This window comes from Amblyomma mixtum, chromosome 6 (assembly GCF_055824585.1).
Source record: "Amblyomma mixtum isolate Tamu chromosome 6, ASM5582458v1, whole genome shotgun sequence".
NCBI classification, from domain to species: Eukaryota; Metazoa; Arthropoda; class Arachnida; order Ixodida; family Ixodidae; genus Amblyomma; species Amblyomma mixtum.
Window position 1 is genome coordinate 109,617,390 of NC_143017.1, and position 113,405 is coordinate 109,730,794.

Genomic DNA, 113,405 nt, shown 5'->3' on the forward strand with positions numbered 1-113,405 from the left:
CAACTGGCTACAGCCCCTTTTACCTGCTCTATGCTCGCTCGCCTCGCTGTGGCCTTGACACCATTCTACCATTTTTCATCCACGACGAACCTTCTCTTGCGACCACACTCTGCAGAGCTGAAGAAGCTCGCCAGCTTGCCCGCGTTCGAATTTTATCTTCGCAAGAGCGTTCCAAGAACCGCTACGACGTCCAACACCAAGAAGTTTCTTATGTTCCTGGTGACATTGTGTGGTTGTGGACCCCTCTACGCAAGCGTGGTCTGTGTCAGAAACTGCTATCCCACTACACTGGACCGTTTGTTGTGTTGGAGTGCATTAGTGACGTTAATTACGTTATATCGCGACTAACTGCTAGTGGTCGACGGTCACGCCAGTCTCAGGTGGTGCATGTAGCCCGCCTCAAGCGATTCCATCCCAGGCGGTCTGTTTAACTCGCCCGACGGGCTTCGTCTGCGAGGAGGGAAATGTAACGTGCTTCCATAGAACCTCGACGGAAGAAGCAGAAGATGAAGGACGAGCAGAGAGAAAGGAAGAGAAAGAGCTGAAGGACGCTGGTAGGCTTCCTGCTTCCATCCTGCTCCGACCGATCCCCTCTGTGAATAACCCCCCGTGCGTGCTAAGCACGTAACAATATATTTATCTTTTTCTTGCTGTAACTGAAAGTGCTCTCTGCCTTGTATGCCTATAATGTACTGTTGCGTACCTTAAGTGTGCTTACATGTGATTTAACTAAAAAATTGATTATTAGTGGTCGATGCCAACTTCTGTGTTAAGTTGAAGCAATTTCTTTATGACCTTCCCTTTTCTAGGATGTTCGGTATTTGAAGGGGCGCAGACCCATGCCAAGCCCATTTCTGACGCTTTTTGCCTGTGCCCCAGACATCTGTGCGTGATGCACTCACTCACTCACTCACTCACTCACTCACTCACTCACTCACTCACTCACTCACTCACTCACTCACTCACTCACTCACTCACTCGCTCATGCACTCACTCACTCACTCGCTCACTCACTCGCTCACTCACTCACTCACTCACTCGCTCCCTCACTCACTCCCTCACTCACTCGCTCACTCACTCGCTCACTCACTCACTCACTCACTCGCTCATGCACTCACTCACTCACTCGCTCCCTCACTCACTCGCTCACTCACTCGCTCACTCACTCACTCGCTCATGCACTCACTCACTCACAAACTCGCTCCCTCACTCACTCGCTCACTCACTCGCTCGCTCGCTCGCTCACTCACTCACTCACTCACTCACTGGTCGGCGGTCGGTCGGTCGGTTGGTTGGTTGGTTGGTAGATTCATTCATTCATTCATTCATTCATTCATTCATTCATTCATTCATTCATTCATTTGGCTGATCGAGCCCCATTTTGTTAAAATACCCATATTGCATTTTTCGCGTTCTTTTCGAACTACCCTGAACACTGAGCGTGAACAGAACTTTTAGCGAGTTTAGGAACTATTCCTGAGTGAAAACTAAAACCAACCTACAACTCCGATTGGAATACAGGGTGATTTTTTTCTATTTTTGCACATTTTTATTTTAGAAACTGTGAGAGGTACGTAGGGGCGGCCAATTTAGCTGCACTATACAGCATTATGTGTCTCAAGTGGATCCATAATTAGACAAATAATTAGCCTAAAGTAACTAATGAAGTTTTTATTCTTAATTTTATGGTGCAAGGTTATAATACGAGATTGGTGGCCGTCGACATTGAAGGTGAACCCTGTTTTTAAATTTTATTAATCGGCAATGTGGTTCGCAATACCAAACATCGAAAAGACGCATTTGAAAGCTTGTTGAGTTGGCTTTCCCGCGTTACTTAATTATAAAATGCCGTCGCTGCGCGCGGGATCATCGCTGAAATCATGTTAATACCTTCTACATCATCAAATACACCAAATGCGCCTGCACCTGATGCATTAGAAGTGAGATCGACGCCAAATTATAAATATGCAATGCAAGAAAGTCAACTCAACGAGCTTCGAAATGCGTATTTTTGACATTCGATATTTTGAACCACATTGCCGATTAAGAGAATTTAAAAGCACAGCTCGCCTTCAATTTCCGCGGCCATCAGTTTCGCATTACACCTTTGCAACGTAAACTAATAAATAATTAAGTTCATTAATAATTTTAGTTCATTAACCATTTAATTATTGATCCATCTGAGGTATACAATCCAGCTCAACAACTCAGCTGTACAATTCAGCTCAACCGACTGGACTGACGTATCTCCCACAGTTTTTAAAATAAAAATCAGTAAAGGTTAAAAGAAATTACCCTGCATAAATTTTTTCGGGTTTCCAAACTTTCAAAGATGCTTTAACGGTGCACAAAAGTTGTGGTTAAGTGAGGTTTCAGAGAAAATTTTGAAACCAAATCTTTCCTGTAAAATCGCTCTTGAATACGACGACGTAGTGGACTTTGATGCAAATACCTCTGTGATCCTTGCTTTTGTGTGTCATGAAACTTATCCTCATTCGGCGTATACGAATTTTCGCATGCCCTCGAGTCGTCGGAGCTTCCAAGTCAGATCAAGGCTGCTTTCCTTGAAATAGACTGGTGGTTCCTTCCTGTCTACAGATTTATTTGCGCTTATCTCAGCAATAATACACCACCACCTCGATAACGATAAGTGGCGAGTCTTCTGCACTCCCGATTTCGATGGTGTCGCGCACTATGCGCCACCCGGTACCTTCAGCTTTCGGGATGTTTCTGCCGAGCGCTGCAGCGCACAGGGATTCCGCCTTCACCAAGGCTGTCTATTTAACGTCAGTGACGGCGACCTAGAACGTCGGTGAGTTTGTGGCGATATGCCGAATATTACTTGACCGATAACTCATACTGTGTTCATACACACAGTTAGTGCATTTTTTCTCTGAAAAAATTGTCGAAAATTCATTGAAGCAGGAAGCAGCAGTATGGACGCGGCTGCAACGCCACAAAAAAGGGTGTTGGATGCCGAGGAAGAAGACACTCCTTAGCGCAAGCAGGTTGAATCGGCCAACAAAGCATGCAGCAAAGAGCGGTAAATCAATGCGCGCAGCAAACAGAAAAAAAGAGCTGCAGCGGTTGAGAGAATTAGGGTGCGACGCGCTGGCCAAACTGAGACACAACAGCAAACATTCAGACTGCGCAACCCAGAAGCAATGTCTGTAACGTGTCAGGAATGGTGTGAAGAGCAGCACAAGGCCTCCCCATGTCACTGGTACAAAATGCTCCCCTTCTTGGAGCCGACAATTTTAATGTCATCAACTATGCTCGGCTGAAACACTTTTGGACTGAACACGTATAACGCCACACGTATAACTCTCTAATTTCAGTGCTGTACTTAAGTTATAATTGTATGTGTGTTATGGGGTAATAAATTACGAATAGTGCTGTAGGATGTTTTCTGGCAGGTTCTGACGATGGAAGTGAGTTAAACCCGTGTCTAACGGAGCCTGCAGCCCATCGGCTCTCACCGGTTCTTCCTTTGCAGGATACGGCAAGGAAGCTGCAATTTTTTTGCTTCCCAAGTGGCAACATTTAAAGTGGTCGTTTGAAGACACAGAACACGAGTTCTGCCAATAGCGTAGCGCCTTTCTGAAACGCAGAAAGGCACCCGTGTGATGTGCGACATCAGTGCACGTTCCATATTCCAAGGTGGCCGAAGTTTTTCTTGAGCCACTGCGGCACCTCATGCTCTATTCTTACTTTCACACCCTCCTTGATCCTTTCCTCGATGTGCAGTTCGGGTTTCCACTGAGAAGTGTGACAGTTACTGAGCCCTTTTCTTTGCTTCAAACAAGTTGCATTTTTCATTCCTCAAACTAGTTCTGTGAGTCCACAGAAAGAGAGTGAACTAAATTATCTTCTTCCACATCGTAAGTCCTGCATTCTCCCAACAACCATATGGGAGTCTGTCCTACAGTGAAGCCCTACCTCCAAGCTTGAACACCGGCGGTCTCGGACGTTCCCACTCGGCCGACTGCTCGCGTGAATGGCGGCTCCGCTCGTTCCCACGGTCTTCTGTGGCATGACGCTCGATACGCGATCGCCTTCCTGCGAGCTGTAGAGCGTGGCGCCTGACACGCGATCCTTGTTGTGCCGCACTGTCTCGCTCTGCGAAAAACATAAGCGCCACGTACTCCTCCTGTTTAGTGCATGCCAAAACAGGAATATTCTCTAGTGCGGCGTACATGTTGTAGGTGTGAAGCCAAGCTTTCGCCGATTTCTGTGCTCATGCCTGCTTGGAGTCAAGCGACTCCGCAGTCCTAAATAAATAAATAAATAAATAAATAAATACATAAATAAATGAATAAATATCAACCAAGCAGTGTTTGCATTGCAATAGCCGTGCGTTGATGCTGCATCCCATATGTGCTGGGGCAACATCCAACTCATGCATAGTCGTTTTCGCCTGATGTCACTGAATCTCATGAGCAAGTAAAGTGCCCATATTCACACAATGACTGTATCAAGTTATAGGTGCTTCTGTTTAAAATAAAATGCATAAGAACAATATTCGCATATTCACGTAGGTGATAGCACTTCAGGAATGTGACTTTTTTGAAGGCCTCAATTGCAAAGTTTTACAGGGACAGCTGTTAAGCGCCCGGTACTTTAAATTGAATACTTGGTTATTCACGTAGGTGATAGCACTTCAGGACTGTGGCTTTTTCTGAGGCCTCAATAGCAAAGTTTCATAGGGACAGCTGTAAAGCGCCCGGTCCTGGGCTTCGCACCGTAGTAGTACTAGGATGTCAAAGAGTGCTTTGCCATGGGAACCACTCTGAGGGTGGTTAGCGTGGAAAGAGGAGGATATGCCGAGAGCGAAAGAAGGCGCAGCCGATGTGTGGTTGCCACGGGAACCACTCGGAAGGTAGGAAGGCATAACCGGAGTTTGGTTACCATGGAAATCGTCCGGAAGGTGTTTACCGCGGAAGAAGGAGTAAGTGGCCAAAACACAGAAAAGCTTACCTGGAGGCTGTTTATTGTGGAAGGCGGAAGGTATGGAGAGAGCATAAGGCGCAAACGGAGGGTGGTTGCCACGGGAGCCATTCGGAGGATAGGTACCATGGAAAGAGGAGGAGGGTTATTGTCGAGGAAGGACATAACGAGATAGTAGGAAGGACCAACCGAAGTGCTGTTACCATGAGAACCGTCCGGAAGGTGTTTTCTGTGCAAGAAGGAGGACGTGGCGAAAGCACAGGAAAGCTTAACTGGAGGTTGTTTATCTTGGAAGGGGGAAGGTATGGCGAGAGCATACGATGCAAGCGGAGGATGGTAGCCACGGGAGCCAGCCTGAGGCTATATACCTTTCACCGCAGAGGAGGGCTACTGTGGAAGAAGGACATGAAGAGAGCGTAGGGAGGAGTAACCCGGATTGTCGTTACCATGGGAACCGTCTGGAAGGTGTCTTCTGTTGTTGTGCCATAGAGGTGGTCCCGTTTCGCTCGCCACCCGTTTCGTGACTGAGCGTTTCCAGCTCTCTTAGCGGTAGCGAAGACCCCTAGTCAGGCGTCGGTGAGACTAAGAAAACGCTTTATACATTATGTACACGGCATCATATAGTTCAACATCGGCACGGGGGCCGAGAGCTACACAACGCGACTGTGCTCGCACAGCGACGATCAGCGAGACACCAGCACGTCACACCATCCGACTCCACTCGTGAGCAGCACTCGACTCACGGTGGGTCGGTCACTCGGCCACTCCCTTCCCAAGCTGCAGCGGTAGGGCTTATATAGCCTGAGGAACGGTGGCCCCTCAGAACTGGCCAATCCAAAGGCAGCACTCGACGGCAGTCCTAAAGGACCAACCAGCGACCGCGCGGGCCAACCGCTTCAAATTTTGCCGCGTGCGGTGGCGTCCGGGGGAGAAGGAAACTGGCGCCTCGCTGTCTTGCCTCTTGCGACAGGTCCAGGCGTGTTGCTTGCAGATGCTTGTCCTTAGGACTCCGATGCCATACGGCGCAGCATCGTGGAATCCGGAATCCGGGCGGGTTTCCCGGCATGACACTGTGCAAGAAGGAGGACGTGGCGAAAGCACGTGAAACCTTAACTGGAGGCTGTTTATCGTGGAAGGGTGAAGGTATGGCGAGAGCATACGATGCAAGCGGAGGATGGATGCCGCGGGAGCCACCCGGAGGGTAGATACCTTTCACCGAAGAGGAGGGCTACTATGGAAGAAGGACATGACGAGAGCGTAGGAAGGAGTAACCGGATTGTCGTTACCATGGGAACCCTCCGGAAGGTGTTTTCTGTGCAAAACGGAGGACGTGTCGAAAGCAGAGGAAACCTTAAATGGAGGCTGTTTATCGTGGAAGGGGGAAGGTATGGCAAGAGCATGCGATGCAAGCGGAGGATGGATGCCGCGGGAGCCACCCGGAGGGTAGATACCTTTCACCGAAGAGGAGGGCTACTATGGAAGAAGGACATGACGAGAGCGTAGGAAGGAGTAACCGGATTGTCGTTACCATGGGAACCGTCCGGAAGGTGTTTTCTGTGCAAGAAGGAGGACGTGGCGAAAGCACAGGAAACCTTAAATGGAGGCTGTTTATCGTGGAAGGGGGAAGGTATGGAGAGAGCATAAAGCGCAAATGGAGGGTGGTTGCCACGGGAGCCATCCAGGGGATAGGCACCCTGGAAGGAGGAGGAGGGTTACCGTTGAAGAAGGACATAACGAGAGAGTAGGAAGGATCAACCGAAGTGCGGTTACGATGAGAACCGTCCGGAAGGTGTTTTCTGTTCAAGAAGGAGGACGAGGCAGAAGCACAGGAAAGCTTAACTGGAGGTTGTTTATCTTGGAAGAGGGGAAGGTATGGCGAGAGCACAAGGTGTAAGCAGAGGGTGGTTGCCATGGGAGGCACCCGGAGGGTAGATACCCTTCACCGAATAGGAGGGCTACTGTGGAAGGAGGACATGACGAGAGCGTAGGAAGGAGTAACCGGATTGTCATTACCATGAGAACCGTCCGGAAGGTGTTTTCTGTGCAAGAAGGAGGACGTGGCGAAAGCACAGGAAAGCTTAACTGGATGTTGTTTATCGTGGCAGGGGGAAGGTATGGCGAGAGCACAAGGTGCAAGCGGAGGGTGGTTGCCATGGGAGCCACCCGGAGGGTAGATACCCTTCACCGAAGAGGAGGGCTACTGTGGAAGAAGGACATGACGAGAGCATAGGAAGGAGTAACCGGATTGTCATTACCATGAGAACCGTCCGGAAGGTGTTTTCTGTGCAAGAAGGAGGACGTGGCGAAAGCACAGGAAAGCTTAACTGGAGGTTGTTTATTTATTTATTTATTTATTTATTTGAACATACTGTTAGTCCCTTCTTGGGACTGTTACAGGAGTGGATTTATAAATAACAAGATGCAAGTTAACAACACAATAAAACAAAAGCCAGCAATCAGGTTTAAAAGACAAGAAATCAGCATTCATATGCGGGATCACATCAAATGAAAAACAGAAAACGGAAGAAAGCCAACTTTGGCCTTCAAAACATGTGTTCAAACACGTATCAAAGTATTCATTAATACAATCATACATTTGGTACATAATCGAGTGAGCAAAAAAAAAAAAGAAACATAAAACCAATACAGACTATGGATGGTCATCAATTCTGGCTTGATGACAAAACTGATGAGACTGCAAGCGCCATGAATTTTTCTAAGGAATGCTGCGCAGTTATAGATTTATCTAGGGCGTTCCATTCCCTTACTGCTCGGGGAAAGAAAGAAAAATAATATGTGTTGTTAGCACAGAAGTATTCATTAATCGTAAAATCATGCTTGTGACGTGTGCCTCTAGAACGGTTAAAACTAATATAAGTAGCAGGATCCATGTTGAATGCATTATGAGTTAATTGATATAAAAACTTGAGTCTATGAAGTGTTACGCGACTTGATAATGTGTCGAGGCCTGCGCGGGAAAGCAGCTCCGTGGGAGAGTCAGTACGCCGGTATCTGTGGTAGATAAAGCGAACCGCTTTTCGTTGAACTGATTCGAGCATGTGTACATCTTTTTGCATATACGGAAACCAGACGACGTTTGCATATTCTAAGATTGGGCGGATAAGGACCTTATACGCGAGTAACTTCGTATCTGATGTTGCAAAGCGCAAGGCGCGTTTAAGGAAGTATAAACTACTCATGGCTTTTTTGGTAATATTTTGTACTTGGGCTTTGGAGCTGAGATCGTCAGAAATAATCACACCAAGGTATTTCTTTTCAGTTACTGTTTTAAGAACTTCGTTGCCTGCGCCATAAGGGAAGCTAAGTTTTGTTTTCTTATTTGTGACTGACATCACTACAGTCTTTTCCATGTTGATCACCATTTGCCATGTATTACACCACTGTACGACGTTGCTTAGAGCTGTGTTTAACTTTTCTTGGTCTGCTTGACTGTTTATTTTTTGATATAGCACGCAATCATCAGCAAAGAGACGCACCTTTACATCCACGTGATATGTTATGTCATTTATGTATAAAATAAATAAAAATGGTGCAAGCACAGAGCCCTGCGGCACACCAGAAATAACCGGAACAATGTCAGAGGCATGGTCATTGTATTGCACGTATTGTTGGCGTTCCGATAAGTAGCTGGCTATCCACCTCGTAACGGGACCGTCGCCAAGTATCTTATTTAACTTGAAGTTCAGTTTGGTATGCGTTACACGATCAAAAGCTTTCGAGTAATCAAGGAATATTATGTTGGTTTGGCTTTGGTCGTTGATTCCCTGCGCGAGGTCATGAAAAATTTCTGTGAGCTGGGTAACAGTGGACAAGCCTGCTCTGAAGCCATGCTGGTTATGATGAATGATGTTCTTGGTCTCGGTGTGTTCTTTAAGAAATTTTAATAAAATATGCTCAAGTATTTTGCAACAGGTACATGTGAGGGATATAGGCCGATAATTAGACAGTGACGTTACGTCTCCTGATTTGTGAATGGGAACTACTTTTGCTATCTTCCATTCAGCTGGCAGACAGCTGTCCTCGAGTGACTTGGAAAATATTAGATAGAGGTATTGGCTAATAGGTTCAGCATAACGCCTAAGAAAGCAGTTCGGAATTTTATCAGGACCGCAACTCTTTTTTTCATTAAGGTTCAATAACAAAGAAAGAATCCCATGTACACTTATGACTGGAGCGCCTGAAAGTTGTGTTGACTCATTGCTATGACACGCGAATGTTCCTAAGACATTATTGTCGGCAGTGAAAGTGGATTGGAAGTAACTGTTAAATGAGTCAGCTTGCTGTTTTCCGTGTGTAGGTGAAGAAGCAGTCACATTTTTTCTATTTATATACCTCCAGAACTTTTCCGGAGAATTTTTGATGAAGTTGTTAAGTGTAGTGCCACAAAATCGTTTTTTAGCCTCAAGTACCTTATTCTTTAGTTCTTTTGTTAGCTTACTTATGTTTACCTTTAGCTCTAAGCTTGCTCTTTGCCTATTTCTTTGCCTTAACCTACTAATTTTTCGTTTCATGTGAATTATATCTCGAGTAATCCACGGGTTGTGCTTGCTAGTGGCCTTCTTTATCAAAGGGATAAAAGTTGTGATGCAGTGCATCACATGCTCTTTAAATTGTGCCCACAAAGCGTCAACAGTAGTACTACTATGGACATACAGTTCATAAAAGTCATTGAATTCATGAATGAGATAAGTCATGACAGCCGCATCATTCGCTCTATTGAATGCGCGCACATATTTTGTCGGGCCACGCAGACGGTCCGATTTCGGCAAGTTTAGTGTAGATAGTACCATTTCATGATCAGAAATACCTTTTGAGACTTCCACTTTACAGTCGTCTATGTTAAAATGGTTACTAACAAACACCAAGTCCAGTATTGAACTGGACGTTCCTTGCACGCGAGTAGGCTCACTAACAATTTGCACAAGCTCCAAAGTAAACAGGATATGAAACAAAGCATTGCTTGCTTGATCAGCTGAACTTAAAGTATTCCAGTTAACAAGTGGGCAGTTGAAATCACCAGCTAGTATGATAATAGAGCCATAGGCGTATTTATACATATAATCGAACAGCAGATCTAGGTATACAGTTTCGGCATTTGGCGGCCTGTACACAGCGCCAACTTTAACAGAATTACATTTTAGGTGAACTTTGCACCAAACGGCTTCTACCCCTGGAATGTCAGGCATTTTCGAGAACGGTAGGTCATTTTTCAAGATCAAGGCCACTCCCCCACCCCTAGATTCCCTGTCTTTGCGAATGATGGTATAGCCCGGGGGAACGATTTCATGATCTTGAACGCCCGAGTGCAACCAAGTCTCAGTGATCACCACAATATCTGGATTCAAGGCGAGAAGGGTAGCTTCCAAGTGGTCGATTTTATTTAGGAGCCTGCGTGCGTTTATATTTAACAGGGTTATCGGCGGCTTCGTGTTCTTTTTGATGGATTGCTCACGTTGTCGTTTTTTTCTACTTGCTTTTTCTCACTTTTTTCTATTTCAACCATGTCGTTAAGTTCTTCATCCCATTTGAAAAGCTGACCATTGATGCTTACTTTATCGTACGTTAAGAAGACCTTCTCCTTTCTGTCGCGGTTTGCCTTTGTTTTGTCCCACAGTTTCTTTCTAATTTCTCTGAGAGGACGTGAGAAGTCATCACTGATAGAGTATCCTGTATTCTTTAATTTTGAGCAACATTTGAAGATCTTCACCTTATCACGATAGTCCGAGAGTTTGAGAATGACTGGCCTGTTGGTTGTTACTTCCTCATTTTTTCTTCTCCCAAGGCGATGAATCGTGGCAGGGGGAAGGTATGGCGAGAGCACAAGGTGCAAGCGGAGGATGGTTGCTGCGGGAGCCACCCGGAGGGTAGATACCTTTCACCGAAGAGGAGGGCTACTATGGAAGAAGGACATGACGAGAGCGTAGGAAGGAGTAACCGGATTGTCGTTACCATGGGAACCGCCCGGAAGGTGTTTTCTGTGCAAGAAGGAGGACGTGGCGAAAGCACAGGAAAGCTTAACTGGAGGTTGTTTATCTTGGAAGGGCGAAGGTATGGCGAGAGCAGAAGGTGCAAGCGGAGGGTGGTTGCCATGGGAGCCACCCGGAGGGTAGATACCTCTCACCGAATAGGAGGGCTACTGTGGAAGGAGGACATGACGAGAGCGTAGGAAGGAGTAACCGGATTGTCATTACCATGAGAACCGTCCGGAAGGTGTTTTCTGTGCAAGAAGGAGGACGTGGCGAAAGCACAGGAAAGCTTAACTGGAGGTTGTTTATCGTGGAAGGGGGAAGGTATGACGAGAGCACAAGGTGCAAGCGGAGGGTGGTTGCCATCGGAGCCACCCTGAGGGTAGATACCTTTCACCGAAGAGGAAGGCTACTATGGAAGAAGGACATGACGAGAGCGTAGGAAGGAGTAACCGATTGTCGTTACCATGGGAACCGTCCGGAAGGTGTTTTCTGTGCAAGAAGGAGGACGTGGCGAAAGCACAGGAAACCTTAACTGGAGGCTGTTTATCGTGGAAGGGGGAAGGTGTGGCGAGAGCATACGATGCAAGCGGAGGACGGTTGCCGCGGGAGCCACCCGGAGGGTAGATACCTTTCACCGAAGAGGAGGGTTACTGTGGAAGAAGGACATGACGAGATAGTAGGAAGAAGTAACCGGATTGTCGTTACCATGGGAACCGTCCGGAAGGTGTTTTCTGTGCAAGAAGGAGGACTTGGCGAAAGCACAGGAAACCTTAACTGGAGGCTGTTTATCGTGGAAGGGGGAAGGTGTGGCGAGAGCATACGATGCAAGCGGAGGATGGTTGCCGCGGGAGCCACACGGAGGGTAGATACCTTTCACCGAAGAGGAGGGTTACTGTGGAAGAAGAAGGACATGACGAGATAGTAGGAAGAAGTAGCCGGATTGTCGTTACCATGGGAACCGTCCGGAAGGTGTTTTCTGTGCAAGAAGGAGGACTTGGCGAAAGCACAGGAAACCTTAACTGGAGGCTGTTTATCGTGGAAGGGGGAAGGTGTGGCGAGAGCATACGATGCAAGCGGAGGATGGTTGCTGCGGGAGCCACCCGGAGGGTAGATACCTTTCACCGAAGAGGAGGGTTACTGTGGAAGAAGAAGGACATGACGAGATAGTAGGAAGAAGTAACCGGATTGTCGTTACCATGGGAACCGTCCGGAAGGTGTTTTCTGTGCAAGAAGGAGGACTTGGCGAAAGCACAGGAAACCTTAACTGGAGGCTGTTTATCGTGGAAGGGGGAAGGTGTGGCGAGAGCATACGATGCAAGCGGAGGATGGTTGCTGCGGGAGCCACCCGGAGGGTAGATACCTTTCACCGAAGAGGAGGGTTACTGTGGAAGAAGAAGGACATGACGAGATAGTAGGAAGGAGTAACCGGATTGTCGTTACCATGGGAACCGTCCGGAAGGTGTTTTCTGTGCAAGAAGGAGGACTTGGCGAAAGCACAGGAAACCTTAACTGGAGGCTGTTTATCGTGGAAGGGGGAAGGTGTGGCGAGAGCATACGATGCAAGCGGAGGATGGTTGCTGCGGGAGCCACACGGAGGGTAGATACCTTTCACTGAAGAGGAGGGTTACTGTGGAAGAAGAAGGACATGACGAGATAGTAGGAAGGAGTAACCGGATTGTCGTTACCATGGGAACCGTCCGGAAGGTGTTTTCTGTGCAAGAAGGAGGACTTGGCGAAAGCACAGGAAACCTTAACTGGAGGCTGTTTATCGTGGAAGGGGGAAGGTGTGGCGAGAGCATACGATGCAAGCGGAGGATGGTTGCTGCGGGAGCCACACGGAGGGTAGATACCTTTCACCGAAGAGGAGGGTTACTGTGGAAGAAGAAGGACATGACGAGATAGTAGGAAGGAGTAACCGGATTGTCGTTACCATGGGAACCGTCCGGAAGGTGTTTTCTGTGCAAGAAGGAGGACTTGGCGAAAGCACAGGAAACCTTAACTGGAGGCTGTTTATCGTGGAAGGGGGAAGGTGTGGCGAGAGCATACGATGCAAGCGGAGGATGGTTGCTGCGGGAGCCACCCGGAGGGTAGATACCTTTCACCGAAGAGGAGGGTTACTGTGGAAGAAGAAGGACATGACGAGATAGTAGGAAGAAGTAACCGGATTGTCGTTACCATGGGAACCGTCCGGAAGGTGTTTTCTGTGCAAGAAGGAGGACTTGGCGAAAGCACAGGAAACCTTAACTGGAGGCTGTTTATCGTGGAAGGGGGAAGGTGTGGCGAGAGCATACGATGCAAGCGGAGGATGGTTGCCGCGGGAGCCACACGGAGGGTAGATACCTTTCACCGAAGAGGAGGGTTACTGTGGAAGAAGAAGGACATGACGAGATAGTAGGAAGAAGTAGCCGGATTGTCGTTACCATGGGAACCGTCCGGAAGGTGTTTTCTGTGCAAGAAGGAGGACTTGGCGAAAGCACAGGAAACCTTAACTGGAGGCTGTTTATCGTGGAAGGGGGAAGGTGTGGCGAGAGCATACGATGCAAGCGGAGGATGGTTGCTGCGGGAGCCACCCGGAGGGTAGATACCTTTCACCGAAGAGGAGGGTTACTGTGGAAGAAGGACATGACGAGATAGTAGGAAGAAGTAACCGGATTGTCGTTACCATGGGAACCGTCCGGAAGGTGTTTTCTGTGCAAGAAGGAGGACTTGGCGAAAGCACAGGAAACCTTAACTGGAGGCTGTTTATCGTGGAAGGGGGAAGGTGTGGCGAGAGCATACGATGCAAGCGGAGGATGGTTGCTGCGGGAGCCACACGGAGGGTAGATACCTTTCACCGAAGAGGAGGGTTACTGTGGAAGAAGAAGGACATGACGAGATAGTAGGAAGGAGTAACCGGATTGTCGTTACCATGGGAACCGTCCGGAAGGTGTTTTCTGTGCAAGAAGGAGGACTTGGCGAAAGCACAGGAAACCTTAACTGGAGGCTGTTTATCGTGGAAGGGGGAAGGTGTGGCGAGAGCATACGATGCAAGCGGAGGATGGTTGCCGCGGGAGCCACACGGAGGGTAGATACCTTTCACCGAAGAGGAGGGTTACTGTGGAAGAAGAAGGACATGACGAGATAGTAGGAAGAAGTAACCGGATTGTCGTTACCATGGGAACCGTCCGGAAGGTGTTTTCTGTGCAAGAAGGAGGACTTGGCGAAAGCACAGGAAACCTTAACTGGAGGCTGTTTATCGTGGAAGGGGGAAGGTGTGGCGAGAGCATACGATGCAAGCGGAGGATGGTTGCTGCGGGAGCCACCCGGAGGGTAGATACCTTTCACCGAAGAGGAGGGTTACTGTGGAAGAAGAAGGACATGACGAGATAGTAGGAAGAAGTAACCGGATTGTCGTTACCATGGGAACCGTCCGGAAGGTGTTTTCTGTGCAAGAAGGAGGACTTCGCGAAAGCACAGGAAACCTTAACTGGAGGCTGTTTATCGTGGAAGGGGGAAGGTGTGGCGAGAGCATACGATGCAAGCGGAGGATGGTTGCCGCGGGAGCCACACGGAGGGTAGATACCTTTCACCGAAGAGGAGGGTTACTGTGGAAGAAGAAGGACATGACGAGATAGTAGGAAGAAGTAGCCGGATTGTCGTTACCATGGGAACCGTCCGGAAGGTGTTTTCTGTGCAAGAAGGAGGACTTGGCGAAAGCACAGGAAACCTTAACTGGAGGCTGTTTATCGTGGAAGGGGGAAGGTGTGGCGAGAGCATACGATGCAAGCGGAGGATGGTTGCTGCGGGAGCCACCCGGAGGGTAGATACCTTTCACCGAAGAGGAGGGTTACTGTGGAAGAAGAAGGACATGACGAGATAGTAGGAAGAAGTAACCGGATTGTCGTTACCATGGGAACCGTCCGGAAGGTGTTTTCTGTGCAAGAAGGAGGACTTGGCGAAAGCACAGGAAACCTTAACTTGAGGCTGTTTATCGTGGAAGGGGGAAGGTGTGGCGAGAGCATACGATGCAAGCGGAGGATGGTTGCTGCGGGAGCCACCCGGAGGGTAGATACCTTTCACCGAAGAAGAGGGTTACTGTGGAAGAAGAAGGACATGACGAGATAGTAGGAAGGAGTAACCGGATTGTCGTTACCATGGGAACCGTCCGGAAGGTGTTTTCTGTGCAAGAAGGAGGACTTGGCGAAAGCACAGGAAACCTTAACTGGAGGCTGTTTATCGTGGAAGGGGGAAGGTGTGGCGAGAGCATACGATGCAAGCGGAGGATGGTTGCTGCGGGAGCCACACGGAGGGTAGATACCTTTCACCGAAGAGGAGGGTTACTGTGGAAGAAGAAGGACATGACGAGATAGTAGGAAGGAGTAACCGGATTGTCGTTACCATGGGAACCGTCCGGAAGGTGTTTTCTGTGCAAGAAGGAGGACTTGGCGAAAGCACAGGAAACCTTAACTAGAGGCTGTTTATCGTGGAAGGGGGAAGGTGTGGCGAGAGCATACGATGCAAGCGGAGGATGGTTGCTGCGGGAGCCACACGGAGGGTAGATACCTTTCACCGAAGAGGAGGGTTACTGTGGAAGAAGAAGGACATGACGAGATAGTAGGAAGGAGTAACCGGATTGTCGTTACCATGGGAACCGTCCGGAAGGTGTTTTCTGTGCAAGAAGGAGGACTTGGCGAAAGCACAGGAAACCTTAACTGGAGGCTGTTTATCGTGGAAGGGGGAAGGTGTGGCGAGAGCATACGATGCAAGCGGAGGATGGTTGCCGCGGGAGCCACACGGAGGGTAGATACCTTTCACCGAAGAGGAGGGTTACTGTGGAAGAAGAAGGACATGACGAGATAGTAGGAAGAAGTAACCGGATTGTCGTTACCATGGGAACCGTCCGGAAGGTGTTTTCTGTGCAAGAAGGAGGACTTGGCGAAAGCACAGGAAACCTTAACTGGAGGCTGTTTATCGTGGAAGGGGGAAGGTGTGGCGAGAGCATACGATGCAAGCGGAGGATGGTTGCTGCGGGAGCCACCCGGAGGGTAGATACCTTTCACCGAAGAGGAGGGTTACTGTGGAAGAAGAAGGACATGACGAGATAGTAGGAAGAAGTAACCGGATTGTCGTTACCATGGGAACCGTCCGGAAGGTGTTTTCTGTGCAAGAAGGAGGACTTGGCGAAAGCACAGGAAACCTTAACTGGAGGCTGTTTATCGTGGAAGGGGGAAGGTGTGGCGAGAGCATACGATGCAAGCGGAGGATGGTTGCCGCGGGAGCCACACGGAGGGTAGATACCTTTCACCGAAGAGGAGGGTTACTGTGGAAGAAGAAGGACATGACGAGATAGTAGGAAGAAGTAGCCGGATTGTCGTTACCATGGGAACCGTCCGGAAGGTGTTTTCTGTGCAAGAAGGAGGACTTGGCGAAAGCACAGGAAACCTTAACTGGAGGCTGTTTATCGTGGAAGGGGGAAGGTGTGGCGAGAGCATACGATGCAAGCGGAGGATGGTTGCTGCGGGAGCCACCCGGAGGGTAGATACCTTTCACCGAAGAGGAGGGTTACTGTGGAAGAAGAAGGACATGACGAGATAGTAGGAAGAAGTAACCGGATTGTCGTTACCATGGGAACCGTCCGGAAGGTGTTTTCTGTGCAAGAAGGAGGACTTGGCGAAAGCACAGGAAACCTTAACTTGAGGCTGTTTATCGTGGAAGGGGGAAGGTGTGGCGAGAGCATACGATGCAAGCGGAGGATGGTTGCTGCGGGAGCCACCCGGAGGGTAGATACCTTTCACCGAAGAAGAGGGTTACTGTGGAAGAAGAAGGACATGACGAGATAGTAGGAAGGAGTAACCGGATTGTCGTTACCATGGGAACCGTCCGGAAGGTGTTTTCTGTGCAAGAAGGAGGACTTGGCGAAAGCACAGGAAACCTTAACTGGAGGCTGTTTATCGTGGAAGGGGGAAGGTGTGGCGAGAGCATACGATGCAAGCGGAGGATGGTTGCTGCGGGAGCCACACGGAGGGTAGATACCTTTCACCGAAGAGGAGGGTTACTGTGGAAGAAGAAGGACATGACGAGATAGTAGGAAGGAGTAACCGGATTGTCGTTACCATGGGAACCGTCCGGAAGGTGTTTTCTGTGCAAGAAGGAGGACTTGGCGAAAGCACAGGAAACCTTAACTGGAGGCTGTTTATCGTGGAAGGGGGAAGGTGTGGCGAGAGCATACGATGCAAGCGGAGGATGGTTGCTGCGGGAGCCACACGGAGGGTAGATACCTTTCACCGAAGAGGAGGGTTACTGTGGAAGAAGAAGGACATGACGAGATAGTAGGAAGGAGTAACCGGATTGTCGTTACCATGGGAACCGTCCGGAAGGTGTTTTCTGTGCAAGAAGGAGGACTTGGCGAAAGCACAGGAAACCTTAACTGGAGGCTGTTTATCGTGGAAGGGGGAAGGTGTGGCGAGAGCATACGATGCAAGCGGAGGATGGTTGCTGCGGGAGCCACCCGGAGGGTAGATACCTTTCACCGAAGAGGAGGGTTACTGTGGAAGAAGAAGGACATGACGAGATAGTAGGAAGAAGTAACCGGATTGTCGTTACCATGGGAACCGTCCGGAAGGTGTTTTCTGTGCAAGAAGGAGGACTTGGCGAAAGCACAGGAAACCTTAACTGGAGGCTGTTTATCGTGGAAGGGGGAAGGTGTGGCGAGAGCATACGATGCAAGCGGAGGATGGTTGCTGCGGGAGCCACACGGAGGGTAGATACCTTTCACCGAAGAGGAGGGTTACTGTGGAAGAAGAATGACATGACGAGATAGTAGGAAGGAGTAACCGGATTGTCGTTACCATGGGAACCGTCCGGAAGGTGTTTTCTGTGCAAGAAGGAGGACTTGGCGAAAGCACAGGAAACCTTAACTGGAGGCTGTTTATCGTGGAAGGGGGAAGGTGTGGCGAGAGCATACGATGCAAGCGGAGGATGGTTGCTGCGGGAGCCACCCGGAGGGTAGATACCTTTCACCGAAGAGGAGGGTTACTGTGGAAGAAGGACATGACGAGATAGTAGGAAGAAGTAACCGGATTGTCGTTACCATGGGAACCGTCCGGAAGGTGTTTTCTGTGCAAGAAGGAGGACTTGGCGAAAGCACAGGAAACCTTAACTGGAGGCTGTTTATCGTGGAAGGGGGAAGGTGTGGCGAGAGCATACGATGCAAGCGGAGGATGGTTGCTGCGGGAGCCACACGGAGGGTAGATACCTTTCACCGAAGAGGAGGGTTACTGTGGAAGAAGAAGGACATGACGAGATAGTAGGAAGGAGTAACCGGATTGTCGTTACCATGGGAACCGTCCGGAAGGTGTTTTCTGTGCAAGAAGGAGGACTTGGCGAAAGCACAGGAAACCTTAACTGGAGGCTGTTTATCGTGGAAGGGGGAAGGTGTGGCGAGAGCATACGATGCAAGCGGAGGATGGTTGCTGCGGGAGCCACCCGGAGGGTAGATACCTTTCACCGAAGAGGAGGGTTACTGTGAAAGAAGGACATGACGAGATAGTAGGAAGAAGTAACCGGATTGTCGTTACCATGGGAACCGTCCGGAAGGTGTTTTCTGTGCAAGAAGGAGGACTTGGCGAAAGCACAGGAAACCTTAACTGGAGGCTGTTTATCGTGGAAGGGGGAAGGTGTGGCGAGAGCATACGATGCAAGCGGAGGATGGTTGCTGCGGGAGCCACCCGGAGGGTAGATACCTTTCACCGAAGAGGAGGGTTACTGTGGAAGAAGGACATGACGAGATAGTAGGAAGAAGTAACCGGATTGTCGTTACCATGGGAACCGTCCGGAAGGTTTTTTCTGTGCAAGAAGGAGGACTTGGCGAAAGCACAGGAAACCTTAACTGGAGGCTGTTTATCGTGGAAGGGGGAAGGTGTGGCGAGAGCATACGATGCAAGCGGAGGATGGTTGCCGCGGGAGCCACCCGGAGGGTAGATACCTTTCACCGAAGAGGAGGGTTACTGTGGAAGAAGAAGGACATGACGAGATAGTAGGAAGGAGTAACCGGATTGTCGTTACCATGGGAACCGTCCGGAAGGTGTTTTCTGTGCAAGAAGGAGGACTTGGCGAAAACACAGGAAACCTTAACTGGAGGCTGTTTATCGTGGAAGGGGGAAGGTGTGGCGAGAGCATACGATGCAAGCTGAGGATGGTTGCCGCGGGAGCCACACGGAGGGTAGATACCTTTCACCGAAGAGGAGGGTTACTGTGGAAGAAGAAGGACATGACGAGATAGTAGGAAGAAGTAACCGGATTGTCGTTACCATGGGAACCGTCCGGAAGGTGTTTTCTGTGCAAGAAGGAGGACTTGGCGAAAGCACAGGAAACCTTAACTGGAGGCTGTTTATCGTGGAAGGGGGAAGGTGTGGCGAGAGCATACGATGCAAGCGGAGGATGGTTGCCGCGGGAGCCACACGGAGGGTAGATACCTTTCACCGAAGAGGAGGGTTACTGTGGAAGAAGAAGGACATGACGAGATAGTAGGAAGCGGTAACCGGATTGTCGTTACCATGGGAACCGTCCGGAAGGTATTTTCTGTGCAAGAAGGAGGACCTGGCGAAAGCACAGGATAGCTTAACTGGAGGTTGTTTATCTTGGAAGGGGGTAAGTACTGTGAGACACAAGGTGCAAGCGGAGTTTGGTTGCCACGGGAGCCACCCGGAGGGTAGGTACCTTTCACCGAAGAGGAGGGTTATTGTGGAAGAAGGAAATGACGAGAGCGTAGGAAGGAGTAACCGGATTGTCGTTACCATGGGAACCGTCCGGAAGGTGTTTTCTGTTGTTTATCATAGAAGGGAGAAGGTATGGCGAGAGCACAAGGCGCAAGCGGAGGGTGGTTGCGATGCGAACCACGCGGAGGGCAGATACCCCGGAAGGAGGACAGTATGGCGAGAGCAAAAGAGCGTGTAACCGGGGGGTGGTTATCATGGTGATCATCCGGAGGGTCGTTACTGTATAAGGAGGAGGGAGAGTATGGCGAGAGTGGTGGAATGTAATGGCAGGACTGCCGCGACCTGCTCGTGAACAACACGGCGGACAGTTGGCACCAGGGAGAGGGCTAGGTCGGCAGTAGGGGAGACAGGGTCTTGAACGTGATGCAGAAGAGAAAGCTGATGGGCCATTTCCTCGCGTATGAAATCTTTGACGCGCTGCATGAAGAGGGGTTGCTCAGAAGACGAGGGACCAAGGGCCAAGCTGGCAAGACCCTCGATAGACGCACCGGACTGCCGCGTAGAAGCGAATTACTACTTTCGTAACTCGTGATAGCTGTGGCACAGCTGGATAGCAGTACTGACGGAGGGGGTGTGGGTCTTCACCTGGAGTATTTGGAAAGCGGCATTCGCGATCCCTTTAAGAATGTGGTTAACTGTGTCTGTCTCGAGGTTGTCCTCAACACCCCCGCTCTATGTTCTGTCTCGGACATCGAAGGGTTAACGCGCTTGCATAAGTCAACGATGTCTTCAATATAGCTTGTGGAAGTTTCGGTCGGTAGCTGAGCTCGAGAACGGAGACGTTGCTCTGCGCGGAGTTTCCGCACGGCGGGACGGCCGAAAACGCCGGCGAAGCCCGTCTTAAATTAGGACCAAGTGGGAAGGTCGGCTTGATGGTTACGAAACCATAGGCTGGGAACATCTATGAGGTAGAAGAGGACGTTGCTCAATTTGGCGGAATCGTCCCACCGATTGTAACTGCTGACGCGCTCGTATGAGGCCAGTCAGTCGTCGGCGCCATGGTCGTCCGTACCACTGAATAGAGAAGGGTCGCGCTGGTTTTGCACCCCGGAACAGAAGACGGTGGCACGGATGGGCGGCGATGGTTGAGTCTGACCGCCTGACATGATGACCGAGGCAAGGGACGTTCTGCTCCGAAGTTCCAGATTGACGGCCGATGCGGGATCGAGACACGTTCACCAAGTGTAAAGGTGTGTATTCGAAGCGCCGGTCGGTTGTCGTTGATGGAAGAGCGTCACGACAGGCACACGAGCAGAAGTCGTTGTTGTTGTTGTTGTTTGCCTTTTAAAGGATGGCACATACCCACACTGGGGGATCGGCCACCGCTTGAACGGCTGCCGGTTGTTCCCATTACACACGGTCCATCTGCGGCAGCTGCTGCCAAACACGCCGTCCGAGGATAGGATTATCGGTGGCGCCGCGTGCCAAAAGCGAGGAGCTGTGGTCTGCTAATCGAAAAACGAATATGTGTGGAAACAAAGCATAGTGCTCTAGAACTGTAGAGATATGAAGTTGCGCTCATTGGCTCATTAGATCTGCCTCAACATATCGTAAAATATAAATACCTTTACAGCTGTCGCTGAATCTTTCGTCACACAGCACTAATCGCCGTGTAATTTTTTTTATCTCATGTTTAAAAATGCCATTTTTTGAAATTCTGACAGACCCTCACGCGCCCACGTGTTTTTCAAACAAATATTTACAGTGCGTTGAAAAACCGCGCTGGAAGCAGACAGTTAATCCCCTCTCACACTTCCCATAGATGGCTTAGTATACGCTGGCTATCCTTTGCTATCTGAACAGACACCATCCTTGATCGATAAATATCTGCCGTACCTAGCTGTAACCATGCACTACAGGGGCGAAGAAAAAGAGATGTGAACAGAAATGCGAACATAATACAATTGTGGACGACCCTAGCGACGTTTTCTTGCCGCCAAAGTACGAGCGCGATGAAATGAAATGATAGCAGTGGGACATGCAGGGGACGCGCTGTTCGCATTTATTTTTATCGCCACATTACACTACATAATATGTCTGCGGAAACGCAAATCCTGTTTAATCGAGCATAGAGATATCATGGAAATGCGTGAAATGAATCCTGTTGCCCTTTTCTCGCCCAACGTCGACAAAGTTTTATTAACAAGTCAAATCCGCAAGAGCAGCATCACTAGGATCGTAGCGCGCACGAAACACTCCTCGGTTCTCATCAGTAGAAACAGAACTGAAATATTTCAGCAGTAGTGCAAAATACGGCGCGTTGCTGGCTTGCTTTTGTCTGTATGTCCCACCTCAGACAGTGCGAGAGACCTGAACAAGGACCCGGGACGGCTTGTTTTGCTGCTTATCGATGCGCGCGGTTTCTTTCAACCTTTTTACATTAAACGGAATGAACGTCATAGCAGCAACGTTACCGAGCGCTCAGAACGCGGCAGAGGTGTTAGATGCTTCCAGACGGGCAGGACGCATCCGGTCTGCTTAGAGCGGCATCATGTTCAGCTCGTCGGTCTGTGGTTGAACGTGCTATGCAGGGGTTTAACCTATCCATAGCTAGGGTTTATGAGAGAGAGCGAAGAAACATGACATCACTATTGACGAATTGAAACGCTCAAAAGTGATGTCAGAATGATGTCAGGATGAAGTTGCAGTTTATGTATTTTACTTTAGTGCGTGGAAAAGGGGGGAGGGAGATGCGAATTCCCCTGTATTTAACCGCCCTCGCACGAACGTTAAGATGAACTCATTCCGCAGCTGTATAGTTAGGCTCCACGCTCGAGTTGTCGCGGAGAGGTTTTGCGGAGCGGCCAGGGAGTCCGTCCAATGTAAGTCGTTGTCAATAAGTTGCATATATTTCCTTTGCGGAACCCTTTTCCTACATTCTTGTCCATGGAGTCTCCGTAGAGCCTTCAAGTCCGAGAAGATCACGACGACGGTAAAAAGAACCAATGTAAAAAGAACGATGTTTGCTTTCAGTGCGTTTTTTCTTGTTTTGAAATAAATTGCTGCTTGTTCGTGATCGCGTTGCATTTCATATCTTTTTATATGTATTGCGTTCCTAATTGGTCTTCAAATGAGAGCACCATGCATTGCATAAAAAAGAAAATATTTGTAAAATTTCGCGATCCATACGCATATGCTCAACCAATGACAGAAATAAAGGCGATATATCGCTGCCTCCCAGGAGCAAGCACGAAAATAACTCGCCACTTAACAGTTGAAACTGCGAGTTCACAGCATATAAGTCCCCCATCACCATCTATGAAATACGGCGTACATCGCCGTAGTCTCCCGCGCTGTGTATTCAAACTGTTTGTCTCTCGCTGTACTGCTTTAATTCGTCGTTTTCGTTATGCTTCATCCCTTAGTTCCGCACTTCGAAATGTTAACGCCTGCAGCATTCTGTTCATCGGGAAAAGAAGCGGCTGACAGCGGCGGCTATTCAAGCCTGAGAACCAATCGGGAAAGCCATGCAGCCTGGCTGTATTGTAGGACAGAAGCAGTGAAAGCTCGGGTCCGACCCGCAAGAACCCCCCTGGTCTATACACGAGTGCAGAATCTATGAATTAGGTGTCCTAGAATGTGCTACGTCTTTCCTGCGGTGTATTTCGTGCTATGTCAACGTCGAGACAGACTTCAGACTTTTGCGAATTCTAGCCTGTGCGTCGCCCCCCCCCCCCCCCCGCCCCTCCTCGCATCCCATCTATCACCGAGAGCTTCTGGGTTACGTACGCAGCACTCCAAAAGTGTAGCAGACGACGTGGAGGTCGTGCGGTGAGCTGTAGTGCCGCGGCCGGCTGGTAGAAGGCGCTGGTAGTACGCGGACGCGGAGGAGAACCCGATGGCTCGCCTGCAGTTTTCCTTCCTCTATGCTCGCCTATAAATACGGGTGTCAAGACGAAGGACAACAGAAATCCGATTAAACTTGGAACAAAAATAGGTTTGGTTTGTTTATGGGGTTTAACGTCCCAAAGCGACTCAGGCTATGAGAGACGCCGTAGTGGAGGGCTCCGGAAATTTCGACCACCTGGGGTTATTTAACGTGCACTGACATCGCACAGTACACGGGCCTCTAGAATTTCTCCTCCAAAGAAATTCGACCGCCGCGGCCGGGCTTCTCCTCATTCCAATGAACAAAAAGTAGGCGAATCAGTAAAATACACTGCCGAAACATGCTTTCCCATAAAGCGATGTCAGAGCTTTATAGGATGGCGAACGATAAATTAAAATAGAAAATTTTTTTCAGCATATATCTGAGTGTGCGCTCTTCACTTTTCCAAGCTGGTTCGGTTTTTTCGGACCAATGTTAGTAGCAAGAATTTGACGCCATATACTTTGTTCGCTGCAGCTGAAAGGAAAACTGGTAAACAATGGAACTTAGGTTTTTCCACTTCAGGGCCTTTATAGCTCCTTGCACACGAGGCCACTGATAGATGAAATACTCTCGAGATTTCAAAAACAGAACCTGGTGCACTGATGGCGTTGCTAGCGGCTTGTTCCTCAGCGGAGTTGACCGCGCGATTGAAGTTTATTTACCGGATGGCTCACTCAGAGTAAACAGACACGAGAGCGATTGTCTAGTTTTTACAAGGAACGAAGGTTATACGTATAGTTGGCACCGATGTCGTAGCGGCCGCCCTTTTTGGGACCATAAAGAGCATCGAAAACCTGAACTTTTGATGACCGGCTGACCCAACCTGGTTCCCGTCTACACTGTGGAAGTTAGCCTCAGTACCCAAAGATGGCGCTCGCGGCGTCGCATGACAACTACCTACACACAGGGTGTTCTGGACGCGTTTGTCAGGAATGGTCCATACCCATTCGAAGCGGGTATATCCATATCTGGTATTATATTTTCGCCATTCTCGTCGGAGCTATATAAGGGCCGCTTTCACGAACCGACTGGAAATCCAGAAGCAGAGCAGCGCATATAGCCACCTCTACCAGCTCGCGTCACACAGCGGCGTGGACGTCACGTGCTCTTTTCCCACTGACGCGCCCATGGACGCGCCACATATGGACTTATAGAGTTTCTTACTATTACCTAGAGGGAAAGCTGGCAGCCCGTCTATGGGAGTTTGCATGGCGACCCCTCGAGTCCACTTCAGCCACCGTGGGCGCTCAAAGCATCATGGGGCGGTGAGCTACTTGTTGCGGAACTGCAACTTTTGGCCAAAAAATAATAAAAATAAAGCTGTTTGATAACTACAAACGTCCTAATGTTCAATATCTTGTCTAATGATTGCAACAAACGAGCAGAAAAGCATTTAAGTGCAAAGTTTGCCCAAAATAAGAGACGACTCCCTCTCCTATTGGCCTAGTAATGAACACTATAAAAACTAATATTTCGTAATTAACAGGCGCACTTTTAAAAGTAAATATATTTTCAAAAAAGATGTTGTTGCTTAAATACTATAAGAGATTTTTTAATGGCATTTCGGAAAAGTGAAACCTTTTATTGGCGTCGTGTGTCGTAGCGTTTTCACTACTATGGGTTTTGCCCACTGCGTTCGCGCGAAAGTCGTCTGCGCACACACGAACAGCGTTTTTGGAATGAAACGTCTTAGTAGTGTCACTCCATGTTCCCGAAAAATTACGACTGTGCCGCAACAAGTAGCTCACCGCCCCATGATGCTTTGGGCGTCCATGGTGGCTGAAGTGCAGCGCCGCCAGCTTTCCCTCTAGGTGATAGTAAGAAACTGTATGTATTATGGGGTTTAAAATAGGGGAGATAAACACGTTCTCCCTGATTAAGCGCGGCTGACTCAGTTCAAAGCCGCGCGAACCCCACCCCGTGGTCGCGTACGCTACCGAGCGCACGCCGACCACGGCGGGCCTTGCTCTGCGGGAACAAAGGAACGACACACTGGCTGACACAAACAAGGCATTTATTGCTATAACAACAATAACGCCAGCTAGCAACAAAATACACTGAGGAATCGAGGATGTCCGACTCACCAGCACGGTTACGAGCGAACGTTCGCCCACGGTAGGGCAAAGGGATAAACTCCGAGGCCGAGCGGGACGGGCTCGGCGGGAGCAAGTTCCGACCAAGAGGCGCCCGTCGACGAAGAGCGAAGCTGCGAGCGAAACGTCCGGTCGCTTCCCGATCCCAGGGAGAAGAGGGCTAGCCTTCCCCCGCGCGCGAGCGGCAAAACACGCCATCCGTGGCGCTGCTGTCGCTGCGACGCGAGCGCCCTCCCCTGTTAGCTAGAGTAAACAAACTAAAGGGAGTGCTTTGCGGAGGAGCTAACTACAGTAGGGGGTGCAATGCGGGAAAGTGAACGCAGGGGACGAAGGCGTCCCCACATCCCCCCCAACCTTAAATAGACCCACACACCTGCAAGTTACATGCTATGGAGGAGTCTCCTGGTCTTCATGCACTTGAGGCAGGTCTTGCAGCGGAGGTCACGCCGACAGCGTGCACGCAGTCTTCCGCGGTATTCCGAAGGCGGCGTGAAGGTCTCCGCTGGGACGTCTCGCATGGCCCGCGGACTAAGTGCCCGCAGGCCCGCGAAGAGGAGGGCCGGTTGACCACTGCAGGCCAAGATTCCGCAGTAGTCGCCAGGGCAACAGCAGCCAGAGGTGGCTGCTTTCTGGTCTCGCCACAGCTGCCCCGGATGGATGCGGCGAACAGGATACAGGCCGCTCCGTCGCAGCAGGCGGCAGCGAGACGATGTGCACAGGACAGCAAGCCGGAGTGGCTCCACTGGATCTGCAAAATTGCCAAAACACACTCCGCATGCCTTTAACGTAGGTCACGGGAGGGGAAACGGCGTACACAAGAGCCTCGTGGCTCAATGCTCAAATCGCTAGCAAAACGTGTCGGGCGGCTGTGCAACGCAAAGTTCGAGTGAACAAAGCCCTTTCTTGAGTTGAACGAGAATGAGTTGAACGGTTCATGCGAGGTTAAAAAAAACGGGCGGCCAGCAAAGTGCGCCCCCTCTCAACACCACGGTCCGGTGGTCATGCCACTTTTGACAAGGTGCAGGCAGCTATGAATAGCCTTAGGCCTCACCACCATAGTGACGGTCGACGACCCCCAACAAAAGAAAGACCCGAAACGGGTTTCGTGCGCGCAGCCGCGAGGAGACATCAGCGTTGTGGGATGGTCCTACCCCACTCACTGCACGAAGCAGCTTCTGAGTGATCGGCGCCCACTGTATCGGACGGTGTCAGAATGTTCGGTGCCGAGCTGCAATACCAGCGAGCTCGTAACGGCACCCGTGGCCCCAGGCCACCCGGCTCCCGGAGCCGCGACTCCCAGAGTCGAAAAAGAGACAGTGAGAAAATATATACAGGAAACTCGGACCACCCACGCGGCTTCCGTACTCACTCGCTTCGGGCTCGGCAACTCCGCGGGCGCTAGGCCTCGCGCTCCCTCGATGCGGACCAAGTGGTTCTTGAAGCAACTCCAGGAAGAAAACTTCACAAAAAAACATTCTGAGCATGTCGAAAAGTTCAAACATGCTGCAGCGCAATACACCTCGCACTCAAGAAAGCATGCCGCAGGTCCTAGCGATCAAAATTCACACTAGGCCTACCACTTGTCAAGTCCGGACAAAGAGCGTTCCTCGAACCGAAATGACAGGCGTCCAATGTTCCAAGAGCAGGCCCCACGTTGGGCTGCCAAATGTGGGGTTTAAATTGGGGAGATAAACACGTTCTCCCCTGTTAAGCGCGGCTGAGCCGGTTCAAAACCGCGCGGACCCCACCCCGTGGTCGCGTACGCTACCGAGCGCACGCCGACCACGGCGGGCCTTGCTCTGCGGGAACAAAGGAACGACACACTGGCTGACACAAACAAGGCATTTATTGCTATAACAACAATAACGCCAGCTAGCAACAAAATACACTGAGGAATCGAGGATGTCCGACTCACCAGCACGGTTACGAGCGAACGTTCGCCCACGGTAGGGCAAAGGGATAAACTCCGAGGCCGAGCGGGACGGGCTCGGCGGGAGCAAGTTCCGACCAAGAGGCGCCCGTCGACGAAGAGCGAAGCTGCGAGCGAACAGAGTGTCTAGCGTTCCGTCCAGACGGAACATTTGCTGCTGCTGCAGTTCCGTCCAGACGGAATATTTACTGCAGCTAGAGTTCCGTCCATACAATAGAAATTTTTAGTTTCACGTACGTAGAAGCTTCACGTAAGTAGAGTGCTTACGGGTCACCAGTGCGCATGCGAAGAACGTGAAGTGTCTGCGTGGGTCGCACGGACGTACGTGAGATTCGGATCTTTGCGTGGCGGTCTTCACGTTGCTTGCGTCCGTGGCGTTGGCAAGATGGCGGCGCCCTTCCGGCCCGCTTCGCAACGATAACAGCTTCGTCGCTAATCCCTCGACGTGGTATCGTGCTGTAAACTGCTGTATTTGCCTTCAGTTGGTCCATTCTTGCTCTCGCATGAAGTTTTAGGTGAGAACTAGCTTTTGTTTTCCACATAGAAATCCGTTTCAGCAGCTCCTAAGCCTGACGGAGAAGCGTCTGTGGTCGTCATAGCAACGAGTGTGCCGACGGTCTCGCGAGAGCACGCGAAGCTCAAAACCTCGCGGGATATCGCGAGACCCTCGGCACAGTCAGCGGGAAAAGCAAAACGGTGCACGTTTTGACTCCATCCGCACACGTCGTCAAAATGAGTGGGACACCAGCGCGCCTTCGCTTCTCGAAAAGCAATGATTTAAATATGCCGCGGGACGTAAAGGAATGCAATCCCTTTGAAGATAACATGCAACATACAGTTCGGTGGATTGAAATCGCTCAACGTTTCTCAGAAGAAAGGGGGAAAGTATTTAGCGCCACACTGTCGCTTGGCCTGGCTCCGCTCCAAACAGCTGGACTAAAAATATTAGTTTTCTTTATCTGTACTAGATGGCGCGGCACAACATGCTAGCGCGTTTTTTAGGCTATATGGCAGATCTACACAGTTTGCGTCCTGTACGCGTAGCTAAAACTGTACGAAGCGACACGAGCGCACGCTACGTAGACTGCTCACGTTTACGTGCGTGAAGGTTCTACGTACGTAAAACTAAAACTGTCTATTGTCCGTACTGCCCATACTATACAAAATGAGTGGTTTCTACCCACACAAAGCATTTCTTTGCTTCTGGAGTAACCAGTTGACAAAGCTGTACCCAGATGTTCTCTCTACGCATGTATACGGCACCAAAATATCTGTCCGCGTGCTGCCTTCAGTTACATCCTCGAAGGTATAACTTCCGTGCACGCATGCAGGATCGGGAAAATGACACTGTTAGAAGCAGAGTGCAGAAACTCTTCGCGAAGTTATGTGAAGCCCTGTCGCTGTTTGTGCTGCAAGATGACGTAGCGCGAAAAAGACAGACGTACACAAACGGTCAACAAGCGTTATGCAAACGCACCAACAAACCCAAGCCAAAACTCGTTCTATTTCTCACTGTCTGCTTGGAAAATAAAATGATGCAGCTGAATATCCTGTCACACATTAGGCGGAACAGGATTGCCACTTTTTAAAATAAACATGCAAAAGTCTGCAAGCAAACTGGTTTCCCAATCCCTATCGCCAGCTTTAATTCCGTCTTGACATAACTCTTGTGGCAGATAATGCTGGACGGAACTGTATGGTGTCAGATACAGTTCCGTCTGGACGGAACCCCATCGCTACATGCAGTTCCGTCTGGACGGAACTTTAGCGCAAATTGTAGTTCCGTCTAGACGGAACTCTAACGCAAATTGTAGTTCCGTCTGGACGGAACTCTAGCCACAGCCAAAATCAAAAGGGTGCACGTTAGGGCTCCATACGCACACGTCGTCAACATGAGTGGGACACCAGCGCGCCTTCGCTTCTCTAAAAGCGATGATTTAAATATGCTACGGGACGTGAAGGAATGCAATTCCTTTGAAGATAACACGAACATAAAGTTCGGTGGAATGAAATCGCTCAACGTTTGCGAGAAGAAAGGGGCAAAATATTTACCGCCTGCACTGTTGGTATAATACAAGGAGGGTATGATAGCTCTATGGTGGCTTGGCCTGGCTCCGCTCCAAGCAGCTCGACTAAACAAAATTAGTTTTTTTTATCTGTACTAGATAGCGCGGCACAACATGCTAGCGCATTTTTTAGGTTCTATGGGAGATCTACAAGGTTCTAGAGCACTGCAGTGTAGCTAAAACTGTACGAAGCGATACGAGCGCACGCTCCGTAGACTGCTCACGTTTACGTGCGCGAAGGTTCGACGCACGTAGAACTAAAACTGTCTACTGTCCGTACTGTCCACACTATACAAAATGGGTGATTTCTACCCACATAAAGCATTTAGTTGCCTCTGGAACACGGTGTAAGAATAATTTAGGTGCTGACACTCGCCGCTCCCCGTAGAGAGAAGGCGCGGGCAGATTGTGTTCGCAGATGACCTTGAGTCAGCGGTAGGTTTCGCCGCAAGAGTACAGATGGCGCTGTAGTATGGGAGCCTAGGGGCCCGCGCTGCCCGCTCGCGTGCGTTCGGAAATTTCCTGAAACTCGTGTGTGTTTGTGTGAAGGCTTCTCCGGGTTCTCGAAAATTGTTTGATTGTGCCTGTGAGTCCTGTGAGTGCATTGTTCGGCTGATTGGTATTCTGCTGGGATTCACTCAACATATACCACGCCGCGGCATGTGATGCCGAGTGCAATTAGTTGCGCTCAGGCTTGCTGCGCTTCAACATGGGCAAGAAATGGTTTGTACAGAATTACAAGTCAGGGTATCGGACATGTACGGAGCGTGTGTCGCTTTTCAAGGCTCCGCGTGAACCCGAACGTTTAGAAAAGTGGCGACGGGCGATTCCGAGAGCAGACAGAGTTTTGCAGCCTACCGACCACGTGTGCGCGAAGCATTTCCCGAATGAAGTGATCTCTGCAACATATCACGCGGAATACAAGGGGAACGTCCTTCTACACGCACAAAAAAGAACCGGTTCTCTCACCCGACGCTGTGCCTAGCATTTTCCCGAACTGCCCAGGATACTTGACTGTGCAGCAAAAAACGCGAAAACCTCCGCGGAAACGGCAGGCTCTGCCGCCAACTTCTCAGAAGCCTAAGCAAGGACAGCCAGAAGCGTCGAATGCTTCTGAAGAGCTACACCTGGCCGTTGAAAATACACCAAGTTTATTGCTGGTTGGCATAACGAGGTCAGGACATTCTGATGCCGAATCAACAGACGCGCCTTGTAAGAGGCCACACTTGGATTTCAGCAGCGTCGCGCCCCGTCCACGTGAAGAAGAGGATACTTCTCAACACGATACTGACAGATTGAGTGGCACATGCACTGCCGACGCACCTAGTCACACAGCTGAAAAGGTAATTTCCTGTTTTAAATCCAGGTGGCATTCCTCCAGCTGCCTCATCTAAGCTCACTAGGCGCAACAAATCATGATATTGTTCTACAATAAATACTGAGCGGAAATTATCGTAAATACGATTTGGTTGCCGCAGCCGTGTTCTCTTCCCTTCAGTATATTTATTTGATTATAATTAATTAGCCAGGATCTCATTGGACATCTAATAGCACAGTGTGCTAGTAATAGCATAAGCTTTGCTCACTATTAGGTGGCATCCGGGAAGTGAACATTCATTTATTTAATTTCAGCACCGGCGTTCAGGCGTTAAAAAAGAGGTTGGTAACAGGAAAATTTTAGATTAATAAGAAATAACAAAATAGCACGAAGCATATAACACCAACTTGTTTAAGAGAAGTAATGACATAATATAGATGACGTAAACGAAATTTTGGCTTAGTTGGGACGGCAGAAACATTCCTGATTCTATCATTTCTTTTCATTCAGCAACAAGTTTCTTCCTCATCTGAAAAAACTACGGAGCAAGAGAGAAGTCGTGGACCAACGCAAGAGCAGCGACCCACCGAGTCCCTGTTCCTCCAGGACAGAGGACAGCAAATGACAATTTCCGCTCTGTCGTGCTGTGCCTCCAGGCTTAAACTCCCAAGTGAAGCCTGGGCAGACCAGATTTCTGACAGATTTGGGGTTAAATCTGTTGTTTTCTGTTAGCTAGAATTGCCGAAAGATAGTAACCAAGCGCCTTTTCATAGAAAAGTACTCGAAGTAACCACATCACATAATGACTCTTTGTCAGTGAAATGTTTTGTTTATGGCCGTATTGTTAACGTACAGACCATAAGTTCTGGTTTGCCGATGAATTCCCTAGCGGATATAGAGTGTGCAGTGCGGGTCTTTCATAAAATGCATGTGTGTGCAGGGGGTCCCAGTGGTGAAATGTAAAATAATATACGCCCCGAGTGCGCATATATTGACAAATGTGGAGCCTGGCGGCACAACAGTTGCCTACTAGTGACAGAGAGTACAAGTTGCAATGCATGTGCTAAGTTAAAAGATGGACTTCGTATTCATGCTGCACGAAAGAAAAAGAATTCTCAACTGAAACATATTCGCATTCCGGCCAGTCCATCGAAAAAAAACACGCATTGAAATGTTGCGGCGCGCCAGGACTGCCTGCTACAAGTCAAAAGTGCGGCTTCAAAAACAAAAACATAATCTTGAACAAGAATTGGCTAACTGCAAATTGGCTAACTGCGACTGTCCAGTCGCTCGATGGCAGCAGGTATTGAATTTTACAGAAACCGTGGTGTGCGCAGTCTGGGAGACACTGAAGCCACGCAAGAATTCACATTGTTTCTCAATAATCTTTTCGATGCCTTGAACCGGCGGTTTCCTCATGAAGGTGTCACAAAGCAGGGCTCTGACCTAGGCATTCTGTCACGTGGGGTAGAATGGTTGGATAACTGGGAAAAATAGCTGCAGAGTGGAAATATCACGAAAGATATGTTCCTGACAAAAAGCACCTCTGAAGGGCTCCGAGTTACCTTGAGATCAACTAAAGAGCTTTGTGAGGTTCTTTTGCATCAGTACGAGTTAAGATACGTTCTTACAAATAAAATGAACCAAGATCCGATCGAAAGATTTTTTGGCAAGATACGACTTGCTGGAACCAGAATGACCATCCTTCAATGCCAACATTTTTGCAACTGTACAATACAATGTCCATTTACAGCCTTCTGAGGCCTCCCAAGTTTGGGAATTGCTGCGTGGTCGATGAGAAGCCATTACTAGACGCATCAGACTTCAGAGCCCTGATCGAACTAGGCAGTGCAAGCAACTCTTCGCCTGGCTTCATTGATCAGCTAAAAGAAAAGCTTGATAAACTGATTCTTGTTGAGGACTGGGAGTGTGAGGATGTTATCACAGTTAACGGAAAGGATACAGCGCAAGTCGTTGACTGCATACTTTACTATGTGGTTGGATTCTTGAGCCGAAAGTTGATGAAAGCCACCACGTGCGATTGTTGCCGGTCTGCTTTTACCATTCCGGAAAACAGCTCTGCTGAAGCATCCCTGACCAACACAAAGAGCAGGGGTGGACTGTTGCACCCCAACGTGAATCTCTTTGAGCTGTTGAGAGCAGCTGAGGAGCACTTTGCAAAAAATTCCGACAGTCAGTCTGTATACTGGGAAACGGTGGAGCATGTGCTTGACAGAAAGACCTTGACTTTTCCATGTGCTCAGCACAAATAAGAGGTCATTGCACAAATTCTCCACTATTTCTTAACCATGAGAATGAGGCAGCACTGCAAAGCTGCAACCATAAACTTGAAAAAACAAGCTGAAGAGAAAAAAAAGCTTGCAAAACTTTGTTCATCCTGAATCTTAATGCCAAGTTTACAGAATGTACAAATTTTTGTTAGATTTTTTCTGAATGTATGTTTTAAACAGTTTGTGCCATGTAATGTATAGTTTTGTGACAGAATAAAGTATATGTTAGCCCCCCTTTCAGCATACCATTCCTAATATTCTACACAAATGTAAGAGCACTGTACACACCACCAGACCTACTTCAGGTCGGACATTTTTTTTTCTAATATAAGAGCGCGCATTGTTCTCTTGAAGTGACAGAGTAGGATAGAAAAATTATGCCCATTCATGGGCAACTAGCACAAGATATACTGCTTTGAGAGTTGCGATGGATTTAACCGTGTGACATGCCCTTCATCAAGCTGTACTGCACACGGCTTGGTGTACTGGCGCAAAGTATAACCGCCATCGGCTTAACACTGAGCAGAAGTCTGCGTAGGGGTCGCGTGTCGAGCGAAGTTTGTGACCAAGTACATGTGTAAGCTAGAGGTGCAATGGTTCGAGGTGCTCTGAGGACGTTTATTTTGTAAAGAGGAAGATGAGCAGCGGCGGCAGACGCACCGCCAGCGCACAGCGCGAGATCGCTGGGTTGACGACCGAAGCTCGCAACGGCATTTTGGCTAGCAGTCCTTAGGCTATTTCCCCGAAAATCCCGCTACAATTTATTTATTTTTGCTTTAATTAGCTAACATTGGCGGGCGCAACTAGAAAATACGATTGATATACTGGCTTCAATGTATGCTAGCTATCAGAGCTATTACAAAAACGTCGTCGAGAAATCAGTTGCACATTCATTTAGATAATCTGTCTTGTTACTGCAGGATCCCGGTGTATTCATGCCTGTGCATAATGTTCTATATGCCCCGATATCGAGCGCGACAAACGAGCAACGCTTAGCATCGATAACCTACGCAGCGCGAATCCGAGAGCCTCCACCTACTAGCGCCACCTGTCGCCGCGAAACGGAAACAGCGCCGGCGGCGAACACAACCAGGACGGTGCGCCGGCCGCAGTGTCATCACCTAAATTATTCTTACACCGTGCTCTGGAATAACCAGTTGACTAAGCTGTATCCAGATGTTCTCTCTACGCACGTATACGGCACCAAAATATCTGTCCGCGTACTGCGTTTAGTTACATCCTCGAAGCTATAACTTCCGTGCATGCATGCAGGATCGGGAAAATTACACTGTTAGAAGCAGAGTGCAGGAACTCTTCGCTAAGTGATGTGAAGCCCTGTCGCTGTTTGTGCTGCAAGAGGACTTAGCGCGAAAAAGACTAAGACGTACACAAACGGTCAACTAGCATTATGCAAACGCACCTACAAACCCAAGCCAAAACTCGTTCTATTGCCTGCTTGGAAAAAAAAAATGATGCAGCAGAATATCCTGTCACACATTAGGCGGAACAGGATTGCCACTTTTTTAAACGGACATGCAAAAGTCTGCAATCCAACTGGTTTCCCAATCCCTAACGCCAGCTTTAATTCCGAATTCTTGTGGCACATAATGCTGGACGGAACTGTATGGTGCCATAACAGTTCCGTCTGGGCGGAACTTTAGCGCAAATTGTAGTTCCGTCTAGACGGAACTCTAGCGCAAATAGTAGTTCCGTCCGGACGGAACTCTAGCGCAAGTTGTAGTTCCGTCTGGACGGAACTCTAGCCACAGCCGCGAGCGAAACGTCCAGTCGCTTCCCGATCCCAGGGAGAAGAGAGCTAGCCTTCTCCCGCGCGCGAGCGGCAAAACACGCCATCCGTGGCGCTGCTGTCGCTGCGACGCGAGCGCCCTCCCCTGTTAGCTAGAGTAACCAAACTAAAGAGAGTGCTTTGCGGAGGAGCTAACTACAGTAGGGGTGCAATGCGGGAAAGTGAACGCAGGGGACGAAGGCGTCCCCGCAGTATGGTCTGGATGTGGTGGCGGTGCATGCTGGGAAAAAGAACACGTGGCAGACTCGCAGCCGGGTGACGCGCGCTGGTAGGCGTGGCTGCATGCGCTGCTCTGCTTCTGGATTTCGCTTTGGCACATGAAAGCGGCCCATATTGCTTGCTTTGTAACTCCGACGAGAATGGCTTTTTTTCAAAACTTTAAACACTGGTATGCATATCAGCAATAGCGAGCTACATATCTCAAAACAAACGAGGAGCCCGATTGCAATAGCTCGATAGTCAGTTATTAGATTTTAGTTATTTACTCAGTGAGTGATAGTAGTAGTAGTAGTAGTAGTAGTCACCACCGGCGACAATAGTATACAGCGCCCCGCCGCGGTGGCTCAGTGGTTACGGCGCTCGGCTGCTGACCCGAAAGACGCGCGTTCGATCCGCGGCGGCCGAATGTGGATGGAGGCGAAATTCTAGAGGCCCTTGTACTGTGCGATGTCAGTGCACGTTAAAGAACCCCAGGTGGTCGAAATTTCCGGAGCCCTTCACTACGGCGTCCCTCATAGCCTGAGTCGCTCTGGGACGTTAAACCCCAATAAACCAAACTATAGTATAGCGAAGTGAACGCTTTTTTAACTGCGAGACCTGTTTTAAAAAAATTACAAACAAGCTTACGTGAAGCACCCGGCGCGTCTACAGAACGTCTGAAGCAAAACTTCTTTTAAGCATTCCAATTTAATTGCGTAGACGTTCGTTAGACGCTAATTATACCCTTTTAACGTTTTTTTAGTTGACACGTCCTTCTTGTTCGCGAGATCTCGCCCCCAGTGATTATCACATGTTCGACCGCTGAAGGGTGTTCTGCGGTAAAAAGAAGCTAAGGTGGGATGTAGAGATGCAGCGAGCGGTGCATGATTGGTCACATAGCCAGCGAAAAAAAAAATCACAGTAGACACATTGTAAAATTTGAAAATCTTGTGTTCAGCATGGGTGGATTAGGTAGGAAAACGACGCATATGAGTTGCTCTTTCGCACAATAAACGACTTTTCAGAATGTTTTTACGGTTTCCATTTGGTTTTCGCAACTCTGGTGTCGTGCACATTACGATCTGTACACGTGGAGATATATCTCACACGCAATCCATTCTCTGGAGTACGAGCTGTTCGTTCAGTACATCGTTCAGCCCTGCCGCAGTAATTCCCAGACTTCTCCTTGGAACGTTCCCCGAAACTTTACTTTTGCTCAAGCCCTGTCTTCCTTCGGAACATCAAAACTTCGACCCGCCTGTCTCCCTTCATCATTTAAAGCTTATCAGCCTGCCACCTTCTCGTGTTGGAGTTCTGGGCGATAAGCACTCGCAGACTCTTCCCTCTCTCCTAATCACTTCTTTCTGCTTGCGTCTTCTGTGTGCGTCATGAGGCCCGTGACTACGTTTTGCTCGGCACGTGTCGACCTTGATATTCTAGCCTTGCTCTGAAGCGTCCTTCTTTTTCTCGCTATCGCCAAGTGCAGCCTTACTGCTTCCGCGTTGCTCTGCAAAACCTTGTCCTTCGGGTTTACTTTCACCCCGTTGGCGGCCCTTGTATAGGGCCCATGCATATCTCCAGCACCAGCGCGTGTCTACCATTGCAGCTTAAAATGCCGGTCGCGGTCACTTTTTTTTTGTGCTTCCAGCCGTTCTTTCAATTTTTCTTTACCGCCTTTTCCAGTCCAAGCTCTTTCCACAGTCTCAACACGGAACTTATTTCGGTGTTTTCAACCCCCCCCCCCCCCCCCATCCTGTTCATTGGTGCATTCTATTGGTGCACGGGAATATGGGAAACGAAGGAAGGACTCCGATGATAAAGTGGCCTTAGTATACGACAAATTGAACAATAATTACTGTCTTTATTTTTTGGAATCAGGTTAAAAACGAAGTATCTCCCATAATGCCCGTAATGCCAGAATGCCCATAATGCCATAAAGCCGTGTTCAATGTCCAAAATAACCTCCGAAATAATTGAAGTATTGGTAATAAGCTGGAGGATCCCCTCGAATAAATATTACGAGCTTTCGAATCGGATCTAATAGCCATAACTGAAACCTGGCTTAGCATAGATGTTAAGTACTTCGAAATAATTCCTCAAAACTACGTCCTTTTGACGCCGCAACGTAACGTGGCCTAGGCCGCGCACCTGCCTCCTAGGCTGCTCTCTGGGGCTGCTAAACGCACCATGAAGGCGCTGGTGATGCAACCTAGATGTGCTTCCTCATGACACACCCCAACAGTGGACACACATAATGCTGGATACTTCTCTAACCCGCTTTCCGAGGTGCCGGAACTCTGTGTTACTTTCTCTACTGCGCTGCTTCCGTGCGCCGCCGCAGATAGAGAGATGGAATGTCATATCCGAGTGTGCTTGGAACGAGAGAGCCTGCATGGTTGTTACCTCGGAATCATCTGTGCGATGGGCAATTACATCCACTTAGTTGGGTTCTTGAACACTCCAAGCTATGCTGCTTGTCACAGCACCGATTGTGGACCATGTAAGCGCAGTTTGCCTCACAGATGCGGGCGAAAGTCTGACGTTGTCCGCTTCATTTGCGCGTTTTAACAGCACCAGAGGAAGTCTTACTGGACAGTTAATGAAGCCCTTCTTTCTTGCACTGCGGGGGTCTCGGTTCGTGGCTGTGATCAGGCGTATTGATGGTATCCGCTTATACCGGGTAAACCAGCTGAAGCTAACCAAGCGTTTAAAAAAGACAGTGTTCTAGCCAGTGAAGCCAGCTGAGGGCTTTTGAGGATCGCGTTGCCTTTTTTGCAGTATTTTTGTTCTGCAAAGTTAATTAGTTAGTAAATACTAGCTAGCTAACTTTTTATATTATTGGCTTCAGGAACAACGTGTCCATTCGGAAGTTGTGAACTTGTACGTCGTCTCGAAAACAGCTGGCTGAAATGTTTGCACCACGGTGTCATTTACGTAAAGCAGGTTTTTCTTACCGGCCTTAAAAGATAACTCGCACAATACAATAGCTTCTCCGTGAAAGCGGCGCTGCTTCAGTGTCCCAAGACGCGTCTTTGACAACAAAATTCGTTTTTCCCCCGAGCGATCTCCCCCGATATAAATTTAAGCGTGCATTGGGCGAGAGAGATACACCAGCAGCTGTTGCGTGGTACCTTCTATTTAACCCTTCTCAGTCCAAATGAAATGTGTTTAATATAAAAAGTTGATATCCCGAGACACATGAGTATGAGGAAAATAATTCTAAAAGGTCAGAAAATAAAAGTTCCAGCTGTTTTTTGCAAGTTTTTTGCATTTCAAATGGAATCAATGGGACTCAGTTTTTCCTCAGTTTTGGGATTAGTCGGGTGATTTCTTTGAAAATTTGAATGAATACCAACTACCTTGAAACTACTCTTGTCTATGCTGGAGTAGGGGGTCCCACAGTTCTAACCAAGAGTACGCGAGAATGACAGGACGCACATATTGTACACGTGTTGTTATTTTTTTATTCTGTGCGGACAAGTGTGCGGTGCAAGCGGAATTCTTGACTCGGCTGAAGACGATCAATGATTCTTTTGAGAGATGCCGTGTAAGAGGGATAACGACCACACAGCCGGTTTCCAGATTTCCAGCCTCGAGCTCACAGCATCTAGGGTACTGCGCTGGCTAATAATTTGTAATGCGAAATTCTCAAATACTGAGCCGATGCAGAAGCATTCGAAATGTTCGTACGACGAAGGTGGTCCTTGCGGTGGTGGTTCGAATTCACGATTTCTGCCTCGTTCAGCAGTACCATGCTGCATCCACAATACAGAATTTTTTGTGATGACATTTCTGGTCGCACAACAGGAACTGTTGAGCGAGTTGGTCGGCTTTTCGAAGGTCGCAAGCTGGATGGCTTTCATCCTTCGGTGTAGATTTGATACCACTCAGTTCCGCATCGGCCTGCAGGTTCGGTTTGCTGCCATGGGCGATGTTCAGTGCTTTTGGGTTATGCTTTGCGTTTGGGTTGTTTTTGCTATTGCTGACCTACGTGAGATGAAGACTGTTTCTTCTTCATCGCATGAATCGACACTTAAACACGTGTGGTGGGCCGCCATTGAAGTTTTTTCCTTATCGCATGAAAAGTGAATGTAAACTTCTTGGGAGGAAAAAACGTTCATTCTAGCATAAAGAGGGCGGAAGAGGTAATATTTACACGACACCTGTAGTCACAGGCATCTCACATACGACCGCACTGCTAATTCTGCAATAGAGCCTCGAAGTCCCAGTGATTCCATTTGGAATTATTATCTGCGAAATATTTTAGCGCTTGTAAATATGTTTTGTCAACAGATCTTATTTTTGAAGGAGTGACGTGAGGCTTCCTCTCACCTTTCCTAGTTTTTAGAGAAAAACATATATGAACTTTCTTCCACACGGTGCCAGGTAGAACTTGGCGCCAGGTGATGGGGAAAGCAAGTGTACGCTGTTTCTGTATTGCGTTCCTGCCTACTAGCATATAAGTCAGTCAGGTGAAAGGTCACTAACATATTCGTATGAATTGCTAAATGTCGGCACTACTGCAATAACAGTAGGACTTTCTCGCTCAATTCATGACTAATGGCCTCTAAATTCGGTGATTTCAATTGTAGTCACTGGCCCTGAAAGTATTGAGGCCGTCAAATAACGCTGCGAAAATATTACCTTAGTGATATTTCTGGATTGGCCCTTTGATCCTGAAGCCAACAAATAAAATTTATTTAATTATTCTTTATACTAATCAATTAACTTTAAACGAAAAATTAGTGCAGAGCCATGCAACTCTCAGGCTAGGACTCATCGTCCTTTTTAAAAAGCTTGGTTATATAACTTTGGCTGGGACTTCCGGTATATTACCTCTCTTGGCTAATCACCCCTCATGTAGAGCAGAGTAGCAAGCCAGAAAATCAGACCTCAGGCCAACTTCTCTGGCTCCCCTTATAAACGGACCTCTGTCTGCGTGAGATGGTACTGACTGAAAGCGCAGTGTCCAGCCTGAGTTCTGAAAGCGGAAACGTGGGTTCATCATCCTTCTTGTGAACCGAACAGGGGCACCTTATAGTTCTGTCATACAATTCTATGACCGCTGAGAACTAGCGCTCATCTTGACGTTACAGAGACGAGACACTTGAGGGCCAACCACACTCTGAAGTACAGAAGATTGGTAGACCGCGCTGGTGTTTAGGAGTCTGTAATACATGTGATCCTTGTATCGAATACAGTAAGCGGACGTGTCGTGCGTGCGGCTAACAAAATCGTCAGTATAAATGTAGGAAGAAGGCATATGACATGTTGAACGCTTCAGTGCGTATCATAAAAAAAAAGTTCCTGCGGGAGGAAGGCTTAATACTCTAGGCATATTCAGCACACAGTTTACTAATGTCGCGTGGGTAGTCAACTTCGTGCGGAGGGCATAGCGCAGGCTGTAAGTTGTTCAACTTCACGCGTACAGTTTGCGCCAAACGTCACATGCGAGAATCAAGGATCAGACTCAACCTATGCAATAGCTGAACAGTAGTATCTACAGCAGTTTAGTGTTTCAAATCGTCCACGTAGAGATTTATGAGTATTCGTGTTCGGGCAATTTGGACCAAAAACCGTCTAGGCGACGTTACGGACCCGATAGAACAGAACCAGGTTGGGAATACTTTATAGTTGAGGCACGCCGCACGCCAGTTTGTGAGGTGAGTCCCGCTACTCAACCATGTTGACTGTGATGATTCAATCTTAAAGAGAAGCAAAGAGGTTAAGCCTTCCAAGTTCTGAAAGTGAAAAAGTATAGTGTCATGAGAGGGTATCGAATGTCCAGTGGCTACAAACAGAAAAAAGGTGTGTAGGCCGAATGAAGCGCTAGTTTGCCTTTTTCAGCATTGATGCAGTACCACTTGGTGCCTCCCCTGATGCATAGTGCCATCGAAAACGTCTGACAGAGTCAGAAAACCCGCGGCCAAATTAATGTACCAGGAGAGAGAATTATGTACTTTCTTCTGCTTAGGCTTGCAAATGTCTGATATCATTGAAAACTTTATGGTATCATTCTTAAGTGCAATAATATCGTGTTCTGAGAATTTTGTCAGCCACGCATGACATTTCTGTGCAAGTTTTAGTCTCCTAGCAGTCATCAGGTAAGCCTCTGGGGGAGTAAGAAAACGAAGAAAACATTCTCATGCGTCATGCTGTACATGTATTCGTGGCACCACAATGAGTACAACGTGCCCGCCACCCTCATCGTGCGCAAACCCTTCGCTCACAAACTAAAGGTCTTGATATCCGACAATATTGCGATCGCAGTGGAACCGTGCAAAATTCTTTTTTCTGGCTATTTTGTGGCCTGCGTTTGGAAGAAATGCTAGCACCATTTAAAACTTATTGAGGAAGTCGAGGTACGTGTCGTCTACATTAGGTGGAAACAGTGATTTGCGAGAGCTGTTAGCCGAATGATTGCCAGAGTGTTTGAATACTGCAAAAAAATCCAAGCAAAGTTGTAAACGTTCCTCTCCTTCCATATTCTGGAGAATTCACCGGAACTTCTGGGAATGGCAGTTCACCGGCAGTGGAATACTGTTACAGTATCAGCTCGCCGAGGTGGAATATCATTGTCGCGATTTCACTCTGATTCTCCACATTTGAAAGAACAACAAGTTTCATTTTAGCAGGAAGAGTGCCTCTGAGAACTTTGCAAGTACGAAAAGGAGCTTAGAGCAATCAGTGTATTGGGAGTCTAAATGCCAACGTATACTTTCATCTTTAACAAATTTTACATCCCAAAAAAGAATGCACAGTCAGTCATACAATATGAAGTGAAAAATCTGCATTAACAGCATCGGTTGTACAGTGATCGCCTTCTCATTGCGTCTTTGAATTGTATTTCGGCCTCGCTTTTTCATTCCAGTACTGCGTGGACTTGTCGTGGGTGGAGGTGTCCGATGGGTGGAAGTGAGTGGAAGGGTGGCGGGTAATGTCCTCCAGAGGCTGGAGGTGGGCGGTTGTTGGTGGATGAGCTTCTTTGGGTGCAGGTGTTTGGTAGTAGAAGGTGGCATATGGACGTTGAAGATGGGTGGACGGCAAAGGTGGGTGGGTAGTAGGTGGAGGTCCTCTGGAAGGTGTAGGTGGGTGGTTGTTGGTGGGTAGTACTTCTGAAGGGTGCAGGTGAGTGGTGTGTTAGTGGGTGGCGGATTCTGGCGGATGAAGATGGGTGGAGAGCGAAGGTGTGTGTGGAGGCGGCAGGCGGCATTACAAATACAACACCAGGCGGATGGATTTTGCGAATATTAGGGTAGTAGTGCTTACGCATTACAAAAAAAGGCGGCGCAAAAACAAAAACGAGTACAGTAAAAAAAAAATACCCTTCTTTGAGCAACTTCGAATGTCTGTGCTGTTGCTCTTGTGACATTGAATCCTTTCAAGGAATGTTAAACCAGCTTCGCAGATATGCTGTGCGTCCACGTAATGGCTGAATTGGTCGTTTCTAATGAAGCAAATACGAGCATGTCATCTGTTTTATGACACATCTGTTTTGTGACACTATGCGTGGCTGCCAGGCACTGGCAAGCACGCTGAGCCCTTCGGGCTCACCTAATTGCGGCCCAGCGCCTCCACTTGTTGATCGATATCCAACGTGGGAAAACCAACAACACGTTGAGGTTTAACAGGTTGTAAACGAGTTAAAATTTTAGACTGAGTATGTCCAGATGCTGCGCTTGTCTTCAGGCATAAGGCTTCCTTTCCAGTCAAACCAGAAAGTCTTCAGAGCCTGCAGTAGAGGAAAATGAACCCCGTGAATTCCAAACCCAATGGTCCAACCAATATCATTCAATGGGCTAGTTAATGCTAAGGATAGCATGCATGCCTGCGGTAATCAGTCGCACTCAGCTTTTCTCACGCGAGTTCACAAGCACGCAGTTTTCAAAGCAGCCTTCAAATACTGTGACGCAGATACAGCAGAACACGGGGTTAGCGAGGCACTTCATGTAAGTCGGCGGTCCTGCATCGCTCTGCCAGCTTGCGCGCATGGGTTTAAGATAGATCATTTCTCTAAACGCGCATTTAAACGGTGCTTTGAAGTGCGCTCTCCATCGTCCTCCTCTCCTTGTTACTTCCCCTCCTCTCTCTCTTTCTCTACGTCACTCCGGCTGTTGGGCGAATTATGACCCGTCACTCTGGGCAGACGGCGGCGATCGGTCAGGAGTCATCGATTGTAATAGCGGCTCGCAGCTGCACGGCCAGTGCGAGAGGCGCGACGCGAAGAAGGAAGCCGCGAGGGCTGCGAGGCCGGATACTCGCGCGCCAAGGTCGCGCTGACTGGCGAGAGCGCGCCTGGGGCGACGACGGCAGACGCCGCAGCAGCAGCCGCCACTCCTCGCCCGGCGCCGCAACGAGCCACTTGTTCGCCGGAGCCGCTGCTTCCAGCTTCCACACACGATGCCGCGCGCCGCCAACAAGGACTGCGAAGGTGAGTAGGACGTTTCGTGCTCGGGAGAAGCTAGCGGTGACGTCACGGTGACGCCATGCGAAAGCGCAAAAAACTTGTCAACAACGCGCCGAGGTAGTAAACAGCGCGCCTCTTCGCTGTCGACGAATGTGAGTGGGGGCAATGGTCGCCCACGTCAGACAAGCGTCGGTCCGCGACTGGTAGAAGACTAAGACAACTGCTGGTCATCGGGCTCAGAATCTAACGCCGTACGACCTGTCGACATTCCTGCGGGGCATTCCGGGCTTCTAGACGCTGAATTTCATTGTCGCGCCACCGCTTCTTGATTGCGCATTCATATCTCTTGCATGTACAAGTAACAGTACGGGTAGCTGGACATCAGAAACCGATAACAGAAACAGGAAATATCGTTGCAATTACAGATGCGATGAGTGTATAACGTGGGCCAAACTTGCATGAGATGAATAACCTCGGTTATCCGGGTGATCAAGGCGAGATCAGCAAAGGAGAACCTTGCAAAAAAAAAAAGAAAGAAACTATTCACGATGCTCGGGTGTGCTGTGAGATCTTGTTTCCTCCATATCTAAGTGTTGCACGTTGTGCTTTTATTGTCGCTGTGCACCACAAGTGACGAGTTCTGTTACTTGACCGATATACACATTCAGAGTCTTAGCGTTACATTGGGACAGATCGATCTCGTGCGTTTTAGCAGCTGTTTCTTTTTTTTGTTACGTAGCACTACCATGCGAATTTTCCTATTTGGGGCATACGTACGTACAGTCTGCGTCCCCCTTGTGTAGAGCACTCGAGCGGCGCATAAAAATCGACACCACGTCCCAGCTTCTAGCTTATAGGGGCAACGCTTGCATGGAAGTCGAGTCGAACAGACCTCCAAGCAATGTGGGCACGACCACGTTGCCCGAAAACGTTGCCCACAATCTGGTGGGCAGGTGAGGGTACACACTTGGCAGGCCTTCACCTGGGTGCACCTGGTTGAAGGCCTTTGAGGTAAAGGTCTTTGGCTGAAGGTTTTCATGGTAAATGCCTTCCGGCTAAAGGCCTTTAGATCAAAGTCCTTTAGTCCTTAGGCATTACCATAAAGGCCAAATCATAAAGGCTTTTAGATGCCTTTAGCACGTAAGCACTTTAAGTGCCCATTGTTACTAATGCTACTGCACCAGAGTCCGCGTTTAGCCATGCTAAACCATCTGCTAATTTTTATATCACTTTGGTCGCAGTTTAGGAAGCAGCGCAAGGGTGTGCAAGTACTTGCAGAAGGGTTAGCGAAGCGTTAGGTTAATTTGTTTGCTTCTGTTCATGTCTGCACCATCGAACATTTGAATGCGTACTAAACAAGCAAGTTGCAGTAAAATCACATTGACAGAATCTCGCATTGAAACATTAATAATTAACTTTTTACTGCGGTGAAATATTAGAAGACCAGATGTTTTCATCTTGCACTGATGATTTCGAAACTCGTTGTCAATAAAATGACAATCTTTCCTTCGTAATTATGCAAAAAAATTTGTCCGATATTTGTATTTTATTGTTTGTCTGACTTAATTTATTAGTGCAGTTCACAGCGAGCTATAGTGACTGGTCAGGAATTTGTAGTTATGGAAATAAATTTTGACATGCCTTTATTAAGCCGTAAGCAGCGGTGATTACTGTATGCCAAGCCTCAGAATCAATTTCACTTGTAGAACCTGAACGCATATAAAAAAAATACTTTGTGCGGAATTCGCTCGTAACCTTTCGCTTGCGTTCACCGAACATTAGTGCGAAAATATGACTTGAGCAAAGAAGTATTTGTTCTGCGACGCATGTGCTACGGTACAAGTGATGTCAAGTGTACACGGGCAACAGTTCTGCGATTAAACTGCGCGGTCAAGCGACCTTGAGTAATTAACAGATATACTGAGTATATCGGAGCTGCTATTGAGAGCCGTAATACTACGGCGCTGCGTTTTGCATTACAACGTGAATTAGCGCAGTGAGATCAAATCACCGCGTTGCCTTGTCTTCTGACTCTAATCACACATACATATTTGCCCACATTTGTGCCAACTAAAGAAACGACGTTAGTGAGACTTGGGGACGAAGAAATGCATCCTTACTTTTCTGATGAATACTGAAATTACGGTGAAAAAGTTCTCGAATAAGGACGCGAAACATGCTACACCATCACCTTAAGCTTTTATATTGCACGTTCCAGGATGATAAAACAGATGTAGTCCAGTTGTTTACGGGTACGGGGGTATAGAACATGCTGCACTGGGTGCTTCCACGGGTTGAGATAGCGCTCTTTCTTAACGTTCACAATGACAGCCGTCGATAAGATATAACACAAGAACACTCCTTTCAGTATGCTGCCTTAGAGGATTTACTGAACGTGTACCAAGTAGCTTCATTGAGCCGAAGGGACCGTGTTCAAACCTGCAAGCCGTTCTCGCAGCAGATGCAGACGACACCATTCAGGCAGCCAGACGCAGGCATCCGCTATTCGGGTTGTTCCGCTGTTCTGATAGACCGTTCCATGCGCTTTCTCTAAACGCCGCAACATGTGCTGGATTGAACTCTTTAATTTTTCTTTTTACCCTCAGTCTCCTCATACCAGACACCGCCGCGCGTTATATCCATGTAGTCAAGTACTTTATTTAGCGCTGGAGCGTTTTCACACCTGGTGAACGTCCCCGACCCAGCTGGGGCTGTCACAGGCACACAGTCTGAGCCACCACATCAGCGCCGCGGGTGCACGTAATAATCACATCGAATGGAAAACGCTAGAACGGTCGATTCACGCTAGTCTACACGCATGCCGCACTGCTTTAAAGAGACGCTACCAACTGCAGGAAACGGCAGCGAACTCTCTAGAGGTCGAAAGTCGAACTGGTGTTCACATGAAACAGGCAGCAGACGAAGGTAAGCCGGGCAGCTCAGCTCGTCTTATGTCCGGTTTGCTGTCCCGGATGTAGGGAAGAGGGATAAAGCAATAAAAACAGAAGGAACGAGTACTGCGAAAGAACAAAGGGCGCAGACGAAAAATGGTGAATGAATTTGATCAAGCAGGCACCGATGCAGCTGCTACGTTGCATCTGTCTCTCTTTTTTATTACTTTGAAAATAATTCATCTTAACAAAGCGCCAGAACTACAAATTGAAGCAGCTACAGCCTGTTCCGCTAGTTGCGAGCTCCGCGTGTGGCAGATCTGTGCATTACCCCTTTTATTTCGGAGGTCCTCCATTTTGTCTCCTGCTCTCGCTGGCCACTGCTACGTGGTTTCGACTTCACTGCGACTTGACCACGACTTCTCCCGCCGCCAATTTTTGTTGATCCCGGTCAGTGCACCCCTGCCAAATGGCGACGATGCCCGTACTACTGCGGCCTAAAAAAAGCGCAGTTCGCCAGTGCCGGCGATACGCGGACAGGTTCCCCAAACGCTGCGAGTGCGGTGCTTTCTCCCGCATCCTGACTCCGCCTCTCCCGGCCCAGTAATTTCCCTCAGGCTAACGACCAAAACAGCGCCCGCGTCAGCAGTGGTCACGTGACCGACCAGCCTGCAATTTGGTGTGGCGGTGCAGGGGCCGGTTCCAGCGAAGAGCGCTCGCACCGTATGCGAGTAGAAAGCTGCGCCAACTGTGCTCTAAATTCCTCGCACGCCTTCGCGGTGGCGACTCGCGTTGTGAGCGCGCTATCACTTATGTGTTAAGCGATACTCTATGATCAGCAGAAGGTAATTGACGGGTAGGAGCTCAAATTTTCTTTCATTAGTGTTACCCGAACCAAATGCTTAAGCGAAGAGTAGGGTTTTTTTTTTTTTTAGCTATTGAACAGAATATAAAAATTAATTTCGCAAACCATTCGTTATCGGTGGTGCACGCCAGGAAGCGCTTGAAACGGGCCAGTTAAAGAAACTACAGCCCAGATCTTTTTACTAACACTTTAACTACTTTGTTCAGGGCCCATCCCATGATTCTGCAGTTGTAACCAGCAGCGGAGAGATGATGGAGTGAGGGGATGAAACGGAAGGAGCGACTCGCTAATAGGGTGGCATTGTTGCAGGAAGCCGGGCCAACCAAAGGTCCATGGGAGAGGAGTTTTTCCTGTGCTAGACTACACTTGTAAGATGATGGTAGCGTTGAGAACGAGAAGGCGGTTAGTGTAACGTGCACGTGCATTTTTATAAAATAAACGTCAATTTAGCGCCTGCTTGGAGACCTCAAATGCCGACTGCGCTTCCAATTGCACTGGAGCGCTCCGTAGGGCATCGTAACCAAAAACGCGAAGGATGCTTTCCACAGTCACATTACTCTCAGGCAAGGTACCCTGACTTCATAATCAACAAGGAAACATGCACCTGAACTCTTGTCCCGCCTAATCAAGCTGACGTTATAGCTTTTGCGCGTGTTCGATCCCGGCCGCGGCGGTCGCGTTATGAAGGCAAAATGCTTGAGGCCCGTTTACTGTGAGATCTCAGCGCACATTACAAAACCTCAGGGGGTCGAAAATATTCGGAGCTCTCAAATACGGCGTCCCTCATGGCCTGAGTCTCTTTGAGACGTTGATCCCCCCAAAACAATAAAACTAGTTATTGGTTTTCCGTTATGTAATACAGACTCTTGTATTTTTCGCCATTTTTTTTTTATTTAGAGCAAGTTGTCTCGCATGTGCTCCATGCAGACTCGTGTCGATAACACCTCTGATAACACAAGCGCAAATTTAGAGCTGCCATACGTTCCCAGCTTGTCAGTAGAGAGACCAGAACTTCTAATCCGAAGCAGTATTTAACGTAAACACATATACACACACTCAGCGTCCACAGCGACCGCGATTACCAGTAAAAGGTCACACTGCAACTTGGGATGGCCTAGTAACAGGGCGTCCGCCTAGTATGGGGCGGTACTGGGGTTCAAATACCTGTGCCTCTGGAAATCTGGAAACACGCCGATTTATTATTGGGCACAAGCACCCTCCGCCAGTATTCATATTGCCTCAACAGCGCAACAAGGACGGGAAGAAACGAAAACAGACAAGCGCTACGCATACCAACTCGCTCAAATTTCAGTTTTAATCCACCAACATGATGGCCTGTGCTAGGGGTGAAACGTCTGGAAAACATCTGACACGTATCATGTCTAATCTGACACGTATCATTTTCTTCATGTATAAATTCTGTGTGCACCAAATAAAGCCTTAGTGGAAGTTAGCGCTTGTGTTTGTCCCCCGAGTTCGTGCTGCGCTATGGAACATAACGCATACCCACTAGCCCGAACCATCACCTTGTTAAGTAATAAGGGATATTAGTGCGTCGATAAATTCTCGGGCAGATTACTTGCGCCACTGCAGCGTTCGAACGTCACATAAGATACGTTACCGTCTTGGCCACAGCGTTTCACACGACCTCACATCTGATGCAGTTTCCAAACCAACTTACGTCAGCGGGATCATGTGATCCCCGCTCCTCGGATAGTGTTACGAGGAGAGTGGGGAAAACGGACGCGTAACCCTGCTCACTGCGGGAGCATGTAACACTACTGTACATCGGCAACTAGAGCCACGTGATGGCCTCCGAGCGAACATCGCGCAATGGGATGGGGCTATTTTGCTCTTCTAATTTTGAGAAAACTAGGCATCCCTGAGATATTCTGCGCGAACATGGCGATTATCATGGCCGACTATTCTTTATCGCTCCAAAATCTGAACAATGAAATGGTTCATACGCTGGCATGAACTATTTCCGGCGGCCATAGGAAATCAATGGGATGTACCGAACAAAGGAAATGCTTAATTCCCCCGGCTATTCTGAGTGCTTAACATCCCGCGGCACATGGTGGCAGCCGTACAAACTGGAAGCGCTTGTCCAAATTCTCTGGACTCGCATGAAAACCATGGTATAGGTCACGAACATGCCCGGTTGCAGAATCCTGGCTTCGCTCCAAAAGAACACCGCTTATATTTAGGAGATGTATTGTGTCACGTTTGCTCTCCTCCTAATGTGTGTACAACCCGGGAAGCTTATTTGGGCGGTGCTGATAGAACTGTAGCTCTTTCCTTCTTCAAGCCCAACAGATAAACTCGCCTGCGTACATGCGGCCGGCTGCGCCCCTTTTTCCCGATAACACCTCGTTTGTTCGTCTGCGCACTGACCCCCGAACATGTGACTTCCCCACGCGGCGTCAGCTTTCTTCCGCTGCCCCCAGCTTCTGCTTAATTTTGTTAGCTTGCGGGGTTGAACTGCGCAAAACCACGGCACATTCCCCTCGCTAGCACTCTAGTGGCACTGCCGTCGAAGCCAGCTGCTTAAAACGATGTTTGAGGCAGGAACCATGCGACATGAGGCATGGACTCCGCTGTCCTCGTGCTGTAGAAAGAAAAATTTGCAGTCATCTCGTCGTCCAGAGAAGGTGTGAGCCCGAAATGCTTTGCAAAAAAGAGCGTACAGCACATTCTGAGACGGCTCATATAGATGGTAGGCATGCGGGCAGTGGCCAGGTCATTTTGCTACAAGACGTGCCACCGCCTCAGCCTGTTTTCTGTTTTCGAGCCGGGCAGAGAGCTTGGCCTCGCTGGCTGCTTTTGCGGCTTTAGAAGTCGCCGCCATCAGCCGCTACTCTTCCAGCTGGATTGGGCTCAATGGACATCCCTCGCCTCTTTCAGTGCTTTATATGCAGCCGCGTTCAGCGGTTTTTCTTTTTGTGCTTGGCATCGCGTTCAGCGTCCCGCGCTGTTCTTTTTGGTGCAGAAACCGTAGCGCTCGCGCATTCTTCCTCGGCCTTAGCGACTCGTTCAACTGCCTTGTCCGTTTTCTCACCTTTCAGTGCGGCTGCATAGAGAGCCGTTGGAGACAGCGGCTAGCCTCCCGCTCCCGCTCCATTGCACGACCACGGCAGCAACTTTTTCCTTAGTGCGCTACTGAGATGGATGTAGCCAGAGTAGCGGACTAAAGTTAACCATGAATGACCAACTAGGCCTATCAGGAGCTTCACTTTAGCGTTACTTACGCCGATCATTTGAAAGCGCAGAACTAATGGGCGAAAGATGATGGCAACATCTGTTTAGTCGATGGTAAGTGCTGTGTGCAATTAAAACAGGCATCGGCATGCACTGCGGCGGTGGCTGAATGGTCTGATGTGTCGCTAAACGAAGCTACTCCATTCGCGCATGCGTTGGTTTTAATTCCGCTCAGGGCACTGGGATAGGCGAGTTTTAAGCGTGAAATGCTTTTAGCTCCCGTTGTCGCAGCGCCGCTGGTGACCTTGGCGCCAGAGCGGAGGGAGAAGACGGTGCAGAACCTAAACGAACTTTGTTGCAACTTTCACTCATTCTTTCACTCTCCCCCTGGTGCCTACGTGCTGCGCTGCCGGCCGAGCAGCGCATACGTCAATAAAAGCGTCTTCCGGGTCCCGTGGTAGGCGAAGCCAGCGCGCAGCGTGATGGAGCCTACGCGTCTACCCCTTGTCGTGCAGCCCGAGCGAAGCATGCGCAGTCCTCGTGACGTTTGAGCGAAGCGAGAGCGCCGCGCGTGTCACGTAATCCGCGCGCCCGCGGGCAACTGCTCTCGCAGATTGCTTCGATGCAGCGTTCCTTCGGCAGGGAGGCGACATCCGTTGTTCAATTCACAGACGACATTTGGAATATAACGAAGAATTAGAAGGACGCTTAAGCTTCGCCGTAAGAGTAGACGCGATAGCACGCCTTTTCCTTTTTTTTTCTCTTTTGTTTCTTATTTCTTACCGATTACCAATTTGCAATGGCATTACCGATCCCGTCCATCGATTACAATCACAATTACCGATCACGTTACCGATTACCAATCACTGTCTAGGTTACACTGAACGACATACTACGCCGCTACATACTTATACACATACACACCGTTTATTTCAGTACAACGAAGCACCATAACACCGCCTTTTCATTCCGCGCAATTTCTGACGCCAAATTAGGATATTTATGCCTTTTTAATTACTATAGAACCAGTACACATCCCGAACACACTTTACTATCATACACAGCTCAACGTGTTCACTTAGTGCCCTTCCAACACACTTAAACCAACGACCCCTCGTGGCATATTTATTGAATGTTTTAAAAAAAAAAAATCCCTATATATGTGGCGTATGCGTTTCGTGTCCGCCTGGCACGCAGAGAGCCTGGGTTCGAACGCCAGCCATGCGAGCTTCTTTTCCCACTAGAAACTTGTGGGAATATTTCCGTCACGCTTCTGAGGCCTTTCCGCCAATCCTTTCATAGCGCAGGAGCTTTCATAGTCAGTCATTCAATCAGTCAGTGAATTCACGCTTTCGGCCGAACACTAGCGAGTTCCAGTGCGTTGTCAACACCTCCTGGCATTCCCTCGGCAGATTAAGCGCTCTTACAGAAATAAGCCGTAATGGCGTTGCCTCTTTCCCATTCATGTAGCACTGAGAAACTCAGTGGTTTTAATGACGCGTACGTGACGAGAACGGAAGGTCTGACGTGGCACAACGGCTTAGTTGATGGCTCGGGTGTCTTCTCCTTTGTCTCGTGCGACCTCCTATTGCAGCGGACGGCAGTCGAGCATGATACATCGATGTACGTGTACAGCTTGGCTCTGGGCCGCCTTTCGATGAACCTTTCAGGACGCCAGGCAAGAGAGGTTTAGTGCGGTGTTGTCTTCCCCATCATGTGACAGCGAACAGGTGGAGCTTTGTCTCGGCAATCAATGTGCGGCGTCCTTTTAAGCTTTTCTCTCTTGCCCTCTCTCTGTACGTTTGTGATTTCAATTCTGTGCGACGGCAACCAAAGTCGAGATGGCGGAGCTAAAAAAATAGCAACACATCGAATCTCCGACACAAAGCAAGTCGCTTGTCAAAGTTGGCGACGTAAAATCTAAGATGAAGACCGCCCAGTTTCGAAGTGAATGCTGAAGTTCGTGGGAGCGAACTGAATGTAATTGATTCAGTTCATGCCATACGTATAGGTGACCTTCATGTTTTTCCTCTCTGACTCCGAATCTTTTCAATGGAAGCCGCATATTATCGAAATGTACAGTCGCTAGTAAAAAAGATTAGCTCACATGACGGAACACCGGAGCGCCGGAATGACAACGCGTGGAGCTGCGGGCTGCGAAGAGGCTGATAACGAGAGTGCCGGGCCGTTCCCATTCTGCAGTATTAGGGGGGTTCAGCGGACTGTCACGGACCAGCAAAATTACTGGCTAAAAGCAACGCTATCATCTATTTTTCACGCAGGTTCCTTTTGACAAACAGTCGCGGACATAAAAAAAAAAAACAGTAATAAAAAGCAGCCATCTTTGCTCATGATAACCGAGCCAAAATAAATGCCGCATGCGCAGTCACGTAGGGTCGGCACTTCGGTGCTCGAGCGGTGCACGCTTGATAAAGCTTACTTTGTGCCGTCCCCCCCTATGCTGAAAACATGGAAACGGCCCGTTAGGCAGGTCTGCGAACCGCAGCGCCGCGTGGTGAGATATCACAATTCTGATCGCCAGTGATCTGTGCTAATATTTTTTGCTCGCGACTGTACAGTTTATTTCTAATATTACGGAAGATGGCGCAGTCAGAATACTGTTTACTTTCTCGGAAGACGTTGTTTGCTGCGTTCAAGAGCCCTGCGATGGTTCATGCACTGTTTACTTCTTTTAAGGTAGCACCACCGCAGACTAAGCAGTTTTATTGTGTGGACAGAGTTTGACTGCTGCTTCATTCTCTCTTTTCTGTAACGCACATATGCGCTAGTCCATTGTAGTGTCCACCATACTTCAAGAGGGAAACAATACTTCAGGCGCTGAATCCTCGGGCTGATAACCTGTAACTATATGAGAGGTGTGAAAGAAACAGCGAATGCACACAAGACGGCAAATGCAGACAAGCAGCTTAGAAGTTAGGGGGTTATAACGTTACTGAAACTTCCTCAGTTGGTTATCAAAAGAGGGACTCGGGTACGAAAGCAGCGATGAAAAAATGGGCAGGTTTGTCGGAGTGTGGCAGTGGCGCTAGATGCTTTTACAGGCTGCTCCACACAGCAGAACGCCGCTAGCAAAGACACGTTGCTTTATTGCGAAGTGAAAACTCGTTGACCTTGGCGATCGCTAAATGATCTCTTGTTTCTTTTTATCCTTTCTGAGAGCTGGCATGGAACAATAACGTTTCTTTTTTTTTGATATGGAGACTTGAAACACATTGAGCACTTGTCTATTTTAGCTGTTTCTTTTGCGGCAAATACAGCTCTTTCGGTTTCAGCCGCTGTCATGTCAAGCTGTCAGCCGTAGCCATTTCGACACGTATACGCAACCTAACGGTATTGTGATAAAAAACGGTGCTGTAGAGCACAGTTGAATTACTGGCTTATGTCAAAACATATGCCTTTATAAATAGAAAGTTACGCGCGCCACTAACAATGCATTATAAGAGCGCTTTAGCTGCTTGTTAAGCATATATTTTCCAAGACTGTTTTTCTCCCAGAGCTCTGTTATCATTTTCGGTCTCCTTATTTCGCCTCACTTGCCCGCAGGCGTTGTTGTTTTTCTACCTGTAATTGGAATGCTAACGGTGAAGCTTGCCTATCAACTGCTATTCTGCCTGCTCTGTTGTGTACAGTGCATCGGTTGACTCACCTTCGCATTTTCTCCTTTCGCGTTGCTGTTCAGCTCGAAATGTGTCGAAGAACCGGCTTCATACATGATATACCGTTTGCTGCAAGTACATTCTTTGTCAAAAGTAACCAGGCTGCATGTTTTTCTTCTCAGTCGTACATTGGAGCTATTATGCCAGCCCTCAAGCTCTAAATCTATGTATGGTATGGAGAACCCCTGTTCTCACCTTCAAAGAACTTTTTGATCTTTAGGGTAGCCGTGAGGGCTCTGTTATACAAATGAGAAGCAAACCATGGAGCCTGGTTACTTTTGACAAAGACTGTACATTCCTCCGGCGACTTCATCCTTGGCCTCTTGTTGTTGTTGTTGTTGTTGTTGTTGTTGCCTTAGTGGCATGGCACATACCCACGACAGGCCTCTTCTTCCTGGCATCTGCATGTGCACGCAAGAGCGTTTCTCGATCCTCATCTTCACACCCTCTCTCATCTCGTTTGCAGCTGTCACGACACCCTCCTCCAATTGGCTACGGCTGGCCCGACGCTCTCGGAGCGTAGCCGAACTTACCCGAGTCACTCAGAGCTTCACCTGGTCATAAAGGCTTTTTCGCTAGTGACCCATCCAGTGATAGCGCACAGAAAGTGATAATGCCTGTTCATTTTTATGTCTTCGTTCACTCGACAAAATTGCGGCCTTATGAACCTCCTCCTGTTCGCATTTCGCAGTTAACTAAAACGAGGAAAAAGAAAGAACACGATGCAAGCGATAATCAGCCGTGCCGTTCCGGCTCTCGGCTCGGGCGGTAAAGTTCAAGATCTTTTGTTATAGTGTAGTTGAAATGAAGAATCATGCGTCAGCGTACAAGTATATGACCAGCATCCTTGGACAAGAATTTTGAATATTGAATATATGTAAGATACTGTTACGTAAATATGGGAGGTAATGTAACATTTTTACGATACGTAGCAAAATCTTTCTTTAAAAGTTTTTTCATCGCCCACATCGATCATTTAAGACTGTCGTAGAAAACCACTGGGAAACGTTTTTGACGATGGCAATAGCGTTAAAAGCAAAGGAATACAAGCTTGTCAACGGGAGATGAGCGGATATATTGATTGTTATAGTGAAATCTTATAATATATGTGAGAAAACTGCGTTCATAAACTCTTTCCTGTTGAAAAATGCTTTTGTCCAGAATCGCTAGGGTATGTTCCAAACCTTCTCGCATGTTAGGAGTGTGTGCAACTTTTGCTTTTCCAGAACTTATTACGATGTTAAACGTAGAACATTCGTCAGCATGTGGCAACTCTTCTGATCTCCGCTGAGGAAACTCAAGAGAAAACTGCTAAATTTCTCACCAGTTGAACTAGCAGCTTCAACTGCGCTTGTCGCACACTGAGTGTGACCGATTATGCGCATTATAGGAAGTGAGAAGCGGGAAGTTTGCGTGGCGAAGACACGAAAGACAGCAGCTCACCGCTAGCACAACACCCGCTGCTGTTCACGACTGGCTTCTGGCTTAGGTCTACACAATTGTTTGTTGTTCCGTATATTCGCGCGAACTTGCCGCAACAGCTTGAATGCGGTGGACCTTCCCGTCCCTCGACGCCCGGACCTGACGACGAGCTTGCATGCGCTTTCCAATGCGCTCATTTGGTTACTGGCCCGAGGATGTACGCTCAAGTGAGGTCGTATCTGCACTATCACGGGACAGTGCAGGGTGAGAAAGAAAACACTGGCGGACGAGAGCTTTCGTTTTTTTTTTCTTCTGTCTGTTTTGCAGCGGTGAAAGCGCGAGCGGGGCTGAAACACTGCTCATTCGCTCTCACGGTGTGGTGGGCACGGCCGTTGGTGCCGTTGATGTTTTTTGTTTTTTTTTCATGTGCACACAGTGTACAGTGACAACAATTTTTTCCGTGGATGTTGATTCGTAAGGAGCATTCATATGCACTACAAGTATAATAGCCATTATTCTGCTTTCCTGATACTTTGGCGAAATCTCGGAGTCCTAACGATGAGGCAGTGCCACATGCTCAATGCTATTACATTTTACTAGCATCTGCTCTGAGGATCCAACCACACGGAATGATCGAGGGGCTTTGAATGTGGGCCTAATAAAACAATTCGCTAAGCATCAAATTTATTACAGCACACGTGCCTTCTTTGCTCCAACGTGGCTGGGGAGAGGCAACGTGCCTGCTGGAATGACATTCTTGAAGTTGCAAAAGGTCTCGGGTCGACGAAATATGCGTCGTCAATCGTGGTAGTGAGGGAACCCGCTGTCTGCAAAACTCCCGATAACCAGGGTTGTCACGAAGAGTGTCATAATTTCTTAAAATAATTTTTTGAAGCCCCTGCGTCGAGGGCATGACCTCAGGCCAGCATGCCGGCATGCCGAGCTCGAATGAGAAGAGCTGCCTTGATAAATGTGGAGCAGATGACGAGAGCATTGTAGCTGCATGCGCACATTCCTGCTACAATGACCTTTCCTACGAGGCCTAAGCAGCCCCACGCCGAGTTTGTGGTATTTGGGACTGTATGCCGAACGGTTCCGTGGTGGGTATGTACAGGAAACTGTAACCAGCCCAGCAACATTGTAGACTTACGAAACATTATGCGTCGATCGAAGAGCCCAATAATTGTCTCTCCACAGCACGGCAGCTATACCGCAGCCGGTATAAAGGACTGAGCTCTTGGTGGAGTTGAGGGAGGAACGTGGAACAGTGTTGGTGTCCCAATACCTTTAAGCTTCACTAAGGCTTATTTTTGCAGAAAGCGCATTGACGTCCAGTGCACGTTGTATACCAAATTATGCTCCCGTGGACAGATTTTTTTTTTTCACCCCTCGGATCCTTACTGCACCTCCTCTGCTATTTTGCATCTTGTAATGAGGCGTTTTTGTACCCGCCGACCGGCTAAACGTGAGACTACCGTACTGCTGGCAGACCGCTTCGTTCTCTCTTTTTCTTTTTACGTTATTGCGTTGTCTAAAGCAAGTTCGCTCATCCGACGACTTCTGCGAAGGCTTTCGTTTGCTGCACTCTCACCTTTAGTAACTGAAATGGCGTGTAAAATGCAGGCGGTGACAAAAAAAAGCTGGAAAAAAAAGAACAGCGTGACGTCACAAGGGCAGCAGCTTTAGTTACAAAAAATAAGGCGCAGCTTGTACGACAAGCTGCGGCTTGCGTGATGTCCGCCCGCGGCCGGGAAACTCGGGAACAGAGACAGTTGTAGCGCAGATAAGCACTCCGCGACTATCCGGAATGCGTTCGCTGCAGCGGGTGTTCCGTTTGTGTGATGCGAATTACAACCATGAGGATCTCATTCATTCAGCTGCGCTAGTATTTTGCCAGAATGATTTTTTGCAGTTGTTTCGTGTAAAGCAGACCTGATAGAAATGACATCAGCGTTCTGTCACGGACGTCTACTGAAAAGAAAAAAAAAAAGAGGAGGCTTATAGTATCCTGCTCGTTCCCATACTAACGGCAGCTTTGATGTCCCAGTGCACAGAACTAGGCGAGAAATTTATAGGGGAATTCAAGGGGTGATGTACTAAGCTGATAGAGCGAAATATGTCAGTCGAGCGAAGCTGTCTTTGGTCATTTCCAACGTGAGGTGATCCCATGCGTATTTACAGTGTGCACTAAAATTCGCTCCCAAGCCAATACTAAAAATAATCGCACCCACGGCACTCATCCTCGAAAGTTCGAGTATGCAGCGCTCATTTGCGGCCCGCACGGTTATGACCTCATACAAAATATATAATCCACACAGAAATATGAATTCATATTCAGCTACGCAAATTACCTCTCGCAAGTGCAATAAAACTAAAAATACGTGCCGCTGTTTCGTTAGCGAACCGTCGCCGTAATATAGCTAGCCTTGCATACATACTTTGCCACATTATCACTCGGAATTAAGGCATTCATGGTGAAAACAGCGCTGGCAAGCGAGACGAACGAAGAAAGACACAACACAAGCGCGGACTCGCAAGTGATTTTTATTCGAAGAAAACGTTATTTAGATGCTTTCCTGCCCCGGAAAAACACCAAAAGAAAAGGCAAACAACCAAAACTACTGATCATACATCAACGGTGACAAGAAACACACGTCATTGGTGTTTTTTCTGGATAGCAAAGCATTTAAATAACGTTTTCTTCGATTAAAAATCAGTTGCGAGTCAGCATTTGTGTTGCGTCTTTCTTCGTTCGTCTCGTTTTCCAGCACTGTTTTCACTATGAATCAATGCCAACTCGCCCAAATCGCAGCCTTAATTAAGGCATTATTTGGAATTATCATTCCCGACAAGACGCGATCATTATTCCAGATTTGTTCATTGTGAACGTGGTCTCTGTAACGGGGACTAAACGTTCTTTTACTCTTAACTAGTGCGTTTATTGTATTTCTGCCACACCACAACATCAGAACGGTTAAAAGATGAATTGGTAATGACGAAAGGACGCTCCTCAGTCGTTGGGCCGCTGCGGTACAGTGTTCGTTTACTGGGTAGTCCGTGTTTTCACACTCGACATTGTTCCTACTATTAGCCGACATTCCAGCACTTGGCCGCTATATTTGTGTAATATTTGGTTCTAATCAATTTTTATCTGACGTTCATTTTAGATGTTGTTTTATCATTCGAATATTCCGTTTTTCTTCAGAGGTGCGTTGATGCACGTCATACACCTGGGCCGCCGCGGTGGCTCAGTGGTTATGGTGCTCGGCTGCTGACCCGAAAGACGCGGGTTCGATCCCGGCAGCGGCGGTTGAATTTCTTTGGAGGAGAAATTCTAGAGGCCCGTGTACTGTGCGATGTCAGTGCACGTTAAAGAACCCCAGGTGGTCGAAATTTCCGGAGCCCTTCACTACGGCGTCTCTCATAGCCTTAGTCGCTTTGGGACGTTAAACCCCATGAACCAAACCAAACCAAACCAAACCAGAAGGCCACCTGGGTAGCGACTGCCACGGGACGATGCCGGAGGGTGGCTATAGCAGCCTAACCCGCTACCTGCAAGCCGTGAAGAGCTGCGCTCAAATTTCGCATTACCGGCTATCGTTATCGTCTGTCAATTTTCTGCTTTCGTTGGTTGGTTCTGTTCTTTTAAAAGCGTTAGCTCTTACTCATCAAGTTTACAGATCTCGTTGGGTCTGCTACCACCCTGAGATCACAGCGCCATCTGTGGCAGCAACTAGAAAACAGCACATCTCGCATTCAGACTTGTAGCGCCGTCTACAGTAGCATTGTAGAAACAACCACATGCCGAGTGCAATATGAACAAGTGAAATGTTTGTGAGTGTTTTTGTCATATGGGTAAATAAATGTACAAATTCGTGTTTCCATTGTTGTACCTCCCTTTAATCTCAGTCATATCGATTCTAGTTAACCGAACAGCTAACGCTCGTTACTTCAACGCATGCTTCAACATCTTCCAGACGGTGGCGGCCATTTTTTTTACTCAATATTCTGCAGCTTTGTGCAGCAGTTAAATTTGCTCCTGGTGTCATTCACTGTAATGAGCTTCTCTAAATGTGTCGTTTGTTACGCTTTTGGTTTAATTACATTTTTACATTGGCAAATGTATCTAGAGATACATTTATATTTGATTTGTGTTTAATTACATTACAGGTGTTGCCTCATGGCTTGCCAGAAAGTTTTCTAAGCATCGATTTTAGCTCCAAAGCCCATCATCACGTAACCTGTATACAAGATAGCACAAACCGCGACGGAAAATAGTCAATTATTCATGGGATGTAGTAGTTGCTTGTTCAAATGAAGAAAGATGCTATTAAAATTGATTTGTATTTAGTGGCTTAAACGCGATTTTCGCTCAAAAGCATCTCAGAATGAGACCTGAAAGGAAGAACACCACCCCCCAAAAAAGACAAATGGTTTACGTGGTATAAATACTTAGAAAAAAGAAACTACCAAAGGCGTTCAAGTAAAAATGGGATTCCAACTGCTTTCTTTTACGTTCTAAAGCAGTGCTGTAAACCATTCCAGCAGAAAGGCTTTTTTTTTAAAAAAAAAAGGTATTCATTCCAGTGAAGCAATGTTCATGTACATGAACTATGTGCAAACCACGAAGGAAACAATCTCAAATCAACACAATACAGAAGCAATGATAACCTGCGGTGTTAAATGTGCGCTTACCCGTTCTCAGAAAGATCTTATGTTCCGATAGGTGGCGCAGCTTACTTCCTTGACGGAAGTAAGCTCGCAGGGTTTAACCACGCGACCCTGCATTGTATGCTGCTGCACGAGCGTGAAAGACAAAAAAGACGGTGACGGCGTACAATCCGTGGGCTACACTGCTTGCCAAAATGCATTCGACGGGTCAGCTTACCGGTACGTTGCAAAGTTCGTTATTATGGCTTTCGGTTTGCGCTGAAACGAGCCAACGCATTTAAACTTAACAATGACTGACGCTGGTTATTCCGCTATCTTGGATAAACGCACATCAAATGGGGTTGCAGTATGTGCATCGAAGAATAGCTTTGGAACAACCCATGTTCACTCGCGCAGAAATTGAACTCGGTCCTTACTGTTCCTGTGGCGGACGACTGCCTTGTTTAAATTAAAACATCGCGAAGGCTCGGTCACGACGGTGCATTAGTAGTGCAGCATGGTAAGAAATTAGGCAGCCTGCTTCGCTTCTTTCGTTGCACCCTGTTCGCGATTCGCGTGTGTGCAGTGCAGATATCAGATAAATTATCTACTTTGCGCTTGATTTCGTCTATGCAAATGGTTCCAGTGCCGCTCTGCTTGTCATGTGTGGGCGTGGTTCGGATTTTAGATGTTGCTGCTGAGACGCGAGCTTTTGTCGTGGCGCTCATAACGTTGACGCCGGCTTTAAGAACGCTGATATGCTAGTGTTTCACGTCGGATGACTGTTTTTTTGCGGTCCAGAAGGTTGCTTTTTCTGGTTTATATATTTTGACACACGCGAATACTGTCAGTAATGAAATACAGCCACTGCTGGTGGAAAAACAGTTTAGCCCTATCGCTGGTTCGTGGCAAATCACGCGACCGCCATATTTACCGCAGCCGCACTCTGCTCTTATCGGGAGCGCAACCGTGAACTCGTGCGATGCAAGCCGCTTACACACGGTGTTGCTACCCACTTGAAAGCCACGCGGTATGACAACTGCTCACCCACTCGTATTAGGCCTATAGCCCTAACTCGTTCCATCGAACGAACACGACACGCAGCTGCGACACGCTGCGAGCTATGACACGCAGCTCTTAGCTGCAACGTTGGTTGTGTGCTTTTCACACAACACTGCGCGCCACCAGAGAGAGATACAGCTGGCCACCAAGGAAAAGCTCGCCATTGCTTTCTTAACTTCGTACAGCCGGCCATATCTTTAGCTGGCGTGCCCAAAGGCTGCCTTTTCTCCTCTCCTGTACTTTACGACGAAGCAAACTTTCGGAAACCTCAACATTTAGCACGAGCTCAGTGAGCCTGTGCTTAGATTTGGTATTTTTGCAAGTTTGCTCCGTCGTAAGCTGCAGGAGCACGGAAAACGTGGCTGTCACGCAAGCCAGCTAAAGATTTGGCCGGCTGTACGCAAACACTAAGCACTTTCTTCCGTGGAGCTAGCTGAGCAAACATGAGGGCTCGGCTAAGTTTGCTGTGGCCAGGTTCTACATACAGAAGCGTCTTACGAGGCGCAGACGGTCTTTGTCATCCAGGCAAAAAACTCGCTAGGGTTAAGTTAGCTGCAGAGAGTTCATGCCAGATGCACAGCTGGGCGCAGTCGGTACACGGTCTGACATGTGGTAGTCCGGAAACCTGGGAGACAGTTGTGCAGGTCAGAAAAAAAAACACAGGTGATGCGACAAACCTGCGTTTTCAGTGTTGGTTGTACATTTCGCAGGCATAATAATCGCCTTTCCGCCGCGCCCTTAAAGTATGTTTCTCCGTCGCTTTTACGCTGTAGTGAGGCGCGGGCTTCTCGCGGGTGAAAGTGTCTGTGAGGATAGACATCAGAGGATTGGTGATGGGAAAAGCTCTCTGGAGGGTGTAGGGGATAGGTTGGTTGCGGGTGAAGCTTCGGTAAGGTTGGGGGTAGGTTGACTGGTGGTGTGTGGCGGCTTCTGGTTGGTGAAGATGGATGGGTGGGTGTCACGATCTGATTGACATCGCTCTGCGCCCTCCCGCAAGCGCGCGGTTTTCGAACAGCACTCGAAATGACCAAAATTAGTCGAGCTACAGCGGCGAAGGTAATGGCGTTCATGAAATTCTAAAAACTGTTATGGACATTACTAACGGCCCGCTACAATTCTATCATTGCAGTCAGGTGCCTTTCCCTAATAGGTACGAATTTAACTATTAAATTTAATCACTGTACTAGTTAACATGATTCGCCTGTTTTTGACGCCCGCCAACACTGGCGCACTATGCCGGAAAAAGCTTCTCTTTACCTCAAAAACGCCATTTTTAAAAATTATGGCCGGCTTCCCTGAAACACATAGGACAACGCTGACTCAGAACAACCACGAGTGTTGGATTTAGAAAACAGCCTTCCTAGCGTTGACTGATTTTTTTTTTAAACACACCAGAGATGAGCCTATTATGTGTGTTGTGCGGTAAGAGATTTTAACATGTGCTGGAGCGTGAATTCCGGCACTGCTGTTTTCACTCCTGCGTGCAGCAGAGCGTACAGGCCCTTGGTTTTCGCCGTTGTTTCTTTGCAGGATATGGTCAGGAACCGGGAATGTTTTCTTAAGAAATAACTTCTCGATTAAAAGAAAACTGCTGCAAGAGGCTGCCAAACATGCGGTAAACTAACGCTCTTTTCTCAAAGCCGCAAGATGTAAAAAAACACCCCCCTGCATTTAATGATGCCGCAGGAGATCAGTGCTCCACATCGCTGACCCTCCGAAGTCTTAACCCAGCTTGCGCCTAGCGAAGACCACTAGCCATACTAAGAAACGCTCTGGTTACCGCGAAAATGAATATCTCTGGACCGCTCCCGGAGCATGGCACAGCTTCCTTGCGACTGCTTCGGAAATTATCTAAACAAAAACCCAACAAATATTCTCTCACAGACACGTGAATGATAAGGCATGGGCTAGGAGCCGTGTGCAAATGCTTTTCAGGCCATGTTTGCCCGACGTGGCTTGTCAGCGCCTGGTACACTGGGAAACCCATATCGTAAAGGCTGGGCGCCGGCTCTTCGCAAATGATAATACCATACACTTTTCTCTTGGAGGGCGCCACAGATAAGGATATCTCCAGTTTTAAGATTAACTTCACTTTTCTTGATCACCGATGTGCTAGCGCTAGCAGGATTATCGCCCTTGCCTGAACTTCTTGAAGGGTGGTTTGACATTGTGCCCACGCGAGATCAACTCGTATTAGTCTCTGTCAACGAACAAGAAGTACTGATTATTGACCTAATTTATGGTTACTGCAATGCGAAGGTTACGAGCAGTTGGATCAAGGCGTGAACCTTGCCAAACATCAGGGTTCAAGGCCAGTGGTCGTTCCTCTTCCACAGAGCATCACTGACGGCAGGTCGCAATATCTGCGCTGCCCTTTGCAAGAGCACAGTATTGTGCCGTCCATTATAACGTGGCGCATTCCAACAGGATATGTCATGCAGCGTACGCCAGAGACATGGAAATGTGCACAACAAGCAGCCTACATTTACAGCCACAAGGCGAAATGTAGACAACCGTTGGCCCACTTCCTACCATTTGCGCTCATCATGATTTGCTGCTCATGCGCGTGTGTGACGTGCTATGTACACAGCAGCCCAGGCAACCACAGCCTTCGACGAACTGTAAATGCATGCATATGAAGAAGGGGAACCATATGACAATCCTGTCACTGAGCAGATTCACCACACCGGATTGCAGTAATCAGCACAGCGTCGTAGATGCGCAGCGGCGGCACCTTTTTGCGAGCCTACAAGTCGGACTAAGGCATAAAGGGAACTTTTTATTCCGAAGATAAAACATATATCGACAGCTCAGGGACGGCTCCCACAGCACGTGGACTCCGATAACGGCCCTTCGCCACGTGTAGTACAGTCGCGATCAATTTGAAGGTAATCGCGCGAGCATCGACTGGCGGGCCTTTCAAGCTGCATAGCGGCCGATATCGGAACTGCTACGATAAAGATTTCGTTGCCTTCTTTCTCTCGTAAGCTCTTCCGGGCTACAACCGTCACCCCTATGACTACCTCGCCGCCTTTTTTCTGTGTTTGTTCTCTTTCATGGCAATCGTGTGTCCGCGTCGTTGCCTCATATCGTGGCCGATAATGAATGAGTTTGAAGGTTATCTCACGAAGGGTGACGAATCTTTAAGACAGCGTCTTCGCGTGGCACATTTTTACCACACCGTCCCGTCTAACAGTATACACAAGATTACGAAACGTGCGTATCTATCTGCGGACGCGTAAAAAAAAAAAACAACGAAATTTGCGACTTGCTGGAAAGGAGTGACAGCAGCTCAAGGAACAGCGAAAAGAGAGAGGGAAGCTACTGTGATGTTCCCCTCGCCACGGAAGGTGATGACGTAACGTGGCCTCTGCTCCTTGCCTCGGTCGCCGCTCGAGCGATCACCTTCATATTGATATCGCCACTGCACATAGCTCCCTGGGCACATTGCGACCGGCGTTCTGTAAACCTTTCCTTCGTTCATTTTTAGACGTGGCCAGCTCACATCGTGCTCGCATGGGATGCTTGGTTAGACTTCCTGTGTGCAGCTTTCCATTGGGTCAACGAATTACCACGCCTCTAGATCGTTCGTATTTATCAGATACTGAGTCCACACCCTAGAAACGTGAAGCTGCATTATGGTTAGGCATAAAAAACAGAACAAAGGCGAGCGAGATTCAGCACGTGTAGCGAAGTGTATTGTCTCGCCTATTTCCTGCTGTCGCGTGGGCTGCTTGCCCCACCATGTAAAACCAGCCAGCCAAAGCACTGGCGGTGAGCATCTTGGAGGCCTACCCGGCGTGTTTCAGAACCGCCAAAGCCACATTGCCGGAAATTGAGTATTAAAAACATTCAGAAGTGTCATCTAGCAGAGAATAGGAGGCTTCTTTTTAAAAGCGGATATGGGCACGTTTAGAAGCGCTCCTTTTCGTCACTTCTGTGGCGCAATTTGTTTGAGCTGCGTTTTTGATTGCGTACGACAATTCGAATGTCTATATGAAAAGGAATTTACAAAAAATATGTATCGTTTTCCTTAGGAGCGTGTTGCCTATTAGGCTGAATTTCGATACGTTTTTAGGCAGAATCACCATTTGAATTCCCAGCTCAAGATCAATTCTTACCGTTCTCATTTTTATGAATCGAAAACTGCCAGCACAAAAAACATTCAGCATTTACACTGAGTTCGTGTAATCTTTTAGGTTGCATTCTGTAATGCTTTTAAGCAAAAATAGCCGTTCAAAATGCTTACAGACGAGCCGGTAGGCGAAACCGGAAGTAGAGGCATTGCACCGTTGACAGGACGAAATAGCGCGCATACCCGCCGCGCCGACTTCCTCATTTATTTACACTAGAGGGCATACAAGATCTGCTACAAGAGTAGAGTTTATATGCTGCAACGCCTGACGCTCGAAATACTGATCAATTTCGTTGGATTTAAGCTAGTGCGGAACTTCAGCAGAGCACCAAAACACTGTCACACAGCCGCTTCGCCACCCGAAACAAGGCGATCGGCGCCTGCGCCGTCATGTACTGCTAACGTGGCAAGAGAAGTTTATTTTGTTCTGTGTTAACATAAAAAATACAAAACAAGACAGCTGAACTCAATCCTCTGATCAGTCAAGCACATGCGCAGTGACGCAGCACTGAGCACGTCTGCTGAGCACTGAGCACGTCTGAGCACGTCTGCTCAGACGTGCTCAGATTGTTACGTACTCACGTGTCCCAAAGCGCCCGGTCGCTCTAACTTCTTTTCAGGAGCGCGTGAGAGCGTTCTGCGTTGGAAGCCGGTGCTCTTAAAGAACCAGCCGAATAGAAGAAGAGCGCCTGGTATCGTCCAGCCGAATAGGAGGACTCGCGTCAGAGCACTCTGGAGCGCCCCAAAGCGACCAGTCGAAGACACCGTAATCTTCCGCTGCGCCATCCGTCATCATCATCGGAGTGTGTGCCTCTTCTTGTAAACGTGGTTTCTTATCATGCATTTATGGCAAACGTCACTCAGATTCCTTTTGGTCCCGGTCCCACGTGGAGAACAGCTAAGAGCTCTCGCTTTTTCTTCGTGCCAGCGCTTCCCAGAATTCTCGCGCCTGTACCTGCCTGCCCTTCGCCAGTATTGATAGCGAACAGCCAGGTTTCTTTACGTTGGCATGGGTCAGCATGAGTGCGAGTTTTTTCTACGTACGCTTTTTCCTACTTATCATTGGAGGCATTATGCACACCGCGTTCATGGCGCATGACATGAGTCTGTTCCTGCTTCTTGCATGGTTGTCTGTGGGCACTTGAAACCATTCGATTCTGTCTCCAGCTTACTTTTTCGCGCCGGCCGCGGCGGTTGAATTTCTTTGGAGGAGAAATTCGAGGCCCGTGTACTGTGCGATGTCAGTGCACGTTAAAGAACCCCAGGTGGTCGAAATTTCCGGAGCCCTCCACTACGGCGTCTCTCATAGCCTTAGTCGCTTTGGGACGTTAAACCCCATAAACCAACCAACCAACTTTTTCGCGCGTTCTTCTTGTCTTCATGAGTGGAGGTTATATCATTCCATCCCCTGGCAGAATTTTGCAGCTTGAGCTACACGACCTGTGCGCATATCAAATGTCCCTTGATACCCCCGTTCTACTATCTGTTCGATTTTCATAGTCTTGGACGTCCTTCTGCCAGAAGTCAGACTGGGAAACTGAAATACTGGCTGCGCACACAAATATACGAGCTTTCGGCTTGCGGGTAATTATGTGCGAAGTCCAGTCTTTGGTGTGCGACTAAAAATGCGAAGCACCCCCGCTAACTCTCTCGCATTCGCATCTATAATTAGAACATATGTGGCCGCCGCCGCGGTGGCTCAGTGGTTATGGTGCTCGGCTGCTGACCCGAAAGAGGCGGTTCGATCCCGGCCGCGGCGGCTAGAATTTCTTTGGAGGAGAAATTCTAGAGGCCCGTGTACTGTGCGATGCCAGTGCACGTTAAAGAACCCCAGGGGGTCGAAATTTCCGGAGCCCTCCACTACGGCGTCTCTTATAGCCTTAGTCGCTTTGGGACGTTAAACCCCATAAACCAAACCAAACCAGAGCATATGTGGCAATCACGGGTGTGTCGGAAACATTTCACGTCCTCCAACTCGAGCAAAGCGTGACACAAGTGAGATCTCCTCGTTGTGGGACGCTATAGCGGAGAGTGCCCTTAGGCGTAACTTTTTTATTGCTGCACTTGCTGCGGCAACTTGTTTAACCCGGTTTCTTAGCATTCCTTTGCTGCTGACTTCGCCCTCTATTCATTCATTCCTTGCGCATTTCTTTCTTTTCCTGAAACCTTTGTAACTCTCTTCTAACTCTCTCTCTTCTCTAACTCTCTCTCTTCTAACTCTCTCTCTTCTCTAGTAACTCTCTTCTGTACGCTGGTTTGACCGGGATTGCGTTTGCCTTTCTTTCGTTTTTTTTTTTTAGCATCCATAATGCGGAAGCCCGTTCCTATGCGTGGAGAACTCTTACCGGTTTTCCTGCGGTGCCCTGCAGGCCACCTGGTATAACGCAGCGATTTATTATTTTATGAACGAAATTAACGCCCCAAAGCAACACTGCGCTATAAATGACGAAATTACTTCAAAAGGCTCCAGATAAAGTTCTGCCGTCGGGGATTTTTTAACATGCACTTCCACGCAGCTTCTGTATACAGGTACTTTTCTTTTTTCATTTCGCAGGCATCTTGGTCGCCGTGCTCTCAGTTCTGTACGCAAGACATCAGTTGTAATATTCCATATAAAATCAGTCCTCTCGCTGTGTGGTCTAGCAAGTCTACCACAGAGTTTTAGCTTCGGCTTTATTGCAAATATGGTACCGTCACTCAAAATCTCGATGACCTGCTTTGGCTAAGCGTTTTCGGTCAAGTTTACTTTTTCTGGGTCAACTTTCCAATGTTTCAATACCATATCTGTCATCGAGGCGACCATATGAAGCACTCTCCTTATATTTTCGCCGTTCGGCCTTTACGTCAGTCTTTACATAGATGCGTTCAGACTACCATCATACACCAAGCATTCGAATAAGTAATCCACATTATCGAGTGGGACTTTCAAAACAGCTGTGTGCATGGTGACGCTCTTTAGCTAAGTTTCTATCTGCATACTGCCTTGTCGGCGCCCATAAATTCTCGCCCTGCCACCGAAGTGCATTTTTACAGACAGGTGCCTTCCGTAGCTTGAAGCGCCACATAAAAGCACCACTACGTGTCAATAGGCACGGCAGCAACCGAACACAAACTGAAAGAGGGGCGGGAGGGAGCCTTAATCCGCTACGAAGATGGGGTTCTCAAGAACTCCTCCATCTTCCTGCCTTATCTATACCCTAGACATTGTGGACAGTTTAAGGCGCAGACTGCAGTGAAAAACCATGACATGATGTGGAGGCAACACGTGCGCCGTATGAGTGCATGCATCATAAAATGATTATGGCAGTGGCGAAGAATGGCGCTGATTTGAATTTGCTTTCACGTTTCGTCGCAGAAAATTGCGCAGCAGCTACACCGTTGTAAATCGGCGCAACGCTTGAGAAGCTCTGCTGCGGGCTCCGACTGTGAATTAACTGAAGGTCACTCGCACCCAAAAAGCAACTCAGGGACCAACTGTAGAACTGCTCGGCCTCCACTGGCCTGCACAGGAAAATCAGTATTTCCGGCTTCAGGACTAGTTTCGTCTGAATCGTCCCAAGGGGCTAACGTAGACATTTGTCCATTCTCGGAGCGCTCATCGGAAAGTGGTCGCTGACTTCAGATAATCACTCGAATGCGCCGACGCCTCCGAGAGATTATCTGCTTTCCGCATTCCGTGGGCGCAAATCGGGCCAACCAGTCTATCGGTGGCCCGATAGCCGCAATAACTCTATCGGTTCCCGCTCAAGGCGCGCGGCGCCCCCGCAGACGTCGTCGCGCCACTCGGCCTCTTATCGTCAGCGTCGCGTCAGTGCAGCTTGAATCGCCATGGCTCCGGTCCAACCCAAGGGTGAGTCCCCGCAGGGCTGGCACAGCGGCTATAGGCAGGGCGCCGCTCTTGCTGCTGTCCGCTTCCGCACAGGACGTTCCCATCACTTTTCCGCACCTTTAAGCAGTGAATTTTGTAGACGTGGTAGTACGTATATCGTCCGTGCCTTGCCCATCGTGGCACCCATTGAAGAACTGGGCAGTCCGGGCTCTCCTTGCGGAAAGCTTAGCAATGATATGTGGGGTTTAATGTCCCAGAGCTGCCCATGCACTACGAGAGGCGCCGTAGCAGAGGGCTTCGGAATAATTCTGGCGACCTGGGGTTCTTCTACGTGCACTGACATCGCGCACAACTCAGGTGAAATGTGGCCACCGTGGTCGGTATTCGATCCCGTGACCTTCGGCTCGGTGAACTCCTTAGTTCGGTTGAGGGAAGTCTTTCTTATTCGCTTCTGCGGGTCACTTTCCAACGCGTGTATTCGCGAGCGCAGTTGTTGATAGCGCACTAGTAACGTGCAATATAAGAGAATGCAGAATCTGGCCTCGGTTTTAGCGCAAGATGCGTTCTTTGTGTATACGGCCCATAGATTTTTGTGGTCGGTCTTGTCCATAAGTGTTGTCTCTGGAAAGTGTAAATGGAAGCAAAGTTGCGAGATCGTATTCTTCGTCCCCAGGCATGCCACTCGCCACGCGCTCTCGACTGGTGCGCTGGGTGCTATCCGTCATTCCACAGCTGGGAACACATACATGAAAGAATATATCGACGCTCTCACAGAAGGGGAAAGTAAGGGATTAAAGCTTACTGATTTGCTGCGCGGCGATAATGACAATTGAAGAAGTATAAGTGGACTCAGACCCCATCTCTTGCAACGCGCTGACGAAGTGTAGTAAGCATGCTGCACTAGGTTCATGCTTCCCCGCGCATTACATCAGGTTCTGTGCTGCTTGGAATGAGTGCGACTGATACAACTAGCGTAAATGCCTGCACGAAAATGTACGGGCATTGCTCCTAAGAGGTTTTCCATTCCAACGGCGTACGTGCTGTGTAGCGACGATTTTCTTTGTTCCGAACGCGGTTGCTTGGGATTCTAGCGGAGCCGGGCAAGCTTCGAACCATTGGGTTTCAAATTAAAGTTTTCGGTCGGAGATGTGTTAGTTTATTATAAGCTGTTTTCTGCACCAGATGGTGCCACGACGCATTGCAGGAAAGCTCTATCCTGGGCGTTTTAATTCTATTCTGAAGACAGAGTGGGAGAACTTGTAATGTAATTAATAATCATTTTTATTTCATGTAAAATGTTTCGCTCGACACAAAGTGCTTTCGCAGAGAACACTGGGGGCTGTTGTCGCAGCTAAAAACTAAGGACGCGTGATAACATAGCGTAGACGCATCATGCACTACTGATCCACCTGCATGACTGCAGTGTGTTGAGCGTAGATCTCTTGATTATGTGTTACTTTGTGTCATTAACTGCGCCATCCAAGTGCGTGCTGTGGCTCGCAACGTGGCACACGGTTGATGAGGGCCTGTGATGCTGGAAAATTCGTTGACTTCCTCGTCCGAAAGCATGGCACAAGCTTGGCTTCCGCTCCTCTAGCACTTTCTACAGGTGTGACCTTCTGCTTCGATCCATGTACAGAGGGCAAAACACATGCCTAGAACAACCAAACTCTGCGTTCCGGAGCTCCCAAAGCCGCTGCAACCAGGAAGGCAAAAAATGACGATGAAATTCTATGAGTTTAAGAGCCCATGTTTACATCCAGACCATTTTTAAGCAAATCTAATCGCTAGTTATCGCGTGTTACGCCCGAAACACGCTCAGAGCGTGTTCTAGACATGCGTTTTGCCCTCTGTACATGGTCTTCCACCTTCTGCTTCGATCCATGTACAGGGTCTTCCACCTTCTGCTTCGATCCATGTACAGGGTCTTCCACCTTCTGCTCCGATCCATGTACAGGGTCTTCCACCTTCTGCTTCCATCCATGTACAGGGTCTTCCACTGTTGACGTGAACACGCCAGCATGATCGCCGGTGCGCCAGTGTCCGGCGCAATCGAAGCGAAGCGCAGGCGCAGAAAAAACTGGAGGCGGTGTTTCGCGTCGTCTGCTACGGCGTTCGAGAGCAGTACTCGATGTCTCGAAGCACCGCCTCCAGTTCCCTCCGCGGCCGCGCCGGACGCACTGGCACGCCGAGGAGTGCGGCCACACGCTCGCGTGATCACTCCAAGAGTGGACCGTGGAGTGGACTACCCTCTACAGTCGTCAGCACGCCTATCTAGAGCGCCGCGCTCGCAGCGGAGCGAAGGCGCTTATGCGTTTTATTTGCCCTGGCAACTGCACTGTAAAAGAGCAGCTGAGCCAAGTTTTCATTTCTTTTGTTCTGCAGCACAGTGCTCTAGACCGGCGTGCTGACCACTGTACTCGCCGTGTGCAGATCGCAGAGGTTGTTGTTGCGCGAGTATTCATTCGCGTTTGTGGAAGAAAACGCCAACAGAAAGTGTATTGGTAGTGACAATGGAGCTGCTGGCGCGTAGAACTCGTGATCCAAGCTAGTCAAGTTCTGTGCGCAATAGCGCACGACTGTCTGGCTATATTTTACCTTCGTAAAGACGTCTTTTCAGTGGTTATCTTCACGTTTTTTTTGTTTTTGTTTTTTGTTACGAAAAACACACATTATCCAAAGCTCGTGACGACTAAAATTACCGTGCGGCAGTTTTGTCTCGCATAAAAGGGCGTGCCACCAATACAGGAAAATATTGCTTCAGCACCCACAACCCATTTTTTCTGATGACTGGAAATGCGCCTACAATGATGCTATGCTGTAGTACAAGCCAGCAGCAGCGGCGTGCCTATTAACGCGCCAGTGAATAAGCAATGATTGTTACTGTTACTTCTCTCAAATTCGTTTCTGATCTCGTCTTTCTGCACTCTTCAACTGCCGAGTTGTACTGAGCACTGCAATCAGATGCAACTGAAGAACGCAGCATCAAATTCCCCTCAAAGGAGCCTCTCATCGAATGGCGTCAACCGATTCTCCCCTTGAGCGATCCGTCTGGATATGCTAGCGCGAAATCGCAGGAGATGGCAGATGAAAGGGGAATAAACACGGCTTTATTGGATTAACCACGGCGTCATGACAAATCAGTCGGCGGAATTGGCTGGAGAGCCTCCTTTGAGCGGCATCTGCCGCTTTATTCTTGAGTTCTATCCGACTTTAGTTGGTTAGCTGGTGTCACTGGCTAGGTTTTAATGTGTTCATAACTTCCAGTAAAAAAAAAATCATTGGAACCAATTGGACATTCCAGTTGGAACTAAACGGACATTCCCATTGCTTCCAATTGGATTTTCCTATTGGAACCAATTGGTTCCAGTTGTGTTTCTAGCCCCTGACCGATTGGATCCAACTGGACTAGCCAATTGGACCCATTAGGCCAGGCAGTTATTTGACCCAGAAAATATTCACAAGATATGTTACGTTCATTGAGGAAGGTAGCTAAATGTTTAAATAATATGCTCTAGGATCTTGGATCAATATTTCTACAACTTAACACATTGTAATGTGCAAAAGGAAAACTGATTTATGAGGACTGCGGGGAGACACTCTGCCTAGTGCCAATCAACATTTTTCTACGGAATTGAAATTTACATGTTTTTATGGAAATCAAAGCCAACAGACACACATGCATCGCACATAAGCAACACTGCACATTCAGGCACCAGTAGCATACATTAGCTCAACATGTACATCCAGAGAACACACTTCTGCTCCAACTTATATACCCAATTTATTAGTCTCTCATGCTGCGGCCGGTGGCGCTTGCCCACTGAGCGCAGATATTTAGTTTAATTTCAGCTCCAGTGGTGGTGTAGGTGATGAGTACAATTTATTAGGCTAAGCTGCTGATAGCTCTTATTGTAAGTACCATATTAGTTCTACCTTTTTCGTCAAACATGCAAACATTCACTGGATAAATTGGGTGCAGTTCGGCGGACCAATTGGATGCAACGGGTAAGACCAATTGGACTCACCAAATGGAAACCCAAATTGTCCAATTGGATAGTCCATTTGGACCATCCAATTGGAACACCATTCCAATTGGAACCAACTGGAAACCCAAATGGTCCAATTGGATAGTCCATTTGGACCATCCAATTGGAACACCATTCCAATTGCAACCAATTGGAAACCCATATGGTCCAATTGGATAGTCCATTTGGACCATCCAATTGGAACACCAATCCAATTGGAACCAATTGGAAACTGAACTCGTCCAATTGGAACTTGTTGGAACCCATTGGAAATCCAATTGGTTCCAATGGTTTTTTTGACTGGGTTGTACACCAGATCGTACACACTTTACGGGGTGTCTTTCCAGACGGTTGGATACATAGCTTCTCTGTCGTTGCAAAGATGTGTCTGGAATACCACACCAGTATTGAGAGAGAAGAAATCGCCTCTATGGGATGGAGACGAGTTGCGCCTCACAAGCGCATTTAGTCTTGCGCAACAGATTCACGAACATTACAATGCACACTTGCCGCCCATCACAGTACTTTTCAGGCGTATTTCTGACAAATGTCAATTCACGCTGCGAACTTCAGACAGACAGACAGACCGAAAACCGTAATGGCCAGCACATTAGTTCGGAAGCAGGGATCTGGTATGAACCTTTTAACACAGCGGCGCTGTTATGCGATAAACCTTTTAGTCATTCGCAGCAACTACTGCCCCTTGCAAAAAAAAAAGTTTTAGAGAGTCTATAGAGTGTCTATAGTGTTCTGTCTATAAAGTCTATAGACTGTCTATAGACAAATCCTTGAGAACAGTTTATAGGCAATGCAAATGCCATAGACAGTCTATAGAAAATCTATAGATTTATGTCCATTCACTATTAGTAGACTTCTGTCTATAGACAGTCTATAGACTATGAATAGACAAAAAGCAATATCTATAGGCAGTCAATAGTCAATAAGAAGTCTATAGACTGTCTATAGACCATATTTATAAGGGGCTCCTGCGAGAAGGGGCCCTCTTAAGTTCCCTCATGGTTAGAATGCCTATTTGAAGGGCGTGCCCCTCAAGCTGCATGCAATGAAAGCAGTACGAACTTGCTCCCAAGCGTTTGTACGACCAGTGGGAAGGGGCGTCTTCGGAGCATATTATGTTCATTTGTAATCTTTGTCCAGTAGCACGAGGAAACACGAAGTACAGCTCTGCATTCGGGAAATTCTTTCCTTATCCGATGTGAGCAGGTAAAAGATAGAAAGCGTTTACTTCTGCCTATTTATGAGTGCCCCAAATTCGCAGAGGCACGACTTCAGCATCTTGTCTTCAGTGCTATTTGAAGCCTATTTATGCGCCACTTCGACATACTACACAGCAGATTGGCGGCCATCGGATTCATGGGTACTTAAAGCTACTGAGTACACCCATGCCGCGCATGCTCCTCGTTCAATCTTTCGGACGCACTCAAGCCAATTAGGAACTTGTCGAGTTTGAGTGCTCTTTGTGCAAGGAACGCTGAAAGGTCACTGATAAGACATACGAAGATGTATGTCAGGCGAGATCTTGCTCGCAAATTAATCACGTGAAGACAACTATGTTAGAGGGCTTTCACAGCTTCGGGCCGAAGGACGGAAAGCTAACACAACCCTTGCAAGACGGCCAACTGGTGTCCGCACTGAAGTCGTGCGTGGGCGTCCGGTTATCGCGTAAAGCTCACGTCGCGAAGAAGCCGCTATCTGATAACAAACCAACCTGTTTTTCTGGGAAATAAGCTAGAAGAATGGACCGCGATTGCAGAGATAAATGTTTCCGCTATACTTACCGACTACACATTCGTAGCGCTAGCGTTTCATGTGGCCGTTAAACCTTGTATCTTACACTGACAGTTATAACCCGTACTCAAGAGACAAGTTCGGGCTCTGGGGATCAGTTAGGTGCAGTTAAGGACATACTTCGTCTGGGTGCGCTCTCTTCGAAACCTGTGATCCCATTAGGCTTGGTGCTCTGGGCACCAGGGTGATCACTTTCACGAACGACGGAGTTGTCTTGCACGATACCGCTACCCGCACACTCACGCACTCACGAACACGCACACGAACACAAAACTCAGACCCTTTGGCATTTCAAAGCGGCACTGCGAGCCGCAAAAGGCCCCTCTTTAGAAGACATCTTGCTAACCTCGGATCCTCAGAATTCCACGCGAGTGGAAATACAACTGCTCCGGCGCACTCACATTTCGTCTGATGCACTAAGCCTGCGCCGCCCCGAACAGCGTAGCCTGTGATATAGCGCTCCACTGGCCGCCGCGGTGGCACAGTGGTTATGGTGCTCGGCTGCTGACCCGAAAGACGCGGGTTCGATCCCGGCCGCGGCGGCTGGAATTTCTTTGGAGGAGAAATTCCAGAGGCCCGTGTACTGTGCGATGTCAGTGCACGTTAAAGAACCCCAGGTGGTCGAAATTTCCGGAGCCCTCCACTACGGTGTCTCTCATAGCCTTAGTTGCTTTGGGACGTTAAACCCCATAAACCAAACCAAACCAAACCATAGCGCTCCACTGTAGAACACTTGAGCCGCTGGAGCACAGTGGTGACAGCAAGCAATTTTTGTCGGTTCGCCCAAACGGGCACCATGAGTTTGTTGAACAGCACGCAGCGAGATAGACGCGAAGAGGCCTCAACTCCCATATGTCGCATTGTTGTCGCACTGCGATTGGCTCCCAGGCCGCGTTGGAACCAACGGGAGAGAACAGAATGGTTGTCAGCATCAAGAAGAAACCCTCTGATTGTATTTAGTCCTTTTAGCTCAGAACTTCGCATCTAGTGAAAAATTAAAACATTGCGGAATGGAGGTGGTTTGTGCTATTACGAGTAATATCACGAATAAAAACGGGCGATAACAATTTCGAACAGTTCTGAAGTGACCAGGTAGAGTTGATCAGGTAAATGCGGGAAAAGATTTATGAAGTGTTCTGAAAACAGACGAGTTTTTTTTTTTTTCTGTTACTGGTAGCACTTATCTGTTTAACCTGCTGGCCCACATAAGCACAGAGCCGCTGAACTAGCATTATTCCCCGTGTAAAACAAGCACACCTTGCAACTGAGCTTTTGGTGTTCCGTTTTTCGTCCACGTTTTCGCCTTTGTCAGTGATAAGTAACGCATGGCGTGCTAGCTGACAGCTCGCGTTGAGAGCAAGGACAAACAATTGCTAACAGAAATAATCGCGAATGTTATTGTATTTCTTCCTCTAGGCAGCTGCCCTGGCGTTTGAGCAACGCGTCCTTTTTGACTCCGCGGCCTGTTTTACACACACAAGGCCAGACTTGTGCAGACCTTGTCAGAGAACTCGAACGTGAGGCACCACGCAACCAATAGGCGGGCATTCATTAAGGATATGCTCGTATTCCATATCTCCTGCCCTTGGAACGTTGTCTAAACATTCTACGCAGCACTAAAACGATGATCATGTCGGAACGAGCTGCGAACGTCACGCGGAAAACACTGACGTCCAGCTTTCCAACGCTTGTTCCCACTCCCTTATGTTTGTAATATTGGCATGTCCGAACACGATGCAAGCCACCAGGCGGCCCAGCTGTCGGTTTTGAATTTGTCATTGTAACTAAACAATCGACAAATACAGTGCCAGAATCGTTAGTTCACCCTTGTAAGCTGTCTCCACGTCACACCCTTTACCTTTAAGGCGCTTTGTACTAACACAATTGTGCGAACTGCGATCTAGCCGCTTTTTCTCAGTGTGGTCTAGTTAGTACTATTTTCTTGGTTCGAGGCGAAGCTTGTGCCCTTCATCTTGTGAAAAGGGTGCTTTTTATGCCACCTAGGGAACGCAGCATAAAGTATTTCGCAAAGCAGTGAGCTTCGTAGCATGTCTCTCGCCATTTCCTTGTAGGCAAATTTTGCCACCAGGTCTACTTTTCTTCTGGTTTTCTTGCTTAATGAGGGTTTTCAAAACATAAAATGATTCCACGATCCCTAGGGTGTTGATATTATGAACCCAGCTGTTTTAATTTTGCAGTTTCGAAATATTTATAGTTTGTAAGAAATCTTGTATGTGCGTGTACAACATTACCCGTTGGTGTTCTGTGTTGGAAAACCAACCAATAAAATCGAAGAATATTTGTTCCGAATCGAAATTATAAGTGTTGCCTGAAAGCGTTAAAGGCATATAGGCACAGTTTTTGCCTTTAAATACCCCTACATTAGAAGTAAGCATGAAAAGAAACTCCGAAAGCTGGAGCACATGGTGACGAATTGCGAGCCATCTTTTATCCTCAGTTTTTGCTTTGGTCAGTTCCAGCGCACGGCTCCATCGTGACACACATTTATGTCGCTGTAACGTTAACCGTCACGTTGTCTGAGAAATCTCTAACGCTGCCACCTACTCCGTCGGCCTGGCAGGTTCGCGTCGCCGATTGTTGACTGATGGACAGTGAGAAGTCCCCGATTTTTTTTTCGTCTACTCGAATCACACGTCACTTGATGTTATTTACGCACGAATGGAAATGCTGAAGGTGCTCGTCAGCCAACATTGTAACTTGCTGGGTGGCATCACTATTCAACGCTGAGATAAGGAATTTTTGTTGTTTTTTCTTCAAATTTCGAGTCTACCCTTTCAAGTGAATCAGAGTTGGCCCCAGTGCATTTGAAATGAGCGATTATCATTTTCTACTTAAATATCCGCTATGCATTGTCATGCGAGCAATACAGGCTTGTCGATTGAGACATTCCTGCACTAAGCAAAAACTAATAGCCCTGTAACATGTTTCCAACGTTGCATTGAACGCTGCATGTTCTTGAATCCGGGCCACGGTTATTACAGAGTTGCGATAAGAATCTCGAAATGATTCATTCCATTCGCGTCCAACCGAAATCCAGGGCGTCGCATATCTGCATCTCTCAGATGAAGTCAAGCAGGTCACCAAAAAAATACTTGGGCAGAAGAATGGATTCATCACTTAATTGACGACCTCATATTTATCAAATAAAAACCTTTATTCATTTACCTAAGTGTAAGCACGAAAGTATTCGAGCGCCAAAATAGAATATGCCCTGTACGAGCAACATAATGCTGCAGTATAATTTTAATTGAAGTTCAAGCAAAAGAAGCAAGATTGCTGATGTCAAAAAACCCCACAAAATTACGCTTTCCAAGTAAACTTGGCACATTCCGTAATCCAGATATGCGCGCCACACTACTTTCTGCTGTAAGTGCGGCGAGCCGCCAAGTTCGTTCCATGGTCCACCATCTTAAGTATTCCCCCCTAGCATTCAAGTGGAGCAGGAATTACTACTTGCTGGTCCAAAAGGGAGGCATACTGTAAGCTCTGTTGAAAACATTCCGCTGTATTAGTACGGAGCATACTGGAGGTAATATCACCAAGGTAGAGGGCTACGCACCAGCAACCAGCCACTGGAATTGGCTTGGATTCTCTCAGATAAACGTTTCCTTTTGGTGAGCCCACTGCTTTTCATTGTGATCAGTTCAGCAGAGCAGGTCGTTGTTGTCTTCGGCGCAGGTGACTGCTCGCCGCAGATTCCATGGACCAAGTATTGCACGCACGACTCGGAGTCCATTGTGTTCCCCGACAAAGAAAGCGTCTGCACGTGGAAGCTGGGACAGCCGATCGAGGAGTCTCCGCACCGACATGTGACCAGGTGGGCAAGCAGTGGCCACGGGCGGCGGTGTGGCAGGTCTTTTCGAAATCTTGTTATCTTGCGAGAGAGAGGGGGAAAATGTGTGCGTTCGGCTTGTGGTTCTACAAGAGCGGCGACTGCGCTGAGCTTCTATTATTCTCGTATAGTTTGGATTCTTTCGCCAGTAGAAAAAGTACATATGAAAGAAGCCAAAGGTCAATGAAACCAAGGAAAGCGCTTGGGGAATTTCTTTTTTTAAAATACTGGAATAAACCGAAGCGGGAAATAGTGCAATAATAATTTGTAGATTGATTTTTTTGGCCGCCGCGGTGGCTCAGTGGCTATGGTGCTCGGCTGCTGGCCCGAAAGACGCGGGTTCGATCCCGGTCGCGGCGGCTGAATTTCTTTGGAGGAGAAATTCGAGGCCCGTGTACTGTGCGATGTCAGTGCACGTTAAAGAACCCCAGGTGGTCGAAATTTCCGGAGCCCTCCACTACGGCGTCTCTCATAGCCTTAGTCGCTTTGGGACGTTAAACCCCATAAACCAAACCAAACCAAACCTGATGATAAATTTATAGTAAGTCGCAGAAAAGAGAACCATTCACCGCCGGTGGGAGGGCAGTAAACAGTGTAACGGTCAGGTTGCGTGCAACATATATACACTGTGCGGAGTTCGTGAGCTTCGATCACACCGGTAGCGTGTGGTTGTCTTTGTTTCACTTTCGTTTAAGTTACAATCAATCCGAAAACAATTAGGTGCTTGTTTTCAGCAGAAGACCGTGGCGCATTTCAGATCTATGCTAGGCACAAACATCTGCCGAAGTAAGCGGTCATTAGAGTATCAGTGATATCTGAATGCTCTGATCTTTGCGCAGGCTGTGAGTATTATGGCTTTGTAGGCGCAAGTGCTCTTTAAAACAACCCGGTACAAGGCATATAAACTATCGTATGGTAAAATTTTACTTGGTTTTGTTTTACTCGCTGACTTTCCAGATAGTCCCAGCAGGACATGCTGCTGGGCACTTCGGTCGTTCATGTTCATACGGAAAACACAGCAGAAAACAGGACACACACGACCGACATAGAACAAACGAAAATAGGCCCACCGTGTCTATTTTCTGCATGTGTCCGGTGTATCGTCTTTGCTGATGAAGATGAGTGTTGATGGAAAAAAAGATATAGTACAAAATGACTCGATCCATGACTATTCCTTACCTTGGACGTCAGCAACAAGGGGTGGTCACACGTGATGAAAGTTTCTTTCCTGGGCACTCAAATACAATTGGGTGCGATGCTCTATATTACTGAAGGTGGCACCAAATATCTTAGAAGACAGCGCCCAAGTAGCCCGTGTTCGCCGCAGAATCCTTCGGCCTACGTGGTTTGTCCATGTACCAGATGTGTTTCTAGCATTCCGAAGCCAGAGGGCCCCCGATAGGAGTGGACCCGTAGCTGTCTTACGGAGGCTCACTGAACTTGCCACTAGGTGGTTTTGCGATAAAAGACGTCATCGAGAAATTCTGCAGTCAATGCAGTTAATCTAGGCCGCACGCCGGTCCTACGCCGGCCACAGAGATTTTGATCTGGGAATTTTATGACACACGTCCTCAAAAAAAAAAAAGATTTCTCTGGACTACAGAACTCAAGAGTATGCGCTTGATTAGGCAAGTATTCTCACTAAATCCAAACCCTGGCAACGTTCAGACGCCTACGCATCAACAAACCACGAACGAAAGCACCTGCTTCATATTTGCTCTGCCTAGTGCTGCCACAGTTCTTCTGTTTACAGAACTTGGTTTTGTAGTCAAAGTGATCTTCCGAAGTTTAACAAGAAGTGACTAAGAAAATTCACGCTACATGACAGTATGACACCCTGCTTTCTGTAGCAGTTATAGACATCGCGACTAAACACTGAGAAATAAAAAAACTTGACCTCTCTTTAAAGCCTGTACAAGTCTTGCTTCGTGGTGCGCCACCGTTGGTTCTAAGAGGCAGGAATCCGTAACTGTGTGTGATGCGCTTTCTTTTGTGCAAAAAGCTTACGCAGTTCATGCACATGACATGCGAGCTTACTTCCAACCATTTCTTGTTCTCGCTTCCATATGAGGCATGGCGCTTTTTTAATGCCGCAGATCGCCAAAACCAAAGATCTACCCGGACATCCTCACCCATATCGGCGAAACACCAATGGTTCGTGTCAACAGGATCGGCCAAGAATACGGCCTGGAGTGCGAGCTATGTGAGTGTTTTACCCTATTCTCTTGTTGCTAAGCAGAAGCGTACGAAGCACCTAAAGAACCACTGAGACAGTGTCATGTTTCTACAGCATATTTTCTTATTTCGGTACTCGGAGAATAAGCTCAGTATGTTTCTAACGTCCCTACTTTTCGCTGATGTCAGGCTGATAGTTTTAATTTGTCGTATCTGTCCAAGCTATCTTTTAGCTTTATGATTTGGCTCGGAGGCAATTTGGCCCGGAGCAGTGCCAAAATTTGGCCCGGGCCAGCCACGAAATATCACGTTGACCAGTTTTGACATATAGATGTCCAACCATAACTGACCGTGCCCGACACGTTGGCAACCTCCAAATTTGGCTCGAGCCATCTCCACAATGCTATCGCTCGACCTTTGATTATAACCGTGGTTAAACACTGCCTACTTTTTTTTTTTTTTCGAGAACACACATGCCAATAAACTTTTGCGGTCGTTAGTAGTTCATTACACAAAATTGTGCTTATTTTTATGTCGAAATGTCGCTTGGTTTCGAGGTTAATTATGAAAATCACATTAGGATTACATTTCGCTTAGACAAACTTTACGGTGAGTGAACTATTCGGGCTTGTGGCCTCCGTGTGCTTCTGTCTCAGTGCGCTAATCGTTTCCCCTGCTGTGCTCTCACACACAGTGGCTAAGTGCGAATTCTTCAACCCTGGAGGTAGTATCAAGGACCGCATTGGGCTTCGAATGGTGGAGGAAGCCGAGCGAGATGGTGTTCTCAAACCAGGCTCTGTCATCATCGAACCGACCTCTGGAAACACCGGTAAAAAACTATCTCTGAATGCACTAGATGCGAGTTTTTTTCAATCGTGTCCGTGTCTGTTGGTGTTTCTTCATTACATGTTCGTGGTTTATGCTGCAGCTATGTCTCAGTCAAGCGTGTCTGTTCAAAACCGACCGCGGCGGCCGTGTTTCGGTCGAGGCGAAATACAAAAATGCCCGAGGGCTGTCCGATGTCAGCACTGGTAAAATGACCCCAGATGTTGCAAGCTAATCCGGATCCATCCACTACGACATCCCTCATAGTCCACTCGTTGCCTCTCGCATTGAGCACACCGTCCTTACATAACAGCTTTTGTCTCGCAAAACAAGAAAAACCTACATGTGAGCTATGTATGCTAGCTATAGAAAACCCCATTTTATATTCATGCATAAAACTCGAGAAACGAAGAAAAACACTCTGCGCAATTTTATAACGAACATATCCCTTTACACACCAGTTTGCTCCTGGGAGATAATTCACTTGTCGAAATTTTATCTGTTTCGTTTCTTGAAAGAGTACAAAAACCTAAACAAGTTATAACATCCTAAAAACCTCGATTTCTTACTCACTAAGCAAGCACATGAAACCTTAATTTTGGCGCATGATAGCATTACTTGCTTATTTGCCATAAAGCCCAGCACAACGCATTCGTATGTCGATTCGGGACGTTAAGCACCACAATTTACAATTTTGTATTGAGATGCATTCAAAAGGATGTATATACTGGCGGGTTCGTACTTGCTCACCTTGAGCAAAATGAAGCGCATCAGGTGTGGTGCTGATTGGAGGAATGATATAAAGGTGAGTGCATGTTCCCGCGTAAGTCGCGCACTGCACGTTTCCGAGCGCAGGGATGACGTGATGCGTGCCTCCCTCCCTCGCACGCGCCGCAGGCATCGGGCTGGCAATGGCCGCGGCCATCCGGGGCTACCGCTGCATCATCGTGCTGCCTGAGAAGATGAGCCGCGAGAAAGTGGACGTGCTGCGAGCGCTGGGCGCGGAGATCGTGCGCACGCCCACCAGTGCGCGCTACGACTCGCCTGAGTCGCACATCTCGGTCGCCTTCAGCCTCTGCCGCGAAATCCCCAACGCCGTCATTCTGGACCAGGTGGGCCTCTGCTCCTCATTTAGAAAGTTCGGCGGCTGGCCTGAATGCATGCGAGAGGGAGAAAGAGGGGGAGCATCTTTAGACGCACAGAGTTCGGTGTGCGGTGCTCTGTGACTTTTGAGACTTTATTTAAACTCATAGTTTTTCAGCGCAACGGCACACGGCCAAATAAAAATTACGAAGAACTTTAGCGGTTAAAGTGGTGAAAGGCGAAAGCCTGAGTGCTGCATTCTGCTACACGATTGTTCACTGCACATTTTGTTGGTGCATTAATTAACTGCCAATTAATGACGCTTAAGCTTCGCCTTTAGGAGTGGAACGAGCGCTGCCACGGAGTCCAAGAAATGCCAGCACCCGTTCGGCGCGATGCGTTGCCCTTTGAACGCAACGCTTTTTGAGGAAAGGAAATGGCGCTGTAATTCTCAGTCATCTCGGTGGACCCCTGAGCCGCACTGTACAGGAAGGGAGGAAGTGTGAGTGAAAGAAGAAAGAGGGGCCGTAATGAAGAAAATGAAAATTGTATTTCAGGAAAGGAAGTTGCGCAGTAACTGCCTCACATATTTCGGTGGACACCCGTCAAAATTCGTGCGCGGTGACGTCACGACAATTTGGACCAATCTGGAATGCGGACAAATACGCCTTGCTCGTCGGTAAATTGGTTTTTGAGGAAAGGAAATGTATCTTTCTCTCATATCTCGGTGGACACCTAAACCTCGCCGTAACGGGAAGGGAGGAAGATGAGAGCGAACGAAGACACCGTATTCACTAGACGCACCTTTGTTCATTCCAAACCATCGTGCTGGCATGGCGGAGTCGTAGCGTGCTCGACTCGCACTCCGGAGACCGGGGTTCGATTCCCAAGCTCGACCAAGTTCCTACTCGGTTTTATTTATTTATCTGGTCTGACTAGAACGGTTAATTAGGCTAATTGGTTAAACAAGCAATTAACTAAGTTCAGTAAACTTACTTGGAGCATCACTATACGATTAGTTGCATGGTTAGTAGGCAAAGTACAATTGGCCCCGTTTGAAATTCGCGCACTGTGACGTCACGACCGTTTCGACCAATTGAAAAGCGTGACATTTCTGTCGACTGCTCCTGCTTACAACGATGAGGCATTAAAGGCTTCCGCCTTAAAAAGAAGCATGAAGAGAGGAAAGACGAACACAGCATGTGTTTGCAGCGCTGTGTTCGTCTTTTAAGGCGGAAGCCTTTAATGTCTCATCGTTGTAAGCAGCAGTTGTCGACAGAAAATGTCACGCTTTTCAATTGGTGGAAACGGTCGTGACGTCACAGTGCGCGAATTTCAAACGGGGCCAATTGTACTTTGGCTAACAAATACAGACAGTGCGCTGGAACACTTTATGTAGATGCGGCAGAATACAAAAATACCAATGCCTTTGCAATTGTGGTTGTGAACGAGAATGGTGACCACATCGTCTCGGCGACAATCAAAACGAAATCCTCTGAAACGGCAGAAGAGGCGGCTATAGCCCTCGCCCTAGCGCATACCCAAGGGAGCATCATCTTCAGCGATTCCAAAATGGGTATCAATAATTTCGCTAAAGGGCGAATTACAAACACCTCCCTTAGAATCCTTAACGCAACCAAATTCTCACCAAATTATTCCGAATTGATATGGGTCCCAGCCCATTCGGGGAATCCGGGGAACGAGGCAGCCCACAATAAAGCCCGAGGTTTCGTCGACCGGGCAGTGGATGAGTCTGGCTCCCTGAATTTCACGAAGGACTCCATGATCACATATCATGATCTCACCAATCATTTTAAACTAGAGAGGAGAATTTTCCCCCCTCCAGACAAAAGACTTACTAAAGAACAAGAGGTTACGTGGCGTCGTCTACAGACGAGATCGATACGCACCCCATCACTCCTCGCGCACATTTATCTAGATCTTTACAACCCAAACTGCAAACACTGTGGCCACCGTGCTACCTACGATCACATCCTGTGGGACTGCAAAATAGAGCCACCTCCGGGTGATCTAGTTACAGCTCCTTCTCTCGAGCGGTGGGAGACCGTGCTGGCTAGCTCTGACCCCAGAACGCAAGTTTTGGCGGTGGAGTGGGCTGACAAAGTCGTCGAGGGCTATGTACTCTCGACCACTTAACGCGACCTCTTGCCAAGCTCTTCCCGGCGAATAAAATGTTTTACAATCAATTACTAACCATGCAACCAATTGAAGGGATCGTATAGTGATGCTCCAAGTGGGACTCAGCTTAGTTAATTGCTTAATTACCCAATTAGCCTAATTAGCTTTACTAGTCAGGCCATATAAATAAATAAAACCGATTAAGAAATTCGTCGAGCTCAGGAATCGAACCCCGGTCTTCGGCGTGAGAGACGAGCACGCTATGCACTTCGCCATGCCAGCTCAATGGTTTGGAATGAACAAAGGCGCGTCTAGTGAATACGGTGTCTTCACTCACTCTCATCCTCCTCCATTCCCTTCCGGCGAGGTTTAGGTGTCCACCGACAAATGAGAGACAGATACATTTCATTTCCTCAAAAACCAATTTACCGACGAGCGAGGCGTAGAACCAAATGGGCGATGGCGTTCTATGGACTCCTTGGCAGCGTTGCAAGACGCTGTCGCGTTCCACTCTTAGGGGCGAAGCTTATCATCTTAACCACACATCAGTGACCACACTTTAGGTCAAAAAAGTGCCCCCCTGAATTTTGTGAGACAGTTACTGCGTAATTTCCTTTCCTCAAATACAATTTTCATTTTCTTCATTACGGCTCCTCTTTATCTATCTTCTTTCACTCCCACTTCCTCCCTTCCTCTACGGTGCTGTTCAGGTGTCCACCGAGATGACAGAGAATTACTGCGCCATTTCCTTTCCTCAAAAAGCGTTGCGTTCAAAGGGCAAGGCATCGCGCCGAACGGGTGCTGGCGTTCCGTGGACTCCCTGGCAGCGCTACAACGCGCTGTCGCGTTCCACTCCTAAAGGCGAAGCTTAAGCGTCATTAATTAACAGTTAATTAGTATTCAGGCATTAATCAGTAATTAACCATTGATTAGTCATTTGTCATCGCTTAGTAATTAGTAATCAATTATATGTGACGCCACCAGTGCCACAGAAACAGTGAAGGTGGTGCGGAAAACGCTTCCGCCTCTACCCACTTTAGACAGTCAAAGTGCCCCCTGACTTTCTTTCAAGGCGGAAGCCTTTAATGCCTCATCGTTGTAAGCAGGAGTTGTCGACAGAAAATGTCACGCTTTTCAATTGGTCGAAACGCTCGTGACGTCACAGTGCGCGAATTTCAAATGGGGCCAATTCTACTTTGGCTAGTAACCATGCAACCAATCAAAGGGATCGTATAGTGATGCTCCAACTAAGTGGGACTGAGTTTAGTTAATTGCTTAATTAATCAATTAGCCTAATTAAGATAGAAGAGAATGAAGAGGTCAGAAGACAGAGGAAAAGAAAAGACGCGCGCCGCAGCGACAACAGCGTCCGCGGAAGGAGACGCTGCTGAAAAAACAGATAAGTACGAAGCCGCGTTCGCTCCACCACCACGCACTTCCCCACTCAGTTCGACGTTGCTCGTTTCATATACGTTGTGTCGAACATCCTAGACAGTTCCAACATTTGACAAGTGAATGACAGAACACGATGGATAGAAATACAATGATATAAATATGAAATAGCCTAATTAACCTTTCTAGTTAGACCGCATAAATCAATAAAACCGAGAACGAAATTGGTCGAGTTGGGGAATCGAACCAGGGTCTCCGGAGTGCGATACGAGCACGCTAGCCACTCCGTAATGCCAGCTGAATGGTTTGGAATGAACAAAGGCGCGTCTAGCTAATACGGCGTCTTCGTTCACTCCCATCTTCCCCCTTTCCCTTACGGCGAGGTGCAGGTGTCCACCCAGATATGCGAGAGAGATACATTTCCTTTCCTCAAAAAATAAATTTACCGTCCAGCAAGGCGTACAGCCGAATTGGCGATGGCGTTCTGTGGACTCCCTGGCAGCGTTGCAAGACGCTGTCGCGTTCCACTCTTACAGGCGAAGCTTAACATGTTAACCACACATCAGTAACACACGCAGACAGCCAATGGACGCGTCATTCGCTGGTAGCACTCGAATCATCATTCACAACCACATTCGTGGCAGAATGCTGTACTCAGGCTTTCGCCTTGCACCACTTTAGTCGCCAAAGTGACTCCTAATTTTTTTCTCTTCCTGCTTCTTTTCTTTGGTCGTGTGCCGTTGCGCTGAAAAACTATGAGTTTAAATCAAGTATACCAACTAGCCCAGGAAATAACTCGTTTGAGACTTTACTATTTTGCACAGCACTAAACACTGAGTAGGTGGAGGTACTTGAAACAATGGAAATCCCCGAGGCATTTTAAACAGGGAACAGTGTTGAACACGGGAGTGTGCTATCTAATGTACCCGTAGACAAGGAAATTAAGCTCCTTGAAGAGGTATCATCGACCTCAACTTACGAATGGTGATGAAAGAAGTCCGGCGATAGAGGAAGACCTAGTATATATTTAGTCGGCAACTTTTAGTGGTTGCAGCTGCTTGGGCGTCAAAATGTTTGCCTTGTTGTTCACGTGTCCGCGTTCTTTTGCATCCAATATCGTGCAAAACTTTCAGGCTTGAAATGTCACACCAACTACCCTGCATCCAATCGCTGCTGATTTAGTAACGCTTTTCGTCTAGCCCATTATCGACGAGCCAGAGCCAGCTTGTGATCTCATAATGGGCACTGTAGTAGTCATATATATGTTGGCGTTGATATATACACGCCAACTACTTTGTATGGATGCGCAAAACGTGCAGGCATGAGTCGCCGTTAGCTTCGGTGCGTGTACCATCAGCAAGAAATGAAACGCGAACAAGACAATTCAGCCACGGACCGCAAAATGAGGAGCTCTTAGCCTGGAGAGCCTCAATACTAGCGGAGGGCAAATTCACTACGAAGGCACGAAGGCTATCCTTTAGAACCGTTAACCTTACCTGTATTTCCTCGGCAGGAGCTAATATGTTGGTGCTTTTGTGTTGGTCCTTTAGGCATAGCACGCTTGTAGAAGGCGCCGCTTCGATGGCGTAGCTTCAACTGCAGGGCCACAGAAAGTTGACCAGAGTATAAGCAGTGGCACCAAAGTGACGAGGAAGCCATTTTCACTGCGAGCGCTGAATGCCAAGCGGATGCTGCCCTGCTTAAGAAAAAATGCCCATTCGCTGTTATTTCGGTGTGCCGGTTCCTGTCTTGAGGCATTTGATGTGCGTGCGTGCGTGCGTGCGTGCGTGCGTGTGTGTGTGTGTGTGCGTGTGTGTGCGCGTACGCGTGTGCGCGCGTATGTGCGCGTGTGCGTGTGTGTGTGTTTTTTTAAGGCCAGCTGAACTCATTTCGTACCGTACCCATTGAGCATGGGTCAAGGGTGGTTAATAGATAATTTCAATGCTACCGCACTCTAAACAGAAAAGAGTAAAAAGGGAGTAAAGTTGTCCTCTAGTGCACACCCTTGTGTGCGCTAGATGACAGTGCAGCCAATGCAGTTCTGACATCTATGCTGTCGCTCCAACTAGCCCATTTCTAAGCGTTGTCTGCACTATGGCTCCATGTGCCCCCTTGTGGTGCGTTTAGCCTTTGCAACAGACCTGTAGGATTTTGCTCTTACTGTACTACACAATCTGTTAAATACATGCCGCCGCAGTACCGAAACCCGGGCAATCCGCTGGCCCACTACGACACGACGGCTGAAGAGATCCTGGAGCAGTGCGGCGGCCATGTGGACATGGTGGTCATGGGAGCGGGCACAGGCGGCACCGCCACAGGCGTTGCGCGGAAACTCAAGGAGCGCTTGCCCAATGTCCAGGTGAGCGGGATATGAGAAGTTTCGAAAATTGTGCGCTAGTTTAGCCATCACGTCACGGGAAATGTGTGCAACAAAAGAGGATGTGCTTGCTGAAAACATTCCATGAAAAATTGGTCGGCGCATATCGCTTGGCCACCGCCGTAAAGCCTGCAAGCGCGAGAGAACGGGAACCGATCCCCTTACAAAAAAAGTTTTAGACAGTCTGTAGAGTGTCTATAGGCTTCTGTCTATAAAGGCCACAGACTGTCTATAGACAAATCCTAGAGAAGTCTATAGGCAATACAAATGCCATAGACAGTCTATAGACAGATTTATGGCCATACACTTTTAGTAGACTTTTGTCTATAGACAGTCTATAGACTATGAATAGACAAAAAGCAATACCTATAGGAAGTCAATACAGTCTATAAGAAGTCTATAGACTTTCTATAGACCATTTTATAACAGGAGAAACGGGGACTACTGAATGAGAGCGGATGAAATGGTGGTGAGGATCAGATGTCATTCTGTAGCTCTGTGTAGGCGGTAGGCGTACCAAATTTTACATTCTTCGGGGAAAGTAATCGGGCTAGCAGCTCTAGAGATTCCAGCAGCACGGAACGAAGCAAGAACAGTGTCCTGCATAGGAATGCCAAGAAATGGACGTGCGAGGAGCACAGGAGGACTGTAAAATGATGCGCAACAGTGCTCAGCAGTTCACGTTTGCATTTCTTGGTTTTCTCAAGCAGCAACTTTCGGTTCCTGCGCTTAAGAAGCAATAAGTTTGAAGTTACAATAGCACTCGTGTTTTGCGCCTACATGCTTGTCTGGTGGGAGGGCTTTTTCTTTTTTCGTGTAAGCATGGAGAAGCAGCTGTGAGCCGAATACGCCTCATGGAACGTTTTGCCCGCTGCACTTTTTGAATTCCGGTTCCTTCAGTCATACAAACTAGTTTATGTTGATCTATATGCACACTGCTTTCTCATATGTTGCATGATGCGCTCTAGTGTTTCAATCTTTAATCTACGCTAGAGCGTGTTTGTTGCTTCTGTCTGTAGCTGCCACGTGTGTACATTTCAATGACTACTGGACCTCGCGCTATTTTGTTTACGCTTTACTCTTCGTATCTCAAATATTTTATGCAAGAAAATGAATGAAAAGAATGTTGTTCTCAACTGCCATTTGGCCTATTCCCTTCCGTGCATCCACAACGAATATCGGTACATCAAAGACACGAATACAGAACGTCATTTGGGGCTTCACATCTGTACTCGCAGATCGTTGGCGTTGACCCGCACGGTTCGGAGCTGGCCCTTGACGCCGAACCCAACGACCCATCTGTGACGATGTATGAGGTCGAAGGCATCGGCTACGACTTTGTGCCCACGGTTCTCGACAGAAGTGTAAGCGCTCCTCCGCATTGTGTTGTCTCATGCAGCATAAAAAAGGAATGTAAGACATTCACTCATGTAGCGTGTGCAACAAGTGAATGAAGGAGATCCGATTCAGGGGCGGAGAACCTGCTCTCCTGAACATGTTGCGTTCCCGTGAAAGTGAGACAGTGCCCACATTCGTATGCATGTGCAACCACTGAGGCTTCGTTGCCTTGAAAGAAGGGCGCTTAGGACTACGCAGCACCATAACCGCAGAACACATAATTTTATTTTGCACTGCGCGCTGTGCGCTGGGCTCACAAAAGAAGAGAAAAAGAGACAGCATGGACGAAGCGTGGACTGTCAATTGATAGTAGTCTCTTTTTCGTGTCGTCGTTCGAGAGCACAGCTCAGTGCAAAATGAACGAAAACCAAGCCCAATTTATTGCATCATTTGGCATTATTAAGTATACGCATAACGTTTTGAATACGGCATGCATTGATGTCTCCGTTTCTCGCGCCATCGATTTCATCCATGTCGATTCTGGAAAAAAAGAATGTTATTCCGTTCATTTCAGATAAAAGTTTGATGAGAAAATCGGCGCTGAGAAACCAAATATAACTTCACACTTAGCACACACCGTTAGGAGCCTTTTGTGCAGTTACGCAGGTGCAGTTACATAAGTACAGCTCATTCTTGGTTCATACGTCGAAGAACATAGCTCTAAATCATCATTTTCATCACACTTGCTGCATGAGTCTTGACGTTTTGAATCAGTGCTATCCTCGGAATATCATCTGAACCTGAAGCGTGCACATTCTGGTAGGACCTCGACTTAAATAAAACAGCTCTTAGACTTATGGCCACCGTTCCGCTGTAGCCACTGCTGCACCTTAAGGACTTTACCCCGTAACGCCTCAGGGGCACATAGAATTTAGCAGGCGGTGAACGCTTTCTTTTTTTTGTAAGCAGTAGCAGGTAAGACTATATTCCAGAAACCTCAGTTAAAACTATTTGCCGCTATCTCTGAATGGCAGCGTAGCTGAACGAGCGCGATAACGTCATCTCCGAGTACGCGGCGTTGTGAACGGTTAATTTGTGACCACGAGGGGACTAAAAGTGAAAGTGGCGCCGCCTAGTAAGCTGCACTGTCTTTGACGGGCGGCCTCACCGGTCGTGAAGCTTGTTAGGGCACAAGCAAAGCTAGTGGTCACGTGCTGCGTAAGCCGCGTCGTCGTCTACGATGAGGGCCAAATAAGCGCCATGCGGAAAGTGAAAGCATCGTACGCAGCACACCGTTATACTCACAAGTTTTTTTCTTTCCTCCTCCATCTAATGAGAGAATCCACCACGAAACAGTGCGCACGACAAGAGTGGACATAAAAAACGAAAAGGCGAGCAGAAAACGCCATGCGCTCGACGTCTTCCTGTCTTTTTGTTTTCTTTGTTTCGTCTTCTTGTGCACTGCATTTCACGATCAGCTACCAACAAGCCATATACGTTCCACGTTTCTTAGCGAAGCGAACATCGCTGCTCGGTAAGCAGCTCAAGCAAGACTTCGTGACTTGTGTAGTTCTTACCGAAAAAAATGTTGGAGTAGAAAGTATATATGGTTGATCAATGTTTTTTTTTGTGGGTGTTTCTTGTGTGAAGTAATGCTAAGATCATAAGTGAACATGAATCGCCACGTAGAATTCATCTGCGCTCGGTAGATATTTGGATTCATCCTCTTTTCTCGTATAATTTAGGCTTCGGTTTCAACAACCAAATGGCAATGAGCTCACGGATAATTTGAAGTCACACGAGGCATGTGCACGAGACATGTGCAGCCAGGGAACAAACTGTTGTTATATCGTGCTTTTTGTATGCCTCATGCGTCATCAGCCTCACCTGACACGTCATCATCATATTGTGTCGTCTTATTTCAGGATCCGCTTGGCTCCTGAAGCCGAAGCCAGAACTAGATGGGAAAAAATATTCAGTTGGCATGCCGATCTATGTTTAGTAATTTCTTGCACACTATTACGAAGGAAAAAATGCGCAACAAAAAGTTTGTCGCCTATCAGCGCACATTGGACCAGCGCGTCCGTGTGGGAACGCGTTTCTGAAGACAACTGATATTTCTGAGCCGAAAAATAGAAATTCGACGGGACCTTGCCTAGGCCTTCAGAAATAATGTTAATCAGAAACGCGGCTAAATCCTGTGTCTAATCCTTTTCCCCATCATAAACGTCTACACACCAATTTGAGCTTGTGGCGAAGTGAGTTCGTTCTACAAATGAACCAGTGGCGCTCACATCCTGCACAACAGCTTTTTATTTATTTATTTATTCAAAATACCCTCAAATGAGGTCCTTGGGAGGGGGGGGGGGGGGAGTAAGTACAAAGCATTATTATAAGGTAAAAAATATAGCACTAAAATAAAATAGAAATCACAAAAAAATTAATCATAAATAGGCATCCACAGAAAGAGTGGCAACAATGCACATAGCAGCAAAATTTGAAATTAAATAACAGCGCCGCTAGAAAAGGAAAAAGACGACACTGGAAAAAGTGCGGTGAAGTACAAAACAAAAAATATAAAATAAAAAGAAGACAAGGTGGAACAAAGAACGCTGAAAAAAGTACCTTTTTAGTTGTTGAAACATGAGTGAATAAGGTGTTGGAACTTATTTAGATCAGATTCTGTGGCAATTTCTGACGGCAAAGCGTTCCATTCGGTTATTATGCGTGGTAAAAAAGAATAGGCATAATGGAATGACTGGCAGTTAATGCGTTTAACTTTGTAAGGATGATCGCGACGTGGAAAGATAACTGGCGGTGGCTGAAAGAATTCATCGTGAAGGGAAGAATGGCGATAAAGCTTGTGGAAGAGTGGGAAATTTTTCGGCGCAGTGCTAAGTTTTCTAACTCGGCTTTAGTCTTCAATGAGGTGACGCTAGTGTAACATGAATAATCAGAAAAGATGAATCGCGCAGCACGGTTTTGCAGGGCATCGATGTTACTGATGATATAATTCTGATGAGGATCCCAAATTGCAGACGCGTATTCGAGTTTCGGACGGATTAATGTGGTGTACGCTAGTTTTTTTACATGTGTCGCGGCCTCTTTTAAATTATGTTTGAGAAGTCCGAAAGTACGGTCAGCGGAGGCAAGAGTGAGATTAATATGATGATTCTATGATAAGTCGGACTGAAGGTTAATGCCAAGATACTTGTAACTTGTGGTGAATTCTACACTATTGCTATCAAGAAAGTAGGTGGTAGGAATACGGGGCTTGTTGGTGAAAAACATGAGCTTAGTTTTGGAAAGATTTAATGGCATAAAGTGCACATAAAAAAAAAACTGAGCGTGTTCTTAATCTCGTCGCAGCTGGTTGACAAGTGGTACAAATGCAACGACAAGGATTCTTTCCTCATGGCGCGCAAGCTGATTCGACAGGAGGGACTGCTGTGCGGTGAGTGTGGCGTCGCTCTGAGCACTTCGCTTACCACGAGTAAGAACAGAACCCTGTGCGTATTACGCTCGTGGTTCCAAACTTCCATATCAGTGCCGTTCTCAGGAACGAAATTCCGTATACCGCAACTAGATTATCAATCAGTGCCTCTGTAAAACGCCATAAACACTTAGGATTCCTCCTCCCGGAGACGCTTGCTTGAACTGAAGGTACCACTCAGGTATGATGGCAGGCACGTCAAAGCTGGTGGCGTACACTGTCAGCAACAAATTAAATCTGAACAGGACAATTGAAACATGAACAGCAAAATGAGATCTTGGCCGGAAGAAGGTCGGAGATGCGAAGACTGCGTCCTTAAGAAGTGTTAATCAACCTTACTTTTATTTCCTCTCCAGGAGCTAATGTATTTGCGCTTTTATGTTGGCTCTTCAGCTCTCTTGTGTGTATTTCTTATGCTGCTAATAGTGCTCTCGGCGCTTTTCCTTGTGGCCCTAGTGACCTGCGCGCTTCAATACTTCCCTGGCATCTTAGTTCGCGAGTCTACATGCTCTCTTTGGCTTCAAGTCTGCGAACACATAAGAGACTGAACGTCAGTAGAGGCGGTCAGTGTAAACTGTGGTACTCCAAGTGACTATATGCCATAATTTCTGCCGTGATAACGTCGCTCAGTCCCTCGGGAACGACTGATCTGGAAAAGATACGCACCAGAGTAATTTAAACAATTTGTAACAGTACTGTTTTCTCCTCGTGCTTCGGGTCTGGTTTCCGCCGACATTTCCAGCTCTAAGAGGTGTTTAAAATTCAGCAGTACTACCATAAATGTGAATTACCGTATTTTCCGGTGTATAAGACGCACCCTTGTATAAGACGCACTTGCCATATATGCAAGCTGTCACTGGAAAAGTTCGTATATAAGACGCACCCGTGTATAAGACGCACCCCAGTTTACCCAGTTAGGCCAGTGAGGCTTAATTAAATACGCTTGCGCGACTATCGCGAAATGCACCGTACCTGTGAGCAATTCTTAAGCAACGCTAAGTGATCGAAAAAGGCAACACTCATGCCATACTCGTCCACGTTCTAGCAAAAAAGAACGGAAAAACGATACAGCTCCCCATATGTCCATAACATTTTATTCTACTTGAAACCTTCGAAGTCTTCATCTTCAGATGCGCTATCAAAAGGTTCACCCATTTCTGGAAGCAACTCGGCTGAAACATGCACTACGTACACGGAGCAAAAAAAAGTTGCAAAGGGTGACTAAAAAAGAACGCCGGCTTGTCTTGACAATGGCGAGAAGCGCGATTGTCACCATCTTTTGGCGCTTCTCATTACTTTTGCTTGGGGCCTCCGAAACAGCCGCGCGTTTGTGATCCCGGAAGTCGTCATCCCCGCCGTTTCATAATATAGATCACCTAGAATGTCACGCACGGCGGTCCCGGTATTGAAGTATTAACCGTGTTACAACCGCGTTATTGGTAGTGATATTTTTTAGGTGAAAAAAGCTTGAGCATGAACTGGAGTAATCGATGAACGCGCAAAAAAAGATGAAAAATTCGCGTATAAGACGCACCCTTGTATAGGACGCACCAGCAAAATTTTCGAAAAAAAGCCGCGTCTTATACACCGGAAAATACGGTACAATTGCGCATGATGTGCGCCTTCGAAACGAAGCATGAAGTTCGTTGAACGCGCATTGGAATGTACCCGTGGGCATTTACTCTCGGAGACGAGATTGAGCGAAATTTGCGGCGTTTGTTGCGGGACTTGATGAGCACCTGTCTGTGCCGGCGCATGCAGGTGGCAGCAGTGGGTCGGCGATGAGTGTGGCCGTGGTGGCGGCCAAGTCCCTGACGGCCGGCCAGAAGTGCGTCGTGGTCCTGCCCGACGGGGTGCGCAACTACATGACCAAGTTCCTCTCTGATAGCTGGATGGCCGAGCGGGGCTTCATCTCCCTCTACTCGGAGATGAGCACCAAGCACTGGTGAGGCTCGTCTCGCGCCCAAGACACCTCTCCTTGAGCTCAGTGACTTGGTTTCTGGTTAAATGTTCTATGTTTCTAACCACATGCAGGAAGTTGTAGGCACCCTTTGGCCCGTAGCCACAACCTGCCACTCCAGTCTGTCCAAAGCACTAACGAACAGGGACGCAAAGTTAAACGCCTTGTAAGCCCTAATTCTGTAGAAGCGAGAGTCGCTGAAGAAATGCACACTCGATTTTTCAGAAAACATTAGGGTTTCACAAATGTACATGCAGCTTCTGTGCAACTGGATGATCAGGTGAATTCTTCAGGCCTAGGCAACTTTCAAAAAGCATTGCTGATACCTTCTCGCTGAGCCGATGGATGCAGCTCCTCGGCATGTGCCGCCGTCTAAGGAGATCGCGGCAGGTTAGCATGAGAGAACGCGTTAGATGCGTCTATTTGCGTCTATTTGCGACATTTCAGCGCCCTGTCCTCGTGCAGCACGTCCTGATGGGCTGCCTTGCATCGCGCGCTCCTCTCACGCAAGTCTCAACTTATGTTGTGGACTTCTGAGCGCACTCGATGAGCAGGAAAAACGCTACGTGCTCACCCTCCCCGCCGCCTGCATCTATTCTCGATACTTCTTGCACTCTTCTGATATCCTTCTGGATATATTCCGGAAGCCATACGGAGTCCGACAGCGAATGGCGTAAATAATTGCGACGGCCCCGCCGCGGTGGCTCAGGGGTTATGGCGCTCGGCTGCTGACCCGAAAGACGCGGGTTTGATCAAGGCCGCGGCGGCTGAATTTCGATGAAGGCGAAATACTAGAGGTCTGTGTGCTGTGCGATGTCAGTGCACGTTAAAGAACCCCAGGTGGTCGAAATTTCCGGAGCCCTTCACTACGGCGTCCCTCATAGCCTGGGTTGCTTTGAGACGTTAAACCCCAATAAACCAAATAATTGCGACGCAAACAAACATATCTAGCATGTGAGACGGCCAGGGGCAATTTTCAGATCTCCGTTCTTTTGTGTCAAATCCTGGGCAAACACCTAAGAAGGTGCAAATACCGTTAGGTCGCTGTGCTTGTTTCGCCGACTGGCCGGAACTTGGGGAAACTATACTCCGTTTCATACATAGCTGTCAACGCTGCCAAAGGTACGAAAGTAGTCCGCTGCAAAAAACGAGCAAAATGTATCCGTCCGCCTCGCGTCGTGGCTGAGTGGTACGAAGCGCGCGCCTGTGCGTTCATTTTACAAGATGCCAAGGTTCGACTCCCGGCTTTTGCTGTTTATTTTTCATTTCTTTTTTTGTTTTTATTAAAATAATAAGTAGGTAGAAAGTCGAAACTGTCAAACTCTAATGCCTACCTTGAAAAACACAGCGCTCTTTACTTGCTTCGAAGGGAAAAGGCAGTGTAGTCTATTGGCGACGGACGTGATTGCGAAGTGCTTTTCTCGGGCAATGAGCGACTTTTTAGCATGCGGCACACAAGGTGATCTTATTCCAGTAGAGAGACCTTCTTTCTTGAACCTCGCAACTGTCCGAGGGCTCACCCGGTCATCTCGCCCGACAACTTCACGCACAGTCTTCTCCGGGAAGCGCTTCCTTACGCTACAGTAAACGTTGACAATCACCTGCTTGCAGTCTTTCGAAATTTTCGGAGGCTTCAGCTTGGAGAATATGCGAGCAGGAGATGTTTTTAAAGCCGCAGTGGGCGAAGAAAACAAGCGAGTAGGAGATAGCGGTGCCATTTTCGCATACTCCGAAACTGAAAGACGAAAGCAGACGACATCGCCAGCCGGCCTAGCTGCGAAAACCTGATACAGGAGGAGCCGAAAAAAAACCAGAAATCTAAGGCACTCTGTTTTGAAGAACATTAAAGAAAAATCAATCTTTTTGCAAAATAAAACACCATTATCATTATATTGCAATATTAACCAACAATAACTTTAATTTTGAGTTCATTACTCTTTTCACTTTCGACGCACTACATTACGATGCGGACGAGGAGCGCGAACAGGCGCCGTAGCCTTGGCTGCGTTGACAGCTATGTATGAAACGGAGTATAACGTTCTTTTGAGCGTGACGAGGCGTCACTGGCCTGGACATTTCGGTGTTTCGGGAGCAAAAAAAAATACTTAAAAATTGCGCATACATTCGCTGTGGGCATCGTAGGGGTTCTTTGAATCTTAGTATGCGATGGAAAGTTTCTTTGTCGCTGAATGCTGAATTGAGTCGAATGTTTCAAGTGTGTCGTAGTGACCTCCCCACTCCTCTAATCTTTTAATTTCGGTGTAGCAAGCCAACCAACCCCTTCGCAACAGCTTGACGTTGAGCTCCTCCTGCCTTCTGCATGGAATTCAAGTTCTCACAGAGTTTAGTTTGTTCATTCCTTTCGCGCTGCTTTAATTTCCTCCGTAACGTCAATTCCCTCAGGACCGTCTGTAATTAGCTTGCGCTTGGGCTGCTGTGACCCACAGATTCAAAAGCCCGTACTGGCAAGACCAAGACGCCCATGATTGTGCGTGATCTCCATCTGTACATTTTCTTTGTCCTTCATTTGCTCTGTTTCACCCTTCACAACTTCCCTCACGTTGTGCTTAAAAGGATTCACATTGAGCACAACGCTTATCACACCTTTCCCCTCTTCTTACATTTTCCGCCTCCTCCGCATCTGCAACATGTGACTGTTCCTTCTATCCCCTTGCGAAGTCAGTGCGTAAACCACTGACTTTCTGTTCGAATAGACATCACTCGCAGAAGTCTAGCGTGGGAGCACACTGTCCTCGCAGTACCCACCAAGGGACAGACAGATTGTAGGCCGAGGTCGATAGGAGACCTCGCGCGCTACTAAGGTATCGAGGGTGCGTGATCAAATCCAATCAAAAATAAAAGAAATGAGCATAGTATCAAAAAAAAGAAATTTTAACATTTGATTAAGATGAAAGTGAGATAGAGATTAATGGGATGAAAGAAGGAAATAGAGGTATAGTTAGGCGATTCACTAGACGCCCCTCTGACCTCCAAAAAACTTTTTTTCTGTCTTCCTCCTTGTTCCTCCTCATCAGTTCTTGAAGTCCTCATTGGTGCGTAGGATATGTATTAAGGCGGAAGCCTTTAATGTCTCATCGTTGTAAGCAGCAGTTGTCGACAGAAAATGTCACGCTTTTCAATTGGTGGAAACGGTCGTGACGTCACAGTGCGCGAATTTCAAACGGGGCCAATTGTACTTTGGCTAGTAACCATGCAACCAATTGAAGGGATCGTATAGTGATGCTCCAGCTTAGTTAATTGCTTAATTACCCAATTAACTTAATTATATTTACTAGTCGGGCTATATAATTAAATAAAACCGATTAAGAAATTGGTCGAGCTCAGGATTCGAACCCCGGTCTTCGGCGTGAGAGACGAGCATGCTATCCACTCCGCCATGCCAGCTCGATGGTTTGGAATGAACAAAGGCGCGTCTAGTGAATACGATGTCCTCGCTCACTCTCATCCTCCTCCATTCTCTTCCAGCGAGGTTTAGGTGTCCACCGACAAATGAGAGACAGATACATTTCCTTTCCTCAAAAACCAATTTACCGACGAGCGAGGCGTGGAACCGAATGGGCGATGGCGTTCTATGGACTCCTTGGCAGCGTTGCAAGACGCTGTCGCGTTCCACTCTCAGCGGCGAAGATTAACATCTTAACCACACATCAGTGACCACACTTTAGGTCAAAAAAGTGCCCCCCTGAATTTTGTGAGACAGTTACTGCGTAATTTCCTTTCCTCAAATACAATTTTTATTTTCTTCATTACGGCTCCTCTTTATCTATCTTCTTTCACTCCAACTTCCTCCCTTCCTGTACGGTGCGGTTCAGGTGTCCACCGAGATGACAGAGAATTACTGCGCCATTTCCTTTCCTCAAAAAGCGCTGCGTTCAAAGGGCAAGGCATCGCGCCGAACGGGTGGCGTTCCGTGGACTCCCTGGCAGCGCTACAACGCGCTGTCGCGTTCCAATTCTAAAGGCGAAGCTTAAGCGTCATTAATTAGCAGTTAATTAGTATTCAGGTATTATTCAGTAATTAACCATTAATTAGTGATTTGTCATCACTTAGTAATTAGTAATCAGTTATATGTGACGCCACCAGTGCCACAGAAACAGCGAAGGTGGTGCGGAAAACGCTTCCGCCTCTACCCACTTTAGACAGTCAAAGTGCCCCCTGAATTTTTTTCTTCTGCAGGTAGATTTGATAGATGTGACTTTGTCCACGATAGATGTCCTTTTGAAGATTACCCTTGCTCTTTGTTTCTGTTTACAGAATGTGCTTAGTTTTCTTGATTGGCTGATTCTTGCCGCATCTTATATGACAGTATGTGGTATCTCTCGATCTCCTCTTGAAATGTGATATGCTAACCATACATGCGTTGGATAGTAAATGTCTGCCGATTCTGTTTTCTTGGTTGGATTACTTCGCTCGGCTGTGTTGCGCCCGTTGTAGCTTAATTAGGTAGAGCATCGTTTCCTTTTTTCTCCCCCAATGCCTCTGGGCGGCGTCTGTGGAACGTGTAGGTGGTGGAACCAGACGGTGCGCTCCCTGCGGCTGCGCATCCCGCTGACGGTGACCCCCTCCGTGACCTGCCAGGACGCCGTGGAACTGATGAGCCGAGAGGGCATCGACCAGGTGCCCGTCGTCGAGGAGAGCGGGTAAGCGCTTTGCCCTTCGCCGTCGCGTGCGCCTGCTGCACGGCGGGTATACAATGAAAGGGACGCGCAGTGACGCCACGAAAGGTCTTGGCCGTCTTGATTCCATAGGAATCACAAGAGGGTTCTCTCACAGCCGCTTCCCTCGCCGCTAGATACCGTCCCTAGTAGCGCTCGGTGTATTACATGGCGTTCCACGTCTGCCGCTGTGGCAAAGGGTGTCAGTGGTAAACACTCTCAAGGTTAGATTACAGGCAACATAAATAGACTCGAAAGTAGAAGGTTGAACAGCCGCCGCCGTAGTTCGGATTACCGAGTGTGACAGGAGGAGTTCGTGGGTTCGGATCCCACCGCCGGCATGTGGCTCTTTTTTCTTCTAATTTATAGTCAGTTTTAGGTAAATATGATTCCACTACTGATGATGAACACAGCAAATTAATTTAATAAAAAAACACCTTCCCATACACTTGCTTTGGTTTCAAGAACTGTTGGCTACCTTCATAGTAACGGGAGGAAGTCGGTCAGGCTTCTGTAACCAAGCCGCTGCGGTGGCTCAATTGTCATGGCGCTCGGCGGCTGACCCGGATGACGCGGGTTCGGTCCCGGCCGCGGCGGTCGCATTTCGGTGGAGGCGAAATGCTAGAGGCTCTTGTACTGTGCGATGTCAGTGCATGTTCGAGAACCCCAGGTGGCCTCAATTATCCCAGCCCTCCACTACGGTGTCCCTCGTAGCATGAGTCGCTTTGGGGCGTTAAAGCCCGTAAAACTAACCTAGGAGAGAATTCACTTGTCGAAATTTCCTGCGTTTTTAGTTTTCTTAAACGAAGCAATGCTCCTAAACAAGTTATGTTATCTTAAAAACCTTTTAATCCTTAACACATTAAACCTGGCGCTTAGTACATGACGTATGTGCCATAAAACAACACAGCGCACTGGCTGTTTCGCTGACCACTCGCCTATCCAGCTCTTGCTGCGTCTTTCCATCTTGCAGAATTCTGTGGCGCAGTGTGTGTTGGATTGGAAAAGTTGCACTCATACGTGAGCACAAACTATGACTCGATTATTATGTGTGTTAAGTGGCGTGTAGTTACATGTTTATTAGGAAATGAGTTTCGAGTGCGTCCTTAATGTGAAGCACCCTCCGCGGTGGCTCAGTGGTTACGGCGCTCGGCTGCTGACCCGAAAGACGCGGGTTCGATCCCGGCCGCGGCGGCTGAATTTCTTTAAGGCGAAATTCAAGAGGCCCGTGTGCTGTGCGATGTCAGTGCACGTTAAAGAACCCCAGGTGGTCGAAATTTCCGGAGCCCTTCGCTACGGCTTCTCTCATGGCCTCAATCGCTTTGGGACGTTAAACCCCAACAAAACAAAACAAAACAAACAAACAATGTGAAGCGCGCTTCAAGAAAATCGATTATCCGTATCGTCTGCGGCGTTGCCCGTAGTGAGCGGCTTTTCGTGCGAGGAAATTGGTTGTGCTGTGAGTGTGGAGGGGACACTCGAATGTGTTTACCGCGCTATGAAGTAGGTCATCTTTGTAGCTTGTGCACTATATCACAGTCAGCGAACAGTAATGCACCAAGGAGATGCTTGCTATTTGCATTTAAATTTATCTTCTAATTATTAGCTGGTTACCAGCTTTTAAAAGTGATATTTTATTGCCAACTTATTTCACAGAACATATTTCTCTTACGACTCGTAATATTTTTCCGAAACAAGCATTAGTTAATGCTTGTTAAGATTGAAAAAGAATTCCACAGCCAGGCTACAGTGCCCTTCCTTCAAGAATACTGGCGCGTTCTTGAAAAAAAGGCTGTTCGCAGCGTGTAGTTACGTCTTCTATAGACAATTTGTACTATTGCCCCCTAACCCACCTTTAGCCAAACGCCCACTGTCGGAGCTTGCACTCGGAGCTTGATTTCAGAACTTCTTGTCAGGAATTTCAAATACAGTCGTACTGAAGAGTGCGTGATTCTCCAGTGATTCTGCTTTAATCCAAATCACTCCGCTATGTCCGTTCTACCTTCGCGAAAAAAATAATAAATGCGCCGTATAAAATCTTTCCTTTGCGGGTTTTATAGTTATTCTGGGTCGCCATTGTTTTCAGAGCGGTGATTGGAATGGTTTCACTGGGCAACCTAATGTCGAAGATACTGGCGCGTCGCATCGACTCCACCACCCCTGTATCAAAGGCTGCCTATGACCAATTCAGAAAGGCAAGTGAAAATTTTCTCCATTGCCCACACCACTACTACTTACGAATATTTTGTCACTAGAACCTGCACTGGACCTACAGTGGACGTTGGTTCTGTGAGTGCGCGAAATGTAGTCTGCTATTTTTTACGACAAGAGCCGTTAATGTCAGCCCCCTCTATCGTCGTGTAACTGAAGCCCGTTATAAGTTCAGCTGCGTCCTTGGCTTGGCTTCGCTTGACTTGGTACCTAAGTGTATCGGTGCCAAGCCAAACTGAAAGAGAGAGAGAGAAAGAAGGCGAAAGAAGAGAAGGAGCTTACGAGAAAAAGAAGCGAAGAGAGCGAAAATGGAGACGCCGTCGTAGAGGGAGAAATCAATAGATAAAAATGATATATTGCTGGCTAAACAAGGCCACAGTATCTGCAACGACCGCAGCGTCAAGACAGCTGTTTGTAGGCCTTAGCAGCAGGTAAAAGGGCTATTTGTTGTTTTGTGTACAGGGCGTGGCTGCAACCAACCAAGTCATGGCTTGCACCAACCAAATCTTGGAGCACCACAGTGGCGCCACACAGAGAAACAAGGAAGGACCGGATCAAGTCCTTGTCTGCTTCTATGTGTTTAGTTTGTATGGTGCTCCACATAACGGACCCCTACGAACTCAACCGTGAAAGTTTCAACCGTTCTCCTGAACCAAAACCACGCCATGTCTTGATGTCCGAAAATTTCCGTCACCTTCCTATTTCCTTGCTTTGCATGATTCACTTGCGCGCTTTGCAGAGCTGTGCATATCAAGCTATCGGGGACAAATGTTGTATACTCCACGTGGCGGGAGCCGGAGCAACGGAAAACCGGCATTTTGGCGAGCTAAAGCACGAAACATTGAAACGAGCCCAGCGACATGCATGCTCATAACAAAGGTCACATATTGGCTGTCTCGATCCCAGATGCCGCCTGTAGATGGCGTTTCAACGCAGTTTTCCGTTGCTCCGGCTCGCGCCGCGTGCAGTATACCACTTTTGTCCCCTATAGTATATATGTCCTACGTATATCATACATAGTACAATTTCTACTATGAAAAATATTCCAATTTTTGCGCGCAGGCCGCGCTGCTACACAAAGAACGTACGTTTCCCGCATATTTCTCACAGCAGAATCGAGGTGTGAGTTGCAGGGATTGCTTAATGCTTGCTGTAAGATTGCAGACTATAAAAAATTATGACCCACTGGAAGGACAATTTACCGTTTCAAAGAGCGTTCCGCTAATTCAGCAGGTAATGGAATTGCTTTAAATTTGGCTATTGTAACACCAGTACTAGAAGGCCGTGTACTGTGCGATGTCAGTGCACGTTAACGACAGATGGTCGAAATATTCCGCAGCCGTCCACTACGGCGTCCCTCGTAGCCTGAGTTGCTTTGGGACATTAAACCCCATAAACCAAACCAACCATTAACAGAAGTGCCTAAGTACGCATGCGTAGTTGTGTCGTTCTGAACGGGCAAAAATAAACTAATTTACAGGTTTTAATTCGCAGTGCTATTCTCAATATATATATCGCTTTTTAAATCTCATCAATTTAAGGGCCGGAAAAGATGTAATGCCGGGCGTTCCGAGCTTTCCTGCACCTTATTTCACCGGCTTAGATATTTCAGCAATGTTGCTACTAATGCATCACATGATACCGGTCTTGTCTCTGGTTTTAGGTGACCCTGGACACGACGTTGGGCATGCTGTCCACCATGCTGGAGCACGGCCACTTCGCCCTGGTTGTCGCGGAGCAAGTGCAAGGTGACTCGATGCCCATTACATTAAAAAACCTGGCAGCACAGAGAAGGAAGCAGATTAGGGTGACCCGGCCCTAAAGGCGACCTCAATCAATGTCCAAGCTGTATAAAGGCAAATTTAAGCACCCCGCAATACTAAGCACGCTTCGATTTTAACAGAATCCTCGCATAATTATGTTGTAGATTCGTGGTGGAAAAAAAAAGTAAAAGGAGAGGAAAGGGGGTCGTTGGTTTTGCTTAACTGGCTTACATGTTCGGTTTTATCACCGCAGTCAGCGTTGGCAACAAAGAAATATGTCGCATCTTTTCTGATGTCCAGGCTCGCCACGTATGGACACGCGAGCGGTCTGAATCGTCCTCTGGTAGATGCGCGGTGTGCGATGCCGATGTTTTTTCTAAGTGTTGGTCTCCACTCCACACGTGTCAGTGGCAGCTGCTTCCTGTTTCAGGAATGAACGCGAACCGGTGTTGTAATTGAATGCATCGTTGTTGTAGGCCGGTGAGCGCTATATACTAGAATTGCCTAGCACCCTGCTGTTGCGTCGCTTTAGAGCGCATTTTTTTCTAGTACGGCATCGAGTTAGATCCGGGATTTTCAGTGGAAAGCAGGGTGCAAAAGAAAGCCCGTATTTTAGTAATTCCCTGCTTTGTTTCAGTGGCCACAGGCGCATCCACGACCAAGGAGGTGGTCATTGGAATCGTGACCAACATCGACCTTCTACGTTTCATCACCAAGAGTGCCAAATCAAAGTCAGACACCAATATCAACGGCGACAAAACAAGCGACTAAACTAGTCTCGTCAGCCTTTTTCAAATAAAGTTCTTTTTCTTTTGGTTTCATCCTCACTTACGTATTCAGTTGCTTTTGTGACATCTATCCTGTGTAGAAAACAGATATCTTGTTTCCGTTCTTACCCTCGGGATGGACTTCCGAGGTGTGCAATTTCCGAGATGTGCAGCCGGAAGTGCAATTTCCGCGCTTCTCTCTATCGGTTTCATGACATTTTCCCAATGAGAGCGGTACGCATTTTGCGCTTTCTCTTGATAGAAATTATGTTTTAATAAGAGACCGAAACTGTAAGAATGTTTTTCTTGGAAAGTATTTAGTAGGTGGCACACTGTAGAGCTGAATTACTGGACCATAATTGTACTGTGGCAAAAGCGTTGAACTGATTTTAGGGAAGAAATGCTGCAGTTAAGATTTTTGTTCTGACGAAAAATTTTCATAACATTCTAGTGGGCACCATTGGCCCTGTTCGTGGCACTACTTGGCCGTACTGTCCTCGCCTCATAAGAATGCATGACAAACGGTAAAAGCTGCGCAAATGCCTTGAATTAAAATGGCAGGCAAATTGTCGCAATTTTATTTTACTTCTCCATTTATTTATTGGCAACCTTCCTGACTTCATCTGTCTCGAGACGAAAAATTCAAAAAAATGGCGTTTTTTTTTTGCAGTTGTCGCAAATTATTAGCGAATCACGCTTCTGATGGTCCCGGCGCATCGGGAATCCCGCTGGTTTCTCCGAGACGGAGCACCACGATATCAGTATACTCTACTATCTCAGTATCCTGTGTTTCTCTGAGCAATTCCGAAAGCACACTAGGCGATAAACGAGGCAAAATTCAAGGCTGATTTTTTCAGCCTTCCCTTTTTTTGCAGTTGCCACCAGTCACCCCTTCGGCATTTCATCGCGAATGACAATAGAATGAGCCTTTTGCGCGTGAATCCTCAGAAGGCGGGGAGCGCGATAAAGCTTTAAATTTTTCTATGTACAGTGCTTGAAATTTACTTTTGTAAGAAACTGTTTAATGTATATATACATGCCTCTTCAACACCTTGTCCTTACATATTTAACGCCTCGACAAAAAATTTATGAGCGCGTTAATTGTAGTTACTCGTCAACTATATAAGCTTGCATAAAATAAATTATAGTTCTGAAAATCGGGATTGAAAGTTGTATATCTGTGCCAAAATCTGGTTATATTTCATGCATAAATGATGGAAGTAGTTTTCTCGTCTCCTATTACACGTGTGAACATGACGGGCAAAGATAAATGTCGCAAAATACGAATAATCAACTGTTCATGACAAATGGCTTATCCGATGCTAGGGTATGAGTCCTTACTGCAGTGCTCGGGGTATTTATTGTACTTGCATGGTAAATTGATGGCATGAGCTAAACGCCATGCTTCTGCCTGTCCGGATGGAGGAAGTTTCCCGTTCCTCGTGATGTACAAGGTTACTAATCAGGAGCGGCGCATTAGAGGTCAAGGGAGGTTGTACTCGCTGAAATTTATCTTAAACCTTTGTCATCGCTTAAAGGGACACTGAGGGCACTTACAAATTGGCCAGTATAGAAAGGTTGGTTGGTTTATGGGGTTTAACGTCCCAAAGCGACTAAGGCTATGAGAGACGCCGTAGTGGAGGGCTCCGGAAATTTCGACCACCTGGGGCTCTTTATCGTGCACTGACATCGCACAGTACACAGGCCTCTGGAATTTCTCCTCTAAAGAAATTCAACCACCGCGGCCGGGATCGAACCCGCGTCTTCCGGGTCAGCAGCCGAGCACCATAACCACTGAGCCACCGCGGCGGCAGTATAGAAAGGGTATCACGCTGTCATCACAAAACACCACTCTTACCACAAAAGGAGCTTTTACGAGCTGGAAAAGAAAAGAAACGAAATTCAGTTGTCGTCACCGACCGACATCGCAAGTAGAATGCGTGCCTCAATACAAATGTAACCGCAGATCCCGGAGGCTACGTTACACCGCCATCCACTTCTAAACAGCGGCAACCCGCCCTTTTGGACAAGGACATCACGAGTTTGAATCGACTGGCGAGAATATTTTTATATTCAATTTTCTCAACGAATTTTCTCAACGTTTTTTGCTGCCGAACAATCGTCAACATTGCCCGATATAGCTAAGAGAATAAATTTTACCGAAAATAATAACTGGGTGGAATTTCCTTCAGTGACCCTTAAAGGTGCACTGAAGAGGAATCTGAACTCGTATTTTTGCCGCGGGAACTCGATCTACACGTCCCTAGCATTCTTAGAAACTGCGACTTATTGCCCTGTGTGGCCGATTTTCCTAATTAAATCGAATTAACGCCCGGCTCCCGCCTTTTTTTTTTAATTCTCCCTCGTACGGTGGGCGGAGTCGACCAACGCGTGGAGTGCCTTTCAGCCAGCTCCGTGGAGGCTTTGCTTCCGCTTCATTTTGTTTTTTAGGTTTCCGCCAATAAATAGTTTCATTTGCAGATAATATAACCGCAAAATAAGCCAGTAGAAATAAAAATACGCGCGGTCTATTTGCTTCTACGGACTACTACGTATTACTCCGCCGATGGCAGAGCGGCAAGCCGCCACGGGACTGGGTGAAAGGCACTCCCCGCGTTGGTCGACTCCTCCCACCGTACGAGGGAGAATTAAAAAAAAAAAAGAGCGGGAGCCGGGCGTTAGTTCGATTTAATTAGGGAAATCGGCCACACAGGGCAATAAATCGAAGTTTCTAAGAATGCTCGGAACGTGTAGATTGAGTTCCCGCGGCAAAAAGACGAGTTCAGATTCCTCTTCAGTGCACCTTTAAGTCTCTGCCCTACTGACTACGCACCCCTCTCCACAGCCGCATTCAACACTGCCACTATCTTTTCAGCTCGAAACCTGTTTACGCTGCACGCGTTTAGCCCATGATGCAAAGATACCAGCCAACGTCCACTGACATTCTGTCGCGCAGTGCTGATAATGATAGCAATCACATCAGCGCCTCTCTCAAGTGTTCGTATCTCAGTGAGGTACGTCCTTATCGGTCATAACAACCAACACACACCCGTGAATGGAGAGGGCGAAATAATGGCTTGCTTACTCGATACTTGTTATCTGCTCTCAACCGGCTGATATAATTAGTCGATCGACCTGTAACAATTGGCGTCGTTCGGTGAACTCATTGCCGAGTTCATACGCAAAAATGCAGGAATAAAATGCTCATTCAGTGCGAAGATCTGGGTCTGTGGACTGTCGGGTTTTAACGTCCTAAAGCAACACTTTGGTTTCGAGGGACGCCGTAGTGAAGGGCTCCGAATTAATTTGGACAACCTAGGGTTCTTTAACGTGCTCTAACGTAGCACTGCACACGGGCGTTATTGTAGTGTGCCTGCATCGAACGCCTTGGGATCAACGCCTTGGGATTACCCCACCGCGGTGGGGTAACCGGGATCAACGCCTTGTGATCAACGGCCGAACGCCAAATCCACTGAGCCACTACGGCGGGTGACAAACTGCTTCGAGGCATCAGGCTTCGAAGCGTCAAGCTCGTGTCCTTAGAACAACACATGTAGCAAAACAAAATAAATATAAAGCGACTTCCACTCGATCACCGAAGGGCAACGTTTAGAGGTTCGCGTTGCTTGTACTATGCACTGACTCCCAAGCTCGGGCATTGAGTCTTCATTTTTTACCGAAGGCCCCAATTTAAACACCAACTTAATGTGCGTGTTGGCTTGCCAATCCAACAATGGCGGGGTTACCGCGTTATAAATGTGATTTTACGTGCGCTGAAAGAACTTTTAGGACCCAAAACTGGGCCACGTATGGTGATAGGTTTTGTTTCACATTTAGGTAGCGTCGCCGCGGTGCAGAATCGCCGGCTGTATAACGCAAGACCAGACCCGCTAGTAGCTCTCAAATATTCGCCCTCAAGATAATCATCCTTTACCACAGCCATGTGGAATGTGTATTTTTATGTCTAGCTCATTGTACCTTTGTAGGACAGTGGCACGCACGTGTACCACTTGGTTCAAGTGCCTGCAAAGTGACAACGGTGCGCCTACGTAGCATACTTTTGTGTGCTTATTACTGTCGAGCTATCAAACGAACAATTCAGTGTGTTTTTATCTCTCGCTTATAGCTGTCCCTGGTGTCCGGTGTGTTTATACAAGCGCGGATGTACTGTCGCGAGCAAGAAATGTGAGCACAATGACGGCCCTTGAGGTGCGAAAATCGAACTGCGCGGCTGGCGCGGCTCCGTGCTTTGCGAACACACGTGTCAATTTCGTTATCGGCGCGTTCTTAATAGCAGGGCCGAGCGTTGCTATCGGCCGCTCCTGTGGCGCGTGCTAATCTTTTTTACTCGCGACTGTACAGCGCAAGGAGGGCCATTAGGGCAGGAAAAAAGTAAAGAATTGACAGGGCAGTTATCACTGGTTAACGCGAGATTCAGCGACAGCTGTTAGGGTATTGGTATTTTAATCACGACATGTCGAAGTAGGGAATATGAGAGCGACCTCACATCTGTAAAGCTCTAGGGCGCTCTTTTTAGTTTCCCACACATAGTCGTTTTTCGTCAACGTAGGTCCGCTATCCTGTCCGCTGTTCTATAGGCGAAGCGCCGCCGATGATCCTCTCGTCGTGCGGCGCGTTTTGCAGCCGCTTTTGGAGAGGGACCATGCTACATTCCTCCGCACTCGCCATACCCTTCCTCGTTCTTCCGCGGTAATCACGTTCCGGATGGTTACAATGGTACACTTTCCTACACTCTTGCCATACTCTGCTTTTCTCGCCGTATTCCCCTTCCACGGCAACACTCCTCAACTACCCTCTGGTTGGTTCCCATGGCAACCACGTACCCGGTGCGTCTTCTCACCCTCTCGCCATACCCTCCTTCTTTCATAGTAAGCATCCTCCGGTTGGGGAATACTCTGTTCTGGCTATTCCCTTTACCTTCCATGGGCTCCACGGCAAAGAGCAGCTTGCAAGCCTTAAAGCTGCTCTTCGCCACTCTGCCATCAATGCAGGACAACATGACAATATCTACCAATGGCTACTGGGGCACAGCGGCATAGCAGGCAATCACCGCACGGATGAGGTTGCGCGAACTGCTCACCAGGACGGCGATTTTGTGTCGATCCCCCTTTCGAGATCAGACGCAGCGGGCAGGCTTCGTGCACTTGCGCGGGACATCACGTTTGCCGCGTGGAATACCGGCCAATTTGCTAATTCACGTTTAAAATCTTTGGACCCAGATCTGAAGCTCCGACTTCCATCCGGCCTACCACGACGTGAAGAAACTCTATTGTGTCGCCTGTGGCTTGGTGCAGCTTTCACCAACCATTACTCTTTCATAATCGGAATGGCTGATAGCCCTGCATGTGCCATCTGCGGGTATGACGAGACTATATCCCACATTCTTTGTGACTGCCCTGCCTACAGCGCCGAAAGGCAGTCTCTCAGCCATGGGCTGGAGCGTCTGCATGCACGCCCACTGACGGAAATGAAGATTCTCGGCCACTGGCCGCGGCGATCGTTGGCGGTGAAGGCCTCCAAGGCACTGCTCCGCTTCTTGCGAACTTCTGGCCCGCGTGATAGGCTGTGACTTTAACGAACGCTGACATTCCATGTGACTTCAATTTTCTGTTACTGTGCTTTCTCTTTCTTTGTTTTTATCCCCTCAACCCTTTCCCCCCGTGTAGGGTAGCAAACCAATTATTTTTCGGTTAACCTCCCTGCCTTTCCTCTTATTCCTCCTCCTCCTTCACCTTCCCTGGTAACCATCCTCTTGTTACGTCTTCCTACGTTCTCAACATAAAGCCTCCTTCTATGGTAATCCTTGTCGTTCCAGGGTAACTACTCTCCGGGTGGTTTCTTTGGAACCACTGACCGGTAGAGCTTTCTTGCGCTCTCGCCGTACCCTCCTCCTTCCAGGGTAACCATCCTCTGGATGGTTCCTGTGGTAACCCCCCCCCCCCCCCCGGTTACGCCGACGACTGCGAAAGACAATGGCATACTACTACGACGCGAAACCCAGGAACTGGCTCTTAACAGCTGTCGCTGTAAAATGCTGAGCTTTTGAGCTTTCTCCAAGAGATAAGTGCCTCACAATACTTCTTGAAATAATTTTCAATTCTAATGCAAATTTCCATGTAGGTCTATAAGACTAAATACGAACACGTACGACATTCGAGGTCTTTTCATGAAGTCATTATTACAAATGTGTACCCGTTTTTTGTCCAAAGTGGTCGAAATGGTTTCAAGGAGATGCCATTTAATTTCTAAGAGCATTCTCAGTGCAATTTTACCAGTTGTATGCATAGAAGGCACGCCCACAGCTTGCGCCTTATAAAGGTTGGCTCAAAATTTCAAGTTGACGCGTGATTCAACGATGCAACGACCAGGCATAAAAAACGTCCGTTAAAAGTTAGAACTTCAAGCATTTCACCGCTAATTGTCTCTTCGTTGCATAAATGCAAAAACTAGTAGATTTATTAAATGAAAGATGATTCTAAGATAATCACATTGTGCTGATTCTGATGATATCTGAATGTCTAAAAGCGATAAAGCCTGGCGCAAATACTCAGGCCCACTCAATAAATTCAGAGCGAAATTCAGAACCGCACCATCATCCGCCACTGCATTACGATCACAGAAATTTCAGAGTATTTAGGCGCTAGGGTTAGCCTTTGCATGAATTTATTTTTCAGCAGGCCTCCTCTATCTTTGGACGCTGGCGCGCTGACCATGCTTTCATAAATATGTCAGAAAAGAACATTTTTCCTAAGATAAATTGATAACTATTGTAGTTCTAACTGCCCGCAGAAGCGACAAATATTCAGATTTTTACGCTTTGTATTACAGGCAATGCGCTGGGCATTCCAGGGACGGGTAATATGGGCGTCCATTCTTTTCACAGCACCACTGATTGCAGTTAGCTGCCACTGGTATGAGTATGTATAGCACACATGGAACGGCCTATCTAAAGGACATCTGCCCACCCCGGTGGCTCAGTGGATTGGAGGTTCGGCATGCTGATAACGAGGTCACGTGTTCGATCATGGATGCGGCCGCATTTCGACGCAGACGAAATTCAAAGACGTTATTCCGGAGCCCTCCACTGCGGCGTCCTCCATAGCCCTGGTGACCCTGGTGAAGCAATGGTGACTCGGTAAATATGAATTAGAAGTGCGCTTATTCCTTTATTTTCTATAGTTCTGATCTGAATGGACAATGCCCATTTTAAATTTTCAACTTCAGCGCAGAAGTAGCAACAATATCTGCTCATGTGTGAAAATTGACTGTTCGCATTCCTTTTGACGCAATATTTGTACTAAAGTGGGCTAAATAAAAGAGGGCGAAGTAATGAAACAGATAAAAAAAATCTTACGCAAGGTTGCAACTAAACGAAGGTAATTCAAAAGAATATACTGAAGACTGTCATCTTCCTTGATGGCCCCGTCACCATGAGGTTCATTACAAGCTCCGAACACCACTGATTTCCAAGAAGCAGTTTTCCCATTTATCGCTCAGTCTTCACAAACCTCATGTGCGCGTCAGTCGGGATCCCTTTACCACTACTGGCCTGTTGAAGGGAGGAGACAAGCAGCAAGATTCTCAATCTAAAACTCGGTTACTGCCCGAAGTGGAGCTCAAGGAACAAGCGTGTTATCGCAGGCGATCATTGAGGCATTTCTCAGTCTTTTATGCAGACTTTTATGCTGGCGTTCAACATATAGCATGCAGCGTGCTCCTTTTGGCAAGAACTATCCGCCCTGAACTGTGCACGAAGCGCTTCCTTCTAATTCATGCAATTTGTTCTCAGTTAAGGGTAGCTAACCGAGTCGATGACATTCAAGGTGAAATCATGAAGAGAAAATGTACATGTAATATGTGAAGGGGAGATAAGCGATGGTTCCTTAGGGCGACAGAGTGGATTCCGACAGAAGGCAAACGTAGCAGGGGACAATAACAAATCTGATGGGCGGATGATATTTGAGAGCTTACGGGTATAGGTCGGGAGCAGCTGGCTAAGGACAGGGTTATTTGGATGTCAGTGGTAGAGGTCTTTGTCCTTCGGTGGACGTGAGTGGGCTGGTGAAGAGTTTATCGCTGATCCGGACATGCA

General features: G+C 47.8%; 1 protein-coding gene across 4 annotated transcripts; it reads left to right on the forward strand.

Moving 5' to 3' along the window:
* The first annotated feature begins 43,467 nt into the window (after window positions 1–43,467).
* On the forward strand, window positions 43,468–105,352 carry LOC149340011 (cystathionine beta-synthase-like protein). 4 transcript variants are annotated; one of them, XM_089548753.1, is made up of 13 exons: window positions 43,471–43,698; window positions 78,940–79,078; window positions 81,190–81,296; window positions 81,963–82,097; window positions 82,991–83,205; window positions 88,905–89,066; window positions 90,323–90,448; window positions 93,792–93,876; window positions 95,677–95,860; window positions 100,402–100,536; window positions 102,638–102,746; window positions 104,426–104,510; window positions 105,172–105,352. In XM_089548753.1, exons 1-13 carry the CDS (start codon window positions 43,668–43,670, stop codon window positions 105,294–105,296), a joined length of 1,638 nt encoding a protein of 545 aa, XP_089404879.1. In that variant the 5' UTR covers window positions 43,471–43,667; the 3' UTR covers window positions 105,297–105,352. The 4 variants fall into 4 exon arrangements, with proteins under 4 accessions (XP_089404880.1, XP_089404879.1, XP_089404877.1 ...); XM_089548751.1 differs by having other exon boundaries at window positions 43,472–43,698; window positions 105,163–105,352; XM_089548752.1 differs by lacking the exon at window positions 43,471–43,698 and adding an exon at window positions 69,294–69,424 and having other exon boundaries at window positions 105,163–105,352.
* Window positions 105,353–113,405: the final 8,053 nt, after the last annotated feature.

Coding starts and splice junctions, on each gene's coding strand:
- LOC149340011 (XM_089548751.1), top strand. CDS start 43,668: ATGCCGCGCGCCGCCAACAAGGACTGCGAAG. Junction 82,098..82,990: donor ACCGACCTCTGGAAACACCG/GTAAAAAACTAT, acceptor CACGCGCCGCAG/GCATCGGGCTGGCAATGGCC. Junction 83,206..88,904: donor ACGCCGTCATTCTGGACCAG/GTGGGCCTCTGC, acceptor ATGCCGCCGCAG/TACCGAAACCCGGGCAATCC.